Source organism: Pezoporus occidentalis, unplaced genomic scaffold, assembly GCF_034315485.1.
Source record: "Pezoporus occidentalis ecotype Australia unplaced genomic scaffold, CSIRO_AGI_Poc_V1 ctg196, whole genome shotgun sequence".
NCBI lineage: Eukaryota > Metazoa > Chordata > Aves > Psittaciformes > Psittacidae > Pezoporus > Pezoporus occidentalis.
The window spans coordinates 676,116-820,294 of NW_026913811.1; the positions used below are offsets into that span (position 1 = coordinate 676,116).

Below are 144,179 nucleotides of genomic sequence, written 5' to 3' on the forward strand. Positions count from 1 at the left end.
GTCAAGGACTTTCTGCACTTAGGCACTGAAGTGCTTTTCAAGTAAAGTATGCTTTTTCTTTAAGGTATCAGTAGATCACTGGCATAAGCATCACTGACATTGCCTGCCCAACTCCTTGCAAATCTTGCAGAAATGGATCTTGCAAGAGGCTTCTCAAGCATTAAGGAGTTGCTGGGGAAGTCAGCAATATTATCTCCACTTGATAGGCACAGTGCATCAAATCAAGGAAACTTAGCATGCTTTTTACAGCATGCACCTGCAATGAGACAACAGCTTCTCTAGACAAAACTCCCATATTTCAAAGGGACACCACTCATTACTGGTCTCCAGCTGGACATTGAGCCATTGATCACAACTCTTTGCATGTGGCCATCCAGCCAGTTCTTTATCCACCGAGTGGTCCATCTGTCAAATCGATGTCTCTCCAATTTACAGACAAGGATGTCGTGTGGGACAGTGTCGAACGCTTTGCACAAGTCCAGGTAGATGACATCAACTGCTCTACCCCTGTCCATCTGTTCTGTAGCCCCATCATAGAAGGCCACCAAATTGGTCAGGCAGGATTTCCCCTTAGTGAAGCCATGCTGGCTGTCACCAAGCACCTTGTTGTTTTTCATGTGCCTTAGCATGCCATCCAGGAGAATCTGCTCCAAGATTTTGTCAGGCACAGAGGTGAGACTGACTGGTCTGTGATTCCCTGGGTCATCCATTTTCCCCTTCTTGAAAATGGGGCTTACATTTCCCTTTTTCCAGTTGTCGGGAACTTCACCTGACTGCCATAATTTCTCAAATATGATGGCCAGTGGCTTAGCAACTTTATTCGACAACTCCTTCGGGACCCGTGGATGGATTTCATCAGGTCCCATGGACATATGCACATTCAGGTTCTTAAAGTGGTCTTGAACCAGATCCCCTCCTACAGTGGGCCCGAGGTCTTCATTCTTACAGTCCCTGAATCTGCCTTCCAAGACTTGGGTGGTTTGGTCAGAGCCTTTGCCAGTGAAGTCTGAGGCAAAGAAGTCATTCAGAACCTCAGCCTTCTCCAAATCCTGTGTAGCCAGTTCTCCTGAGAGCTTCCTGAGGGGGCCCACCTTGTCCCTAGTCTGTCTTTTATTTGCTACGTACCTATAGAATCCCTTCTTGTTATCTTTCACATCCCTAGCCAAGTTTAATTCTAGCTGGGCCTTAGCTTTCCTAACCTGGTCCCTAGCTTCCCGGACAACATCCCTGTATTCTTCCCAGGCCGCTTGTCCTTGCTTCCACCTTTTATAAGCCTCTTTTTTCCCTCTGAGTTTCCTCAGGAGCTCCTTATCCATCCAAGCAGGTCTCCTGGCCCTCCTTCCTTCCGGTTGGGATGCAACACCTGCGCTTGTAGCAGGTGATCCTTGAATGCCAACCAACAGTCTTGTGCCCCCCTGCCCTCTAGGGCTGTATCCCATGGAACCTTACTAAGCAGGTTCCTGAAGAGGCCAAAATCTGCTCTTTTGAAGTCCAGGGCAGTGAGCTTGCTGCACACTCTTCTCACTGTCCTGAGGATCTCAAACTCGAGCATCTCGTGATCGCTGCATCCAAGGCTGCCCTGGAGCATCACATTTCCAACAAGCCCTTCCCTGTTGGTGAGGACGAGGTCAAGCATGGCACCTCTCCTTGTTGGCTCCTCTATTACTTGCAGAAGGAAGTTGTCTTCTACACAATCGAGGAACCTTCTGGACTGCTTGTGCGGAGCTGTACCATCCCTCCAACAGATGTCAGGGTGGTTGAAGTCACCCATGAGAAGAAGGGCCTGTGAGTGTGAGGCTTTTCCTATCTGTCTATGGAGTGCTTCATCCACAGAGTCCTCCTGATCAGGTGGTCTGTAACAGATCCCCACAGTAATGTCTCCCATAGCTATATTCCCTTTAACCCTGACCCACAAACTCTCTGTGGACTGCTCACCTGTCCCCAGACAGAGTTCCATACTCTCCAGCCTATCCCTAACATAAAGGGCAACTCCCCCTCCCTGCCTGCCAGGCCTGTCCTTCCTAAAGAGCCTGTAACCTTCCATTCCAACACTCCAGTCATAGGAGCCATCCCACTGTGTTTCTGTGATGCCTATTATACCATACCTCCATAGACATGCACACATCTCTAATTCCTCTTGTTTGTTCCCCATGCTATGGGCATTTGTACAGAGGCATCTGAGCCGAGCTCCAAATGAAGCTGGCTCATTGGCTTGGAGCGGCTGGGATATCTCTACATCGCTCCAAGCACTCATTATAGGTGCTGGCAACTGACTGGGGATGGAATGATGCCCCCATCCCCCAACACATCTAGTTTAAAGCTTTCTTGACCAGCCTGGCAAGCCTCCTACCAAAACCACTCTTGGCCTGCCAGACCAGCTCCATCAGCCTTCAGTAGACCTGGCCTCCCAGATCAAGTCCCATGTTCTAAATACCCAAACCCCTGACTATGGCACCACTGTTTTAACCAGTTATTAACCTGACAAATCCTCCTAGCCTTTTTAGGGTCCTCCCCTTTATCCTGGAGGATTGATGAAAAGACCACCTGAGCTCCAGAGCCCCTAACCACCTCTCCAGGGCTCTGTAGTCCTCCTTAATGTTCTCTGGGCTACTGCTATCTGTATTGCTATCATCCACATGGATCACTAGGAATGGGTAAATCAGTGGCACCTGCTAAACCAGGCAGCATCTCTGCAACATCCCTGATTGGACCCCCTGGTAGGCAACACACCTCTCTTGAGAATGGGATATTTGACCGAGTTCCAAATTAAGTCTAGCGACTGGTCCTATCTTTAATGGCTCAGATGTTGCACTTCTTGCTGGCACCCTTACTAAAAGGTAAGCAAGTCTTTGAGAACAGATGGCAGGAGATAAAGTTTGCCTTCAGGGCCCAAGATGGACTCAGATGTATCTAGATTATTCTCAGTGAAGGTTTGTTAAACTTGCTTTCAAAGACATCCCCAGCATCTCTCCTACTGCCTCACTGCTGCAGGAATGTTTCTCTTTAGGTCTAGTCTAAACATCATAGATACAGCTTCAGCCCATCACCCCTCCAGCTGTGGAGTCTCATTTTTTTTCTCCTTCTTCTTCTTAAGTATTTGAAACTTTTTGTTGTGTTCATCTTGAATCATTTCTAATCTCAACAGAGACAATCTTTCCCCCAGGCTGCCACTTTCTTCTCATTATTCTCACTGTGCTGTGAACCAGCAGTGATGTCCAAAACAGGTTACAGTACTCTTGTACAGTGGAGAAGGAGTTGCTTTGGGAGTGTGGCATAGGAAAACCCTGTACTTTCTTTTTCCTGTTTTTTTTCCCACAGCAGCATATCACTGCTGTCTGCTCTCAGCTTCTGCTTCACAAGGACCCTGATCAGCCGTGGCTTCCTGGTTTCTGGGCAAATCAGGTGGTGGAAAGCCAACTCCATGGTTTGTCTGAACTTTAGCGCTCTTCAAAGGACCACTTCTGAAATGCAGCAGGGATGAGTTCAAGTGTGTTGTTGAGCTGCCTTTGCAGCTGCCTACCTAGTTTTGGGCTGAATGAGGCTCTACTGGGTAAGCAACTGCATCTCTGTTTCAGTATGTCATGTAAAGGAGGCAAAAGACCTGATTAAAAATTACATACATAGTCCTACCCAGCCTACCTAGGAGGGAAGCTGGGAGCTGGTGTGTGTAATGGTCTACCACTAACAGCAAATAGAGCTGGCGTAGGGTGAATCCCTTGATGTCCCACCCAATATAAACAGCAGAGATTTATCTAGCAGTTGTGACCCAAGGCCAGCTCACGTTCTCCAAGGAGCCCACAGATGGCTTGGGAAGTACAATGACCCTGGCATGCTTGATATATTTGCATTCTGTGTTTTGAGGGTTTTATGGAGCTTGCTGACTTTTCTCCTGAATTCACATAACTCTTGGATCTAGTGACTTTCAAGTGACTTACAGATATATCAGGAATTGCAATTAAATATACATTTAAAAAAAAAAGGAAAAAAATGAACTTTCTCCTAGCTATTATGTGTGTTGAAATATCTTTTAAACACATTGGAACACACATGCTAAGGTATACTAACACTGTACACCTTTTGCCTCTGTCTAAATAAGCCTTTATCATTCCCACCACCCCACCAGAAAGTCTACATCCTGAGCAGAAAAATGCCTCAGAAAGCTCCTCACCAACTTGCAAAACCCACTGCCCATATCCGTCATGGAAGAGAGTGCTTCCCCTTCACAGCTCACTCAGCAAAACTTTTAATACCTACAGCAGAAACAAATGCTAAAGAGAGAATGTGAGACTTGGAAATGAGGGCTGCTGGTGCTTGCCTGCTCAGTGACTTGATTTTGTTGGGTTTTTCTTAACCACAGACATAAAAGTATTCATCACATAGAAAACAGGACGGAAGGGAGAGAAAGGAGAACAAAGCTGGTTCATTACTCCTCCTTGGGTACACATTTGAATTCTGCAGCCTACTGCAGCACAGCGCTGACTTAATCTACATGCTGTTGCTCCTGTGTTTTTATTGCACTCACAATTTGCCAACCTTATTTGGTTTAAGTGGCACTTACCAATTACATATAGTCACTGGAAAATGTGATAGCTCACAGAATAGACCTCAGCCAATAGAAAAAAAAAATGACAGGATAAACCCATATTTTATCCTTTCTTTGACAAACTTACCCTTTAAGCTCTTGCTGCCAACTTTGATGCTGGACTGAGGCTCCTTTCTCAAACCCACTTCAAAGCTCCCACTTTGACAGCTTGTGCTAATGTGGCCCATCTTTCCCTAACAGAGCTGGATTATCCTGATGCAGTATACAAGTGGCAGATTTGATGCAAGCATCCCCTGCTCGTGTTGGGTCAGAAGATTTAAGCACAAAGATTAAAATAAACAAAATCCAACCACAGTACTCCTGTAACAGTAACAGCTGGAACCACAAGCAAGCTCAGAGCTCCACAGCGCTAGGACTTGTAAGGTAGACAATAAAGTAAAAGTGCTTGATCTCTAGAGGCAAGAGAAAAGATGGCAGACACTAGCACATGGATCCAGTCCTAGGGCTGGGTAAATAGAGACTGTAGCTAAGTAATTTGCCTAATTTTACACTAAAAAAAAAAAAAAAAAAAAAAATTAAAGGAGTCAGAGGCAGGAGCCCATTTGGGGCTCTGCTTTACGTGCAAGGTACCATTTCAGCAGATTAGACTGTTCAACCCACATCATAACACTTAAATGGGACACATCTCAATGATACTGTCCTTTCATCTGTGCTTTCATACAAGATTAACTTGTTAGGTGTTTTTTTTTTCTCTAGAACAAAACAACTTATAACTTCTATGTTGTGAAATTTTGATTCATCAGTCATACTGGTCACTGCTCATTGTGTATCACTTATCTACCAAGTTACTCTGACATCAGAGCTATTTGCCGCTGGGTAAACATGCAAAACTGCTCCCACAGCTCAGCCTGTCTGACAAATATCTATAGTAGGATCCCAAGCCAAATTACTTTCTACCCTTATTTGCACTAACCCAAGAATATTAGCAGCTGCATTAAAAAAGTCAAACTCTTTCTTTGCAGTACTACACCTTTAATGTTTTCTTTCTGAATGCTTTAACAACTTCCCATCTGACAATCTTTGGTACAAGAAAGTACCCACTTTACTCATTGTTCAAGAAGAAAGTCCCTGGATGGAGCAAGATGGTGAAAATACAACCTACATGGGCAAAGTAGTGGATTTGTACTTCGTGGCTGTGTTTGGGTCCTGTCTGAATACTTTCACGTCTAGATTATTACTATTTAAATACAAGCTGGATACAAGGTTTGAACAACCACAAATCAAAACACACCACCTGCTTTGCAGACCTTAGAGTCTAAAAATAGGTAGGATGAGTTAATACAGTTTAAGAGAGAACAAGGCAGGTGAAATGGCTTGCCAAATGCCACCCACCAGAGAAAGAGCCTCTTAAACACAAATAAAGAAAGTACAGTAAATTAAATTTTATTAGACTCCTGCTCATTTGACCATATAGCGTGTTCAAAGCCAAAGCCTCTGTTTGTTATCTTGGTTTGACCAGTGTCAACCAGCAAGACGTGCAATCAAATTAAAAACACTCGAACATGTTTAAAAGTCAATGAAAGGCCCAACAGCTGTAAAAGATAAATCAAAATCCCGGAGGAACTTTGCAAAGACAGGTCTGATTTTGACCTTTGTTATAGAGATGAAAATCTCTATATAGAGTTGTTCTTCTGCAATTAGAAATATGTTGGTCTGACACGCTAAGATAAGAAAACATGGATAAAGATCAGATGATTTCTACATCAAAGTTCCAAATATGGAGGACAAAAGGTTGTAACCTGGCATAACCCTAGCCACAATGCATGGGGGCATCCTTCTGCCATGGCCATCAGTTGGAGCTCATTGTTTTGTTGCATGAGACTTGTTCACTCATGCCCTCCTGTGTGGAGGTGCTTGGCAGTCCACCTATGAACAGCTACAAGGTCTGGTCATGCAGAGACAACGTGCTGGCTTGGACCACTGCAGCTGCTTCCACCTGGCTCGCTGAAGGCTACCATCCATCCATCCTGCTTGCCAGGGTGAGGAGCCCTTTGCTTCCTAAGGGAGCTGGGAAGAGCCACTGGGGCTCCAGAGGCACAGGGTCAGGGGCCAGCATGCAGGGGTGTGTGTGGAACCCTGCCAATACACTTCTCTATCAGCCTGCTCTGGCACTGTGCAAGAATTTGGCGCTTGCCCCCCCTTGACCTCTTCTCGCCTTGTGGTCCATGTGGCATAGTGCCAGAGTTCAGATGCAGTACTGCTGCATTCCTTGGAGTGGACCAAGGTAGTTACTATTAAATAAATCAAAGGGAAAAGGAAAAGAAAGCCCAGCTCTCTCTTCCGAGAATGGGATGGTGCGCAGCAGATGCAATGAAAAGAAATTATATGGTGCTAATTTGTTGATGGCTTACACTGCCATGAACATGTCTAATAACAAATTCATAACCTGATGTCGAGGTTTAAACCCAGTCAGGTAACTTGTTCACTCACTCCCAGTGAGTGGTGCCGAGCTGACAACAATCGAGGTCCGTGTCCCCCCCCCCGCCCCGCACCGGGGCTCTCCCCTTCCCCACTCCCGGAGGAACGGGGAGGAGGATCGAGAGAGTGCAACTCCTACGGGTTGAGACAAGAACAGTTCAGCAACAAATCACCACCGCTACTATCAACTACAACAATGATAAGGGAAAATAACAAGGGAAGAGAATACAATACCACCGGCCAAGAAAACGAGTTCCACCCGGAAGCCCGTGTCCTTCCGGGTAACTCCCAGTTACCCCTCACCCCGGGCATGATGGCTGTGGTATGGAATACCTCCCTGGCTAGCCCGGGTCAGGCGCCCCGTCCCTGCTTCCTCACAGCTTCCCCTCCTCCCTGGCAGAGCATGAGCCTCACAAAGTCCTTGGTCAGGGTAAACATCACTTAGCAACAACTGAAAACATCGGCTTCACCAACACTGTTCTCAGGCTGGAAGTCAAAACACAGCACTGCACCAGCTACCACAAACGAAAAAACATGACTGCTACTGCTGAACCCAGGACATTATCCACCCCTTATTCCATACCATTCACGTCGTGCTCAGATCCCACATTTTCAATACACCATCACTCTCCCACATATATACATCCATATACATACAGACCAAGAGGAAAAAATCATTTTCTTAGTGCATGGACCAATCCCTATAATGCTGCCGAGTCCATTCGGTCCATGATGTTCAAAGTTCATTCTCTGTTGGGATGATGGCTGGAGGGAAGTAAGGGCCAGTCGCTGGTGACCTGGAGACATCTAGTTGATGGGCTATAAAAGCATTACACAGCAGGCAACAGCATACAATTGAGTTCAATGGCTGTTTTCCCCTAAAATCAAATCCCCTTGAGGTATACATCGGACTTCCCCATCTTCCCGCATTACCCACCAAGTATATCCAGGTCCCTGAGCAAAAGCAATCCCATGAGTGGGTTTGCCTTTACCTGAAGCAGGAATTACCCAGACTGTCTTCCCCAGCAAATTCTTCATATGCACCACAGGAACTTTGTCCCCCTCTACAATATGTAAAAGTTCTGACTGGGCTGGGCCAGCCCTGTTGGCAGATCCTCTGGTGTTGACCAACCAGGTGGCCTTTGGTAAGTGTGCATCCCAATGCTTGAAAGTTCCCCTACCTGTTGCTCTCAGTGTAGTTTTTAACAGCCCATTGTACCGTTCGATTTTCCCAGAGGCTGGTGCAAGGTAGGGGATGTGATATACCCACTCAATGCCATGCTCTTTGGCCCAAATATCTATAAGGTTATTCCGGAAATGAGTCCCATTATCTGACTCAATTCTCTCTGGGGTGCCGTGTCGCCACAAAATCTGTTTCTCAAGGCCCAGGATAGTGTTCCAGGCAGTGGCATGGGGCACAGCGTATGTTTCCAGCCACCCGGTGGTTGCTTCCACCATGGTAAGCACATGGCGCTTGCCTTGGCGGGTTGGTGGCAGTGTGATATAGTCAATCTGCCAGGCCTCCCCATATTTATACTTCAACCATCGTCCTCCATACCAAAGAGGCTTTAACTGCATGGCTTGTTTAATTGCAGCACATGTTTCACACTCATGAATAACCTGGGCAATAGTGTCCATTGTTAAGTCCACCCCTCGGTCACGGGCCCATCTATATGTTGCATCTCTGCCCTGATGGCCTGAAGTGTTCATGGGCCCACCGGGCCAAAAATAATTCACCTTTATGTTGCCAATCTAAGTCCATCTGAGCCACTTCAATCTTAGCAGCTTTATCCACTTGTTGGTTGTTCTGGTGTTCCTCAGTGGCCTGACTCTTGGCACCTACATGACGTACCTTCACCACCAGGTTCTGCACCCGGGCAGCAATATCTTTCCACAGTGCAGCAGCCCAGATGGGTTTACCTCTGCGTTGCCAGTTGCTCTGCTTCCATTGCTTCAACCACCCCCACAGGGCATTTGCCACCATCCATGAGTCAGTATAGAGATAAAGTACTGGCCACTTTTCTCATTCAGCAATGTCCAGGGCCAGCTGGATGGCTTTCACCTCGGCAAACTGACTCGATGCACCCTCTCCGTCAGCAGTTTCTGCAACTTGTCGTCCAGGACTCCATACAGCTGCCTTCCATCTCCGATGCTTTCCCACAATACGGCAAGAGCCATCAGTAAACAAGGCGTACTGCTTTTCACTTTCTGACAGTTTATTATATGGTGGGGCCTCTTCAGCACGCACCACCTCCTCCTTTGGTGACATTCCAAAATCTTTGCCCTCTGGCCAGTCCATGATGACTTCTAGAATGCCTGGACGACTGAGATTTCCTATTCGAGTTCGTTGTGTAATTAGTGCAGCCCATTTACTCCCTGTAGCATCAGTTGCATGATGTGTAGAGGAGACCCTGCCTTTGAACATCCAGCCCAGCACGGGCAACCGGGGTGCCAGGAGGAGCTGTGCTTCAGTGCCAATCACTTCCGAAGCAGCTCGAACCCCTTCATAGGCTGCCAGTATCTCTTTCTCAGTTGGGGTATAGCTGGCCTCAGATCCTCTGTATCCCCAGCTCCAGAAGCTGAAGGGTCGACCTTGGGTCTCCCCTGGAGCTTTCTGCCAGAGGCTCCAGGTAGGACCGTTCTCCCCAGCTGCAGTGTACAGCACATTTTTTACATCTGGCCCGGTCCAGACAGGTCCAAGGGTTACTGCATGAACTATCTCACGTTTAATTTGCTCAAAGGCTTGTTGCTGCTCAGGGCCCCATTTAAAATCATTCTTCTTCCGGGTCACATGATAGAGAGGGCTTACAATCAAATTGTAATTTGGGATGTGCATTCTCCAGAACCCCACTGCACCCAAGAAAGCTTGCGTTTCTTTCTTATTAGTTGGTGGAGACATTGCTGTTATCTTGTTGATCACATCTGTGGGGATCTGTCTACGTCCATCTTGCCATTTTATTCCCAAAAATTGTATCTCCTGTGCAGGTCCCTTGACCTTATTCCGTTTTATGGCAAAACCGTCTTTCAGCAGGATTTAGATTATTTTCCTCCCTTTCTCAAAGACTTCTTCCACTGTATCGCCCCACACAATAATGTCATCAATGTATTGCAGGTGTTCTGGAGCTTGCCCCTGTTCCAGTGCAGTCTGGATCAGTCCGTGGCAAATGGTAGGGCTGTGTTTCCACCCCTGGGGCAGTCGGTTCCAAGTGAACTGGACACCCCTCCAAGTAAAAGCAAACTGTGGCCTGCACTCTGCTGCCAAAGGGATTGAGAAAAATGCATTGGCAATATCAATCTTGGCATACCACTTGGCTGCCTTTGACTCCAGTTCATACTGAAGTTCTAGCATGTCCGGTACGGCAGCACTCAATGGTGGTGTGACTTCATTCAGGCCACGATAGTCTACTGTTAGTCTCCATTCTCCATTAGACTTTCGCACTGGCCATATGGGGCTATTAAAGGGTGAGCGGGTCCTGCTGATCACCCCCTGACTCTCCAGTCTGCCGATCAGCTGATGGATGGGAATCAGGGAGTCTCGGTTGGTGCGATATTGCCGCCGGTGCACTGTTGTGGTCGCAATTGGCACTTGTTGTTCTTCAACTTTCAGCAACCCCACAGCAGAGGGATCTTCTGAGAGACCAGGCAAGGTGGACAGCTGCTCAATTTCCTCAGTCTCCAAAGCAGCAATACCAAAAGCCCACCGGTACCCTTTTGGGTCTTTGAAGTACCCTCTCTTGAGGTAGTCTATGCCGAGGATGCATGGAGCCTCTGGACCAGTCACAATAGGGTGCTTTTGCCACTCCCTCCCAGTCAGGCTGATTTCAGCCTCCAGCACAGTCAACTCTTGGGATCCTCCTGTTACTCCAGAAATATAGATGGATTCCACCCCTTGACAGCTTGATGGCAGCAGGGTACACTGTGCACCGGTATCTACTACAGCCTTATACTTCTGTGGGACTGATGTGCCAGGCCATCTGATCCACACAGTCCAGTAAATCCGATTGTCCCCTACCTCCACCTGGCTGGAGGCAGGGCCCCTCTAATGGTCGTCACAGTGTTGGACACTTAAGTCATGGTGAAAGGGATTATTCTTCGTTATCACAGCAGCTGGAGTAAAATCAGCTCTTCCATTCCATCTGGGAAACTGCTCACCAGAGACTGAAGCTGTAGCTCTCATGGGACGATCAGTCTTGGCCCTTGCTCCCCTCTTCAGTTCACTCACCCGTTCCTCCAAAGCTGAAGTAGGTTTTCCATCCCACTTTGTCATGTCTTCTCCGTGATCCAGCAGGTAAAACCATAGGGTACCCCGTGGCGTATACCTCCTGTATCTCCTCTCTTGAACAATAGGACGCCTTTTGTTAATAGCTGAGACGTGTGTTGGTACACGTGAGGAGCTGGATAAATCAGATAGATCGTCCCTCAATTGTTCGAGGTCTTGGGACAGTTTTTTCACAGCTGAGATGATGGAAGGGGTGAGATTGTCTTCGAACTCTCGGAGTTTATGAACCATTTCATCCACTGTTAGTGGTACTATGTCATTCCAGGTTACTGTTGCCAATGAATGGGCATATGATGACGATGCATTTCGTGTAAGTTTTCGCCACATGGGTCGTGTACATTCAACTTCATCTGGATCTATAGGTGTATCCCCGTTATTCGGCTTGATGTGATAAAGCATCTCTACGATGGCCGATTCCCTCAGAGACTGGATGCCTTTGTCTATAGTAGTCCACTTGGCCGAACAACTCGTAACATCGTCCTTGTACGGAAACCTTTCTTTCACAGCTGCCAAGAGCCGCCTCCAAAGGCTGAGGGACTTTTTCTCTCTTGCAATTGCTTTGTCAATTCCCCCTTCTCTAGCAAGTGATCCCAGCTGCTTGGCTTCTGTACCTTCTAGTTCGTGACCATCGGCCCCATTGTCCCAGCATCGGAGTAACTAGGTGATGATGTGCTCCCCTGGTTGACAGGTAAAATCTTTTTGCATATTCCGCAGCTCGGTTGAGGTCCGAGGTCGAGAAGTTACCTCTTCTTCTTCGTCATGTGATGATGACTCCTGATCAGATTCTGTACCGGGTGGTGAATTCATTGGTTCTTCATCTCGCTTCACCCTTTTTGCCTCCTTTTTGCTTGTTCTCTTGCGTACAGGGGCAACCAATATTGGTACGAACTGGTTCCTCTGGTTTGGCTGCAGTGATTATCACTGTGGTTTGAGTAGCAACTGTACTTGTTGCTGGGGGTGGTGTAGCTACTGTGCTTGGAGCTGGGGTAACCGCGCTGTCTGTTGCAGTTGAAGTTTGAGCAGCTGCTGTCCTTGCCGCTGGGGTAGCTGCACTGTTCATTGCAGCCAAAGTTTGAGTAGCGACTGTACTTGTCGCTGAGGTTGGTGCAGCTGCTGCGCTTGGAGCTGGGGTAACTGCGCTGTCTGTTGCAGTTGAAGTTTGAGCAGCTGCTGTCCTTGCCGCTGGGGTAGCTGCTCTGTTCATTGCAGCCAAAGTTTGAGTAGCGACTGTCGCTTTGCCCTCAGATCCGCCGACATTCTTTTCCTTTTGAAGGTGCTGGATAGTGTTGAACAAGGCCCTGTAAGCATAGGCCAAGCCCCAGCACGTTGCCATGATTTGTCCATCTCTGGTATGGCCAGAATGACCACACACCTCATTTAAGTGTTTTACTAATTCTTCTGGATTTTGCAGTTGTTCGGTAGTGAAATTCCAAAGTACTGGAGGGGCCCACTGGCCTAGATACTTGCCCATACTATCCCACACACCCTGCCACTCATGGCTGTCCAGCCTCAGGGAAAATCACTTGGTCCTCCTACATCGTCGTTTGACCCCAGACAAGACCCAAACCTGACTCTGCTTAACTCTTGAAATCAGTAGTGGGCAAAACACACTCTGTATGCGTGTTAGCATGGTGATTCCCATCACCATCAGCAAACAAGTCTCAACAGCATTAAAAGGCCATTCAAAAAATTCAAAATTCTCAAATGTAAATGGTCTGGGGGGACGACTGGGAGGGTAAAAGGATGTCTCCTTCATAGGTTGAGCACCTGAGAAGGAGAAAAAAGATGTGTAATTGCTAAGCACCTCCATCATGTACCTCCCAAAGTATAAAGGTGGTGACCACACTGGGAACATAAGCCAGATCAGTTTCATGATCAATGATTCTACTGTATTACAAGTCATTACCATAAAGTACAATGGGACAAAAACCTTAGCCCAAGCCCCACACTTGAAAAACACTAATACAGCAAGTACCGGATGGACGTAAGATATCATATACTGAAACTGTGAGATCAAGAGGAACAACCTTGAGAGCCAATAAATCAGCATTGTGACGAGTGACTATCAATCCAGTCAGATCTGTTCTTATCTCAACCCCTCCTGCCCCACGTTGGGCGCCAAAAAGAACTGTTGTGGTTTAAACCCAGTCAGGTAACTTGTTCACTCACTCCCAGTGAGTGGTGCCGAGCTGACAACAATCGAGGTCTGTGTCCAGCCCCCCCCGCACCGGGGCTCTCCCCTTCCCCACTCCCGGAGGAATGGGGAGGAGGATTGAGAGAGTGCAACTCCTACGGGTTGAGACAAGAACAGTCCAGCAACCAATGTACAACACAAATCACCACCGCTACTATCAACTACAACAATGATAAGGGAAAATAACAAGGGAAGAGAATACGATACCACCGGCCAAGAAAACGAGTTCCACCCGGAAGCCCGTGTCCTTCCGGGTAACTCCCAGTTACCCCTCACCCCGGGCATGACGGCTGTGGTATGGAATACATCCTTGGCTAGCCTGGGTCAGGCGCCCCGTCCCTGCTTCCTCACAGCTTCCCCTCCTCCCTGGCAGAGCATGAGCCTCACAAAGTCCTTAGTCAGGGTAAACATCACTTAGCAACAACTGAAAACATCGGCTTCACCAACACTGTTCTCAGGCTGGAAGTCAAAGCACAGCACTGCACCAGCTACCACAAAGGAAAAAACATGACTGCTACTGCTGAACCCACGACACCTGACTACACCCCAGCTGAAAAAATCCCAGGACTTAGAAGAGGAAAGCACCATAACAGCACTGCTGTGTTACTTCACTGCTTTTTCAATGGTTATGACCCACCTCCATCCTTTTTGTACAAGACACCTCTTTTTCTTTTCTGCTCCAGTTTAATGGGTGCCTGGTGCAGGAAAAGGAAATGAGGCAAACCCGGAGGAGGACAGAGGCAAAAAGGTGGGTGGAAGCAGGGCAAAGGGAAATGGGGACATCATCTGAACAATGCTCAGACTTGACACTTGCAAGTTTTAACATGTGACAAAGGCTTGTTCACAGGAGCAAGGCTGGACCTGGAGGCCTCTGAAGGAAGACAATGTTGTCACAGGAAGCAGAGAGGAAGAGGCCAGTGTTCTGACTCTTCTATTTGCTCATCAGGCTGTAGGAAGTAAGATTTCCTCATGTTAAAGGCCAGCAAGAATGAGTCCCCTTAACAGCAGAGAAAAAGCAGCAGAGAGGACTTGTTCCTCTAATTTATCTCTGGGTATCAGACTTGCCCCTCTGGAGGTCAGGATGACTCCCACATGCTTCCTCTTTGAGGGCTACAAAATAAACAGGCAAAAAGAGACAGCTTTGAACCTAGCAGTGCTGCATCACTGAGGGGACAGCATCACTTCAACATTTCAACTTTTATTTTAAAATGTTGAATATGAGCTCTTAATACCACAGCAAATTAAAACAAAACGAGGACATGCCTAAATACAACAAATGAAATGATTTATGGGAACTGCCTCAAATATGGAGGGAAGCTTTTTACTGAACTTCCCACTGGGAGAAATGGTATGAACACTACCCTTTCTTATCTGCATCAGCAATTCCAGCATTCAAGTGGGAAGATCAAGAGGAAGTTACAATTTCTGCCAGTAAGGATTTGGCTTGCTTGTGAACGGGACAGGAGGACACCAGAATTAATGACCTTCAGGACCAACCAGTGTTAAATACATGCATATGTAGGAAGGTGTTGCTAATAGCCTATAGTAAGAAGCAACACTGAATTACACTGCCTGGGAGCAGATTGTTAGTCAGAGCTGTGAACTTACTTTGTTTTCCCCCGCCTTCACCCCAGGGAAAAAAATTACCAGCTCTTGCCCCTATTCTGGCTCTTGCTCACTTGCTCCTTGTCTTTCGAGCTGACTCTGCCGAGCTGTCTGCAGCACCGGCAATTATGAAACCACATTTCTCTCCCCTCTTCATCCTATCGCCTACAGGAGTGCCAGGTTCTGTCTGACAGGCTGCTCTGCCTGGGTACTTGTGAAACAGAGAGGCTGTGCCAAGGAGTAAGCAGTCTGTCTGAAAACTCAGCACATGGATCAGTGTTTGGCCCTAAATAAGGACATAAAATACATTATGATGTGTGAGTGTTAGAGCTGATCCAAGTTTTCACATTCCAAAATCCTGAGGGGAGTTACTAATCTAATTTCAAGAAAAAAAAAACAAACCAGCAAACCACATTCAGGGGGACTGGTCTTCAAAAACTTTAACAATTTCTTGCCCCTTTATATACATCCCTATTGGCATGATGTACAGATGTGAAGACCAAAGTACTCTGCAAACCTCAGGCTGGGTACAGATTAGGTGCAGGCAATGATTCTGGTGTTGGACTGAGACCAAAGCAAGACCAGGGGTCATGTTCAGCGTCATCAGCATGGAGTTTTACAAGCTGCTCTCTGAAGCAGCTGCTGGCAGGAAGCTCTTAGGAGCTGTTTGATTTCATCAGATTTTCTCTACCTGGTATGCCAGCAGTTCTACAAGATAACACTTTGCTAACCTCTTGGAAAACTTTCAGGAATTTCCACAGGAGAAAAAGAAAAACAAACAGGAGACATGGCCTTGCAGCTGCTCTGCAGCAATAATGACAGAGGCAAATTTAGAGGATTCACATCTGGAATTCAGGGAAGATTCCTGACAGAAGCAGTGCTGGCCTGCAGAGGTGATACGGCCTTGTCTGCATGGCTTTGGGCAAGCCTCTTCCTCCCTGGGCAAACTATGTTGGTGTAGGCTGTAAAAGCTGCTGTCTCTTACCAGATGCGTTTGTGGTACCCAGTTTCATGTAGTAGTTCCGTAGTTATTTCAATATACAATAATGCTCTGGTGCAGAGACCTGTGCTTCCAAGTTGCAGTTTGTTACCTTGTGTTCAGCTGCAGAAAAGAAGCCAAATCCTTGAGCTTTTAAGCACCCTAGCTGAACTGGAAGGGGTTTACCGACAGCTGCCAAGGTTGCAATCCTTGCATGGTCTGTAAGTGTAGGTCTGCAAGAGTACAAAACCATGAAGATTATTAAGACAGTTGAAGACACCATTAAGATAACCTGATTTAAAAAAGCCTTCTGGAACTCCTCAAGGGTCCTTTGCCCAAAACTGCTATACTCAGCTGCTTCCTTTTTACAGCCCTTGAAATGAAGAAATCCACTGCAAAAATAGCATGGCTAAACATCATGAGGACGCGCCAGGCAAGAGGCTAGAATTAATTCTCTTGGAGCACAGTACATCCTATGAATGAGTCTCCTACCAAAAATAAGTACAGGACATCCAGTACATGAGAACATCACTACACGTGGACCTAGGAGCTTAAGTGTATCCGAGGACATCTGTTCCAGCCACTGGGGCCTATAAAACTGGCAATGGCTTAGTGAAGGTCCCTGCTTTACCCCCTGCTTTACCTCTCTGGTGAAACAGAACAACTCATTGTTAGCAACAAGTTGAAGTACAATATACATGGGAGGTGAGACAAAAAATGTGCAGTGGTTTTTCTGACATTGCTTTCCATGGTGTGGATTTCACAAGGTTTTGAACAATGAAACTGCAATGGCTATAAGAAAAGTTTGAAGTTGGAAGCTCCCATCTCCCACTAAGCAGCAATGTCTAGTACTCTGACTGCTCCTGAGTCAGAGTTAGCTAGGAGTAAAATTCCTTAAAAATCTATACCAGTTGAGTAAGACACATCCAAGCACATTTCCACACTGCGTGGAAGTTCCCTGCTCTGTCAGATGCAGCAGAGAATCAGTTCTTCAACTTGAGAATTTCAGTGGATAGTATTTTGCGGAAGAAAGTGAACAAGTAGGAAAACCAAAGGGGATAGTTAGGTGATCCATGCTGACTCATGAACGTCTTGACTAAGTGGTCAAGACTCCATAAATTTGAAGCCTGCCAGCTTCTGCTTTGACTCCAAGACATCATGAGTGCCAGGGTATAAAGCACAGGTTCTCTGTGTGTATGAGATAGGGAAAGAGAGGAGCTTGTCCTAAGCAAGGAAAAGAGGACTGTGCATGGCACAGCATTTATAGTTCTATTCCTTATAGCTGTCTTCCTAGAGAAATGGTGTACCTTGTCTTCCAGGAAAAAAAAAACAAACCATGCAGGAGTCAGACAGATGATAGCATGGGACCCACCTGGATGCTAAGCAGCTCTCTTGTGCTCCATCTTTATCCAGACCTTGAACAACTGCAGCTGTCTAAAATATGATACATCATTTTTTTTTATGGTGAGCCAAGCTGACATACCAAATCAAACCCAGTGGATGTTTTAAAATCATGAAGATTTTCAGACTGTGGTTATTTACCTTTCATTTTTTTTTAAATTTTGTTTTTTTTTTTTTTTTTAAAGCAGGCTCATGAGATTGTCAGCATCACTCATACAATGGATCTTAGGTGTCTGCTGCTCCGCACCAGCTGCCAATTGTGTGTGCTCTTTCTGTGGCATATCACAGCAAACAAAATTTCTTGCTTTTCTTCTGACATAGAGAACTGTGTATTACCCTGCATTTATTGCAGGTAAGGGCATCCAAACATGCCAACAACACAGCGCATCACAACTTGTGACCCTTTGGGAACTGGTAGCTTTGGGCTATTGCACAATTGAGTAAAAGGAAAGTTACCTTAAGTTCCTGTCTCAGGACCTCTGGCAGGTGAAAAAGACATTGCTGTGTTGATTAATGTCTCTTTTGTGTCACAGAGAATTTTCCCATAACTGCAAGAGTTAAAATTTGATATCTCTACAGGAGGTTACTGCCCAAATTACAGGAGAGGGAGGCCAGAGCATATGTCTGTGCCTCTGCTGTTCTGTTCTCAATCAGGATTTTAGCTTTGCCTGCCAGTAAACACACTGGGCTGTGAGCGGTGACAGCTGACATAAAGACACATATTCCCCTCCTGCTGCCCCTTCCATGGAAGCAGAAAACCTTTGGTAGCAGGAGACTGAACATAAGATGCACTTCAACCCCTGCCCAGCAAGGATGGAGAGGGGGCTCTCGGCAGAGTTACAACAGTTTCTGAATTAGAGACCAGTGTCAGGCAAGAACAGCACAGAGAACTATAGAAGAAATTGTAGGTCTTGGATTTCATTATTCAGGTACTGCATATTAAGCGAAGTGTACTGGTGCACTGGAGAGCCTGCTGACTTCCCCATAGTGGTCTTGTTGGTTTTGTTCTTACTGTAAAAAGCATCTGAATCTTCACTGCTGGCTACTGTTCAAGAAGTGTTTTGCTCTAAATATACAACCTCTGAGGTCTATGAAAAGTTCCTCTAAATGTGTTACTTTGACAAATAGTGTGAAATGTGATTCCATTATCACTCACATGTGGTTAGAAAGCAATACCACATGATCTGTTTTGGGGTGGTTCAGCTTAATCTGCAGCCACATTTTGCTAGACAGATGCAACTTCCAGATTTGCACCTGCAGAAGTGAAAACAGAATTCAGTGCAAGCCAGCCACTGAAACAGTTGTGCTGGGTACTTAGACCTGCACTTGCTGTATGGTGAAACCAACATTTCAGTGCATTTCTGGATGATGCTGAGTATGAAAGCACAATCCAAATGGAGAAGGACAAGATCAGATCTCAGAACATGCTATTTGCCCAATGCTGTTTTAATAAATATATTTTAATTTTTACTATAGAAAAGACTACATACGAGATAGAGAAGTCTGCAGGTTTGAGATCAGAATTACCATCAAAACAGCCTGCTCTTTGGAAAACCAGTACCATTAGGCAGAATCAGATACTCCTTTACTTCCAGTTGGAGTTCTGCCCTCTCCAAACTGTACAGCATACTCAGAGATCTAGACTGTATGACATATAAAATGTCATTAGTTTTTTGCTATCTGCTCACCTGGACATCTGCTGGAATATAAATAGACTTGCTGTCTGTGGCCCTGAACAACCTCACTGTTGATTGTTTACTTATTCCCCAGGACAGAAGAAAAGAACAATTCCTGCTTGATTCAATGCTACCCCATAAGAGGAGTTCCCTGCCCTATGGGACAAGATGGAAGCTGAGTTGTACCTAACACTCATCAGCCTAACAAGGATCACTGCTCTTTCAGCAATGATCTATGGGATTTCTAAGGCTTTGTGTCTTACAACTCCAGGATGCCGGAATAATTTTTCAGCAAGTTTTAATAAAGTAGGTCAGAAGAACAAAAGAACTAATAAAAATGTTGCAGCTTTGCTCTGAAGTTCATTTCTTTGTTGCTTCATTTGGATCCAAATCACTTTCAATCAATAAGTCTGCAAGTGAAATGGCTGAAGAACACATGAAGAACTCTGTTAAACCTGGAGGAAGTCAAACGTTACTGAGGAAGAGGAAACCATAAAGAAAACCTGCACATACAGCACAAATAAAGGATGCTGCCAAGAATTTCAGGTGGTAGGACCCCTTGTTTTCCGCTGGGGCAGTTCTTTGTTGGTTGTGTTGGTAGCACAGTGCCCTCTGAAGGTACCATTCCACACTATCCCTCAACAGCAGTGTCCTCTCACTTGTATACGTACCAGATCAGTCATTCAGGATATGGGTTATCTGCAGGGGTGTACTGTGCCCTGTCTTATTCCTGCCTGCAAGCTTTGTGCAGTTTGCGTACTTATCTGATGATTAGCTCAAGCAAAGTGGGGCGTTGCTGAGGTTAGACTTAATATTACGCTGTACTTTGTGGTGTAAGTGCACCCCAGAACAGTCATTACCTCTTGCAACTTTCTACATACACATCTGCTTCTATGACCATGCAAATGAAACAGCAAAATTATTGCATGATGTCCTCAGCAAGATCTCCACTAGAGAAGTGAAATGTTGCTGTCAACTGAGGCATATAGTGGCATGAATTGAGGTTTCTGCTGATGGTTCATTTTGTCCTATTACCTTTACCCTCATGTTGTCCTTTGAGATAGAAGAGACAAAACACACATCTTAATTAATACACAATAATAGACTCCAAATGAAGAAGTGTTTATTGCCTCAGTGAAACACTGGTTAATAGTGCACAAAATGCTGCAAAGTTACATGCAGTTATGTCTATTTCCCTGTTCCCTGTGGACAGGAGCGGGGTTCTTAGGGGTTGGGAGAAGCAGGGCACTGAGCATGGTGGCTTTGGCAATGTGATCTTGGTTTCATGCACCTCCGGAGGTCCTCCATGGTGAGTCGTGCCACTTTGGACAGAGGTGGATTAGGCTGATAAGGATGAGAGCACCTTCCAGGCTACTGGATCTTTACCAGTTCATGGGCTGCTCTGAGCTTTTATTCGTTGATTCTAATTGCAAAATGCAGAGAAAATAACTTCACGTTGGTTTAGTTCTGTTACTTCTCTCAGTTACACCTTTTTATATTGCACCTGCCCAATTGTCCTTCATCTAATAAAAAATACATCCCTAACAACAACATAGCAACATACTGATAGTCAAAAAGTGGGCTTCTGGCATCTACCAAACTACTGGACCAATGCCAGCTATATTGGCAAGGACACACCAGCATAGAAAAGAATACACAGCCCAGTCAGAGAGGCTGGCATAAATGACCGTGGTTTATCTATCCAGCTGAGCCTTTCTTGTCTGAGTTAACTCTGCTGGACAAGAGCTCAGACCTCATATGTTGCCAGTTTCCATTTAAATGGAACACTGAATTTTGCTCTGCTGATCCTTGTCTAGTTTAACTGGTAAGACACACCTTCCTTTTCAGTGTTTTCCAGTTCTACTCTGTTACATTTCAGAGTGTTCAAAATGCACACTTACTAGCCACTCTATAGGTGCAAATCAGATTTTTTACTGATTCTAGGTCATCACAACATCTGAGGATCTGACCTTCTAAGCTGACCGTTTCAGTATTGCCCTTCTACATCTAAACGTTAGTTTCTGTTGTACAGACACTCCTGGAATGAACATGATTCTTTCGTATTGGTAAAATGGGATTTTTCCCTAACAGCCAAAATAAGATGAGGTATCTCATGAAATGCAAGGTCTGATATTTGCTACATGAGAATGATACCTATTTTAAATGTCAATTCACAACATCTTTACTATAAATCACTTGGACAACTGCAAGGTCTTGTTTTTGTTCCCATAAAGGTCAAAGTGTCCTAGTGAACATAAGTTCTCTACAAATAGTAGGAGCTAATACTCTGCATGACTAAATGCCTGATGGAGACAACACATCATTTAGAGAAGATCTGGACATAGCAGCAGAGTTTATAAAAATCTTTGATTGGATTTTCTGATACTCCTGTCTGCAGACAGCATGCCTGAAGAGCAGCCGAAGTGGCATAAATGGCGTTATGCCATCATCTCATACTGTATCTTCCCCACGGATTTATCTCAGACCTCATCTGATCTGAAAGGCAATAGCACTTACATTAAAAGCATGTGTTTGTATCTCAATATAGTCTTGAACTCCCAGTTACTGCTTAAAAAAAGATGTATTTAGAAAGACTGTTGAATGGTCACAAAAATGACAAAACAAAAAGAAAGGCCCAATTTTGATCTCACATTTATTTTTATCTTCACAAAATTCATTGCTCAGAAAAGATGGGGGGGGGGGGGCAAGAATCAGGGTTATTGTTCTTGGGTTTTTTTTTTTCATTTTATGGCACTATTTAGAACAGTTTTACCAGGAAAGCTGAAAACTAAATTGTACTACAGAAAGCTTCCAAGAGCAACTTTTTGTTATAAGACTGTAAAAGGCAAAAATAAACTGCCTTTTTGTCTGTGATCAAAGACCCAGCATAAAAAGCATCAGGAGGACTCTAAATGCCAGTTCCTGTGCTCCCAATGTGTGTATCTTGGATTTCTTCCAATATGGGAGCAAGATGGATTTTTTATTTTTATTTTCTTTTTAAATGGAAGAAAGCTGCCAAAATACATAAGAAGAAGGATTAGAGCCAATTGCTTTTTGTTGGTTTTTGGGTGGGAACATTGCCAGGCAAAGCCATATGATGAATTCCCAGGGAATTTCACTCACAAAAGCCAGCTTCTGGATTTCCCTCATTTGTGAAGCTCTCCCTGAAAGGGATATTCGTATCTAGGAATCAGCTCAATACAGAATTGTTGTGCTGGCAAATTGGCTGCTGGCTATTCATATGCTGCTCTACATAGCAGCCTTTGCTGATATTTTTTCTGTGTAGGTTGGGATGACTGGTGAGCTGGGCATGTTTCAAAAGCAAGATTGCAGAGCACCCTGGGTAATCCAAAGTGTACTCTTATAAAAGCAGGAAGAGAGTGTTACTCTTCCTATCAATAGCTTCTAACACTGAATGTCCAGGATCACTTGCCAAGGCTGAACAATTGACCACAGACACATTATTTCTGAGTTCTCTGAGCCTGTGATGGTATTGCAGCTGTTACCCTATAAAGAGACAGAGGGCTATCTCTTGCTACTAATCTACCCGGTGCCAATCATTCTCACTGTTCTGTATCTCTCCTTTGTTGTATTAGGTAGCCAAATTTGCGGGGGAGAAAGGAGTATTTTTAAAAGAAGCTGTATCTTCTCAAAATCTTTTTGTTGTTTGCATAAGCAGAAGCAAAAAATGTGAAAAATCAAACAAAAGATGCAATTCTGAGAACTGTTTTGAGATGGTAATGGTTTTGTCAACTCAGGAATTACAGTTCACATTTTTCATATATCAAGCAGGCATTAGAGATCTTCAGAGATTTCTTTGAGACTTTGCAATAAAATTCTGTACCGTAGAAAGGCTAGACCCATAATTAAAGTATTAGACAGGCCCTCTGGATTTCTCTTCCTAGAAGAGTAACTAATTCGTTACATGTCCATGGACCACTTCATGCCTCTCTATATATTTCTGCCTGTAAAATGGGTGTAATAATATCTATGTACCATGGATAAATTCTTGAGCTGTTTTGAGGCTTTCAGAGGCTGCAGTGATGAGAACAAAAAATGCTAAGAAATAACAAAATATACTACAGATATTGCACAGTAAAGCTAAACAACTTGTCAAACATTTCAGCTGGCTCCAGCAGATAGCACAGAAAGAAAGCAAGAGCATACATCATTAGCCAAGCATGAAAGCCACATAATTCACCTTTAACCTACAAACTTCTGTGATTTTGAAGTAAATTGTTTTTCTGTTCATTAATCTGAGGCATTATTAACTTTGTAATAAAGTCCAAATGTTCTTATTATTGCTGAACCCTGATGCTGAAATCTAGCTCTTTTAAAGTCAGCAGTAATCATTTGCAACACAGTAAGCAGATGGAGACCCCATCAGAAATCAATGTCCCATTGTAATAGGTCCTGTGTGTCTAGACAGTAAGAGACAGTCCCAGCCTTTGAAAAGAATACAGGCTGAATAGACAAGAGAAACAAAAAATGTGGAGAAGAAGCCAGCAGACCACAAATGAAGTGTTGTGCTCAGGTTCCCACTGCTGGTCCCTGGTGAAACAGAGATGGGGATATGCCTGGGGGTGCTGTGGCTGAGGGCCTCACACATTACCTCCCACTTAGGGCTCGATGTAAGGACTGCTGAGGGGCTCCTGCTGCCTGTGAGAATAACAATGAAAGAAAGATAACAGGATCAGCCAGGGATTCTGCAGCTGAGGAGAGCTGACATGATATTTATCAGCTGTCTGCAGGAGGGAATCGTATTTCTTTTGCACAGATGGATGCGCATGTAATCAACTTCTGAAAATGCAAAACAAGAGTTTCTGATTCCCACCCAAGTGACCTAGTAATTACATTAAATCCAAGGATGTTTGTACCTGCATCTGAATAATTAGCAAAAATTAATTAGTGCATGTAAATGGAAGTATCTGCAGGTGTAACAGACTTGCTTTAACTAGTTCTTCTTAGGATTAAGCTTCTGTGAATACAGTCTGTATGATTTCCAAACCTGTTCACCAATTTCATCAAAACTTAGCAATGGTGTTCCTGTAAGATCTGTGAAAATATGTGGGTTGATAGGAAAGACAGTAATAGTGTCAGTATCTCTCCAGCTGCATGCCCTTATTTCATTGCATATTTGGGCTTCCATGCAGACAAACAAAATAGGAATTGGTGTTACATTTGTTCATGGTATGTTTTGTCTTTAAATGAACCCCTTGTACCTCATGTCAATAGAACTGAACCCTGGCTAAATCAAATTTGCATTTTAATACAAATGTTTTCACTCTGACAGGTTTTTTATAGATATTTTTTTTTTTCTCAGTATCTTACCCTGAAGCCTTGAGAAAAAACTTGAGGTCCAGAAGCAGTCCTGTCAATCCTGGTAAAGTCACTATGAACCAAGAACCAGTAATGATCTGAAAATGTAATGGCTTGGGCTTACCTCACTGGTCCAGGACCTTCACAGTGTAATCACCTGAGCAGACTCTGAAAAATCTGTCCTTTGAACTGGGAACATTTCAGGGCAAGGAACACACCACTACATGCATGGGCACTATCTACATATTGCAGATGCCAGAAGAATATGAATGAATGATAGCACTGTTTTCTTCATTAATCTGAACGTAGAAGGTCTTCAATGATTCAGTTTTCTCATAAAGAGGACTTTGGTTTGATGAATCATTGCTTGGCTGTTTGTAATATTAAGGAATGTAAGAGGGACTGCTTTGCATGCACGTGATTGATTTAATAGATCAGATCTACACTCCAACTTCAGCAGTCACATCAGTGCTGTGGCTGATTGATTGTCTTCAAACAAGTATTTGCTGAAAGCATTGCTTAATAGATTGTATATAAGCACATTGTGATTTCTTTTCTAAACAAGACACTGAACCATCGACATCCTTTCCTGATGTGCTCAAATATGGTGGTTCAGACTGTAGATTAATCACTCACAATATTTCAGTCTGAGACTTATAAAAAATATTTAGTTTTATAACAGTTTCAACAGCTGAATTAAATACATCTTGAACAAAAATGGTATAGACACATTAAAAACGGACTATGTCTTTTTCAGTGAGGCTTTTTGGGGGCATAACTTAAAAATAGGTAACAAATGTCTAAGTTCTGGTAGAAGGATTTGGGGAAACAAACACTTATTTCTTAGTCATACATGAAGAATCCATTTTCCTGAGCATATATAAAATATAAAGCATAAATACATTATATATTTATATTTAAGAGTATGGTTCAATCCAGCTGGATTAAGAGTGGGTTTAAAGTTAGGAAAGAATACACAGTTCTTATAAACAAATGCATTTTGTGCTCTGATTTGTGTCTTTGCACGTGTGTACAAAACAACCTGTTAACCACTCTGCTTATGAACTCTGGTATTAGGGACTCTGCTATTCCATATCACATTGAAAATTCTGTTCTCACTGTTGTGCATGCTTGTGTCCTCTGTGACCTTTTGCCTCCAGATTCAGCTGAAGTCCCCTGGGAGGTGACAGAATGAAAAAAAATCTTTAACTTGGCTAGATATAACAGTAGAGGGTCATTAAATCCTGGTGATCAGCTATTCAATTACAGTCCATTTAATCATACAGCAGCAAAATAATTGGCAACAGCTCAAGGCAAACTAATTGTTCCAACCTGAAACTCTAGGGTGACAAGTGAGCTGCGGATGAGGTGGTGATGGACTCTGAACATCTGACAGTTCTGATCTGGGAGGCTCCTGACAAGTAGACTTCTGGCAATCAGGGAAGGGTTCTACCTTCAGTCATGTCAAAATATGAGGAAAGATTGGGGGCAGAAAAACAGCTGCTGGAAGAAGAAGAAAAGAGCACTTTCAGAAGGAAAGAGGAGAGGAAGAAGGGTGGACTCTTCAAAAGCATCTAATCTAAACTTTAAGACTGCTTTTCAACAAGGGCACAGAGATAGGCCAATGTGTGTGTACAGTTTGCCCTTTTTTTTGTTGTTTTTTTTTTCCCTCTCTGTATTTCTTGCATCAACCAAAAATAAATTAGGCTAGCTGGAACTTATGTATGCCCTGGGAGAACTGTATGGTAAGCTCAGAGAACTCCTGGTCTTGCAAGTGCAGGAAGGAATTAGCTGGAGCACTCTGTGTATCAGCACCAGTGCTGGAGGCTGGCCTGTGAAACTCTTGTCACAAAGGTTGTGGCATGTCTAAGAGACAGAGGCAGAGCCTGGAACCACACCCAGTCCACTGGGACTCAAAACACAAGGCTAGGTGGGGATCTGCAGGTTCATGACAGCGCAGGCTTTCCCTATACGGAAAGTACAGGGAAAACAGTGCTGTCAGGTGAGACCCTAATCAGCTCTAGCATGCCTTAGAGAAGCAAATGTTATTCACTGCTGGAAAAGCATCAAGGTTAGATGGATATTGTGCTTTTTCAGGCTGGAAATTCAGATGTTCCTCACTAAGACCTCAAAAGTCAGGAGATATGCCAAAACGTTTGAGGAGAGTTTTGAGGGCAGAATTTTCTGGAATGGAGGTACAAATGCTTGCGTTGCTCTTTCCATGTGGTAGCACAAAAGCTTTCCAAAATGCAGAGTTGGAGGTACCAAAACAACAGAGAGATAAAGTACAAACAACTCCAGTGGGAGCTATGAAGAAGTTAGTACACCTTGTTTTATAAGGCATAACCTGGTGAGTAGTTGCAAATATCAGAAATTACAATAAAATTTTATTATTAAAAAAAGGTGTTTTTCAGAGGGCAACAGCCATTGCCAGAAGCCAGAGGCTGAACATTATGAGCAAATAATTCAGAATAAAAATTTCAGGTTTTGGGGGGAACAAACTTCTCTCTTAACAGCATCTACTGTGATGTTTAGTGGAGGGGCACAGGACTGGAAGGGATACAAGAAAAAATTGAGCGTAAGCCTAACGGATGACTTATGTACATGATTTTATTAAAGTGGCCGCTAGAGATGGAGGACAATTTTGTAATCAGATCACTTGTTTCTCATTCACTGTAATCCTGCTGCAGAAACCTGGGAGGATCATGAAAATGACAGAATGTTCCAGGTTCAAAGGGACCTTTCCACAAAAGGGGACTCCAACTTCTGTAGAAAGCAGTGACTTACCCATGCTCTGTTGACTGAGTCTTGAATACTTTCCTCAAGGGGAGTTCCACCACTTTCCTGGTTCCCATGTCTAATTGTTCTCGTGATAATTTTTTTTTTTTCTCCCCTATATCCAGACAGAATTTCCTCTGAAATTAGGGAAGGTATCTGTATGTGTCCAACTTGTAGACATGGTCCATAATTCAGTTACTGGTATTTGCACATTTGTTTGTCATTATTTCTCAGTGTGGAGATCTGGAGGCTGATCTCACCCATGATGACTGAGGCAAAGATGACACTGAGTATTTTTGTCTTTTCTGTAGGCATTTTTTATTAACCTTTCAGCCCCACTCAGCAGCATACCTACAGCTTCCTTGTACTTCCACTTGGTAACACACCAGTAATAGCCTTGTTTGCTTTTCTGCTACATCTTCTGCTAGTTTGAGCTCTGGCTGTGTTTTTGCTTTCCTAACTACATTTCTGCATGCAGGAGCAGTATTTCTATATTTCTTCATGAAATTCTCACGTTTTCTATCTCTCTCATACTGCTCTTCTGCATTTGAGCACACTCAGTGACTCAATTTTTAACCAGGCTGTTTTCTTGTTATTATTTACTTTTTCTGATGAAGGGTGCAGGCTGCTATTACACTATGAGAAGGCTTTCTCTGAAAATCTCTGGTACTCCTGAACTCCTGTGCCCTCCAAGGCAGTCTCCTATGGATTTCTCCTAACATGACCAGGAGAAGCTAACATCTGCCCTTCTTGGATTCAGGGTCTTCATTCTGCAACTTGTCTTCCTTAAGACCCTTAAGACCTTACACATCACAACCTTGTAGTCACTGTAGGCAAAGCTGCCAAAAAGTCTCCATTATTGGTAAAGAGTAGGTCTAGAAGAGCACCACTCCTAGTCAGTGTATGCAGCAACTGCCTTAAGATACTTGGGACATGTCTTCAGCACAGAAATGCAGATTGCTTATGCACCACTGTGTTGCTTTCCCAGGACATATCAGGGCAGCTGAAGGATGGATAGCTGCTGGCATGTGCCACTTGAGTGAACTGCTGATAATCACATGAAGCCTCTTGCAACAAAAGGATTGTTTTCTTGCAAAAGGCATGGGAACAGAGCTTGACCTGGATGTCTGTGTAGAATTTGCTGTGAGTCTGTATGCTATTTCTCTAACAAGCTGAGGCGGAGAGACAAAGAATTAGGCAGGTGGCTTTGAGAGCTGATCATTCATACATAAGATAGACCTAATCCAGATTTATGGCTACAGGTGAACACCTGAGACTTCAAAATGCACAGGAAAAAGAGATCTTTTCCACTGACAGTTATGAGTAGGAATAGGAGGACTCTGAACTAAAGCTATCAGCTGAAGGAACAGACAAAGCCTTTTAATTGTCATTTAACTTTGTACAGCTGACATTGAAGGAGACAATGAAAGCTGATTGATTTTTGCTTCCTATACTTAGTCATAAGCTGCACTGACTCCATGACAAAGAGAGAAGCTGGGAACATCAGTACAATTTGGCTGAAAGCAAGCCCTATCTCTGTTTGATCCTCCCTACCATTTCACTGACTTTGATGATGGTGAAAAAAGAGCCCATAGTTAAAATGTGCTCACAAACTCAACTTGTTCTCCTGCAGCAGAATTGGCAATCTGGATATTACCACCCTCCATTTCACAAAAATGAGAGCTTTAGGAGATTTATATGAACCGGAATTCTGCTGGAACGATAGAAAGACCATTGTTACTTGTATTGCAGCAGCAACTAAGTGCTCAACTGGAGCTCTTTGCCCATTCTTACATGGCAAAATCCATGTCCAAGAATGCCAGCCACCCAGAGCAAGCAAGCAGACTGTGGGAGCGGTGCTGGGGAGGAGCTGCCCTGCTGCAGGCACTCAAACACTTGGAGCTGTAAGAAGGTTTTTGTCAGAGCAGTGGCCACTCACAGTGAATGTAAGCAGTGAGACCTTGTCCAGCAGCCTGAACCAAAACCTGATTCTGATGAATATCTCCCCTGTTGAAGGCGACAAGGACCTGTCATTCCTTCTTTTTCAGAGTTCCAATTTGTTCTGAGAATAAACGCTGGCTTCCAGCAGCAAACTACTGATGCAGTCACATGATCACATAAACAGGTAATTTTCAGTACTTATTAAATGTTTCACAAGCAGCATTCTGCATTATGTTTTCAACAGTTAGTTTTATTTATGTCAATGGTAGAGTATAACTGAAATTACTACATCTGTTAAATGAGTAATTACAAAATTTAGAGTATTCTAGAAGCATCTTTTGAGTATTAATTGTCTTAATAGAAAGTTATGCAAGTATGCAACCATGCAGATGTACATAAAAGGAATATTATTAATGCCTGACATATTATTTACTAAGAACATGATAAATTCTGTCATACTACATACCTGAAAAAACCCTGTTGTTAAAAAGCATGGATAGCCTCAGTGAAACAGAATTAAGCACAGAAAATTAGAATAAGTATAAAGAAGAAAGAATAAGTAAAATTAGAATGAATATTAGATTCAATTCTTAACAATGTGGAAAACAATCACAGTGGAAAAGCTGAATTTAAGGATGTGTTATATAACGTTGCCCAAAACCTAAGCAATACTTCAAGACATGCTTAATGAGATACGTTGATCAGAATGCATGCCACTGAGGCACATAAAAAGTTATTGATCGAGATGTTAACATTTTATCAACATCAGTAAACAAATTTATAATGGATAAACAGAAAATAGACAAAAATTACTCATAAAAAAAACTAGGTACAACTTGAGCAACCTGTAACTGAGAAAGTCAGGTAAATCCTATTGAGAGAAAAGGTAGCTTACCATCTTATTTATGGGGAAATGGACATCACTTCTTAAACTTCTGTTTTCTACTTAATTATTCATTGTTACTACCAGGAAGACACGAAAAGATACCTGAGTACTACAGACAGACTTGCTTAAATATCATGGATGATTCAACGTTAAGGTTGACTCCAATCACAGCTGAAGTGATTACCTTGGAGTCTTCAGATCTGAAATTGAGGGCTGAACTATAACTGCCTATTAATTATTTCATCTTTTTTTTTTGCTAAAGAACTATTTGAATTACATATTCTAGAGTTCAAAAAAAATAATAATCTTAGAATCATAGAATAGTGAGGGTCGGAAAGGACCTTAAGATCATCTAGTTCCAAACCCCCTGCCATGGGCAGGGACACCTTACACTAAACCATGTCACCCAAGGCTCTGTCCAACCTGGCATTGAACACTGCCAGGGATGGAGCATTCACAACTTCCCTAGGCAACCCATTCCAGTGCCTCACCACCCTCGCAGTAAAGAACTTCTTCCTTATATCAAATCTAAACTTCCCCTGGTTAACTTTTAACCCATTACCCCTTGTCCTGTCACTACAGTCCCTAATGAAGAGTCCATCCCCAGCATCCCTATAGACCCCTTCAGATACTGGAAGGCTGCTATGAGGTCTCCACACAGCCTTCTCTTCTCCAGGCTGAACAGCCCCAACTTCCTCAGCCTATCTTCATACGGGAGGTGCTCCAGTCCCCAGATCATCCTCGTGGCCTTCCTCTGGACTTGTTCCAACAATTCCATGTCCTTTTTATCTTGTGGACACCAGAACTGCACACAATACTCCAAGTGAGGTCTCACAAGAGCAGAGGGGCAGGATCACCTCCTTCGACCTGCTGGTCATGCTCCTTTTGATGCAGCCCAGGATACGGTTGGCTTTCTGGGCTGCAAGTGCACACTGAAGCCAGCACATGTTCATTTTCTCATCAACCAACACCCCCAAGTCCTTCTCCACAGGGCTGCTCTGAATCTCTTCTCTGCCCAACCTGTAGCTGTGCCTGGGATTGCTCCGACGCAGGTGTAGGACCTTGCACTTGGCATGGTTAAACTTCATGAGGTTGGCATCAGCCCACCTCACAAGCGTGTCAAGGTCCCTCTGGATGGCATTCCTTCCCTCCAGGGTATCAACCGACCCACACAGCTTGGTGTCATCGGCAAACTTGCTGAGGGCGCACTCAATCCCACTGTCCATGTCAGCGACAAAGATGTTGAACAAGACCGGTCCCAACACCGATCCCTGAGGGACACCACTCGTTACTGGTCTCCAGCCGGACGTTGAGCCACTGACCACAACTCTTTGCATGTGGCCATCCAGCCAGTTCTTTATCCACCAAGTGGTCCATCCATAATATTGATGTCTCTCCAATTTAGAGACAAGGATGTTGTGTGGGATGGTGTCGAACGCTTTAGACAAGTCCAGGTAGATGACATCAACTGCTCTACCCCTGTCCATAGGTTCTGTAGCCCCATCATAGAAGGCCACCAAATTGGTCAGGCAGGATTTCCCCTTAGTGAAGCCATGATGGCTGTCACCAAGCACCTTGTTGATTTTCATGTGCCTTGGCATGCCTTCCAGGAGAATTTGCTCCAAGATTTTGTCAGGCACAGAGGTGAGACTGACTGGTCTGTAATTCCCTGGGTCATCCATTTTCCCCTTCTTGAAAATGGGGGTTATATTTCCCTTTTTCCAGTCGTCGGGAACTTCACCTGAATGCCATAATTTTTCGAATATGATGGCCAGTGGCTTAGCAACTTCACTTGCCAGCTCCTTCGGGACCCGTGGATGGATTTCATTGGGTCTCATGGACTTGTGTATGTTCAGGTTCTTATGATGGTCTCGAACCAGACCTTCTCCTACAGTGGGTCGCTAGGGTCTTCACTCTCACAGTCCCTGCGTCTGTCTTCCAAAATGTTTTACCAAACGCTACTCCCATTGAACTGTAACAATTGATTTGACATCCTTCATACATAATATAATATCCCTTTGGTTGGTAGTGTTAAAATGATTTTCTTAAAAAGAACAACAGGAAAAAGCCATCACTTTACTACTCTTTCTTGCATTGGCAGCCTTTAGAAATGTTTGCTAGGAAAGCAACTGGCAGAAGAGACTTTTTATGAAGAGTAGTGTAGAGGGGATTAGACACAGATAAGCAGCTGTCTTTTGCCATCCTGGAAATGGAAGAGCAAATGGATTATATCATACTTCTTGTAAGAACTGAAGTGATAATTACAAATTTCTTTCTCCTAATAAAGTATAGAAATTAGAGTCAACTGAAGAAAGTATGGCACTGCAAATGAATTTATTAGACCTTCCATAGTCATAATAGGCTTTTGCATTAGCTTTTTTTATTAATGCATATAAGCAGTAGTTTTGAACTGAATATTCATAAGTTATTAGATGCTAGACATAAACTGGGCCACGCCTGTGAAGTCTATCAGGAAGAAATATGATTTAAAAGTAATATTATTTCAACAATTTGATTAACATTTGTTATGTTGTCTATGTGTTCACCATAGCCAGAATACTGCATATATTTGGAGTACAGACATCAGTTTAATAATGAACTTGAGAAATCAGCGTCAAACTGAGAAATAAAATATAACCTCACCTGAAAGCAATAAAAGAGAAATTCTTCTTGAATTTACTGTAAGTACATTGAAGAAGAAAAATAAAATTGCCAGATTGTTAGGCTTCAGGAAAAGATCATCAACTTTTAAAAATACATACATATACAAGTTTTCTGAGTCAACGAAAAAATAAATTTAGGTCTTCTAAAATAATCCTGTTGGCATAATTATCTTTCAAATCGAAAATGACAAAGAAGGATCTCCGCAGGAGCCGATAGTACAAAGAAGCATGCAGCTTTTCTAGAGCTCCGATGCCATCTGCTGGACGGGTAAAAAGAATGCAATGAGCCTGAACGTGGTTCTGCCACACTGAAATCCGAGGATGGGCTGTCCCCAGAATACTGGTACATAAAAAGATAACTTCAGAATTAGGAAACAAATCCTTCATGGGATTGAGCAGCTCTCCAGGGAATGGAAGAAAGGTGAATAAAAGATATAAAACGGTGAACTGACATCTTGGTTCCATGCAAAGAGAGAAAAAACATTTCAGTAAACAGGAAGAGACACCAACTTCAAATGTTTTGAAAAAGTTCCTCTAGCAAGAGTCCTTTCCAGACAGTAATCTCTCAGTTTGGGCCCTAAATTAGCACTTAAATCTAGCTTTATGCAAGAAGACTTATTCTTCAAAGATGAAAGATATAAAAAGAAACTGCAACAAAACTACAAGGACAGATTAAGATTTACATCTTAGTTGTAAACTACAGAAGAATGAGAAATCAAACTCCAGGGATAAAAGTTTTCTGAAGGATTTTATGTCCTTTGAAGGCCCACAAGGGTGATATTTTTAGTTTGTTTAGCTGCACTCCAGATTTCTGTTCTGCAAGTTTGGACTTTCATGCTGATAAGCTTTAAATACTGTAATATATGCAAACCAGTAACTCTTCTACAATACTCCCACTTCAGAGACCAAATGGCAATGTCACTTGGGAGAGAACAATAAGTGTAATAAGTGAGCACCAAGACTGGGAATCTTCTCCCTGAAGCAGCAATTGGATACTTGAGGAATGTACGCTGAGGCATAACCTAACTTATTTTTCCAAACCCAATACAGTCATTATTTGCATATTAAGGTTGACAAAATCATCACTTATCAGATTAAAATTACACTTTTACTGTAGTAAATTGATTTTAATAATTGTTTTCTGCGGGGAATGTAGACATGAATCTTCTAGCTAAGCCAATCCATCTCCACTGCAGCCTTGGTTGTGGAACTTTCTGGCTCTTTTGAACAGTCTTTTACTTTCTTTTCACCAGATGGAAATTAAGAGTATTTTCTGCACTGCTAGAAATCTCTGATGAGACCACAGCATTGCTTGAGTCGTGGCAACCAGCTGCAAGTACTGTGTGTGGCTGCTGGGCGGAGTATCTGGGGCTAAAAACTGCTGGGCTTCCATGCAGGTGGCACATGTGTCCTGTCTTCTCAGCAGGTGTAAGTGACTTGCTGCATATTGAGTGCACTGGAAAGCATGTATACACGTAAAAGCATGTAATTTACATGTTTGTTTCTGGAGCCCCAGCTGGAAACATTAAGGCCCTGTCTCATCTAACAAGCAGCACACTGCTAAGGTTATGGCAAATTTTATTCTTCTGCCTCTCAATGTGAAGTGCTATTGATCATGTACTAACTAGTATTGCTCCACTACCAGTTTTACTCTGTTTATCCAATCACATCTCCACTGCTTCTTATCATAAGTGTGCACAACTATGGAAGAAGAATCTTCTCAGTTTCTCCCCTTACAGAAGCCATTAAACAGCAGCAAGCAAAGAAAGAATAATCTGTAACTCCTGATAATTCCTTTATTTTCTCCCCTCAGTGCAGATTAACCTGGACAGCATGACATCTCCATTGCATCTCACTGAAGCTCGGTTAAAGTCTGCTTGCTTTACCTGATTCGATGTTTGGTCTTTATGCTCAACTTGAAGGAATTTATGCTCATGAGTTTATGGGGATTAGTACCATCTTGATAAAGGTAAAAAGCTGATATAGGAAGAAGTGCTGAGAAATCTGTAATGACAGCAGGGATCATTAGCTTGTAAGTTATTTGAGAAATTATTCAGGGATTGTTGTTTGGACCCATCTTACTGGAAATTTTCCTAAATGACTGTCTTGCAAAACATGAAGAAACATTGTGATTAGTTCAAAGTTTACAGGCTCAGTCCACATGGGAAAAGATGTGACTCTGAGAACTGGAAGAAGGTATATATAAATTAAGCAGTACAGACTACAAAGTCATCTCTTTGGACAATAGCAAGAATTTCTGCTCTCAGTTGGTGATCAGTAGTTGAAAACTGCTGAGACAGCCGGGCAAGTGTGTGTAACTGGGTGTAACTGGTCCTAACGAAGATACAAGTCACTAAGAACACAGCGCTGTGAGAAGGGCAAGTGCTTTCACAGGGCAGGTGTAAAGCAACATCCAGAAACACAAATTGTACTAGAGAGATGGATCCAGTTCAAGTTCAAGAAAGATTAAATAAATCTAAGAGAGGAGCAGAGAAGGACAACTAAAACACCCACAGGAAATAAGGCAAAACTACAGGGGCCTGGCATGTTTAGCCTCACAAAATGAAAGCCAAGGAGAGTACAATTACTGTACACGAATACTGTAGGAATCCTGAATGGCCATGCTGGCCCAAGACAATTAGGTTTAAATTTATCACAAATATATTTATGCATGAGAGAGAAAGACCTTCAGTTTCAGAAGATGAGGTATCTGACTCATCATACCCGATTGCCAGAGGCAGAAGGACCAAAAAGCTCTGAACCAAACACCACCACCACCAACAAAAAAAACCCACGATGTAATTTTTTTTGAGATGTTTCTAGGAAATAAGGAGCCCTATTGTATCTTCTGGCTCTGTCTCATATTCCTAGTTTCTACGTTTGAGCCAGAGCACCCTGTGTGTACACAGAACTACAGTGTTCCTGGTACGGCTGAGTTTCTGGTCACTAGCCATGGTTATCCTTGGGACTTTTAAACTCCCTGGCAATTGCTGCAAGGAAAAGGCCATCATGAGATTTCTGAAGGTTGTCAGGGAAAACACAGATGCTGGATGAACCAACATGGCATGATGCTGTCCTGGATGTGCTACTTAACAAGAAGAAAGAACTGGCCAAGGCTGCAACAGTGAATAGGAGCCATGACTGTAATGATCCTGACACAGAGGAATTCAAGATCCTGGGGAGGGGTGGGAGGAGAGTAACATTGTCAGTACATTGTCACTACATTGTCTATGAACTACATGTCACTACATGAACTAATATTGTTAGAAATACCAAGATGGTTTCTGTAGTTTTCATACATTTATCGTATCATTCGATCCTTAGGGGTAGAGTAATAATGACAGCATCCCGGTACTCCTGAGGGCTGGAGGATACCCATCTGTTGGCCCAAGCCCTGGCTGGGTGAGACACAGTACGTGGATATAAGCAGCAAGGGATGCATGGTCCCAAACCATTGCTCAGGGACGTCACCATGGGCCATACTCACGCACATGTGTCTGGGTTTACCACAGCGCCACTGTATTGTCTAGTGCTCCAAAGAAACCAGCTATTAAATAATGAAACTTTTCACAGCTAAAAAGATTTTTACATCTCCAAATAAGCTCTTTTGAAGCAGTGCCACTGCCCGCTCCATCCCTCCATCTCTTCTCTTGTGCTCTGTGTCATTGTTTTGTGTCAGCCATCGAGGCCTCAGCTGCATCTTCCCAGGGCCCAGTCAGGTTACTCTGGCCATGGCAGACATCCCCAGGCAGATTTGGCAAGAGGGTTCATTCAGTAACACCTCCTGCTTCCCTGGGTGGCTGCAGGACAAAACCCCACAGGCTTTTCCGACACTCCAGCACTGTTCGCCATCTCTCTGGCCTCCCCTACTTCCTCCCACAGGAGTTCCTCCCAAGGGCTGCATCATAGACAGCACTTGGCTCACTCTGAGGGATTGTCACCCCCTATCCAGGGATGGTAGAACCAGGCAAGTGTGATCCTCTCTGCTTAGCGCCCATCAGCCTTCATCCAGGTACTATGTCCTCTTTGGGTTCACACACAGGAAATACACTGACAAACCAGAGGGGCTCAGGGCAGGTTGCTGAGACCTTGAGGCTGAAGTATGTGACCTGAAAGGATGGTCTGGAGTCTGGAACTGGTTCAGCATGCAGCAGAGAAGGGCTTTGGGCACCTCACAGTACACCCTGGTGCCTATAGGGATACAATTAAGAGCATCAACAGGCTTTTCCCAGTGGTGCCTGGCAAGAGGGTAAGTGACAGTGACATCAGCTGAAACAAGAGAGGTTCAGCATCAGGTTAGTAGAAGAAAAAAATGAGAATAATTCAGCTCTGTAGCAAGAGCCAGAGACGCTGTGGGTTTGTGCACTCAGTCAGCATACGAACTGTCGTAAATGAAGCCAGTGTGATACTCCAGTCTGAACACAGGGCAACTATCCAAAATACTTGAGATACAAAATGTAAAAGATCCCAAGCACTGGCTGTCAAGGAGAACCACTATGAAACTACAAGACAAGAGTACTCTGTAAAAAAGAAAGAAAAACAATCCCCAGTTCAGCAACAGGTGGGAAGCAATTTGAAGAAAACCTGGAAAGTCAAACTCTGCTGTAACCTATTTTATGAAGCTGAAAGGGCTGAGCTAGAAGAAACACCAAGAACTTGTTCATTTAATTTAGTAGGACGAGGCCCTATACAGTGAGTTGCCCTAAGGTTCCCCAAACCACTCAGGAGGAAAAAAAAAATTCTTACCTTTTTTTTATCCTCATTCATTTGCTCAATGTTCAAATAAATGGTCAGGAAAAACTTCAACCTTCCCAGTTCACAGCCTTTGGGGCTGATTCTCAGTTATGCTGAGGCTTCCACAAACCCTCACACCAGAGCTGAAGAGCTACCATGTAAATGAACCCTCATGCCACTACAAACTGGGCAGAACTAATTCAGAGCAACCACAAAAATCAGAACGAGTAGTTACATTTAACAACTTCAGAGCAGAAATGAGTAGTGAAACTCACACAACCCCTCAGCACAAGGTACTTTCATTTGCATGTGAAGCTCATTTACACATGCTTGACTGCTGAATGAAAAGTTTTAAAAAAAATCCCTTGTATCTTATATGCAAAGTACAGAATTAGATCCAATATCAGGCAACAGTGAAAGTGAACAAGCAGCATACTGTAAGTTGCTGCCACCCATGCAAAAAAAATAGCAAGAAGTATTTTATCTCTTTTATTCTTTTTAAAGTATCTCTTCACGCAATGCAAGCAAGTTATTCTGTGCTCCCAAGAATCTGGCTTCCTACTAGCAACAGTCAGCAGTTTGTTTTGGGTTGCAAAAACCCAAGAGGCTGTGGCTGTCCAGCAGCTGTGTATGAGACCTTGAGGTGGATGATGGCAGAAGCAACATCAGCTGTGTGTGGAATACATGCACAGGTTCAAATACCAGCTGTGTGTGTAACATACACATAGGTTCATGCACACCCACAGGGAGAGGTGTCTCCCACTTTCCTTTCATATTGCAATGCAGCCTTCTGGCCCCTTCCCCCCTATGCTGGTGGTAAGAACTGTCATGAAGCCAATCTTACCCTAGTAAGTTAGAAGATGGATTTTATTACATTGACGAAGTGGCAGAGTAGAACTTGTCAAGGTATTGCAAAATACAAAGAAACCTGGGGTTTAAGTCTATTACAGTATTGAGTTAGCCTAAGATTAGTGTCCTCTTTTGCAAAAAGACAGCCTTGGTTACAAAGAAAATGCACTGGGAGATTCCACATCTACTATATAAGAGGTTGTAAAGAGCTGAGCAGGGATCAGGGATCAGCTTTAAGGGTTATTTGTAGTAAGGCTCTCTCTTCATTGCCTAAGGAGTACTAAGGGAAGCCGAGGTTAGTAACTCATTAAAGGTAAGGACTAACTATCGAAACCAGCATTGGCAGAACTGAAATGCTACGTTGCCCCATCCCCTGCACCAGTTTATGTGATAAGCAAATGACATCGTGGGCTCTTTGTATCCATGGGATCAGGGTAGAAATGATAATGCAGAAAAGATGACAGAGACTTTAAGAAAAGCAGGCAGCTTATAAATGCTAGTTAGAAAGCTTGGGGTTACTATGGCAGAGAACTAGTCTCAACTGTTGCAGTATGCGCACAATAATGCTTCTCATGACTTTGAAAAGACATTTTGCCTTCAACATGTTTTAGGTGAAACAGCATGCCGTTATCACCACCTTGGAGGAATGCTAACCTGGAGGGTTGCTTTGGTGACAGGTAGTCTTCCTTCTGTTGAAGCAGTTTAGGTCTCTGAACAGCAGTCAATGCTTCCCACAAGGGGCAGCCATGCTGCACTGGCACACTGTCATGCAGCACCACCGTGGGGAGTGACTGAGAAGGAAATGTCCTGCCCACGGGCTGACTGAGCTCATACGAACTCCTATGCGTGTGTATATACCAACAGATTCACGACGATAACCCGCACGAGCTGCACTCACTCGCCCACCAACTCCCGCCCGCACCCCCGTCACCCCTCCCTCACACCTCTCAGCTCCCACCGCCTGCGCAATAGCCCGGCCCGGCCGCTCGGCTCCCCGCGCCTGCGCATAACGAGTGCGCCGGGTGTCGGACAGAGAAGTGGGCGTCGCGCAGGCGGGTAGGCCGCGGTCAGCCCAGCCTCCCGCGGGCTGGCGGCGGAGGAGCGGTAGCTCCGCGCAGGCGTACGCCGTGCCTCGTAGACCGGGAGCGGGCATCCGCCGCTCCGAGCCAGGGCAGCAGGGCCGAGGGCCCCTCAATCCCGCCCGCCAACTGCGCGGGACCGTGACTGGCACCCGGAGCCGTGCGGCGCAGGGCGAGCCGTTGCTCCGCCTCCTCCACTTTCTCCTCCTCTTCCTCCTCCTCGCCTTCCTCCCTCTTTCTCTTCGCTTCCTATATTAGCTTCTCATTTCCTCTCCTTCGCTCCTCTCCCGCTTACTCTTGCGTGCTTGGCCCCGCTGCGCTGTGGGGGACACGGAGGCAGGAGCGTGGCCTGCCGCCGCCATGCAGATCACACTGAAAACGCTGCAGCAGCAGACCTTCCGCATCGACATCGACCCCGAGCAGACGGTGCGGGCCCGCGCAGGAGCGGGAAGCGGGAGTGGGGTGTGTGTGTTCCGTGCTCCGTCCCTTCCCGGCCTCTGGCCTGGCTGCCTGCTCTTTCGGGAGAGCGCCGCGGCTGAGGACTGAGGGGGCTCTGGCCCTGGGCCGGGGAGGACGGGCCCTCCTTTGGGGGAGGGGTGGGCAGTGAGTGCGGGGGGGAAGGGTGGCCGGAGCCTCTGTGAGGGCCTGGGGCCGGGGTTGCGTGTTTGGGGGTGTGGTGGATGCCCGGGAGGAGTTTGGGGGTGCGGGTTGTGAGCTGCTCCGTGGGGACGGGGAGCGGGGCGCCTCACCGGAGGGATGTGGAGCAGGCCCGTCGTGGGGGTCCTGTTTTCCTTGGAGTGCAGAGGGGTCTCCTGCTGGGGAAGGGCGGCTCCTCCTAGCTGGAGGAAAGAGGCTGTTGTGGCCGTACCCCCTGCGGATGGACTGACTGTCCTCGCTGGTTTTCTAAAAGAACGCCTAGAAGGTGGAAAGGAGAGCAGCTGACGCTGTGCTGCAGAGGAGAGGAGCGAGAGGGCTATAGGAAGTTTTTCCTTTTGGGAATATACATGCCAACACCCGTGCGTTAGTGGGCAATGGGGGAAAGTAATAATTTGTGCTAGTTTGTATTGGGAGTGGGTCATGACCTCTTGGGTGAAGCGGGGGGGTAGTGCAGCAGAAGGGAAACTTGGTGGTAGCTCTCTGCTGATACCCGCCTGGGCAGGAAACGTAGGGAGAGTTGTAGGGTGCTTCCCCACGGGAATGTGTACCGGAGAGGAGATCCTGAGCATCCAGAATGCATCCGTGTATGCTTAGATAATCGTACACTGTGTTTGATGGAGGTGGTTGATTGCAGGGAGGCTTTTTTGCTTTACCTACAGTGTGAGCCACGGTGATTAATCTGTACCTCCGAGGTGAGGGAGTGCATGTGAGATTCCACGAACCGCTTAGCATGAACGCAGGTGTCTCCTGCAGAGCAGGCATTTGGGTGAGTGGTGAGGTTTGTAATAGTCTTACTCTCCCTTACCGACAGGTTGCAGTAACTGTGTATCTCTTACAAGACTGGGAGTGGGGAAAGGGCAGGTTCTGATTGCAGGTGAATGTTTTCTGTCGGCCCACAGGAGTCTGCTGAGAAATCCTGAGGGGGAAGTACAGGGTTCTGAGACAAGAAGGGCTTTAAGTGAGTTTGCAGGGCTGGAAGTTGCCTTGTCACTTGCCTGAGCACAGATGGTTGCCTTTGATAGCGAAGCCCAGGCATCCTTGTGGCTGCCTTCTGGAAGATTTGGGGACTTTGGCATCTGAAGGTATGTCTGCAGCAGCTCTTCACATGATGTCTGGGCAGTGAAGCTCTGGAAACCGTGGAACACTGCATCTGCTTTTACGAAGTCTGTTAGTTTACTCTCTTTCATCTTAAGAAAACTAAAGGGTGGCAGTTAAACTTGGACTCAGAGTTGGCTTGGTTGACTGGTATGGAAGAGACAGGTGGCATATGTCTCCTTTAAGCAGATGTTGGAAACCTTCAAGAATTTAAGGTATTAGCCTGCTTGTTCATGAGGGTTAGATCTCTTTCCCTCTTTTTTCCTGTTCTCTGTATTCAGTAAGGTCCTGAGAAATAAAGTCAGAAAGAGGACTTAGGACACATTGCCAGTCAAAACCCCCACCAGCTTATGAGACAGCAAAATGCACTAGCTAGGAGTTGGACTGGCGGAAACTAGACTGCACACTCTGTAAGTGTAGTTTTTACAGTAGCTCAGTAACTGAAATGAATTATTTTCATGAGCATAAGGCTTCACGTTTTGGCTAGGGATGGGTGGTGAAACAGAGGAAAGAGAAGGGGTAGGATTTGAGGAGATCTTTTTTTTAAAGTGAGAAGGGTGAATCCTTCATCTTAGCTGTAAAGGTGTGGAGGTGAGAAATGTATTGAACACTGCCTACTTTTTAGAGAATCACAAAGGAGTTCTTATTGAAAGTGTTGAAAATCATGGAACTTAAAGTTTTGAGCCTCCAGTTAGAAACCAGATCCGTTAAAATGGGAAAAAGCTTCAAAATGTAATTGGTTAATCAGGTGTTTTGCAAGTGTGTGTTTGAAAGTTCTCAAATCTGATGTTGAAAAATACTAATTGTACTAAGTGCACTGATTTCTTAGATTAATTTTCCAGCACCTTGAAATAAATGTGTGAGAGCTGCGGAGGTAAGGAGAATTACTTCTACTCTTTGAAGTTTGTGTGTTTCTCTCCTAGAGGTAGGCTTGTTTACTTGGAGTTGTGCCCTATACTGTGACAAGGCCAAAAATCATCCAGTTGTGATAGGCCCAGGAAGCTTGTTGCTCAGAAACTGGATTCTCGTTCTCTAAAATTGATTTCTGGTTCTAGCAATTTCTCCCCGTAGTCTCACTAAAAAAAAAGAAAATATCCAAAGAGATTTGATATTACAGTGCAAGGTAGTATTCTGACGACTGTTCATGCTTGTAACCGAAGGCTGTCATTAATAGTAAGGGATATTTAAACAAACCTTCCAGTGAGAATTTGAAGCAACACACTTCATAGTAACTAGGCTTGTTAAAGCTTTTGCACAGTTAGCTGATACATAATTTTTTTTTTTCCTTCTTAATCGGACAGTTGAATTTTTAAGTTCAAAATGGCTTTTTGTAATGTGACTTCAGTTTTAGTTTAGTTGTGTTTTAAAGTATTGGCCAACTGAGTATTTTAACTGAATAAAAATTAGACTTGAAGCATGGAGTATTCTTGTTTATGAAAGTGCTAGGTGAAGACTGTCAAATATTTTGACTGCCTAAAAAAGTTGGAAAGATTTAGCCCCAGACCCTATTATTTGAGAAGGCTTATTAAATGCAAGAGTTTTTGCAGGCATGGATGTGGTGTGGTGTTTTTTTGGTTGTTTTTTTTGTTTTGTGTTTTTTTTGTTTGTTTTTTTTTTTGCTTTTTCTAACTTTTGGGGTAAATTTGTGGAGTGCATAGGTATTAATGTACTGATTGTGCTCCTCAGAGAGGTGGACTTACCCATTGTAATCATTCTTATGTTCTGAGCGGGGCAATTCTGTACTTGAAAATTCAGATTTAACCAGGGTAAATTAAAGCATGTATTTATCTACGCAAGCTACTTTTTATGTGGTTTTCACTGTGAGAGAGTAAACACGTGAAATGTTGTGTTAGGAGCAAGAAATAAGCTCAGTCTGAAACTGATTCAGACCTGTGTAGGCACATCTGTTGTCTGAGATGACAGTGATGACACTGTAGGCTTCAAAATCTAGTGCTGCCGTTGTAGTTATCACTGTGTAGACATGAAATAGGCTTTTAAAAAATCTTAACATTCTTAACTTTATTTAAAAATTAAATGCCGATCGAAAGTCTATTCTATTTCATTTTCAGCTTCCTTGTGCTGTTAACCTAAAACCCTGATGTCAAAATGCAGAGCATTGCAAGGAATATTCAGGATGCCTTTTGGCCGCAGTCTCTATGGTGCATAATATGGGCTTTCATGTTTCACTGGTCTGCCACAATGTTTTAACACCCATGAAGTTCTGGCTTGTTTAACACCAAGTCAACAGGACAATTAGTTGTGGAAGTTTGTTCTTCCACAGAACTTATGTATGTTCTGGTGCCTCTTTAACAAGTTTATGCTTTATTGCTAAATGTATTTGGGGATTTTTGGATGCTAATGTTATGGCCCTTTGTTGGATTTTAGGTTGAGAAATTTAGGCTAGATACTAACCAAAGCTGTATTAAATGTGTGAGAAGTGTGATCCAGCAAAAATGAAGCAGGATCCAAAGGGTATGTAATAAGGAGAAAAGTGAGTTTTGGCATATATTTAATTTTTCAAGGTAAAACAGGTATACTTGAGGGGAAAAAGATACTTTAATTTTTAAAAGACAGTGTCATAGCGAAGAATTTGTATTTTCTGATTTTAGGGGGTATAAGAACATTTTGGCTTTTTAATGAGAATGAGGTGGTGCATACAGTAGCAGTACGTTTTGATATGTCCATGGGGGATGTCTAATAAAATGACAAGCTGCTTCAGTTCTTTTCAGAGAGTGCAGTTCTAAATTTCTGAATTACTTTAGACTATTGTCTGAATGCACAGACTGTGATTTGTGAGTCCATATGAAAGCTAATGCTATATGTGAACCCACAAAATTGTGGTAGTTGCATGTGTGCCTTCAGTATATTGAGTGCTATACTAAAGCATCTTATAAAAAAAAAAAAAGGAAATGCATATTGAAAGCCTGTGTAATCTTAAACCATACTTTGCACCAATGCTTGTTCTGTCTGGGGCTAGGAAGGATTCGTGGAAACAAATAATGGGGTGTTGTAAAAGATATTTATCATACTTCTTAGAGCTGTCCTGGTAAACTGTGGGCTTCTGTTGGAAAACCATCTCCTGGTATAGTAGCATTAGTAAAGATTAAGTTAACAATTCAATATAAAATTGAAAGAATTTAAAACAATAGTACGTTTATCTCATAAGAAATTGATTTTTGTTTTTTCCATGTGATATAAGAAGATATAAAAGCAGTAGATTTAGTTTTGGTCATTTTAGTTCTGCTGAATGTATTATATTCAGTATATAGTATATATAGTATAGTGTATGTAGTGTATATATAGTATAGAGTATATCGTATATATAGTATATATAGTATAGAATATATAGTGTATATATATAGAGTATATAGTATTTTTCAGAAGAATTAACTTCAGAAACAGTTCTGCAAGAGCCAGAGAATATTATTGGGTGAAATGGTAAAATCTCACTTGGAGGCTTGTAACCTCTAAGCAAATACGAACTTATGCTTACGATCTCCTTTCTACATGTGTTTCAGTGCAGCAGTTGCTAATTAGAGGATTGGTTTTGTAATTCCGAGAGTTTATAATCTTAATGGTTAGAGGCAAAGTGCTCCTATGATCCTATTCAAGAATCCAGAGATACTCTTCTAGGTTAAAGATGTTCTTCTCAAGTCCTGATATTTTTCTCCCAATTCTCCTTTGATTTTGCAGCAGGTATGTTTCTCATCTTCTAGAGGCAATTCTCTTGCATTTCTTAGGGTTTTATTGTTGAGTGTATGTACTTGCACAGTCAGAGGAAGTGTGAATTTAAAGGGCACGTAGTTGCTGCTTGAGGTTTCATAGATGACTTTGCAAAAATTGTAGCTTTGGAGATTAGCAGAATGAGTTTTGGGGCACTTTTTATTTATTTATTTTTTTTTTTACCACCAATATTTTTATGCATTCTTTGCAGACCATAGCATTTTCAAATTATGCTCTTGATAATCTCTGTTTATTTTATTAACTGTTGGGTTGTTGGGTTTTGTCCCTTTTTTTTCCCTAGTGCTTTTCTTCAGTAACTAGTCTTTTTTCCTGCTTCCTGGCTAGTTAGAATTTTCAAGCAAGGGAAATTGTTGTTTTAATTCTTGGCTGAAGAAGGGTAGGTTTTCACATGTTTAGGAATATTTCCCTGAAATTTTAGTGAGTGTTCTAATGTAATTTCCAAAGAACATCAGGGAGACTGGCACATATTATTAAAAATTTAATAAAGGAAAGGTTAAAGTAGCATAAATTAGGGATAGAACTGATTTTATTCATGTTAGAATAGGTTTTCACATGTTATCCATTTTTTCAAATGCATTGGCTGTGTCCGTGATTTTGCAGTTATTTTCCCTGGAATGTTCTCATCCAGTTTAGCTGCCAGCAAGAAAAAGTAACCTTTGTACTTTTAATAATTTGTCAATATTATGTGTTGTATTTATGAGCAATCCAGTCTTCTGAAGACCACCATTATTACCAAGGTGGCCAGTAAACTGAGAAGTTAAAATGGACCCACTTACGGATAGCTCTGTACTTAATTGTGCCTTACATTTAATCTGTTTTGCAGGAACAATAGGTGAGCAAACATGCCCATCCTTTATGTGGATAACAGCGGGTTGGAAGTTCCTTTTCGAACTTACAGGGAGTAGAGAGTACGTGTTAATCAAAGAACAGCATGAGCAGATAACCTTCCTATTTCAACAGTACCATTGCTGCCTTTGCCCGTACAAGGGCATAGAATTATAGAATAGTTAGGGCTGGAAAGGACCTTAAGATCATCTAGTTCCAACCCCCTTGCCGTGGGCAGGGACACCTCCCACTAATCCCTGTCACCCAAGGCTCTGTTGCTTTTGAAGATTTTCATTGTCTTTCAGAAATACAGGAAAATACTTTCCTGCAGGGAAATTTATAGGGCTAGGTAAAGTCACAGGACTGAAAGATATGGCTCCAACATCTTCTGCCAAAGTTTGTGTCTTTGGTCACTGTTCCAGACAGGATGCTTGGATGGACTGAAACACTGAAACAAACCACTTTTTAATTTTACAGGTTATAATGAAGTGCAGCATGTCTTACCTAGGCCCTATAAGTGACAGACAGGAAGCCTCAGCTGCTTTCCTCTGAATGCTGCCCTACAGGGAGCACCAAATGAATGTGAAAAGGAGAGGGCTTGTGGCTGCTGTAATCATCCCAAGTCAGAGTGTGATTGCAAGGCTGTCTGGCCCTAGTTCCCTCTGTCTCTTTCATGCCTTGTGGGTTTGCATCAGAGGCATTTTAGGCTTACGGAAAGGACCAAAACTGGGGCTGAAGTCCTTATCGCTGTACCCCCCCCCATACCTCAGTGTCTGAGCTTTGGACCTTCTATTTCTAAGTGAAGGTTGTTAATACATATCTAAATAAAACTTGTTTTACCCCTCCAGCTGGTTTGTCAGAATGCAGCATTGGGAAGGGGTTTTTTTTTTGTCTTTTTCTAATTACTTAAAATGTCATATCAGTTTTGTTTGTAGTCAAACCACTGTATTGCTTTTACACTTATAAATCGGTCTGTAGAGAATGATCCTTGTTCTAGAAATTGTCTGCTTAAAGGTACTGGATGGTTGTGTATGCTAATTAGCATGACCATGCATGGCAGAGAAAGTAAGCTTTCTCCTTAAAACAAGCACTAGTGGGTTCAGAGGGAGCACTTGAGCTGTCAGTAGCCATGTACAACTACCTGAAAGGAGGTTATGGTGAGGTGAGGGTCAGTCTATTCTCCCACATAACAAGAGATAGGACAAGAGGCAGTGGCCTCAAGCTGCACCAAGGAGAGTTTAGGTTGGATATCAGGCAAAAATTTCTTCCCTGAGAGCGTGCTCAGGTGTTGGAACAGACTGCCCAGGGAAGTGATGGAGCCACCATCCCTGGAAGTGTTCAAAAAACACGGTTTAGTAGTGGCCTTGGCAGTGCTTGTATAAAGGTTGGACTTGATGATCTTAAAGGTCTTTTCCAACCTAGTTCATTCTATGATTCTGTGTCTTCCTGTGGTTTTGGAAGGTACAGATAGCTGAGCTTTATTTACCTTGTTGCTAAAAGGTTTGCTTTAATCTATGTGTTCATGTGTTAGTACAGAGCTGCATGTATGCAGCTAAATGTAGCTAAACTAAAGGTAACTAAAGTCTGTCTAAATGATGGAGCTTATAGACTATCTTTCAGTCACTATTTAGCATCAGAGAACTGACCCTAGTGTCTCCTCTTTTAAACAGGACTTAGATGAATTTTGAAATGGAGGATAGAACTGTGCAGAGGCTAACTTTGAGATGAGAAATTAATTTGTTGATCTCTAGGCAATGAACAACAGCAAATACTAGACTGATGAGCTTCAGCTAGGTGTAGATGAGCTCAATTTTGGAGAGCAAATTAGAAAGGCAGAGGTAATTGCTCAGGAAGTAAATGTCAGGGCTAAATTTGAATTTGTACCTTGCCAATTCCAGACTATTTATCTTCCAGACAATGCAGCTGCTTTCTTTGTATACAAACTTCAGCACAGTAAATGCAAGTAGCAAATACAGAAGTTTATGAATGCTTTATATTGCCTATGAGGCTGTTTTAAAATACTGGAGTAATTTTAAACACATTGTTTAGTTGAGTAATTTTCTTTTACCCCAGTCATTCACTAACCTTGTAAACCTGACTCGATTCAAAAATAGCTTCCTCTCCTATGGTACTGCTCTCTTACTGTATCTCTTATGCCTTTGGAACCTGAAGTAGGGCAGCAGTCTGTTCATGCAAACATCTAGGTGGTCTCTTGACTGAATATGAGTGTCCTGTTTAGGAAGACAGTATAAGAGATTACTGTAAGTATAAGTTTGTGCCAGTGAAATCTGCTTTTTATTATGTGTAGAAGTAGCTAGAATTAAACGTGTTCTTGTAATTAAAGCTGCTACAAAGCATTTAGGTGCAAGCTAAGTAGTTTCTTATCCTTGGACATTTCAATAGTAGGCACAGTATATGCCATTAATCTGTTGCTGATCATGGTGTTTGAATAAGGGTAGTAAAATGTGTTGCACTAGTCAGTTTGTTGCTTCATTAGCTGGTTTATTGTCTGCTACAGCTACATCATCCTCACCTGACTGAACAATGTCTATATGGCAGTGTAATGTGTGGTAAATATGCTTTCAAGGGCCATGGGAGGAGATACTAAGCTGTTCATGGAGTTAGTCAGTAGAACCCCTGGGAAACTGCCCACATGAACAAAGGAGCAGAACAGAACTGGCAGATCTTTAAGGACACTTTCTATAGAGCACCAGAGCTCCCAATCCCCAGTTCTAAGAAATCAGGAAAGGAAGAGGAAGGCAAGAGACTGGCATGGATGACTGGAGACCTGCTGGTCGAACTAAAAGGGCAAGAAGGAAATGCACAGAGAGTGAAAGCAAGGGCATGCATTCTGGGAAGAGTGTAAGGATGCTGCCTTGTTGTGTAGTTATGCCAGTCAGAAAACAAGGGGTAAAGAAAGCGTAGCCCCCTGGATAAACACAAGTGGCAAATGGGTAACAACAGACGAGAAGGTTGAGGTACTCCGCAACTTTGCCTGTTTTCGCTGGAAGCTTCTCTTTACCACACCTCTCAAGTGGATAGACAACAAGACAGGGAATGGGGGAACAAAGTCGATCACACTGTAAGATCAGGCTTATGACCACCAGAGGAACCTCAACATAGGTAAGTCTATGGGATATGACAAGATGGATCCCAGAGTCCTGGGGGAATTGGCTGATGTAGTTGCCAGCCCACTCTCCATGATGAGAAGTCATGGAAGTCAGGCAAGGTCCCTGGTGACTGGAAGAAGGGGAATATTGCACCCACTTTTCAAAAGGGTAGAATTGAAGACCCTGGGAACTACTGACCTGTCAGCCTCCCCCTTGTGCCTGGGAAGATCATGGAACAGATCCTTCCAGGAGCCACACGATGGCACATGGAGAACAGGGAAGTGATTTGAGACAGCCAACACGGCTTCACTGTGGTCGAGTCCTGCCTGGCCAACCTAGTGGCCTCGTGTGATGGAATGACTGTGTCGGTGGACAAGGGAAGAGCTACAGGTGTCATCTGTCTGGGCTTGCATAAAGCCTCTGACACAGTCCCCCACAACATCCTTCTCTCTAAACTGGAGAGATATGGATTTGATGGGTAGACTGTTTCAGTGGATAAGGAATTGCTGGATGGTCAGTTGCATCCTGAAGGTAGTGATCGATGGCTCAATGTCCAGATGGAGATCAGTGATAAGTGGTGCATCCCTCAGGGGTCTGTGTTGAGACCCATTCTGTTTAATACCTTCATCAGTGACACAGAGTGGGGTCAAGTGCACCCTCCATGAGTTTGCAGATGGCACCGAGCTGAGTGTTTTGGTTTACACATGTGAGGAGACTAGATGCTAACCAGAGGGGACCTGGACAAGTCAGAGAAGCGGACCCATGCAAACCTTGTAAGGTTCAGCAGGGTCAAATACAAGGTCCTCTCCTCTGTCAGGGCAGTTCCTGATACCAACATGGGCTGGTGAGGAAGGGATTGAGAGCTGCCCTATGGAAAAGGACTTAGGGGTGCTGGTGGATCAAAAGCTGGACATGAGCCACCAGTGTGAGTTTGCAGCCCAGAAAACCAACTGTATCCTGGGCTGCATCCAAAGAAGCATGGCCAGTAGGTTGAGGGAGGTGATTCTGCCCCTGTACTCTGCTCTGGTGAGACCTTACCTGCAGTACTGCAGGAGAGACATGGACCTGTTGGAGATGGTCCAGATGAGGGCCACAAAAATTACCAGAGGAATGGAGCACTGCTTGATGGCTTCTCTGTGGCCTAAGGGGACTGTTTAGTTTTGAGTGACTTCTGACCTTGAATGATAATTGAGGAGGAATTCACAAATTAGTTTTCTAGCTTGCAGGGAAATACTGTAAACATAAATCCAGGGGTAGAACAGACTTGCGTAAAGTAAGCACATGAGAGTGGTAATCAGCAAATTATTATTAAAATGAACAGTGGTTTGACTGCCTGATGACTTAGGGATGGCAGTAAGCTGCTATTAGTTTTGCTGTGGAAAAGCAACTGACTGGGTGGAGACCATTTCTAAAGCTTTTAGCAGGTGCTGGGATGGTATGTGTAAGAGCATCCTTCGTCATCTGCTGGGGAAAGAGAATTGGCTTCCTATTGGTGTAGTTCCATAGAGGGAAACTGTGTTCTATATCCTTGTGTGGCTAGTGATTTAATCACCTACATCAGGTGTAAGTTTACAGAAGAGGTTGATTCTGCCAGCCTCGTTTGCTGGGTCCTAAAGCCTGGTAAAACAGACTTACTTTTTTGTGTGTGTACTGCTGAAAAGATGAAGCTCCATTGTGAGTGTAAAAAGTTTGGTTTAACCCTCTTGGACCAAACATCCAAACTGAAAGCATTAGCCTGGTGAAGAGACTGATAAAGAAATATGGGAAAATACCTGAGAGGGAGAAGTGACAGGACCAATAAAGGAAAAGGTAACACAAAGATTTAAGATATCATGAACAGAAAAAATAAAGTGATGACAAGAAGCATGACTTAAATGTGGATAACAGATTTTAATTATGCTGGGAATCACAAAGCTCCACTTCTCAGTAAATATTTACCACTTTGCACCTTAAGGTACTGTTCCAGTGTATTTACTACTCGAGCAACCCTAATAGTGAGCTACAGCTTTAAGAATTAACAAAAATGGTAATACTGAAGTTGTCTGTGGCACAAGTAGTTGTCAGTCCTATTATAGCTAGGTATACACATCTCAACTGCGGTATTTCAAGAAAAAAGCTTATCAATATTCAGGAGAAAAAACTTTAGAAAATGAAGTTATTTTGAAGTAATAAGTTTATAATATTGCGTTTGTTTGTTCTACATATATTTGGAGCATGTGTCAGGAATATTTAATGTTTTTATACAGGCAGCTTTTCTTAAAATATGATTTCAAATCTATCGATACAGAAATGCTTTGAAAGGAACATCCTTTATCTTCTCGGGATAGCATTATGCAGCCTTTCTATAGGATATGGTCATTCTGACACTCAGTGTCATTTGAGTTGTTGTATGTGGTGTTCTAAAGTGTTGACTATGGCAGAGATCTGTATAAGCAAGTAAATAAGACTAAACACTTTCCTGTGAAAGCTTAAAATTGCTATGCAGAGCTCCAGAGGGGAAAGAGTTGAAAACCCCATATACAATATTAACAACTTGACAGTTTGCACAAGTCTCTGCATCTCAAAGCTTCAAGTCATTGCTGTGAATGAAATTGAATGTCATGGTGACCTTACCGTAGAAACACATTCTCTGAAGAGTCATTTGATGAAGAAAGCAGTGAGCTGTATATAGCATCTGTACCACCCTGCATTCAGAGACATAACAGGGAGGGGAAATGGGTCAAAAGCATTTTTGCCCCATTTCTCGTTTTTTCACTGTATTTTAAACTAGTATATAGACTTCTCATGGAGAAATTGCTTACAATTTGATTAAGCACTAGGCACTATGTGGGAAGGGAACACACTGCTGTTAAAGAGATTGAAGTGGTATATTTGAAGACTGATGTACTTGACATGAGATATGACTGAAAACAACCTTTCAGGATTTAAAACTTGGAACAAAATGTGCATAAACAGGTTTGTATTCTGAAACTTTATTTTTTTATTTCCCCTCATTAAGAATGTTTCTGTTATTCAGGTGAAGGAACTGAAAGAGAAGATTGAGTCAGAAAGGGGCAAAGATGCTTTTCCAGTAGCTGGCCAAAAACTGATTTATGCAGGTAATGAATATTCTGAAGGTATTGTATATGAATCTATGTTGTTTTTTTATGTTACTGTTTGATTTTGATGTGAGTGTTAAGTCTTCTAAAGATTGTAAGTACTGAAATGCAAACAGGCTAAAAAACAAACAAAAAGGCCCCACAGAAACAAGCCAACAACAAATCTGTTGTCAAAGGGAACTCTTAATTTTGAATCAGAATTGTTCAGATTTTAGTACGTCTGTTTTTATCTTTGCTCTTGCAGCGTGATACACTAGCAGCTTTAGTGCTGGATGAGGTGTGCTTAGTGAAGTGGAAATAGCTTTTGTTAAAAGAAATCGGTATTTAAGCAGATCACATCTGATGTTCTGGGTTAACTGTTTTTTTGTACAGTTTATGCTGTGTATAGCTGAAGCATTAATAACCTTATTTCTTATGTATTAACAAAAGAAACCCACCACCAAATGTTTTGTATACTAAGGTACTTTCAATACTTTTAAGCTATGTCACTAAAAAGCAGGCTGATGTTAAAGACACAAAGTTACAGTATTTGAGCTAACATAGTTCTAATATTTTTAGGCAGGTTTTTTGTTTGTTTGGTTTTTTACTGTTTTCTACCTTGCTGGTCCATTCTGGCACTCATACATAGTCCCAGGGTTTTTTGTTCTTACTTCATTTCAAAACTTAAAGTTCTGTTCCAATACCCGCTCTAGTGCTTTTTCCTCTCAAATTGTGCTTGAAAGAAGTTTTGGTTTTGTTTTTTTGTTTTTTACTTCTTCAGTGTACTGCTTTGTAAACAGCATTACTTTTCCACTTCTATGAAGCTAAAGCCACTAATCACAATAGAAAGATGCTAATAGAAGAGAAGTTGGAGTCTCTCTGTGTTTGTATGGAGTCTTTAGGACTATGTTTCTTAGCAAGTTTTATGTCCCATGTGCTTCAGTGAATGGAATGTACATCAAGATCAGGAAGGTAAAAGTCGTGTATAAAACCAAATATGAGCGAGGCAGAAGGCCTTGTGCAATATGTATAATTGCATGATGCTCTTAATACTACATTTCTGTGATTAATAAAAACAAGGGCTGCATATGATCATACGATGTGGTAAGTATTTTTAGAAGTCTGAATTTATCTTCAGCATTGCATAATCCTCACAAACATTAGAAAATACGATTCAGAATCGAAGACTATAGAAAAACGATTTTATGTTTTGTTTTTTTTTTTCCTTTTCTTGGACAAGAGATATTACAAAGGTGCATTGATGACATTTTTGATTAAAATGAGCTTTAAACTTTTTATAGTTTGGTAAAGGAGAGTAATATCCCAGCTGGATGTAAAAGTATAAAAGTATACAGTTATTATTAAAAAATGCTTGCATTTTTTTATAATGTTATGTTAATGAGAGGTGGGATAGATCTGTTGTGTTGTCTTTACTAGGGTAAAGTTTAGAAACCCTGTGAGTGGTGTGTCCTGAAAGTGTAGGATGTCTGCATATATACATTGTGCATGTTTTTTCCCTGAAGTGCCTATAAACCTGAAAATTGTAAGGAAACCTGTGTAGGTTCTGAGTCAGATGCTGCACCATCTGCTGCAGATATTACTACTGCTACAGTATATATAATCAGTATTTGACCTGCAAGACTGGTGGAACCAGTAGAGTAAGATAGTGGCACCTCATCTGTTTTCAAAGTGTCATAATGTGCTTATGTTGCTTGATTTCTTTGTAATCATCAGGATAAGATTGTTATCTTGCTATACACAGTTAAGTGGTGTATTCCACTGGCACTGAGAGTGGTTATGAAAATTCTCCTTTTGAAATGGGGAAGTGGTGCGAAATACCCCTAGTGTTCTGATTTGCGGTACTGCCTCTAGATGATAAAAGAAAAAGGAAAGTCTGTGGTTTAATGTGTTTCTCAGTTCTTCTAAGCATGAGACAAATCTACTTCACCACAGTACTATCTCTTGAGTATGAAGTTTCAAAAGTTATTTTTTTTTCTGGTTTATTTTCATCTGTCAAGGTGGCAGGATATGGAAAGTTTCTCACTTTTTCTAAAGCTTTAGCCTTCTTTTAAATTGTTAAAGTTGCAAAGTCACAAATATATGCAGATAAACTTAGTCTGTGGCAGACTCTGGGCACTGTAAATAGTTTACTGCATCTGAACAGCAAACAAAAGCAGAAACGAATTTTCTTCCTGTATCTAGAGTGTGTAAGCAGTCATAAGTTACTTAAGATTATTTTATGCTGAAGCTTTTTGTCTACATTACTTTCATCTGTGTTAAAGGTCCAATAAATCTTTTGCTAGATACTTAGTGCTTCTGTTTTGAATTATTTGAAGCGTCTTCAACATTTGGAGCAACAGCTTTCAAGCTAACTAGTCCTGTCGACAGCATAGGAGGAAAATTATGGCAGCTCTACTGCTAAAGCTTAATACTTGAACCACTTTTTGTAAGGTTATTAATCTGCATAAAATGTGTTTTTTACAGGCTTTTGTTTGAACTTTGTGAAGGAATCTTGAGATCATCAAATGATCTGTTTAATAACTTCTTAATTTATGTTTGTTTAATTTGCCAGGTAAAATCCTGAATGATGATACTGCTCTTAAGGAATACAAAATAGATGAGAAGAACTTTGTGGTTGTTATGGTGACAAAAGTGAGTAATTATCTTTGAAAAAGCAGTTGCACTGTTTTTCTTTTAATTGTGGTGACTGATTGTATGTGCCTGTCCTTAAAACAAGTCAAGTTTGATTATGTGAAAGTTTTTGTCAACAGTAAAAGTAAATTCGTGTGTGAATAGATATGAAATATTACTTCAAAATTCTATCTGGCCTATGCTGATTGTTATTTTTGTTCTGTGCTGAATGTTTACATTGAAGACAAAATTTGTCAGTGGCTGATTTTATTGTTTTTTCTTTATTGTCTTTCTAGTATTTTATTATTAAAAGGAAAAAGGGAACGTTTGTTACTAAATTCCCTATGTAGGTCTCTTCCAGTCTTTCCATGTTGCTTTTCAAAACTCAGCTGTTTCTTTTTTCAAACTCAACAGCTTAAACCACTAAAGAAAGGATACCTATGCCAATCAACAAACCTGTGAGTTTTGAATGACTGCAATGGCAGTCATGTGGCGTGTATTTGAAGTATCTCCTCTTAGCCACTTGTGAGATTGCTTCTGGAATCAAGCCACCGATTTTCTAGGCACTTCAGACCTTTGGGATCTGAATAGAACTGACTTAATCTCTGTCATAAGTTAATTTTGGAGTTAGAAGTCCTCCTGTTAAAGAAAACACTATTCATTTGCCCTTCATTTCTGTTTGGTTTAGCTCATTAGATTCCCTGTTTGACTTTAACTGTTATTGCTGTCTTCCTGAAGAAAGAGTGTTTTAATCTGTGGGTTGTGTGGAGAAGAGGCATTTATCAGTATAAGAAAACAGGTGCAGATGGGATTTCAGAGTACAGCTTGCATTTTGGTTATAGCAGAAGAAACACAGATCTCCGTGAAGACCTGTTAAATGCAGTACCTTATATTAAAAAGGACCTGTGTTTTGGAGTTGGGCATTTCTTCAGTATTAAAGTCTTTGTGCTAGGTCTTTTGACCTCAGTTTTGCTTTGATTCTTTTCTAGATAAGACATGTCCTGTCACATAAGCACAACTGCTGACTTTGTCTGATGCTCAGACATGTTTCAGTGTTTTTCTTTGAATGCTTCTTAAAATGCTCTTTATTTTGCCAGTCATGTTGGAAGCCATTTGCTCTCAGCCTCTCCTTTCCTTTAGACAAAAGGAGGAAATATATCTTTCTTAGTTTAAGCAAACATTGTCTGAAAGTGATTCACCTTGAATAAGTAGTTGTGTTTTGTTAAAGTTCAGCTGTTTCTCGTGGTAAGGCATAGATGGGGTCAGGCTTGTCACTCAAGGATAATCATAGGACACAGCTTTCAAGAACATAATCCTTTACTTTAGCTGAAAGTTACATGCATTCTGAAAAGTGTAATTTCTATATAATAGGATTAATACTGCACCCAAGCAAAATTCATGTTTCCAATAGAAATGTGAAGATTAATTCACAATTACATGCTAGTATTGACCACTCTAAATTTATTGCTATAGATTTGGTAGTCCTTGATTCTGCTGGATTTTTGGTGCTCCCTATGGAACTCAAGTATGTGTAATGTTATTTATCATAGAATCATAGAATGGTTAGGGTTGGAAATGACCTTAAGATCATCTAGTTCCAGCCCCCCCTGCCATGGGCAGGGACACCTCGCACAAAACCGCGTCACCCAAGGCTCTGTCCAACCTGGCCTTGGGCACTGCCAGGGATGGAGCATTCACAACTTCCGTAGGCAGCCCATTCCAGTGCCTCATCACCCTCACAGTGATGTTGGGACTTTCCTCCCCAGCCTCCCATCTACAGCTAATATAACATCTTGGGAGGGACCTCAAGGATTATCTGGTGCAACCTCTCTTGGAAAAGCGTGACCTAGACTAGGTGTCCCTGCGCCCTGTCCAGCCAAATCTGAAAGCTTCCAATACTGGGGAATCCACCACTTCACTGGGGAGGGGATTCCAATGGCTGATTGTTCTCATTATGAACATGCCCTGTCAGAATCTCCTGGGAGTAACTTGTGCCCATTACCCCTCTTTTTTCCATGTGACTCCTTGTAAAAAGGGAATCTCCATCTTCTTTGTAGCCACCCTTTAAATAGTGGAACATGATGATGAGGTGTCCCCTGACGCTTGTTTTCCCTGTGCTGAACAAACACATTTCACTCAGCCTTTCCTCAACAGGAGTCTGCCTAGTCCTTCAATCATGTCTGGGGCATTTCCACATCTTTTTGTATAGCAGGGACCAGAGCAAAACAGTGTTGCAGTTGTGGTCTGACAAGCGCTGGGTGGAGTGGGGTAGTGATGTCTTTAATCCCTGTTGGCTTTCTTTGCCACAGCTGCACACTGTTAACTCACATTGAACTTATGTGTCAGGACCAACCCTCAAATCCCTTTCCAGAGGCCTGTTCCCCAGCTGTGTAGATCAGAGCCTGTGATGCACTCATGGATTATATTGGCCCAGATGCAAGACTTTACACGTGTACTTGATGTGCTTCATAGGGTTCTTTCTGTCCTACTCTTCCAGCCTGTCCAGGTCATTCTGCAGGGTGGCTTTCCCTAAGTGTTCACTTCCCCACTCAGTTTGGTGTTGTCAGTAAACAGGGTCAGGGTACACCTGATCCTATCTTCCAGATAATTTATGAGATACTGAACAGCATTGGGCCCAAAATTGATCGCTGGGGACCCATTTATGTAGTGCTTTGAATATAAGGAGTGCATAAGTAAAACTTGTTGCAGGTTAAGTTTAAATTGTTTAGCATCTCATTTTCTGGCAAATAGGATCATAGAATCATAGAATAGTGAGGGTTGGAAAGCACCTTAATATCATCTAGTTCCAAACCCCCTGACATGGCCAGGGACACCTTACACTAAACCATGTCACCCAAGGCTCGATCCAACCTGGCCTTGAACACCGCCAGGGATGGAGCATTTACAGCTTCCCTGGGCAACCCATTCCAGTGCCTCACCACCCTCACAGTAAAGAACTTCTTCTGTGTATCCAATCTAAACTTCCCCTGTTTAACTTTTAACCCATTACCCTTTGTCCTGTCACTGCAGTCCCTAATGAGTCCCTCTCTGGTATCCTTGTAGGCCCCCTACTGGAAGGCTGCTATGAGGTCTCCACGCAGCCTTCTCTTCTCCAGGCTGAACAGCCCCAACTTTCTCAGCCTGTCTTCATACAGGAGGTGCTCCAGCCCCCTGATCATCATTGTGGCCCTCCTCTGGACTTGTTCCAACAGTTCCATGTCCTTTTTATGTTGAGGACACCAGAACTGCACACAGTACTCCAAGTGAGGTCTCCCAAGAGCAGAGTAGAGGGGCAGGATCACCTCCTTCTACCTGCTGGTCACGCTCCTTTTGATGCAGCCCAGGATACAGTTGGCTTTCTGGGCTGCAAGCGCACACTGAAGCTGGCTCATGTTCAGTTTCTTATGGACCAACACCCTCAAGTCCTTTTCTGCAGGGCTGCTCTGAATCTCTTCTCTGCCCAATCTGTAGCTGTGCCTGGGGTTGCTCTGACCCAGGTGTAGGACCTTGCACTTGGCATGGTTAAACTTCATAAGGTTGGCATCAGCCCACCTCACAAGCGTGTCAAGGTCCCTCTGGATGGCATTCCTTCCCTCCAGCGTATCAACTGACCCACACAGCTTGGTGTCATTGGCAAACTTGCTGAGGGTGCATTCAATCCCACTGTCCATGTCAGCGACAAATATGAACAAGATAGTGTTCATGATGAAAGTGATTTCTGACTTCACTTTTTTCCAAATTTGAGTGGTGAGAAAACCTTATGCTTGTTACACTTGCCAAATGTCTTTTAGACAGCCATTTTAGTTTCTTCTGAAAAATGTGCTTTTGTAAAACACAAGATTGTTTTTACATTTAAAATACTGTGATCTGTAAATATTTAGTCTTAACTTTGCATTTTACTTTATGCTCAAATAGTGTGGCTGCTTAGGTGTATAATTAAGTACTTTACTGACCCTGTTAGTCACCTGTTTAAACGCAGTGATACATTATAGACTTAATGTTTTAATGTTATGCTGGATGTTGAGGCAGCAGTGTCAAATACAAATGGTCTTAATTGGTACGTTGACTATAGAAAGCATGAGTTTAGGAGCTTTGTGCTCTGAGTTCTGTTGTCCCCCTGTAGGCCAAAGCAGCAACCGGAGCGACTCAGCAGTCAAATGCTACTACTGCTACTAGCTCAACGACTACAGCTCCCATACCAGTCACTGCACCACTCCCTGATGCTGCCCCTGTACCAGCTCCTGTTCCTCTACCACCAGCACCAGATGTAGTTGCCTGTGAATCAGAACCTGTGAGTGATCCTAAAGAAGAGAGGCTAGCAGAAGAGCTACCCGAGACACCAGCTGCTGTCAGTCCATCATCAACTGACAGGTACAAAGGAGACTCCGAAAATGCTTTCCCTGTCCATTTCTATTGCTTCTAGTTTTGATTTTGTTGGGTTTTCCATTACAGTATTAGTTCAGTAATTTTCTCAGTTCTATGTCATTTTTCCTTTTTCTTAGCTGTAACTTCAGACTTTGGCTCCAGTATAGCATTATAATATGCTGGTAAGAAGTGCCCCTCACTGCTTACACCTTCTCTGGTGGGAAGTGTGATCTTGGGACTAAACCTATGGAGTGGAGACTTGCATGACCCGGGATTGTACTCCCATTAGGCATTTCAAAGTTACTGTGGCACAAGTTTCTTTTCAGACTGAGGGTATTCACCTGCATGGAGATCTACTTACAAAGCTCTTAAAAGACTTAGAGGGGCATGTCCTCTCCTGTTCATAGACCTCTGATTGTGTTTTAAGTCTTGCTGGTTAGACTTAAACAATAAGTTCTTTATTGTTGTAAGAATCTCTTTAATTTCTGGAAAGAGTGTTTTTTGGTGGGTGCTTTTTTGTTTGGTTTTTTTTTTGGTGGGTTTTTTTTGCTTGTTTGTGGTTTTGTTTTTTTTTTGTTTGTTTTCCCAAAATGCAGTATTGCTCTTAATAATGTAAAGTCTTATTTGTTCTGAATGTTCTTTGACCCATCTGCAGATAGGTGTGGGAGCTGGGGTAGTTTTTAACCTAAATTCTTTACATTTAAGAAAATCAAATGGAAATTAGAAGTTTCATCCCTGTTGTATACTGTGGCTTATTTTGCTCACTTTAATTTGCTTAAGTTTGCACGGGATAAAAATGCCATTAACTGTAATGGCACTTGCAGTGCTACATAGCATTATACATTTCCGTACGCTGGTTTTCGATCTGTATGTTGTTTATGTGGTGCACAAGACATTGATCTTTGAAGTGGTTGTATTTAAACACTATCAAATACTGATGATAAGGAAACAAAACTTGCAATTGCCTAATATTTTGAAATTAACACAAATTTCTTGCAGTTGGTAGCCTAATCGATTATTTAATTTTGGAATTCTGAGAAATAGACATATTTTTAAAATGGAATACAAATGAAACTTTATTTATCAGTTGAATAAATTTAGATTTTTTTTTTTTTTATATAATGTTAATGGCTGTGGTTTGTTTTTTTTTTTTTCTGCTCAGCTTGTCCAGTAGATTCAAAGATCAATCTAATATTTAATACTAAAACAAGTGCTTTCCAGGTTTTCCATGTACAGATTGCAGTATGTAAAACTGCGGTAAGGAAGCCTTACATACCTAACAGGAGGCAAGAGGTAATTTAACAAATACATTGTAGTTACCACCTGCCTTAATTTCAGTGAGTACTGCTTGTTTCTGATTTGCTTTAGCAGTTAAATTACTGAGGCTGGTGAAGGCATATTGAGCCATGGCCGGGCAAGCTCTCGTCTTGTTTCACTTTGATCTTTTTTAGTTATAATTTATACTAGTGAAGCATTCTTGTTGGAACTGATTTTTTTTTCTTAATAAAATGCATCTCTGTAAATATCTTGTTAGATTTTTTAGTGGCATCTTCAGAAAACTCATTCAGATTAATCTGATTATCTTTGATTTGCTGATAGGAGTTGTCAGATCTGGTAGCTGATAGATGCGGAGCTGGTGCAGCTCCATGACCCCTGGCCTATCAAGTATCAAGACTGAATGTTTATTCCCAGTACATACACACAGCATGTATATACCTGTATATATGGCTGGCTGTAAAGGTTAACACAGGCGTGAAACAAAGGGCACTTAACAACCATACAGCACAGCAGTAGCATTTTGTTCACCTCAGGCTACTCAAGGCAAAGCCTACTAGTGCAGAATACATAAGTACAGGCATACATATGAACCATACAAATTTGTCCAGTAGCTGGCCTTAGTCTATTTCAATACCTGGCCCCTAGATCTCCCAGTCTCTTAGGTTTTTGACATCTGGGTGTGTGACAGCCTGAGCCCTGCAGCCCCACTCCAGTTGCTGATACTCAGATTCTCTTTGCATGCATATGCATGCATGCACACACACAGAGAGGATAAATCCAGGAACTGACTGTAGGTATTCACTGAACCTGATAGCTAGTCCCCTCTGGTCTCCCAGTTGCCTCATTCATTGCCATATGAACAGATCTCTCCACTAGCTGATTGAGACCTATAACCTTACCAGTAGCTGACCCTCTGACGTTACAGTCTTTCCAGCAGCTCCTCTTTCAGACACTCCAGTCTCTGCAGCAACTGGCTCTTAATTTACAGCCAGTCAATAACCAGCTCTCAAGCATCAATCCTACTTAATGTAGTCAAGCTTGATGCTTGCGGGTGATTACACACGTGCCAGTGTATGCCCCCACACAGAATACGTACGTCTCGTCCCTTCAGTTGCCAACACCTCAGGCACATAGGGAGCCCTTGGTCGCTTTCCCAGTTGCTGGCACTGAGACTTCCACAGTGCCTGGTCTCTGCAGTTGCTGGCTTCACAGACGTGGAGCTCTGTGGCTCATTGTTCAGTGTCCAGCTGTGGGCAGTTAAGACTTCTATACACACACATGCATGTAGAATACAGACACCCCCAGCATGAAAAATAGTTATGGTAGTTGGAAATGGAATTTAATTAGAAGGCAGGATGGACCAGTAGTCAGGTGCAGGGCATGGCCAGGAGGTGCTGTTTACATGTGAATGTGGCCCATTTTCTTCCCACCCCCCTGTTTTTTGGTTTTGTTTTTTTTTTTCCTCTTTAGCCATGCTTTTCATCTGTAGGGTGCCTTGATGCTTCTGTTTACCTGCCTTTGGTTCTTCCCCATGATATCCCATAAGTCTTGTACAATTGCCAAATGCTTTTTTCTGGCACCCCATGGTGCGTTGCACTACCCTGTAGGCAGTAATGCCCTTTGGTCTGTGTGGAGACCGGAGGGCCTCTCCTGTTGAACCATCGGGGTGTCACCCTGAGACGAAGGGGCTGGTGCTTTCAGTGGCAGCCCTGGGAGGAGCCAGGAAACGGGCACCCTTGGCTCTATGTTAGCTGAAGTTCCTCTGCCTGGGGTTGTGCCTTTGTGTTCCTTGGTGTTCGTGGAGATGAGCCTTTAATCCTTTAACAGCTTTTGATAACTTGAGATGGAGTAATTACAAATGTTAGCAGTTTATATTCCTCATTGAGGTCAAACCAGCGACTATGGGGAAGCAGTTAGTGAAACTGCTGTGTGCTTTGAAAATCTACCTTGTTCTCCCACCCTTTAAACGGTTCAAACAAATGGCCAATCCTTGAGTAGGTGGGCAAGAGCCAGACTACTGGGGGGCAGTTGGAAGGTTTGTAAGTTTGTAAAGTCTGATCTCACTATAAAAGAGAGTTCTTTGGAAAGCTTTGTTGTTTTTTTAGAAACAAAAGGGGCTATTAGAGTTACAGCTGCTGCTGCTTTTTTGAAAAACAGGAAGTTTTCCAAAGTTTTGTAATTACCATTGCACTTGTCTTCATCTTACAGTACAACAGGTGATACATCTCGATCAAATCTTTTTGAGGATGCTATAAGTGCACTTGGTAAGTGGAGTGTTTTTTTAATGTAGACATTATTTTGGTGCAGCAGAAACAAATGACGGATTAGCAGATACTGACATTCTCCTCTGTATCTGTCATTGTTAAGTTATAATCAAAGTATTCTTCTTTAAGACCTGAAGTTGATACCTTAGAATCAGCATCAAGAACTTCTTTACTGAAGAATGTTGTACTTCATATAGTTTTATTGTGTAAAAGGAGAAGATCCTTATAATTCCTGTTTTCTTTTTTTTCCCCAATTTGCCTTAATTTCTCTTCAGTTTGAAGTGGCTTGAATAGAAGACTGGATGTAAATAATATACTTTTCACCTTTGCTTCTCAGTGTGCAGGTTTGATAAAATGGCTGCCTTTATTATTCATGTTCCACCTTTGACAGTACTGTCATTTAACACATTTAGATTAGATAAATTGAGTGCTATCTGGGTTGGGGAATGAATGCTTTTGTGTACTTGCAGTCAGTTCACTTTTCTTTTGAGAGTTTAAATGTCTTTGTCTATCACTGGAATAAACAGGGTAAAAACAATAGGTAGGAAGTTCTGCCCCACATTTATGCTGATTCTGGTAGGTAGGAAATTACTAGTCAAACCCACAACTCTCACTTAAATTTTTCAGAGGGGAGCTTTTTTTTGTGTAGCATTTTAAGACACAGAAATAAGAGGGAGGTGTTTTTTTTTTACTTTGTCTTACTTCTGTAAACATTAAGCTGCAACTCGGTACAAAGAGTTACACACTAATTTCACTTACATTTTTGTGTAAGGGTGTGTTGATATATTGGAGATAGGTGTTGTGATTAAACAGCCCAGAGTGATGTAGGAGCAGCAGTAATGTTTTAGGTGCATTGGTGGTAGCCACAAGGTTTAGTCTGTCTATTTGCAGCTTAGGTCTTATGTTACAACATACTGTTTTAGGCTGAAGAAATAGATGAGCTGAAATAGCTTATAGATGCTATAGGACACAACCAGTCAAGTTCCATTACATTTTTAAAGTGCTGCTATCAGAGAAGCTGCAGGCTTCGTTAAGCATTCATTACACCTTAGTGGCCAAGATCTGGTCATCACAAATACACGTTAACAATAATGGCTAACAAGTTTGTTTAAGGTGATGGTCCTCAGAATAAAAAAGAAAAAAAAGGAATAAAATCTTTCAGTGTGAGCATCACCTCACTATTCATTTTATGTGAAAGTTCTCTGACTGGTATCTGATACAGTAAACCCACATGTCCCTAACAGTTTGAAAATACCCAGACATTAAGTGTAATTTCCTGGGTAAGCATACTGCAAGGGTTAGATGCCAAAAAAATTTCAAAGACAATAGGCATGAACTCCATGGTTCTTTTTCTTTAGACTCTGTCTTAAAAGGAATTTGCTTGCGCAAATTTATTTAGCATTGTCCTAAGTAGGATCCTAGGCTTGCTCTTACTATGGCTTCTCAGTTACATTGTCTGAAGATAATTGACTTCACTTTAAAAGCAGGGATTGATTTCTACAAATTTGCTTTTGTTTTCAGTTAGATATGCTGACTAAAAACTCATGTGGCTTTGTGTGCTGCGTGAGGATCTGCGCATCTTGCAGTTCCTGTGCAACTGTATCTTTCACTGGAGCAGCCTAAGCTTTATTTAGAGCATGGGGCAAGAATTACTGTGGGGAGTGTGATGAACTGGAATTTGAAAGTTAATCCAGCTTTAAAATGTTCTTTCAAAAGACAAAAGCAAAAAGCAGAATCAGTTCAGCATTGTCCTCACATTCACAGTAGCACTATGTAGAGATAGGCATGACTCTATATCATGACACTGATGGTGTTCAATTCCTCAGTTGTTATTCTTCATCTTATTTTGCATGACTTGTGTAAGTAGACTGTATATGAAGTACATGTGCCAAAATTCACAGTAATACCTTTTTCTCCTTTGGCTTTTAATTACGCCTTATGTAGCTGTCTGTCCACAAGAGGCTGGCCTTTTTGCAGATGTTTGTTTTTTTTTTTTTACCAAATACTTCCTACTGTTCTAGTCTCTACCTAGCTTATACTGGAAGAGTGCTGCAGAAAGGTTTAAGTGCTAAGTAATTAGATCAAAATGTGTTCTGTCTGCTGTTTGCCTTGATAAGTTTGTTAGCTAAAACAAACTAAACAAGCTAAACTAGAGCTGTCTAAGAAAGGACATGAGTGGTAAGTTTAGCAAAACCATTGCGTTGGGACAGTTATTGACTTGGCTTTTTTGCTTCTCTGAAAGTATGTACAGAAATATGTATCTTTAGAGTGAAGTTTAGGGTATTTTTTTTTTTTTAATGTCTTTGAAAAAATGAAGGTAGATGTAAAATAATAGTTCTATATGCAGACATGAACTTACGGTTCCTTAAACTCAGGTCAGCACTATGATTTTGAGAACTGAACAGTAATACAGAAATTAGTAAAGGGTTATAGATCCATTATTTATAGATAATGCACAAGTATCCTTGGGCTAGGGCTGTTTTATTATTTTTTATTGAGTATTTTGCCCTCAGTCATACATCCACTGACTACTTAGAAACATCCTTTAAAAATCAAGCAATGTGGTTATGTTAATGTTGACTTGAGTTCAGCACCTTCTCCCAAAGGGAATAAAACTTGAGGTTTTACTTGGTTCTGCTAATTGTGACTTACTTGTCTTAACGGAGTAGCTCTAACAGCATTCGTTTCCTCTACTTTTTTTAATTTGTTGTGCTGGTGGTGACTGATAATTCTTTAACTCTCCTGCCACTAACTTGCTAGTGTTGAAGTCAATATTAGGGTTCCACTGAAATGAGGAATACCTTTATCCAACGAAGGACATGGTATTTTGGCTTGGTTTATTGCTTCTGTAAACACACACTTCTGTTTTTGCATGGGAAAATAACCTTTAAGATATTACTTAATTAAAATTTATAATAGGGTAGTTATTTTTTTTTTAATTTTGTTGCCTTTGCTGTACTTGCTTTTAAGAAAGAGGAAAAATGGGTTGTGAAAAGAGATAGTGGTTTTCCCTTCAGTACCATTAGTGTAGGGATCAGTTGTCCTTCAGTTGCATCATACATAGTGTGTGTACACTTTTCTCTTGTTAGCTGCAGATATGGGCCAATTTTAGTCCATTTATGCTGTAAGAGGTGGGGGATTTGATGTGATGGATGCCTAGTCAAATATACATGTATTAAATGAAATAACTTGTTCTCATTTACCCTAACTTTAAGTCTTCTGCCTGACTTGAGTTGGTCCATATTAAACTGATTAAATTACTTTGGTCATCAACAGCATGCAACAGGGAGCAATACACAGTTGTAACTTGGTTGTCACTATTTATCATCTGTCTAAGCATAGCATAATGTAAAGTCGGCACTTAGAAAAACCTCAGTAGGTAACTGTTTCAAAGGCAGATTTCTGCCTAGAAAGTTTAATTCCAAATTTACACTGCAGGAGACTTTTCTTGATTACATCAAGAATTCAGGATTGAGGATGCCCTTGACCTTAGATAACATCATAGGGAATGTTATTTCAATTATAAATACAGAAGTATCACAAGTGCTGCTTTTCTCAATAGAAGTTTGCATTGTGTTTGTTATCTTCTATGATTCTAATCAAATGCATAATGAAAAAAAAACAGAACATATTTGGGGTTAAAGCAACTGAACCATGGCAAGTTTAATACAAGCTATTCTTTACTCTTCAATGAGTGGCTTGGATTTGGGTAGAAATGAAATTTATCCATTGAAACTTTTTTTTGCCTTTTTGCCTTATTCCCTTAATATGGTGGTCATGTTACTTCTAGTAACAGGTCAGTCCTATGAGAATATGGTGACTGAGATCATGTCAATGGGCTATGAACGAGAGCAAGTAATTGCAGCGCTGCGGGCTAGCTTCAACAATCCTGACAGAGCAGTGGAATACCTTTTAATGGTGAGCACTTTTTTATCTACACCTTGTTCTTTCACTTTATTTTATCCTCACTAGAGAATAATTTTAATGTGATTTACTTGGTTGTTTTGGGTATTAGCCAATCAGTGAGAGTAATACATGTTCATAGGGGAATAACAAGAGAGTATCTGGGAGTCTGAGATTTGGATTTGGAAGCTTATAATGTGTTACAGGAAATACTAAAGTTATCCCTAATTGCTTCTGTTGCTACTTTGCTTTTATTCTTTGTTGGTCTGTATGGATATGTATGTGAAGTGTGTCCAGTTACAGTGATAGTTTTAACTGCCAGTGGCTGGCCCAAGAAATGATTTCATCACATCTTGGTGACAGCAATAGCTCTCACCACAAATTTTATATTAGTATCTATAATGTCACAAAGGCCTTTTTTTGAAGTTCCAGTTCATTGTTTTTACTAGTAATGCACAGTGTTCTTGATAATAGACTTTCCAAACAAAAATTTGAAAGTTTTTTTTGAAGCATTTTTAATTTAACTGGTGTTTTAATTTAAGCAGTGTTTTGGAGAAGAAATAATTTCTCATTTGGTATATAGAGTTTGAAGGGTGAAATAAACTTCATTGGCATGAGAAGAAATAGAAAATTTCACTTTAATTAAAATCTTGTTGGTTTAGGGGATTTTTTTTTTTATTACTTCTCATTGTATACCATAATCTGACAGGCGTATTTTCTGTGTCCCAGAGAATCTGTTCGGGAACTTGTTTCTTAATCAGTATTTCTTTAGTTTTTTCTCTAGCATACCATTTTTTTCACTGATGTGCTCTTTCCTTGCTTCAAATCTGAACTTTATTAAACTCTTGAAGCCAGATATCTTGAACCAGTTATTACAAAATATATGTAGATTGAATTTCTGATAGATTGATAAGAAAACTGTCATCTTTAGCTCCTGTTATAAAACTTCCCTTTTGTAACTGCTGAAGAAAAACTTAACAACTGCAAGTCACTGGCATGCTTGCTACTTACGTTAATGATCCCAAGACTTTTTAATCTGCAGATTTTAGACAACAAATGTTTTGAGTACATGAATGTAAAAAGTTCAGTTCTCATCTGCTGTAAGGCAAATAAAAGGTGATATATATTGTCTTGCCTCAAGGGCAGATGCAGTGGCTCACATCTACCTGCTATTAGTCTGGAATATCAAGTGTCTAGAATATGAGATGTTTGTTTTTCATGCCTTAAAACCATTGATCTTACTGTTCATTTACTCTGTACATATACCATAAATCCAGTGCCTCCTGTAAGTGCTGGACTTCCTTTGTCAGTCAGGTACGATGTGCAGTACTTGTACACTCAGTCTGGCATTTTCCTGCTCTACTTTATTCCCATTCAGGAAGTCCAGAATAGAAATAGAGCATCCCTGCAATGGAGTTCAACACACGGCGTGTCTGCCAAATGGATTTAGTCTGACTGGTCTGAACAGCTCATTTCTATTGCTTCACTAGGTTTTGTGTTTAAGAGGGGTCCATCTGCTACGTAAGGTGGTCCTTTTCTGTTTCATGTTATCCTTTACTGAAAGTGTCTTTCCCTTATTCTTCCTCTTGCTGACGGAAGAGGGAGTAGGGAGCGACAGTCTTGCTCTTAAGAGACCCTATAAGCTGACAGATGTATATTGTCCTAGAAAAACCCTGTTGTTGCAAAGTCTTTCAAACTGCTCTTAATCTGCTGGGTCTAAACATGTTCCTTACCATCCTGCTGCATCAGAGAAGCTTTTCTTCAGTTAATACTCATCCGTTGATGACACTCTTCTTTGACCCTCTGCCTACCTTTGAACTATCATGAGTGTTATCTTTTATACAATATGCATAGTAGGATTAGGGTGTTGAGAGCTCTAAGTGTATACCACTGTCCTGGTTTAAAGAATCAGTGTATCAGAGGTACCTATAAAATGCTGGAAAGAATGTGTCAATAGTACCTATAAAATGCTGGAAAGAATGTGTCAATAATACCTATAAAATGCTGGAAAGAAAGTGTCAATAGAGTATCTTAACATGTAGCTGTTGCTTAAATGAGACCTGAAAGATTCCACTTGTGCATGATTCACATTACAAACTCTTCAGTTTTCATGGCTTCATGGCTGATGATTTAGATGTAATCCTATGTCCTTGAGCTGTGGTCATGGAAGGAGGTCTCAATTTCAAAAGGCACCATTGCTTTTTCTGTGTCGCAGATTGATCTTTGGAGTCATTTGAATTCAGATCTCCTTTTGACCCAAGGATTTCCTAACCCTTAAGAAGGAATTCTGTTTTTCCTTCAACAGCCAGGCTGTTGGTTGTAGCCTTGTAGTCTGGAAATTTTTAGGAAACATTTCTTTTACTGTGAGGGTGCTCAAACACTGAACAGGCTTCCTAGAGAGGGGGTTGATGCCACATGCCTGTCAATCTTTGAGGCATTTGGACAGTGCCCTTAATATCGTGCTTTAACTTTTGGGCAGGTCTGAAGCAGTCAAGCAGTTGGACTAGACGATCACTGTAGGTCCTTTCCAACTGGAACGGTTCTGTTTTAATTGTGTTTGTCGTGGTTTAAACCCAGTCAGGTAACTTGTTACCCCAGCTCAAAACACAGCACTGCACCAGCTACCACAAAGGAAAAACATGACTGCTACTGCTGAACCCAGGACAGTGTTACATTCTTTGACTGGGCCTGATGTGATTATTCCTCTGCAGAGAGCACTGTCAGCTAAAAACTGTTCTGGTGCTCAATTAAACAGTAAACAATTTTTTAATCCACTGTAAGGTACAAAAAATGGCCCTTTTGCTGTCCAAGCAATATTTACATTCAGAATTAATAGTTATTCTGTTGGTGAACAAGATGCATACACTTTGCTAGTCTTTTAAAATAACAGTTGCACATAGTGTTGCTTGTTTGGAGAGTGAAACTGCAAGCTTGTATTTAAGAGTTAAGTGCTGTTCAAGATGACAAATAATTTCAAAGTAAATTTGGTTGGACTAGTTTCCATAGTGCTTTCATTCAAGAGCAAGCTTAAGGTTTAAACAAGCATATGTTGTTTGATCTGGGCACATATCACAGTCTCAACATATGCCTGTGAATAGGTGAAATCAACCAGTAATTTCCTAAGATTAGTCCACGTTCTGACATTATACTTAACATTCCCTGAAATTACTGATTTTATAAGAAAATGTGTTTAAGCAGTGCTTTGTAAGGTACTGATAAGAGTGAGTTACCTCAATTGTGTTATGAATGGAATTTTCTTCCTGCTCTGCAGAGGAAAGGATGTGTAGCAAGCTGACCAAGCCGTATAATGGTAATAAAGTGTCTGACAGGGAATACTTGCATTTATCCCTCTGAGAGGCTTAAATGTAGACTTGATGATTAGTTGATTTTATACTTTGATGTGCGTCTTATCTCACAGGTGAAGCGAAGTTTTGGCTGGGGCACTATCCATTTCTCCCTTTCTAGGTGCAGCCTTTATATTAGCTGTGTATTTGTCTTTTTTGTTCAGCTGTGGTGATGAATGTAGCATGTGAAGAATTTGTTATAGCAGGATTTTTAATCTACATTATGTACCAGTGGTTTCTATGGTAGGCTTGCCAAACCTCTTAATTGTCTGGTTGCACTGAAGTTCTATGATATATTTCCTCCCACCCTGTTCCTTATGTTTTATGATTATTCCCAAACTGAAGGATGCCGCTTTGAAGGTAGGTGAAATACATAGTTACACCAATTCTGCTTCCTTCTCAGACTTAGCTGGATTTAACATGCTGGAAGACTGTATAAAGACCAAATGTTTTGATGCCATAGAAACTGAGTATTGTGAGGTAGAGGATCTTGTATTGTCTTGCCCTTTTGGGGCTGGGTTTAACATAGCTCCTGCCACTGTGATTCTGTGTGTATCAGGAGGTTTACTGCTCTGTAATCTGCCTCTTTTTCATTCTTGCCAGTCAACTTTCTTTGCCTGTATCAGCAGGATTTGTAGTCAGTCTTTCTTGGTGCCTGTTCCATGCCAGCCTGTCCAAATTTCTAGGCTTCAGAGAGGAGGATGGAAAGGAAAATTTTGGTGTAGGACTTCACTGACAAAGGAGCAAGCATGGTTAGGGTATGAAATTTGAAGGATTCCCATGCAGGAGAAAGGCAATAGGGGTAAGGTCTGTCTCTGTTGTATAACCCACATTCTAGTTTACTATAATTGTTCTTTTTCAGATTAGTCAATTTCATTCTCTTGAGCAATTAGTTCCTGTATAAAGTTTGTTTGCAAATGGAAAATAAACAAAATGCAAGTCAGCTTTTTTAAACTGCCACTATTTGGTAACATACAGGCCTTTACACACTTAAGATACAGTAAATGACATTTGTCACACTGTTGTGTTGAGGAAAGAGGTCCAAATAGCGATGTTGTTCTGTCCCTTTTTAATTACTTGCCAGATTGTATGGCATCTGTAACCTCACTGTTAGCATTGTGTACAACAATTCTGTTCTAATGTAACTTTATTTGCATAACACTATAACATAGTATATTTAGTTTAACTTTTTCACTCATCAAATATCTTAACAGGATGCAAAGCACATATTTGTTTATAGAGTAAGATGCATTTTTAACTGATGCCGTGCATACTTTACTACCTCACTACACAAACTACATTTTTCTTGTCAAAAAAGTTACTCTTTTCACAGCGTTATTTCAGTTGTAAACGCATACCTATCACAGCATCTTGCTTTGTCTTTGCAGTGAAAACATTAATGTGTTTTGCTTTATTCTTAAATTAAAAAAAAATCATGCAGTAAAACAAGTATCTTTCAGCATTGTAGATTAATTTTGTGAACTGTGGCTTTAGGGCATACCCAGAGATAATCAGGCTGCGGCTGAACCCCCTCCTCCAGCAGCAAGCAGTGGTGCCTCTCAGTCTTCAGCAGTGGCAGCAGCTGTAGCAACTATACCTACAACTACTAGTTCATTGGGAGGTAAGAAAGGTTATATTTGGTAGATTGTGAAAAACATGCGCTTCAGCATTCTCTTCTTCAGAGAGTTTTAAGTTCCTGGTGCTTGTGAACTGATCAGAGTGAATTGGGTAAGAGCTGTAACATGGAAATTCCAGTTCTGGTACTTGCTTGGAATTAATGGCTTGTTGTATGTGGATATATCTGGAATAAAGCACAAAACTTCTAAAAATGCTGTGAACTTGCACAATTCCTTTGATTCGATATTCTGGATTTAAATGTGAAACCATAAATGTGGGGATGGTGTTTTCTCTCACTTTAAATTCTGGCTTCCTACTTCTATGGCTAACTGCATTGTCAACTGACTATACTAATACATTTACTGCTTAGAAATTGGAATATTGAGGATTAAACTTTCAGTAACTCTGTGAGGTGTGGCTCCCAAGAGACCTATCCAGGACCTGGGACTCCTCACTCAGCAGTGCAGCGTGTGGGCAGAGTGGTTGGTGCCTGAAGAGAATTGTCTTAAGGAAACACATGAAAAAGGAGCATAATCAAGGACTAGGAAAGGTCTGTCTTAGGGTGTGGCAGAGATACGGTGTTCAAGATACAAGGCAGTTTCAAACACACAGGTAGAAGTGACAAGCATACATGATATCATCCATAAGGAGAGAATGGGGGAAATGGAGTATTTTGGGCCACTTTAGACACTGCTGTGTTCAAGGCAGTACCTAAGTATAGGATATATGGGAAGGCAAGACTCACTTGTGAAGGATAGACTGATCTATTGCAGGAGGAAGAGAGCTCTGGTAGGCATAGAGACAAAACAGTAAGCTGGGTAGGTGCCTCTGAATGAGGTTACTCAAAGATGAGACATAAAAAGTGCTGGAGATAAAGGGCAGAAGGCTGGGTGAAGAAAAAAGGAAGAATTGTTTAACCATAGTATAAAGAATTCTTTCTTAAAGCTAGAGTAAGTTAGTGTGAGGAAGCAAGCTTTTATATTGCTTAGTGAGGGGTGTATTGCCCATTTTCATGTGTTGTTTCTATCAACAGTTATGGTTTAGGTATGTATTTTATTAAGAATCTGTAACTTTAAAACACAAGCTGTTTCATTCATTTTTCAGGACATCCACTTGAATTTTTACGAAATCAGCCTCAGTTCCAGCAGATGAGACAGGTTATTCAGCAAAATCCTTCTCTGTTACCGGCATTGCTACAGCAGATTGGAAGGGAGAACCCTCAACTGCTGCAGGTGAATCTTGAAACAACAAAATAATCCTGCTAGTTTTGATTTAGCTTTACAAGAAAAGGTTATGTTTGTTAGTAATAGTGTGTTAATAACAGCTATAACGTTCTACTGTTGGCTTTTCAGCAGTTGTTGCTATATAGAATGTGTTTTCTATGACATTAGAAATGGGTGTCAGTCTCTTTAGAAGAGATGCAGAGGGCATCAGGCAGAGGGAAGGGTCACTGCACCTGAACTGAAGCATAAAGTTGCGTTTCTTATATTTAATCACTTCTTTATGAACTTTTTCCATATTCTTTTGACTACTTAATTCACTGAAAATAAATATTCTTACTTGCCTGTTGGCAGGCTTAAACATGTTTTATTTCAATATATTTATTTATTTTATTCTCCCATGCATTGCAGCAAATAAGCCAACACCAGGAACACTTTATTCATATGTTGAATGAGCCAGTTTTGGAGTCTCGCCAAGGTTTAGCTGGCAGTGATGATGGTGCCAGCACTGGAGGACTAGCAGAAGCTGGAAATGGTCACATGAACTACATTCAAGTAACACCTCAGGAAAAAGAAGCTATAGAAAGGGTGAGCCTTTTTTATTTGAAATGTTGCTTGGCTGTTGCTGTAGGGTATGTGCTTAAGACATGCCTTAACTTAAAGTTTGTTTGTACTCAGTAGATCTGCATAATTTTTTATATTTGATATTTCATAGCTGATGTAGTCTTGTTTCAAATCACCTTTCTTCTTGCTTTATAGCAGTTGAGTCTGAAATCTCTTGAATCTCTATTACTGAGAAGTTGTAGAACCTTTAAGTGATCACAGCCTGTAATAAGTGGTGGTTGAATTAGTTTTCCTTAGGAATGGGAACTCAGGCAGTAATTTCGCTTGGAAAAGCTTTAGATAGTACTATTGTAGAATGTGCTGTGAGAGGTTTCCAGGTACAAAGGTGTGTGTGCATGAGCACTGTTTGCAAAGTACTTGGGTAGTAAGAGCTCTCATAGTTAAGTAGATTAGTTGAAATCACTACTTAACCCAGTTATTTGTCTATCCATGAGAATTAGTTAATTATAGCTTTCTAAAAATGCAGGTAAATGTGTCTGTAAAAACACATTTGGGGGTGGTATATTACATGCATAAATACTGTGTGTAAGTAACACTGACTACGAATTTGCATAGATGGTAATGCTTCTGAGATTTTTCTTGGGACAAATTGCAGTGTCGTGCTTTGGTACTGTTTTTGTATATTAAAGACTGTATTTTTCAAGTGCCAAAGCAAAAGGTTATGTGAGGAAAAGAACTATTTTAGTATAGGTGTCAATTCTCTAGATCTCTAGGAAATTGACAAATAATAAAATTAGTCTAGTAAAATTGTGCATGTATTTCTTCACAGATCATCCTCTCTAGTCTGCTGCATTTCCGTTAGAACTATTTTATGCAGTAGAGTCTTGCCTCTACAACCTCTTCAGAGGTTGTATGCTTCTTCAACTTTCCATGAAAGACACACCTCAAAATTTAGGTGTCCTAGTATTACAGCTGACACATTCGTGCTGTTTGTAATTATGAAGTTAAATCTAAGAAAGGTTAATAATGGGTAATAGGACATTATTTCCTACAGAAATTTGATCTGCCATGTATGTAAAATGTCTTGCAGGTGCTGTGATAATTTTAAGAAAATCTCCAAATGGTTGCATGCATCTGCCTTTAGGTTAAAGATTGGCAATTGATTTGCTGAATGCCTTTAAGTGCAGGCTAAACCCATTTCCCTTGGCACAGTAATAAGCTCTTCTCTAGTATTCCCATTCCAAATTGTTATCATGTCCCAGACATCAAGTAGTTCTTTGACTTATAAAACACAGATTGCTCTCACCTTACTTCTGATGGCTTCATTGCATAGTCAGCCTTATAGAAAGTGAAAGTCCAGTTGGAACAATTGAAAGTATGGCTTAATGTAATGTGTTGGGCTACGTACGGGTAACCACAGGATGGGAACTTTTGTTTCAGGGAATTTGCTTAAAAAATCTTGAGTGTCATATAATTAATAGTTTTAAATGGGCAGTATTTGAAGTTTTTATTCTGCAGCAATGCAGTGTGCTGTTACTTCCTAACATTACTGTGACCCAAGTCTGTTCTAGTAACTTACTGTGTCAGTGAAGTAAGTGGTACATTTTATGTTGCTTCACTAGACTCATTCAAATCACTTTTTCAAGTGAGAATTCTGTTCACAGAGGCAACACTTTCTTATTCTTTACTCATAAAAGCCTGTGAGGCAGCAATTTTTGTTTCAAGAAGGTTGTAACTGCTGAAGTTGCATATCAAGATACTAGACATGTAAAAAAGCTTAACATACAAAACATATTTTCTAAATGTGTTTCTTTTCTTCAGTTAAAGGCATTAGGATTTCCTGAAGGACTTGTGATACAGGCGTATTTTGCTTGTGAGAAGAATGAAAACTTGGCTGCCAACTTTCTCCTACAACAGAACTTTGATGAAGATTGAGAGACACTTTCTTGTTTCATATCTCACACCAGTGCATTACACTAAATTTGCTCACTCGATTGTCTGGGATTTTGGGCTTACATTCATAATGCTTGGTGTATGGTATATGGGGAGGGGCAAAGAAGATAATATAGGCAGCAGAACAAAGAAAGCAATGTGTCTGCTTTAAATTAGCAGATGCAGAAAATGAAAAATAGTATACAACCAAAAATCAGCTCCTGCAGACAATTAGTTCCTTCTCTAAACTGTAGGTTGACTTTTTCTAGGTGTTCATTCTTACTGTGTACTAGTTCCAGCAATGTAGTGTAATGCCCTGCTTCATGTTCCTTTCTACTTAGTATTGGTATGGGAAGTATCCTGTGCTACTAGGTTCTACAATCTGTATTTTGTGGCAACACTGGATAGCAGCTTTGTGAAATCTAAAAGATTGAGCAAATGTAAACATGAATGCCAAAATAATGGGTAGTTGTTTTGCTTTTAAGGTCTGTTAAGGCAGTGCAAGAAACACAGTGTTTTGCTTAATGCTGGATTAAAGTAATGTTGGCTTTTTTCCAAATGAAAACCCATTTCAATTAGAAGTGTCTTGATCATTGAGAAACACCATACCCTTCTTTGCCCCTCTTAAATGATCTGAGAAGCTATATGCATACAGGTAAAATTACTATCCTGTTTACATCTTTTGTTTTGCAGAATTACTATTCACCTCAATGTTATGTTGCAGTAAAAGTTTTCAAAGCAAGTAATTGCATGTTTGGTTTTGTTATATGCACTCTTGTGAATTGAATATTCTTTTTTTTCTGCTAGCAAACAAAATGCAAGCTTCATTTTTGTTCAGCCAGCTTTTAAAATACAGCTGTAAGCATAGGAAGATACTTGCATTCTGTTGCTCTTGAGTAGGTTGTAATGCTCAAGCTATTTCTGTTCAGTAAAGACTTTCTTGGGTTTAGTCACCTTATGAGGAAGACTAGTTCATTCCTGGAGGTATCAAGCAAACAGTCAGTCTGTTCCAACCCCAAAAAAATCTGCATTCATTAATACCTTTCATTGAAAATAAGCTCTAGTTACAGAGTTTTGAATCTTACCTCTTGGTACCTACTTGTCGTGTATTTTGTTTAGTCATCATAAAATGTAAGAATATTCCTTCTAATACATTGAATTTTGGAGACAATTTTGCCCGTCATTGCAATGCTAGCAACAAAAACAAATTCTAATTTAATCTAAAGCTATTATCTGCAATATTTCTTAAACACTGCTTGGGGATATTTTGTGGTTTTACTGTTGTACTCCAGTTACCTGGATTACAAATTTATCTCTACAGTAACCACGAAAGTATTAGTGGTACAGCACAGAGATGTTGTACCACTAATGATATTAACCATTTAGTGGTATAACTAAATAATTATTTTCTGCTTAGGTTATGTATCAGTGGATTAACTACTTAACTGCTACTTATGCTCAAAGTACAAGTCCAAGTGTCTTGAGAAAAGAAAATGAAAAATGCTGAAATGTTTGTATTTGTTTCTTCATTGTTGTCTGTAGTCTGTTAAATAATTATCTGCACAAAATAGTGAAATGTATTAAAGCCTTTTACTTTCTCTTTCTATCCTTAGACATTTGTGATGTTTTTTCTAGATAGTGCTTCAGTAATTCAGATTTTATTATTTTAAAATTTCATAGGTGTATAATGTCTAAGCAGTCAGTAGTACAACCCAAATCTATCAGTAAGAGGTGTCATATCACTAAATAGAAAATTAAGTCTTTCATAATGCTTTAATTTTAGGGAAATTAACATTAATACCTGAATCAACCAGTAGATCTCTGCTAATTAGGATTCTCAGTATATTTATGGACTGGAAGAGATGACTTTCGGTGTAATACTTGGCAGGCAAAAAGGTGTTAAAAGGACCAACTGCCAGGTACTTGAAAAATGCCAAATTGATACAAGGACTTCTTGAATGTACTTTGCTACATAGCTAATGTCTAAGCAAAAGTTTTTTTGTTTGTGGGAGTCATCTGTGCTGATCAAACTGCCATCAGAAATAACCATTTCTTCTCTAGAAGTGTGGAGAATAAAGCACGAATGTCTGTGGGTGTTTCAGTGCGCTCCCTCCAATTTTGATTCTGAAATATATTTGAATTAAAGACTGTTGAGCTTGATCTTTGTAAAAATGCTAGTAGCTTTGGTGATTTGTAACTTTGTGTGCTGAATGACTGAAAGGTTTATAGCTGCTGTGGCTGAAGCCTTGCTAGTAATTCTGTTCCCATTTTTCAGCAGTGAGATGATGTTTATGCAACTTCTGATGAACAACAGGTGTCTAAACTTACATGCTAGCAAAAACTGTTCGATCTGTTCAATAGTGGGGTACTTGCCAGGGAGAATGATTTCTCTGTTTGTAGTTGCTGCCAAAAGGGAAAAAATATATGGCACTTGTATGGTATTGAGAAGGTGCGATCTGAACAAGTTGCCTGTGCCTTGTTTTCTACCAAGTACTACTAGGAATTGTGAGCACAGAGTGGTTATCGGCTTGTTTGCTGCAGATGTCTTAATGACTGGGGGAGCAGTTCCCTCTGGGCTTTGGGAACAGTAGCTACAAAAATAAAGTATTTCTTCCTATGTTTTGGTACTGGAGGCCTTACTTTCTTGTAAAACTTCTAAATATCTCCTTCAGTGAGAAGTTATTCATGATGCACTTTTAATTGCATCATTAATTTAAAAAAGCTGCTCTAAAGTCATATTAATTCTATAGCTGCCTATTCTTATATCCTCTACACAGCTGCATTTTAATGGTACGGTTCCTTAGTCCTTGTCCAGAATCATTTTAGGAATCTAGCTAAAACCCAAGCAATGGGATTGATGATATGCTTTATTCTGACCACAGTAAGAGGACTTTTTAGGAAGGTGAGATAATCACTTACAAAATCAAACTATGGCTCTGATTTTAAAATGCCTTATTGAGCTTTCCTTCAAGAACACGCGCGAATGAGTGAAACTGGGAGACACAAAGCCAAGTCCTCAAAAGCAAACAGATCTGTCACCTGTGTTTACACTGTGTCTTTCAGTTTGTTTTACAGATATTTAGAGGCAGGCATGTTAATGTTTACATTACATTTTCTTACTGTTTTCTTTCAAACCCAGCTTTGTTTGTGTTCAAAACTAACCTAGAGTTTCTGCACTTCAAAATAGTATATTATTCTATGGAAACAATAAGGTGGGATTGAAGAGAGAACAATTTTTTCAGTAGCATTTTCAGTTCTTCTTTGCCTGGTTTGGCATGTGAACAAAGTATTCAACATACTATCTTTTGAAATACGTAATTTTGAAACTACAGCTATGTGGTTATGAAGCCACAAAGTATAAGTTTTTTTTACTTCACTGAACCATCTAGAAAAGTAGACTTATTCCACCTGTGATGAAGTAATGTATAGGAATAATACAATTAGTTAATTGCCACAAAATATATGAGTGATCATTATTGCTGATGGGTTGGAGTTTACGGCCATGGAGTTTGCAGCAGGCTGTAGCTGATACTGCAGACTTATAATTGTCAGGTGCCAGTGCCGTATTTATACTATGACATATGACCTGTGAGTTAAAAAAGGACGTTGACCTTCTTGGTTCTTGGTAGCACTCAGTGCCTTTCCTCCATCCTGATAGAAGTACTTGCTGGCTAGGCAAGAAAAAAAAATACTAATTATGTAATTTCACTTCAGTTTTAATCAAAGCACATTTTATGAAGACAGAAGCATCTGGAGCACTTCCTGTCCAGACTGCAATGAAATTAATAAATACAAATGCATATTCATCAATAATAGTAGCAGTGTGGAAAAACAGTAATAGACTCTGAAGATACTTATCGCCACTTCATCTCTTTGCTTTGGCATTTTTCCCCAGGGAACTTTTACAGACAGTATCTGGAATATGCTTTGCTTTCTGAGAGACTAGTGCTAAAAATAATACTGAAGTAAAGGATTTGTGTTGTATGTAACAATGCAGCTGTGCCTAGAGACCCAGGATACAGTTTTTTGCTTTCAAAATAGGCACCCCTCCATTTTGATATGTCTTGACACATTAATGTGAGTACTGTGTGCTGCAGAGGGCAAGGAGCAACATCCTTGAAATTCTTGTTGCCTGAGGTACGGATTTTAAGATGTAATAGACTAGGAGTAACTGGATACTCTGATATTCCAACAGGCAGCTCTGTTTGCCATCACAGGGGAAGGATTCATTGCTGTCCTTGTAATAGGAAGTATTTGACTCTAAATGAGCAGCAACTAAGGATGAGAAAATGGGGCAGTGTCTCCCAGGTGCCTGTGTGGCTGTATCTGTAGAATTGGTCAAAATCTTGTAAATTCAGGTACGTATTTTTAATTATCTGTAATGAAATGGTTAGTCTTCTGTGTGGGATAAGAAACAAGTGAGTGCTGAGTACCTGGGACAGAGATCTCCTCTACAGGGAGGTGAGGCTGAAGCAGAGAGTCTGCCTGGAAGAGGCAGTAGTGTTTGTGAAAGGGCGTGCCTGAAAAGGTTACACAGTACGGTGCAGGTTGAGAGGAATGAAATGGTGTAGCAGGATCAAATAGAGAGTCAGCTAATGGTGGGACTCTATGTACAAACGAATGAGTTAGCTTGTTAGAGATGTTAAGAGCAGATAAACATTTATATTCACAGAATCACAGAGTACTTGAGGTTGGAAGGGACCACCGGAGACCACCTAGTCCAACCTCCCTGATAAGGTAGGATCACCCAGAGCATATTACTCAGGATTGTGTCCAGACAATTTCTGAATGTCTCGAGAGAAGGAAACTCCACAACCTCTCTGGGCAACCTATTCCAGTGCTCAGTCACCCTCACAGTAGAGAAGTTACTCCTCATGTTCAGGTGGAACTTCCTGTGTTTTAGTTTACATGCATTGGCTTTTGTCCTATCACCTGGCACCACTGGGAAGAGTCTGGCCCTGTTCTCCTGACACCTTCCCCTCAGTTACTTACACACATTGATTGGATCCCTCCAACCGTTTTCTAGGCTGAGCAAGCACAGCTCCCTCAGCCTTTCCTCATATCAGAGCCCTTAATGATTCTGGTAGCTCTTCACTGGACTTACTCCAGGAGCTCCATGTCTCTCTTATACTGGGAGTCCAGAACGGGACACAGTACTACAGGTGAGGCCTCACTGGGACAGAGCAGAGAGGAAGGATCACCTCCCTCAACCTGCTGGCAGTGCTCTTCCTAAAGCAGCCCAGGATACCGCTAGCTGCCTTGGCCACAGGGTCACACAGCTGCTGGCTCATGGACATAGCTTGCTGTTGACCGGGAGTCTTTGGGTCCTCCTCCACAGAGCTACCTTCCAGCAGGTCAGCCCCTAGCCTGTACTGGTGCATGGTGGAGGTTATTCCTCCTCAGGTGCAGGACCCTGCACTTGCCTTCTTGCCCAAGGAGACAAACGGTGAGTTCCTTTTCAGACAGTAGCTCTTTGTCTAGCACTTGCACTTGGCTTCTGCAACCAGTGTAACAGAGGCGATAAAGAGTTTACAAAACAAAAAGGACAATAAAAAGAAACAAACCAGTTTGTACCTTGGCAGAGGTCTCATAAACAGCATGTAGTTTTTGGTAGTGAAACTGCAAGTGTACCTGCTTAAAGGTGGGGGAAAAAAACTTACTTTTATCTCTGGCTGCACATTATGTTGTTGAGACCTGATCTGTTCTTTGAGTCTCTTCAGGAGTCTTCAGGCATTCTCTGAAGTCAGGGAAATGAGTGATCCACCTAAAGTGTGCATTTAATAGTAATACTGCTTTTATCTCCATGTAAAACATCGCATTTCACTTTGGCAAAGGGCAGGATTATGCAGCGTATCAATGGAACAATGCTGCAAAGCTCATTTAGACAACTGTTTCCGATGGGATTGTGCCTCGAGTGTGAGTATAATTTGTGACCCATTAGTACGTGTCTTAAATTATGAACTCTGACCTATGGAAAGCTGCCACAAAAACTGGGAATACTCAATCTCAGAAGAGCAGCAGGGTTAAGATGAGAAGCTATCAGAATATGTGAAATACGACTATAAATCAACACAGCCATGTTTTTTTTCGGCTGCAGTTAGTTGCTAAATGAGTGCATAGCTAAATTGTTTTTCACACTTCTCACTATTTGATGTAGCTGGCTCACTGAAACACAAATACTGAGGTAAAATACACAAAAGACTATTTTGTACACCTGGTTAAAGCGCTCACACAGTACCTAGGCCACAATTTTAAACTGGTGGTAAACTGATACTTCTAAAACACAACCTCAATTTGTCCATGAACAATAGTGATTTTGCTCACATGCAGGATAGCAGAGTGGAGAGCTGTTACTACTGAATACAAATGTTAGGCATGACTATCTGTGGGAGAGGCATGTAAATAGCATTTAATGCTGGCTTTGTGTTATGGGTAGCCTTGTGTTCTGAATTCAGTTTAAAATTTGCTTGCTTCAGAGTTGTTAGGATCTGTTGCTTTGCAAACTTTTTAAAGAGTCAGCTTTGTCACTTGTGAATTGTATATCCTGCCACTGCTTAAAGGGGAGGCTAGTTGAAAGCTAAGAATGCAACTGAGGAGAACCAAGATCATCACCCATGAAGTGATAAGACCGTAGCCTTTTGGAGGGAAGTCATATTACTTCAGCCTCACTTTGCATCAGTATGCTTAAGTCATGCATTTGGTGCACTGTATCTGGTGTTCATGCTGTCAGGTGGCACAGATACAAAGTGCTGTTTTTAATGAGAGAGAAGTACTGTGTTGGAAGCTAGTGTGGCATGAAAAGTAGGTTTGAGTAATGGGGCTTCTTCTTGTGCATAGGCAGAATTCTGCCATCTTCCGTGTGTTTAGATTTTGAAACAGAAAACACTGATGCTGCAGCTTTTTGCTGCACTGCTGGAGTTCGTACTGTCATTAGAATGTTGTATTAACAAGGCCTTAATAAGCCTTAATATGCCATAATAATACCTTTAAATGCCTTATGTCTAAGTGATTAAGTCTGTGCTTACATAAATAGGTATCTTAGTGGTAAGATGTTATTTACATGACTCTGTTTTGTAGGTGGAGAAACTTGTTATCATATTAGTAATTCCACCTGAACTGGCTGTCACACCATCTTCATTAGCCTGCATGGAATCATTAGTGTATTTTACAAGTGCTAGAAGATTGGGAGTTTCGTCCCTCTTCTTACGGAACTTCTTTGGAATTTTGCTGTATGGCGAGAAGAAAATGAGCAATTTGGAAAGCTGAGACAAATTAAATTAAGGGTTTTGTGTAGTTACCTTTTACTAGATTCTGCTGATCCCCACTCTTGTGTGTTTGTAGGCACTCCAGTGCCCTGAGAAGGGATGCAGTTGTTTTTTTTTTTTAATGGAAATAGTAGCAGGGTCATTATTATGCAGTAACCTTAATCAGATGGAAGCATAGGTTGCTTAATTTTAATTCTCCTCTCCCTTCACTTCTGACCTGAGCCACAGTGTTGCTTGTCTTCATGTTAACACTCAGATTTTGTAATTGTGGATTGAACTACACTTCAGAGATGAAGAAGGAACAGTTCAGCTGTCAAATTAGCAGCTACAGACTGTAGATAGAGGTCACAGAAAGCTGACCAGGGCTGCTTTATTGGGTAACTGTGAGGAAAGGGGAGAAAGGGACAAAGTGATTCATTGTGCATTTGGGGCAAGGTAAAATGTTTGCCAGGTTACTATAGCAGTCTGTGAAGCTCTGCTGGGACTGAAGAGTTTAAGTCCTAGGTTAGGGGGTTTTAACATGCAAATGAGGTGGCTAGAGAGGGTAGACACCTGAAGAAACCTCTCTGCTGTTTATGTGAGGGTTTTTATAGGTAGAAAGTGTGTGCAGCTTGCAGTATCAAGATTGGTCTTCAGTCTAATCAAAATTGCTTCACTTTTGCCATGCAAACTGAGTGTAATCTTATGGTGTCAGAATGAGATACTTCTCAGTGGAGTCTTATCCCAAATCTGAGTAAGTAAATCTGAGAACACATAAAATTTCAGAGAGCTTGAGTGTAGAGGTAGCAAACACAGTCATTTGAGTTTGTGTGAGAGAACAGGCTAGAGTCTGGTCCTGGGCTTGATCAGAACACAGGCTATTTGGCAGACCTGAGCAGCTTACGCAGTGTAAATGGCTAACAGTTGTACTCAGAAAAAGTAATGATTATGAAGGACATGGGATGAGGTTTTTGGAAATACTATCATTATGGGACTTTTGGGGAAGCTAACCTCACTAACTGAAACTATTTTTCCTAACTTTCTGATTCTCTGATTAATTTTTTTTTCCAAACTTTTAAACTTTAACCAGTCTGGAATGGAACTTTCCATGCTTGGTGTCTGCCTGTGACTGGGCTTTTTGTTGATTTGGGGTTTTTGTTTGGGGGCTGTTTGTTGTTTTCGTTTGTTTGTTTGTGAGTCTTTGGGGGTGTGTTTTTTTGGATATGTTTCAGTTTAAAAACAATATTGGGGTAAGAGAAATCCATTTTTTTTTCCAAATTTAAAATTTGATTGACTGAGCAGAGGTACAAGATATCCAAATATTCTTTGATGTTGTCTCTGTTCTTTTTCTTTGTATGTGCTCGGGGCCAAGAAGAGATAAAATTAGGAGGGTTGAGGTTTTATTCTTTGACTTCAAGTGCCCAGGCAGAGCTTTTTTTGTTGCAAGAAGTCTGGAGCATCATGCCCAGGTTGTATGTAGCAAGTCAATGTTTCTGACCTATTCTGAATATGCTGAGTTTTACCATTCATGCACAAATGACTTGTTTACCATTCATGAGCAAACCTCATCATTTTAGGCATGAAAATTTGGCTGTTCTTGACTTCTGTGAGAAGTTAGAGCACTTGAAATCTGTTAAGTTTGACCAGGAGTACTGCTCCTATTATGGACCCCTGAGGAGCACACCACTTATCACTGATCTCCATCTGGACATTGAGCCATCGATCACTACCTTCAGGATGCAACTGACCATCCAGCAATTCCTTATCCACTGAAACAGTCTACCCATCAAATCCTTATCTCTCCAGTTTAGAGAGAAGGATGTTGTGGGGGACTGTGTCAGAGGCTTTATGCAAGCCCAGACAGATGACACCTGTAGCTCTTCCCTTGTCCACCGACACAGTCATTCCATCACACGAGGCCACTAGGTTGGCCAGGCAGGACTCGACCACAGTGAAGCCGTGTTGGCTGTCTCAAATCACTTCCCTGTTCTCCATGTGCCATCGTGTGGCTCCTGGAAGGATCTGTTCCATGATCTTCCCAGGCACAAGGGGGAGGCTGACAGGTCAGTAGTTCCCAGGGTCTTCAATTCTACCCTTTTGAAAAGTGGGTGCAATATTCCCCTTCTTCCAGTCACCAGGGACCTTGCCTGACTTCCATGACTTCTCATCATGGAGAGTGGGCTGGCAACTACATCAGCCAATTCCCCCAGGACTCTGGGATCCATCTTGTCATATCCCATAGACTTACCTATGTTGAGGTTCCTCTGGTGGTCATAAGCCTGATCTTACAGTGTGATCGACTTTGTTCCCCCATTCCCTGTCTTGTTGTCTATCCACTTGAGAGGTGTGGTAAAGAGAAGCTTCCAGCGAAAACAGGCAAAGTTGCGGAGTACCTCAACCTTCTCGTCTGTTGTTACCCATTTGCCACTTGTGTTTATCCAGGGGGCTACGCTTTCTTTACCCCTTGTTTTCTGACTGGCATAACTACACAACAAGGCAGCATCCTTACACTCTTCCCAGAATGCATGCCCTTGCTTTCACTCTCCGTGCATTTCCTTCTTGCCCTTTTAGTTCGACCAGCAGGTCTCCAGTCATCCATGCCAGTCTCTTGCCTTCCTCTTCCTTTCCTGATTTCTTAGAACTGGGGATTGGGAGCTCTGGTGCTCTATAGAAAGTGTCCTTAAAGATCTGCCAGTTCTGTTCTGCTCCTTTGTTCATGTGGGCAGTTTCCCAGGGGTTCTGCTGACTAACTCCATGAACAGCTTAGTATCTCCTCCCATGGCCCTTGAAAGCATATTTACCACACATTACACTGCCATATAGACATTGTTCAGTCAGGTGAGGATGATGTAGCTGTAGCAGACAATAAACCAGCTAATGAAGCAACAAACTTCTCATCATGGAGAGAGGGCTGGCAACTACATCAGCCAATTCCTCCCGGACTCTGGGATCCATCTTGTCATGTCCCATGCACTTATGCATGTTCATGGCTCTTCTGGTGGTCAACTGAGCTCTCCATTGATAGCATTTTTATTAGTTTCCTGTTTTCCTCACTTTTTTTCCATCCTTGCTTATGTATTATTTTGAGATGTTCCTTTTCTATTTGGCATCAGTTTTGTGGGCAGCTTGCAGATACTGTGCAGATCGCAGGGGATGAATCATCAAGCTATGGCACATTCAACTGTGGAAATGAGGCCTGAGAATCTGGACCATTGCCTCTCCTCTGCTGTCAGCAAATACCTGTGAAGGCTGCTAATAAAGTTTATGTCATCTTACTCTTGTTGCTATTCTACTTGAAGGATAGTATAATAGTTGTAAGCTGCTACTTTAGATGAAGTGAAAGGGGTGGGCTGAGGATCTCCCAAGGTCCCTGGTTGATCCAGTGTCTCAAGTGTAAGAACTTCCATCATGTAACCATTCTGGTGCGGACAGAACTTATGTGGAGGCTTATCCTCAATTTTGTTGTAGTTATTGTCTTTGGTTTTGTTTTGAGAGTTTTGGTTGGGGATTTCTGTGGGGGTTTTGGTTTTTTGGGGGGAGTTTTGGGGGTTTTGCTTTTGTTTTTTTTTCAGGTGTAGAGGCTGACTAAAGAGCATTTGAATACTCAGTTCTGCCACCTTCACCCTGTGTCTCTATATTTTAGGCAGACAATGAGGAAAGCAAGCTTGGCTGGCACTTTCAGTTTTTAAAAAATTCACCAGCTATGTCAACACAAGTTAAATTAGCCTTAAGTTTATTTATTAGGTTTTGATGTGTGAGGAAAACAAGTTGCAGAATTGGGTAGAGTTATCTGCCAATTCTCATCTCATGATGTGAAATATTACCATACATTGAAAAAAAAGGATTTTTGAATGGCATATAAATACCCTATGTACCTCTATAATTGCTGTAAAATTATATGTTGTTCTTTACCTCGTACGGAAGCAACTTCCCATTTGTTTATTTTCAGAAGCATTGCTTCTGCAGTGGGCTTACGTTCCCATCTCTCCTCCTCCAGCTAAAAGCATCCATTAATGTCTGTGAAAAATCTTTATGAAAAGCAAAAGCCTTCTCAAAAATTGCACAGATTTATTTTTTTTAAACAGATCATCTAGTTGAAAAGCATTAATTTTCTAAAAGTGCAAACTGAAGTAATTTTAGAAAATGATACTACAAAAAGCCCTTACTATTTGCAGATCAGCAAATACACAGCTTAATGACTTTGTTCACTCTGTGCTAGGAAGAAATGAATAGAGTAAATCAGAAATATCAGATTTCAGTGACCTAGACTCCAAGGCTTGCTGTGGAGAAAACCTCTTGAGTCCCTTGGGTGAGTTCTCAGAAGGTGGGAGAAATTGCATAGCAGAGTCCTGTATTGTTTAAAAATTACATGCCAGTATTGTTCTGGCATGAGAAACAGGGTAATATTTCACAGTGTGAATGTGTGAAACTTTTAATTTAGTTTCAAAGTTTGGGTTTTCATACCTTTCTGGTGACTGCAGAGCAGTGCAGGTGCACAAGCCAGTGTTTTCTGCTCAGGGTTTGCGTCTAGCTAGATGTTGCTTCCTTTGATACTTGAAAATGCCTTGATGGATTGCCAAGGTGGGTTCATTTACTTTGTAGGGATATCTTTAATTTCAGCTTGTAACACTGGTGATTAAGGGGGAAGGAGCACAGTGGCATTTCTAACCAGAATTAATTTTCTTTGTCAGCAGGCTGTTTCTTTGGGTGGAAGTTGGGAAGAGGTGGATATCCGTCCTACTTATAACAGCTGGCAGTGAAAATTAAAGTCTTGTGCCCCTTACCATTGTGCAAGTGACTCCTGTCACGTCTTTACCTCAGGTTTTTGTGCTTTGGAACTTCCACATTCCAGCTGTCTACAATGAAAAACGAGGCCTAACCAGTCTGCCAGTCCACAAGGTGTAAAACAGCATAGTGTTTAGCACAACTTTCGGGAGCCAGAAGGTCAAAGCTCCTTTTCATCCACAAAAGTAATGCATTTGCTTCTTGGGAGATGCTTGCTAAAATGTCTCCTGATCCTTTAAGGGTGATCTGCTTTGGTCTCCGTGCCCCCAAAGCATTTTATTCAATAAAAAATAACAATCTGAAAAGGAATGTCCATGTGGAAGGTTCTCGGAAGATCTGTCACCTGATAATCTGTAAACAATTAAGAGCAGATTGGGGGTGGGAGGAGAAATTCCTGTTCTGGAATGACAGGGAAGGAGGGAGAGTCAAATGAGGTGCTGTAACTGTCTGTGCTTTTTCACTTCAAAGAAACCCCTCATTATCAGTCCTGAAGTTACATGCACCTTTCTAGCTGTGAGAAAATGGAGGGATAGAGGAGAGCCTTTGCTCCTCTAGCCTGTCTCTCTTGCTAATACAAACAGTTGGAGCGATCTCAAGCCTATATGCTCTTAACCTCATTCCTGAGTGCCAGAGTGTGTTGAAAGCCAATAAACAGAACTTCCTGCAGTGGAAATAAATATTCGGGCTAAGACAGAGCTCTGCTGTGCTCCTGAATGAAGGTCTGAATTTGAGTGCCTCGCTGCCCATCTCTGTTCAGATTTGAGCTCCAGCAGACCAAGAGGTGATGTCAACAAACAAGCCCTGCAGTGGGCGGGTATTCAGAGCAAACAAGAAGCTACCTGCTGACCAGGCAGTATCACATCGTAAAGGGGTTTCTCACCAAGAAAGCAAATTATTGGTACTGCAGTAGTAAGTGTGAGAACAATGCCCTTGGTGCTGTGAAGGACCCCAGATGTGCTCTGGCAGATTAGGAACAAGTCTTTCACAGCATTAGGTTACTTAGTCTGAAAGCCTGAAAATACTCCTGTCTGCTTTTTAGACTTTTATACACCTTGAAGCAGCGGCTTGTTTGTAAGGTGCCCTTTTTCTCTGTGCGTATCTTTGATTATATTAACAACTTAAAGAACTTGTAATCGCCTTTGAAACAATCACTCTGGCAATAAATGAAGACTCTGTGGTAATTTGAAGGTGTAGTTGATGAAAGTTACAGGGAAGAAGGGAAAAAGGCAGTTTTTCTCAGCTTCCCTGTCCAAAATAACCCTGGCACCCTCCAGACCTCCTCTTTGTTGCATCTTGGTCTTGCCTTACAAAGAAGATGCTGGTGCGTGAATAAAAATGGAAGTGTGACTTGTATCAGTTGGCCCCAAGCCATATTGCACTACAGTGTATAGTAAATGACCCTGTTATGTTAGCTCTCCTCTTGTCCCTGCAAGTCTCTTGTAATCATCATGGAAATCTCGCTCACATGAGGAACAGGCTGATCTGTAGGTGTTCTTGCTTATGGCAGCTGTGAACCAGAGAGGGGATTACATGTGTGATACCAAGGTAGGTGGGACTCTGTGTAAAACACTTGAATTACACCTCAGCTTGAATGTATGTTTGAGTTTTGTGGTTCAAAGTGGAAGGCTTTCAGTGCCCAAATGACAGCTCAGCCTTTGTGGGAGTTTTGGTGAGTACTTGGTTTCTTCAGAAAAACGTCAGTTCTCTGGAAAAGGTTTTAATGTTTTAAAAGTGGACCCTTAATACTAAATTTCTAGCATCTGGGTCATTTGTCATCACCTCAGCACTGGTACTTTCATCACACATGGCAAGAAAATATTTAGGAAAAGTTTAATTAGAAATTAGCCTTACGGGAGTTTTAGTAACTAGAGCAAAGGGCAAGATCACTTGTAAAGAACTGGTCAACAGACATATAGCCCAGTCTGTACCCCTATATCTAGGTTAGCCTGCATCATCTCTGTTTTCATGTGAAGCACTTGGCAGTGCTGAAGTCAGGTACTAGGCTGCTTTAGGTCTGATGTAGGTTGATAATGGCCCTTCTCAGAAGATGCTGCAACTTGTTTTAAGAATCTACTTATTGTGTGAACATGAATGTTTTGCTTTTGAAAGTAGAGTTTTCTATGGTCACCTGGTCATTTGAGTGCATGCAGTGCAATAAAATATTGAACTGGGGAAGTAGGTTTTACTTGTGCAAATAACAAAAACCAAAAGAACCCCTCCAAGTAGTCCTTTGAGTGCCAGGAATAATATAGTCTGGTTACGTGTGGGTTTGTGGCTCTTTACTGAGCTCTCTTAGAATTTTTCCGTATGTTGGGATGTTTATAAGCCTTTTCTCTCTTTTTTGAATCCTTTGGTTTCTATCTGCATATGGGTGGGTTCCTATTGCACTTTGCTTTTCTGCAGCGTGACACATTTCTCTTTGGCTGCTTAACCTCCTAGGGGTGCAAACCTCTGTCCCAGTCAAATTGCTGGATTAGCTTTGGAGGAGGACTGGAGATGGCTAAATGATGACAACATGTCTGAATATATCAGTCTTGCTGATAGAACTTCTTAGCAAACAAAGTTCTCTTCAGAAACTTAGCAAAACCCCCAAGCCCTGAAACTGAACTCTAACTCTTCACTGGCATACAAACTTGTCACTATCAGTTCCCTGTGTGCTGTTTTGGACACTTTCCTCCACACACAAGGCCTGAGGCCATCCAGAATTTCTTGAGGAATAGCCACTATTGAGCTATTCTTTTATTTGCTGATGGATATCTCAGTCACCCCACTTTTCCCAACTCCCCTTCTGAGTAGGGCTTTTTTAAGAGTCCTTTATTATTTTTAGAGTGTCTGATAAAGATGCAGTTACCTTCGAGCTAAAGCATGCAATGATCTGTGTTGCATTTCAGCTATTTTTTTAAACTTTTCCAGGTTTCCCATTAACCCCTCAGCAGGCTTTGTCAGCACCCCATAAAAGCAGTGTGCTACAAATGTTCCAGTTCTCTTCACAATGGCATGCCAGCTGCTGTGTGAGTTTCAGATGACGCTTGATTTTTTTCCAGACCTTTTGCAGACCAGAAGGAACGGAAGCAAAGACTGTGAGTTTCCCTCTAGGAAATTCCACTTGTCTTTCCAAAGAGCACTGTAAGGAAGGCTAAGCATTAATAGGAATCGGACACTGTTCAGTGTGCAGGGCCGACAAACAGAGACATCAATTTTCTTTTTGCAATAGAGCAACAAATGGTACTGCAGGGGCCAGAGCATCCACTGATGTAGGTTATTATAGTTTTACCGATCAGCAGATTCATATCCTTTCATCCCAGAGGAGCATGTGTCACTCAGAGGTAGTTTAGTGGTTTTCACCATCAATATTGAGGGAGACAAAAAGGCAACATTAAAAAAAGAGATGGCTCTGCAGAGACCTTCAAGAACCTAAAGGGGGCCTACAAAGAAGCTGAGGGGAGACTTTTTATAAGAGCAAGTAGTGATGGGACAAGGGGTGATGTCTTTAAACTGAAAGAGGGTGGATTTAGATCAGACATTAGGAAGAAGCTCTTTACTGTGAGAGTGGTGCGGCACTGAAACAGGTTTCCCGGAGAAGCTGTGGCTGCCCCATCCCTGGCAGTGTTCAAGGCCAGGTTGGACAGGGCTTTGATCAACCTGGTCCGGTGGGAGATGTCCCTGCCTCTGGCAGGGGGATGGAACTGGGCGAGCTTTAATGTCTCTTCCAACCCAAACCGTTCTATGATTCTGTGATTGTATGATATGTGGGGCATTAAAAGCCTACTTTAAAGCAAAACAGAAGAAGCCTACACTTTGTAGTTAATTTGGAAATGGGGTTCCCGTGACTGTTCATACAAGTAGTGTGTTTGTATGGGCAGGTGACTTTGTTAAATATGAGGATTTGTTGTTTGTTTGTTTTTTCTTGTAATAACTGACTTTACAAATGAAATAATGTTAAGAAAAGTGCAAATTAGTGCCCTACTTTTGCATGTATTCATATGACTAAGTCCTCAGACTTCAAAGGATTTACTTACATGAACAAAATGAAATGCAGAACTGTTCTGTTTTCATTCTCTTTCTTCTAAGTTGGTGTCTTCTAATGTAACTTCTGGTCCTTCATTCTGAAAACAAGACTAAGGTCCTCTGGAAATTCCTAGTCTAATTCCATTACCTGCTATAAACAGCTTTTCTTATTTTATTTTATTTTATTTTATTTTATTTTATTTTATTTTATTTTATTTTATTTTATTTTATTTTATTTTCTTTTATTTTCTTTTATTTTCTTTTATTTTCTTTTATTTTCTTTTATTTTCTTTTATTTTCTTTTATTTCCTTTTTACTCTTTTCTTCTTTCTCCATCTCCCCACTCCCACCCCCCTCCAAACAGTAGATTAGTTTGCTGTGCATTGCTTCCTGGGTATTAATGAAAGGCTGAAATTAACTTCTAGCTGGTAACGCTCTAGCCAGAACATGAAGCCTGGTCAGTCATCAAAGGCATGACAGATGTATTACTCATCACCCTGGGATAGCCAGCTTCTGCATGTGTAGGGGACATTCCTGGTCCTGGGCAGGTGTCTGAAGAAGGCCAGGCAAACACAGCCAAGTTTGCAAGGGGCAATGCGTGTCTGCTGCTGAATTTGATAGGGATCTGCTTTCTCCCTGCTGTTTTTCTCACAGTGATACTCCAGACCAGTTGCATGGGGCTGGGGAATGGAAGGAGGAGAGGTCAGTAAAATTATCGCATGGGCCAACAGCTAACCAAACCTGTTTAACACTCTGGGTTGTTTGTACAGCGTATTTACTGGTGCATTCTGTATTCAGAAGACTAAAGTGATTTGGTTTACAGATATGGCTCCAAGAGCAGGTACATATGTCCCAACCAAGGGTCATTATACCTTGGCTAATTCAGCCTAATTAGTCCTGAATGCAAAATGCTCTAGATTCCACCAAAGTTGTGAGGTGGGTATTGATTCTGCCACCAGAATCTGCTATCAGTTGCATTACTTCTCATTGAAGTTTTATATATAAATTTGTATGCTCTCCCGAGTTGTAGCATCCTGCTTTTTAACCAGATTAGAAATCCTGTTCTTGCCCACTCCATCTGCAGTGAACCCTTCTTTATGTCTGATTCTGACACTTCCCAGGCTTATCTGCAGGTTTGCATCCATGCCTCTTGCTTCACAAAGGTAAACACAAACAAGTCCTTCATGTAACTTCCATTAAATTTGATGAGATTCTTTCCACTCATTTCAGTGGTGGTCAGAATGAGTCTTTCATCTTGCATTCCTAGAAACTGGTTGATCCGGGTCCCTTTTTGTTCTTCGTGTTCTGGCCTTTGTCTCCATCATGTCTAAGCACTTCAGTCAGCAGTAGATTATTCTGTTTTGTTCTGGTACTCTTGCTCTCTGTTGCATGTTGAGGCTGGGGCATAATAGTGTCTCCGTTAATCTACATTTCCCGTCTTTAACCAAAGGTAAGTGGCAGAGATGAAAGGCCAGATTTTCAACATCTGACTGACAGTCTGGTGTGATTTTTCAGTGATATTTAGAAGCTTCAGAAACCACCACTTTTTTCTTGTTTCTTTAAGCCCATAACTATCCTGAAAAGACCCGGTATTAAATAGCTTGAGAAAAGTCATGGGGAAAGTCTATTGCAGAGGAGCTGAAGAGGCACCAGTTCAATATCTACTTTTGAATGCTCCCTCTTCTGAAATGTGGACATCTCTCAGCCTCGGGCCTCACCAGCCACCAGCTTTACAGGCAAAATATTGACAGCACACCCAAGAGGAGCCCTGTATGAAAAAGCCACTCTTGGGCAGTATGTGATGGTGGATGTGGCCATGTTTAAGCATTAGAAGGCTTCTCTCCCATTTCTTAGTTGGCAGTTTTCATTTCAAGGATCTGGTTGTATGATTTAAGAGAACTCTAAATAAGGCTAATATTTGTGGGGTGCAAACCTCACAAGGACCATTCAGTGAGTAAGAGTAAGCTTTCAGAGGGAAAGACCAGCCTAGTTGATAGGAGAGGATTCATTTTACTGATTGTTAGCTGAAACAAACCACTGAGTTGAACTTTAACTAAACAAAACCATATATATGTCAAGAAGAAACAAGACCAAGGGTAAAGAACATTCTTTGCCTATCCAGCTCATTGAACTGGGAACCATTCCTCACAAAGTCAGGTGAGAAGCCAACCTAAGACCATAACAGGAGAACAAAGAAAAAAGTTCAGCCAAAGGTCAACAAAGGTACTACCACAGAGGTCCCAAAGACCCTTGGGACCCTCACCTAAAATAAACTGTACATTATAATTATAATTAATTATAGATTATATTAATAGAAATTATAATGGGAATTATAATGTATATGTATGAGATAAATGCTTATAAGCAAGAAACTCGCAAGAATTGACGTGCATGTTAGGTGAAGCTATCCCCTGTGCATCTGATACTATAATAAATAATGTCTGCTTCCTAATGCTACACTGATATTAGAGAGTTTTATTCTCATGACTTTCAGTGACATAGTGACTTGTTGCTTTCATACTGGAATGATACAGGAGATACAGGGGTGTGAGAGATGAGAGATCTACAAAACACTCTTAAGTCTTGCTGCCTGTTGACATAAACCAGCTCAAGCCTCCAGCTCTCAGCTCACCTAGAAGATTTTGCCTGGTTTGTGGCTGCTCTGCAGTGTTCAGATTTGCAGGCTATAGTGATTAGTTATGCTAGCAATTAGTTGTACCTCCAAAACTGGAGCTCATCCATTAAAGCCTGTCCCAAGATGTCAAGACCTAGCATTTCACCTGGAATCTTTGAAGTCTCTGAATGTTGAAAGTCTAAGAGTAATAATAATAGTAATAATAGTAATTATATATGAACTCATAATCACTTCCTGAATGTGTCACAGCCACATGAAGGACAGACTAAAGCACATTGGTAAGAATGCAAGAAGCAAAACAAAAGTTTGAAGACACTGACTGCATGTCTTCATAATAAACATCACTGTTCTAATAGCAAATGTGTCCGTTTGACCAAATATTCTTCTCAGTTACACTGGTACATGTTCAGGGTATTTTGTAGCATAACTGAGTCACTAATATTACAGAGAGAAGGACTGGTGTTTTCTGAGGTTAGTATGACTGGTCAGCTAATGACAGCCATCGTGAGTGTTGCTGAATGACAGCTTGAAAGGTTCATGGAAGTATATCTTTGCAACCTTGGCTGACGGGTAGGAGAAGGTCATTAAAATAATCTCTGGAATATGGCAATGGCCAAAGTTTGCTCCAGAAACTGCTATGTTAGGAAAGAGATTGGAGGTTTACAAAACAAACTGCCATCGTTGCTCAAGGAAAGTTCATGGTCCATAAACTCAAGAATATTTTGAGCCAACAGTATAAATGATGGGAACCCTGCAGCTCAAAAGACCTTTTCCAGTTGACAATAGGCGAAGAATTCTTCCTGAACCTTAATAAAGCCATCCACAGAAGGTTTTGCACCTTTTGTCAAATGATATGGTTGTGGCCCTGGACTGAAAGAGAAAAATGAAATTTTGAGCTTTTCCAAGAGAAACCCTTGGAAGCCACGAATCATTCATTCACAAGGACTGCTAACTGGCCGATTAATAATTTTAATAGCCCCCCCAAATGGAGACCTCAGACTAAAATGACAGTAACAACTGTCATTGTTACTATTGTAACAAACCTCAGATTAAAATGACAGTAACAACTTTTGTTATGATTTCCTTTCCTCGTGCTTCTCATTTGTTGGTTTTGGTGGGTGGTGGGGTAGAGAGGAAGGAACAGAGAACAGGGCCTTAATGCTAGATAACCCTTTCAGAATTAAGAAAAAAGTTGTGATCTAAAAAGGTCAAAACTAGGTGAGCTCACAAGCTGAGGGACCAAAGCATGCATGTGAATATAATCTTCATTGTTCTCTCCTGTGGCTTGTGTACAGAGAAGGGCAGGATTCAAGAATACTTCAGCTGCTGAAGTTGGGTGCTGAGTGCAGGAGCAGAGCACCAGCCTGCTCCCTGGAGCTGGGAGTTAAGATTACCCCTTGCACGGACTTTCTTAGCAAGTCAGGTCTGTCTGTCCTTTCCTTCTCAGACCTGTTGCCGTATGTGAAATGAAACATCTCTCTGCACTGCTCTCAAGGACTCACAGCTCTTGTCTGTAGCCTGTGCCAGGTAATAAGCAACACTCCTGTACAGCAGCACTTGAATTTGAAGTTAGTATGAGTGTGCTAGTGAGCACACAGCATTCAAGGAGCTGTTGGGTTTAGAAGGTAGCATACTGGTTCAGTTCTGGGGATATATCAATACTTACCTTCACCACTGATTTCCTGTGCATTTTGGGGTAAGTCCTTTGCCTTTTTAGCACACAGACTGATACTATTGTGTTTGCCAGCCTGGGGTGAAAGTTGTGTTATTTTAACTTTATTGTGTGGGTGAAGTATAATCCTCAAAAGAATGAACAGTCCTATGCTTATTGCCTCATGGCCATTAAGGTCTCAAAATTAGAACGAAACACAGAGTCACAGAATCATTTGGGTTGAAAGAGACCTCTGGAGATTATCCAGTTCAACCCCCTGCCAAAGCAGGGCCACCAAGAGCAGGTTACACTGGAACATGTCCAGGGAGGTTTTGAATGTTTCCAGAGAGGGAGAGTCCATGGCCCCCCTGGGCAGCCTGTTCCAGTGCTCTGACATCCTCAACGTAAAGAAGTTCTTCCTCATGTTGAGGTGAAACTTCTTGTGCTTTAGTTTATGGCCATTGCTGTTCGTCCTGTCACTGGGCACCATTGAAAAGAGTTTGGCACCATCCTCCTGGTACCCATCTTTGAGATGTTTATATGCATTAAGGATGAATAGAAAATGAAATCTGTGAGCTGTTTTTGTTCCAGAGCTCAACCAGTGAAACTCTTCCAGGAGGCCTGAGATTTCTTTCCAATATCCTGCGCAATGAGGTGGTTGGACTGAATGGTGTAATGGATTACTCTGATCACAGAAATCTAAGTATCTGAGACCTGTTTTCTGGATCGAGGCTTCTGGGAGGCTGCACTTCCTATGAAAGACTGAAAGCTTTTTTCCAGAAAAGAAACATCCCAGTTAGATTAGTTTGCAATCTGTAGACAGGGGTTACAGTTTAAAGCATATGAAGGGAAAGGCGACATATTGTGAACTCTGTATGTAAGAAAGTAACGGGCCACATTTCCAGGAAGTAGCAGTGAATTTAGAAAATTACTTGGATGGTTTTTACCAGGAGGTACCAAACATAATTCTGGGAAATCTGAGGCTTTGTGGTTTTAACTTCCTGGAAATCATGCATTGCTTTTGAGAAGAGGGATGCTTTGGGCTTCTGAGTGGCTCTGAATCCCCAGGTCCACTCAACTGTCCTGTCATTCAGGCTCTGTCACAAAGATCTGCAGAGACGGAAGCCAGAGAAGTTAATCAGCGTTGCAATAAAATGCCCTCTGCTCTTCTGCCAAGTGTTTTCTGCTGGACAAAGGTATTGCTCTTTTAGGAAATTAAATTATGACAAGCACAGAAGATAAAGTCCTAAGGACTTTATTCCTGAGACTTAGCCCCATGATCCTTGCTGGCAATCTATGTAATTTAACGCTGAGGTCAAACCACCCACTTGCTGTGTCCATGCCAACCTGACCTGCTGTAGGAAAGCAATTTCTTCTTCATATCTATAAACAGTCTGGGGTGGGTGGTTTTTTTTTTACTTCTCAAAGTGTAATGAGGACATATTTGTTCCCAGCAGCAAGTCCTGATCAATGTTAAAGTCATCTGTGCTTCCCCTACCTGAACTCAAGCACTAAAATTTGTTGAAAAAATGGGAAACGTATGGGGAAAAAAGGAAATTTATGGTGTTTTTTGAATTCCAGTGTAAAACACAACAGTATTGATAGCTTCAACTAGGCCAATGTTGTCTAGTTTCAACTGCTAGCTGCTTCAGCGGCTATCTTTGTTGGCAAACTTGAGATATTCTCTAGCATCTGATGCCTTTTCCATATGCCATTATCTGGGCTGAGCTATGTGTCAGACTCAGTGCCTCCCATTCTCCCTCTGCACCTTTTTTTCCAGAGCCTTCCTGTTACTCACAAGCCCTCTTTGCTTATCTTTGTCATCTGATTTCCTTGTGGTGGGAATGGGCATGGATTAGCTAACAGAGGCACAGGACAGCATCCCACCCTGTCGGTATGCCCAGAGATGGTACTAATTTTTAGCTCTACAAAAATGCATCTTATGATCACTAACCTGTCGTTTCAGGTCACTCTGTAAGGATAACCCGTCCTCCTTATGTTTTACTATCCTATAGCCTCTGAGTCATCCACTGAGTTTGCCTGCAAAGATTGTCATCATTGTCTAGATATAGGGTAGTCAAACAAAACAATATTGCAGCAAGGATTCCATCTGGGGGTGTTGGTAAAACAGACCCACACATTTCTCATGATCTCATTAGCAACCACAACACTTGGAAGACCTATCACTGGAGAGAGTGTTTATTCATATCATGTCTATCCTCTTAAACTTCCATAACAAGATCTTACAGCAGACTGTAAGGTAAAACACTTTGGAAAATTCAAGCATATCAAGTCAACACAGCAATCTGATTGAAATAAAATGTTTATTCCATCAGGAGCGCTGTCTGGTTTTGATTACATGAGTTAGGCTCTGTCAGTATGTCCCAGAAGCATTGTCATTTTGCTCCATGAAGGAGGAGTCAGTCTGAAGCTAGAGTACTAGGAATGACGTGGTACTTTGTACTCCGGCTGTTGGCAAATTCTTCCAGAATTAGAAAACGTTTGTAATTCCTTGCAGGCACAAACATTCCTACACCAGGCGCTCCTTTCTGCTGCAGATCAACTACCATTAAGTGAGGCAGAATGGCATGCCGTTGTTAATCCTGACCCAGCGATCTGCTCAGCTGGAGGTCACTCGTGCCAGCACTGTACTGCCTTCCTTACTCATTGCTCTTACAGCTCAAGTGCCATTGCTTCAGTGAGAAGGCAGTTCGCCTGTGTGTGTGTGTTGCACATACAGAATGTGTAAGATTATCTGTAAGGGCTTTTGTGGTTCTGAAGCTCTCTCATGTGTGCCTGAGGATGGTTCAAAAGGGAGGACCGATAACTGCAGTCTGCATGCTCTCACAGTAGGCTCTATTTGCAGATGTGAATGCAGGCCCTCAAGAGGTGTTAAACCCTGCTTAATGCTGTCACTGTTGCCACATTTAAAATTCACAGAGCAAAGAGACTTCAGGCTCCTCTGCTGCATGTGTTGGATTGCTTTTGTGCTGCTTTGTTTTTGAGTTTCCTCCAACTGTAATTTTGTCTTGCCAGCTCCAGTGTGGGGGGAAAAAGTTGAAGTGCGATTCATAGCTAATGCTTACTGAACCTCTTTTATAGTCCTGTGAGATAGCTAAACATAAACATCAATTAGCTAAACTACAAAGGAAGTCTGAATAATGCAAATTAGCACTTTCTGCAGACTTCCTTTACTCATGATGACCCTGTATCAAGGAATAGGTTATGTAAAAATACATAATTAAGGGCTAAGGCAGGTGGTGTACCCCAGGTCTTCTAGTATCTTCTTTCTGTCTGATTGCAGAGACCAGCATTTTGCAGCACCTTAGGCCAAATTCTCCAGGGAGCGTAGCTCTTTGGAAAACCAAAGTACTTATTTAGTTGAAAAGTTATTTTTAAACTGGTTTCTTAAGGAAATCAGGGCTTACACATTCCCCCTTTCTGTCTCTCTCTGGCCATGTCTGTCTTTTAGGTCTCATCCCTGAATAACTTCTGAACACATTTGCTAATCACTGGGCCCAGCAGAAAAGAGCCTCAGAAAATGTGAGCTCTGTATCACAACTGAGTTTTCACACAAGGAGGTGGAAAGGCTGGTGAAACAGCTTCTTATCCCACTGGTGAGTGAATCAACATGCCTGTTGTGAATCAGCTCCTGTTTGCTTAACCTGAAGGGTTAAGGGGTGTCAAAGAGGGCATGGTTTCATAGCAAAGGGTAGCTAGACACAGGGAAAGAATCCAGTGATGCTTGGGGGGGGGGGGGGGGAGGGGTGTTCAAAAATTAAAAAGATATGAGAGTATTAGGCAAAAAGTTGGAAACCTATTCAGTGTGGGTGTTTCCACGGTGGCATCGTTGTTTGGGTTTTTGCTTCTGGAATGGCTCCATGAAACATGGGCCTGAGCTGAAATGTATCTCAGAAACAGCTAGCTGAGATGGATGTTGCAGTAATCTGTCATGCTCCTGCAGGAGTTTAGGTAATGAAATGTTTAAGAACATGAACTAAAATAAGTGGGGATCTTTCAGCAGGCATCTTCATGATACCTACAAGCAGAGCAAGTCACCATGGTCAGAAGGCTACCACTAAGCCAGTTCTGCCTCCCTCTCCTGTGGTGTTGGCTGGGTGGGTGGCTGTGCTCGCACTGTCTCTGGTGTCACCTGGAGCAAGGAGGTTGTGGAGCACTGGATACTGCAGCGAGGTCAGTGACTGCAGCTAGGTCAGGCTGCCCTAGCACAAGATGGGCTGGGGAAGGATGTCTGGAGGGTTGTCCTTAGGTCCCTGACTTGCTTCTCTACATTAACCAGCTGGGACAGGGGTGAGCTTGGTCCACCATGTGGTTTAGGAAGCTGAAATAATTTATGATTACATCTCCTCTGTCTCAGGTAACTTGCTGGTAGGAACTTTTAAGACCCTCAGCAGCGTGGAGAACATACAGACAGTAGCCTACAGTGGCAAAGGGATTCTTTAGGACCCTTTTATCTTCTTGTGTGACAATGTGTGGAGATAGACATGCTGTGACACTGAGGAATGATTTACAGTGTGAGAAATATGAGGAAAGTGGCATCAGTCAAAGCTGCTAAAAATTATGCTACCTCAACTGAGAATACAAGCACCTTAAGCTTCACTGAGTATATATGTGGTTAAAAAATATAATTTAAGTTGAATAAACTTAAAACCACTGTTCATCATATTTGAAAAACCATCGCAGTCTGGTGAAGTTCCCAATGACTGGAAAAAGGGAAATATGACCTCATGAAGTTTGACTATGCCAAGTGCAAGGTCCTACACCTGGGTCAGAGCAATCCCAGGCACAGCTACAGGTTGGGCAGAGAAGAGATTCAGAGCAGCCCTGCAGAGAAGGACTTGGCGGTGTTGGTTGATGAGAAACTGAACATGAGCCATCTCCAGTGTGTGCTTGCAGCCCAGAAAGCCAACCGTAGCCTGGGCTGCATCAAAAGGAACGTGACCAGCAGGTCGAAGGAGGTGATTCTGCCCCTCTACTCTGCTCTTGTGAGACCTCACCTGGAGTATTGTGTGCAGTTCTGGTGTCCTCAACATAAAAAGGACATGGAACTGTTGGAACAAGTCCAGAGAAGGGCCACGAGGATGAACAGGGGACTGGAGCACCTCCCGTATGAAGACAGGCTGAGGAAGTTGGGGCTGTTCTGCCTGGAGAAGAGAAGGCTGCGTGGAGACCTCATAGCAGCCTTCCAGTATCTGAAAGAGTCCTGTAAGGATGCTGGGGAGGGACTCTTCATTAGGGACTGTAGTGACAGGACAAGGGATAATGGGTTAAAACTTAAACAGGGGAAGTTTACATTGGATATAAGGAAGAAGTTCTTTACTGTGAGGGTGGTGAGGCACTGGAATAGGTTGCCCAGGGAAGTTGTGAATGCTCCATCCCTGGCAGTGTTCAAGGCCAGGTTGGAGAGAGCCTTGGATGATATGGTTTAGTGTGAGGTGTCCCTGCCCATGGCAGACATGTTGGAACTAGATGATCCTAAGGTCCTTTCCAACCCTCAATATTCTATGATTCTGTGATTCTAAACTTTATCCCATCCATATCAGAAAGCAAGAATTTGGTCAAAGCTGTAAAAATGCAAGTGAAACTTTCTGAGTATCCAAAAGATGAAACTGAAGAAAAGGGGATCCAAGTTCTGGTACCACACTTGGTGCTCATATGGTGTTTGATGTCTTCATTGTGATGTCTGATGATCCTGTAACCCAGACTTAGCACAGTGAGGTAGCTTTACCCCATGTCCTTATACACATCTGCCATCTCAATCTCTGCTTATTTCACTACCAGTACATTCCCTCTGCACCTTTCACAAGAACCTGCCCCTGTGTGATCCCAGGAACATGCAGGAACATGATCCCACACAGGAAAGCCATCTAATGTTAGTGCCGGAGGCAGTGTTGAAGGAAAGCTGTCCAGGCAGGTGGATATGTTAGCTTGGAGAGAGTCACAGTAGGCAATGTTTGGTGGTTATGCAGAGGTTGCATAGCCTGACACCCTGCTTATTTCCAACTTACATGTGCCTGTGTGTACATGCTGGGATTGAAAAGGCCAGCATAAATCTCATCAATGCCATATATGAGGGGGTCCCACATCCTATGTGTAAACTAAAGGGCATTTTTAATGTTTCCTGAGGGGCAAGTTTCTTGTGCACCAAGGTTGGGAATGTTACCATGTGGGTAGGCAGTCTGCTCTACCAGCTGAACAAACAGTATTTCTCTATGTATTTTGACACAAAAGAGCATGTCTTGACCTTATGCTTTCTATGTGCTATCTGAGATCCTGTCCCTCTGCCCCAGTGCCAGCTTGGTGTCATTTTCTCTGACGTCATGGCATGTGTGATCAGTGGTAATATAAAGGTTGCCTCACTTGGGGTCCCTGACGAAATCCTTCAACATTGCAAATGGGCTGGGACCTTCAGAGGTCTCTAGTCCAACCTCCCACACTGAGCTCCATGCGCATGAAGAGTCATTTAAAATGTATACATAATCTGTCTTCCTTTTTTTTTGCTGGAGCAGCTCAGGATGCAGCCAATGCTACTGTGCTAATAGAATTTGCTGGGGTAATAGGGAATAAAACTGCTGCTTTTTGGAACCTGTAATTATGCTGAGGCTTTAATACAACAGGAAAATTTAAAAAAAATAGTAAGAAAACAGAAAACAAAGAAGCTTATGGGGAAGGGACAAAGGTTATGCCTCTCAGGTTTGTCACACACTCATACAACTGGCTTAAGTAGTATTTCAAGCTGGATGACCTCACACTAGCAACTGTGTGTACTACTGGCAAAAGGCAGCCCCACTGTGGACAGCTGTGAGTCTGAAATCACAGGGCGACGGGGGGAGCTGGATGATGCGGCTTGCACAAGTCACCTCACATCCTTCAGCTGTTACTTTGCTCCTGCAATGTCCCCAGCAGGTCTGCAGCCAAGTCAGAAGTAGTGTCCCACCATTCTTGCTTGCCCCAGTTTCAGCTGAGGTCATATGGTTAATGACATCTCGCTCAGCAGTGGTACATCTCCCAGCTGATCAAAAACGTGTCTGGAATGAACAGCATCTCATTAAATTAATGCTTGTTTCATTCATCTGCACCACATCCCTTTCCAACAAAGCAACACAAATGACATCTCCTGACAAAACCTGACTGGGAAACATATCTTTTTTGTGGGTTCACCAGGGACTTTCACACTGAGGAGCTAACAGAGCTGAAGAACAAAGCCAAAGGACTAAATTCCTCTGTGGGACAAAAATAAATAAAGATGAAACGCCACAGCAGCTAGCTGTGCCTTTGCATGTTCATAACAGCTGGGAGCACAACCCAAGAGCTCAGTCCTGGTGGCAACTGTGTCATTACTGATGTCTGCGAAGGATCAGGATTAATCCTCTTCACAAACGTGTGAGAGGCAAAGGGATGTCCCTCCTGAGAAAGAATGGTGAAATAATTTTGTTGTTACAATGTCAGAAGACTATCCTACTTCAGTTAAGCTTCATACACCAGGATCACTAAGTGTGCATGCTCCAGTTCAGACTGACAAATGGGGATGGTTGGGGGGACATCTTATTTTGCAGTACTTGGGGGTGAACTACACATTGGAGAGCTTTCCCTGTGCTGTGCACAACCGAAGTGTCTCAGGGGGTCCTGAAACGTCTGTCCTGGATGCAGACGCTCCTCCTGCCTCCTCCAGACCAGTAAGCTCAACCCATCCAGTGACAGTGCTCGTGCCTCTGGGCTGGAGGGGATCCCAGAAAAATCCTCCTTCTTCAGCTATACCATTAAAAGCAGTGGTGAAGCACACAGATAGACAACACACTCTCACTGTCCCCTTCACAGATGAGGTCACAGGATAGCCAAGATGACCTTCTACCTTTCTGCTATATGGCTTTCACTGTGCTAGCCCAAGTTGTCACATGCTGTCTCTGTAGCTCTGGGGACAGGCATGGAATCCTCACCATGGCTGCTGTGGAGACTCTCTACCTTCTGCACTGATGTGCACTGATGTTCTGGCACTTAACACTCTTCATGCTTAGTTCAAGGTCAGAAAGTCTGTAACGAGAATCATACAGTTCTGGTGGGAATGAACCTCAGCACTCCTGAGCTCACCCTGAGCGTCCCTGGAGAGAACAGTGTCATGCATAGATCCAGCCAGTGATATATGACCCACACCACTCTCAGACCCCCTGAAGGCATGCCTGCTTCCTTACACAGCTCTGGGACGCCACTGAAAGGTAGACAGAAAAGGTAAGGAAAGAGGGAGGATGTGCTTTGAATACAGATAACCTTTTCACTGAATTTGAACCAGAGGACCAGCAGGTTTTCTGGCCCTGATCTTTCTGTTAAAACGGTAGCCCTCACCCCTAGTTTGACTATGTCCACTTCCAGCTCCTCTTAGTTCCTCTTAAGCCTTTCACAGTTAGATGTTAAACACTGTAAGATGTGGCATCCCCTTCTTTTAAAATGGGCTATTTCTGCCTTGCATTGTAGTACAGAGATACCCAGAGCTCTAAATGAGCAAAGCCTGGTTTCAGTGAAGTCTCAATATAGCAACATATGCCTGGTTTCTTTTTTGAAGCAGATGGCGCTGGTCACAGTGGAAGAAAGCACATGGGGAATGACATGCAGTTTTGGGCTGATTTATTCTTGTGTGCTGAGTTTTTTTTTTTTCCAATTACTGCCTTGCTATGCAATTAGTTAGTACTTTTCTCTGCCTCAGTGTCCTGTCTGTAGCATTGGATTCAGTGATTTTGCCTCAAAACATGGGAGTGCTGGGACATTTCTGCGACATGCTTAACCCTTTTTACCCTGTATTTTGAGAAATGTAACACAAAATTCTGTAGCTTGCCATCACAGCAGTGAGAACTCTGAAGTGCTCTGTTGCCTTTGCTTTAAATTCTCATTATGCAATGTGAAACAAATGGCTTTCCTCAGATTTATACATGTGTCGTGGTTTAAACCCAGTCAGGTAATTCGTTCGCTCACTTCCCCCCCCTTTCTTGCCCTCCCCCTGCTCTCGGAGGGACGGAGAGGAGAATCAAAAAGAATGCAACTCCCATGGGTTGAGATAAGAACAGTTTAGTAACTAAGGTATAACACAAATCACTACTGCTGCCACCAATGATAATAATGATAAAGGAAATAACAAGGGAAGAGAATACAACACCTCACCACCAGCCGACCGATAACTTGCCCCCCCAGCCCCGACCAAGCTCTGACCGATACCTCCTCCAACCCCGCAGTCTCCCAGCCCTTCTGGCTAACTCCCAGTTGCATCCTGGGCATGACGTGCTGTGGTATGGAATACCTCTTTGGTCAGTTTGGGTCAGGTGTCCTGTCTCTGCTTCCTCCCGGCTTCCCCTCCTCCCTGGCAGAGCATGAGGCTCACAAAGTCCTTGGCCAAACCAAAACATCGCTTGTTATCAGCTCTGTTCCCGAGCTGAAAGTCAAAACATTGCACTGCACCAGCTACCAAGAAGGGGAAAAATGACTGCTACTGCTGAACCCAGGACAACATGGCACCAGTTTCTAAACCCTGTCCTAATTCTGAACTGACTCAGACTCCATCACTACCTTGGAGCTGATAATATACACTGGGAGAATGAGCTTGGTTTCTCTTTGGCCCACTAGTGAAGTTCTGCCTATGACAGTGTCTCTCCAGCTTTCTGTCCAGCACTGCAGGAAGAGCCTGGACTTCTAAGAACACCTAGGCTTGTTTGGCTGTTGCACTTGTGTTGGTTCTTACTGTGTAGCTTCTTGATGGCTTCCTGTCTCATCCACACTGAGTATTTTGGTGGCTGCATCCTCTCAAAGATTTCCCACCCTTTCCAGGAGCTGGATAGGTCCAATTTTTGTAGGAAGCTCATGCAAGTCTGTGTGGAATTGCCTCTTCCAATGAACAGGGATCTACACAGAAATAAACACTCAAATATATTCCAGTGGGCTGAGACTTGGGAAAATCAGCTTTTCTTCTAATATATTGTGGGCCATTTTCTTCTACTATAGTGGGGTGTCATGAACAAGCTCATCCCTGCACCTTGGCCTTAGCAAGGATGTAGGCAGCACCTCTGTGCTAACTGCGGCTATGTCAAGAGCTGACGGCTTTACAGGAGCTTTTCATTAGGCCACAACAGCTCTCCAAATCCACTGAGAGAGAGGAGTTCGAAGGTGAATAAGGTATAAGCGCACTGCTGAAACTCTGCTGAGCCAGAAGAGAAATAGCAAGTGTTATCAATCCTGCTGGCCAAGTGATCTTACCTGGGGCTTGTGGTGACAGTCTTGATATCCAGGGAGGATGGAGGGAGTAAACCTCATGCAGCACTTGCTCTAAGATCCCTTTACAGAGACGTTTCCCTCCTCTTGCAGGCTGGAGGGGTCTTTCACCTACCCTGGAGGCAAATTTTTATTTTAAAAATAGTGTTTAAAATAACTTTTCTAAAAAGTTATTTTAAAAAGCAAATAAGAAACAGGTCCTTCTGCTCTTTCACGCACCTTATGTAAGGTGCATAAGAAGCAAAACATGATGTGCCACTGCTGTGAACACTTAAAACAGTAAGTGTTGTTTCAATACAGTGTGCCTGAATAGGCTTCCTTGAGGACAAATTGATATGTGTAAGGATTTAATCCATGTATGAATAATCACAGAACAAAGAACAGCAAGTCAACAGGGCTTTCTGCTCACCACTTAATGGTTATCAGCCTGTGCTTATTTGTACCCACACACTGTGTGTCTCTGAGTCTCAATGTACATTAGCTTCTCTGTTCATGCTGGTTTAGCGCCCATCTGCTATCTCTTCCAATAGGGCAGCACTAGCAGCCCAAGCTCCAATGGTCATATGTCACATTCTATCGTGAAACACTGAGGTTTTTGTTTACAGATCCTAGACACAAATTTCAGATAAGTATGATGATATGGTGGGTCTGTTTATTTTTGTTGTGCTTTTCCCATATGCTAAATACCACTCTGAAACATTCTCAAACACCTACTAAAAAAAGCCATCTGGGAGATATTTAATTTCATAGCCAAATATGGACCTTGGCTGAAACAAATTCCAAGATACAGACATTCTGGATCAAACCTATGTTGAAAAGTCAAATTCCAAACTTCTGTAACGTGCATGGAAAGCCAACAGCTGAAGCCATTCACCATGATCACTGAGAAGTAATCCTTTTACACTTCTGGTGGGTTTTGGTATAGCACAGCCAAGTCAGTGTGACCTAGAGCAGTGGGTCCCATCTTTCCTGTCCTTGTCATGTACAGTCATATTGTGCTTGGAACAGAGTGCTGTAATGGCACCATGAGTGTCCTGCTAAACAAAGTGCTGGGGCTTGGAGGCTAAGGTGCAGCACTGCTGCACCTTGCCTTACAAACCAGCCAGCAGCAGGGCTGGGATCAGTTCCCATCCCTGTCACTAATTCTGCAGGCATCCTGGGTGAGTCCATCCATGTCTTTTCTCTGTATCATAAGGTCTTCAGGCCAGTGGCAGTCTCCCTGCAGATGTCAATTAGTGTGACAATACTACACAGTGTTTAGGTTTTACAGGGTTTCATCCCCTCTGGATGTACCACACCATGCAGCTAAGTGTGCTCACTGGCTGGACAAAGCTAATTGGCCCCTCAGCTACTTGGTTTTGGGAATGTACCTGATGCCATGAATGCCCTTCAGTTGTACACATGCTGCACCTCTGCTGTTAGACAGCAGACAACTCAGACCAGCTCTGTCGGAGAACTGGGCTTTCACCCTTGATCTTGGCTCAAGGCTGGAGGAGCAGCTTCTCATTTGCACTGCAAGATGGAGAGCATCCTTCATGGTCCTAAACTGGTTTTAGTTTGTACTGAAAATGGGAGATGCCAGACGTGAACACAAATCCTGTGCTCCTGCACAGTGTGCAGCAGAGGCATGTGTTGGATTGACATCAAAGCCATTCTCCTGGGGCTTTGAGCCACATCGTTGCTTCTGAATCAAAGCTCAGCAGCACTTCAGGTGGTTCGCAGCTGGTGACTCTTTGTTCATTTGGTGGTTGGTTGGATTTTTCTGTCTCAAAGGGCCAAATCTGTTGCTGCATCAGACACGTGCTGTAGCAGATGCCTTATGAAGCATAGGCCTACTTGCTTTCACCAGCATGTGCTACAGCCTTAACACTTGTTATTACTTAAGGAAGGGGAAGGTTTGTGTTGTAAACAAAGGTTTGCGATGAGTATTAAAAATGTGTCACATACAGCATGAGGCACAGATCTCGTAAATGTGGCAATGCAAACCCAAATATTCTAAGCAGGGCTTCTACACTGATGCTTTGGTGTCTGTTTGGCTGTGGTCTGGTGTCGTGGTTTAAACCCAGTCAGGTAACTTGTTCACTCACTCCCTCCCCTTCTTTCTCTGCCCCTACTCCCAGAGGGACGGAGAGGAGAATTGAAAAGAATGCAACTCCCACAGGTTGAGATAAGAGCAGTTTAGTAACTAAGGTATAACACAGATCACTACTGCTGCCACCAATAATAACAATGATAAAGGAAATAACAAGGGAAGAGAATACAACACCTCACCACCAGCCGACCGATAACTCCCCCCCTCAGCCTGACCAAGCACTGACCCATACCTCCTCCAACCCTGCAGTCTCCCAGTCCTTCCGGCTAACTCCCAGTTACATCCTGGGCATGACGTGCTGTGGTATGGAATACCTCTTTGGTCAGTTTGGGTCAGGTGTCCTGTCTCTGCTTCCTCCCGGCTTCCCCTCCTCCCTGGCAGAGCATGAGGCTCACAAAGTCCTTGGAAAAAACAAAACATCCTTGTTATCAACTCTGTTCCCAGTCCGAAAGTCAAAACACTGCATTGCACCAGCTACCAAGAAGGAGAAACATGACGGCTACTGCTGAACCCAGGACATCTGGAAAGAAAGGTTTCTCTCTCAACTCTGGTTGTGTCCTGTACATTTCCAAGAGAGGAGTATAAAATGTTTTGGTTATTTTAAGTGGGGACAGGAGCATTTGTGTTTGGAGTTTACTCTGGCTGGCATAAATAGAAAGATAACTGTATAACACAGAGACTCTGCTGGGAACAAGAATCTGTAATGGCATTTTTCACTCTTAAGAGGTGTGAATCTTCTTCTTATCATTCAAAGCACACTCCAGCTTACACTTAAGGGAGAAATTACAAGGGTAAGTCACTGCTGCACAGTTAGTTTTTGCCTTTCTAGAGCAAGCAAGGGTGGGAAGCTGAAAGACAGTGGGTTCTCAGATGTTTCCCTCTTGGGTTGTTACCCCCAGTCTCAGCTAGTCATACCAGCAATGAGAAGTATCAGACTGTCTTGTCCAACAGCTAAGAAAATGACGTTATCTCTCTGCACCTAAGATTATCTCTAGGTTAATGGGCATTTATTCCTTGCACCAGAATACAGAAGCTGTTTATTTGAACGGTGTGGGATGTTTGAATTTTGTTTGCCTGATCTTCTTGAAACATCTTGCAAGGAGAAAGCACTGGATTTGCTGCTTTTTGCGACCCACCACACTCCGACTATGGCTGGCCCAGTGGCTGTTCACGTGCCAGAGAAGGCTTTCCCAGCAGAAGTGAAACTTCCAGGATGTTTAGGCTCAGCAGTTCTTCCTGGCATGCTTTTTGCCAAGTGCATTTGCAAACCTAACCAGGGTCCTGGTGTGCCTTGCCCAGATCAGGCGTGTCCAATTATGCACACACAGCAGCATCCAAAACAGGCCGCCCCTCCTGGCATTCGCAGCGCCAAAAGCAAGCTGGATCCGCTCCACTGCAGCCAGTGGACTAACACCGATTTACTGTGATTAACAGCCCTCCTGTGGTTTTCTGAAGGAAATCTCTGCAGCAGCAGGCTGGAGGCAGTAATTTGGTGCAAGACCTCTGCTCTAGGGCATATTATGCATTAGCCTAACAGCTCTTTTATAGAAGTGTTTTTGGATGATGCTGACAGTACATCCTTTCTTGGCCAGCAGGTCTGTGTTTCTGGAACAGCAAGGCATGCTTTGAAATAGATACATTTCCAGCTGGGTTGCTGCTTCAATGCCAGCTGTGGGTGCCTAAGCCACTCCTACTTTCCAGCACCTGTTGGTGCCCCATCAACAGGTTATCGTGCTCTGGTGATAAGGTGAATTTTGCCTTCAAACAGGGAGGAGATTCCCAAGCAGGGGGTGAGTTAACCCCCCTGTGACTCTGCCTCCACAGCAGATGTGTCAGCCTAGCAGCTCTCTTGTTACTGAGGCTATGTTTTAGCTAAGCCAACAAGAAAACACAGAATTTGGATGCACTCTCCTGTTTATCCTCCCGTGTAATTGTGACAACCTGTGGCTGAGGCTTCTTGACAGTCAGTGCCCTAGAAGCCCCAATATGCAATGTTGCAGTGTAAACTTTAGTGTTACCTCCTGTACCACTGACCCTAAGACCACTGTGCACAGAGATGTTAGTGACGCATACAGCAGTAGATTGGAGGATGCACAGTCCTGCCCTGGGCTGCGTGCGTCTGCAGGCCCAGCGCGACCTTCAAGCTCTGCTGTGCAGTGGGCATCCCCCTGCTACAGGGCAGCCCCCCTGCATGCCGTGATGGGGGGAGCTCCCACACTGTACTGACTTATACCATCTGCATGGCCTTGCCTCTATCTAAAAGTGCAGCAACATCCCATTTGAACACCCTCTATATCTGACGGTAGGAACAATGGCGAGAGAGAGGTCTTGTCAGAATACTCTATAATGTATCAAAGAACCAAAATAGGATAATCCTTCTGGATCATTCGATGCTGCCCAGCTCAGAACTGCCAGTATCTGAAGGGATGTAAATATCTGAAAAGTCTACGGCTGTCTCTCTTTAATTGTTGTGCTAACAGTAATAAAAAGCATGTAAATGATACTCCACAAAGTCAGTGCCTCTCTTACAGGAAAAATGATGGACCAGCACCTCCTGGTGCAAAAGCACTGTCGTGCAGGCAACAGTTTACCACTGCCACCAAGTCACAAATAGCTGGACAGAGCATGAATGTTCACATTGAAAACTGAGTTCTGCAAAAAGGAATCTGACTTTGCTGGGGTGAGGTGTCTGATGGGCTATTTTAACTTAGGCTTCTTTAAGGACTAGCTCTAAGTAAGTGCGCTGTGGAAAGCCCAGACCCGTTAAACTGAATTAGTTAAATTAATGCATTTACAGGCAATGAAGTGATTTAAAAAAAAAAAAAATTAAAAAAAATCCGTCAATTATGTCTGATAGTGCATGTGAACACAAAGATACAATAATCAGGAAAGATCTCCTACAGCTGGCATGGGACTAACTGAAGACACCTCGTCTTAGGAGGAGAGTTCGCAGCAGCCTTGGGATCTAACCTCTTGCAGTCAGGCTTGGAAACGGCTCCTGCATTTCGAGATGCTCTACCACCAACCCCCTGAAGGTGGCAGTGTTCTCCGCTCAAAACTTGCAGCTCCCCAAACGGCGATGAGAGGTGCCTGGCTGCGCTAGGGCCGAGAAGGGAAGCGCGGGTGAGAGGGAAGGAAGGCAGCAGAGGGAAGCCCTTGCGCAAGTTAATCTGGACCGGCTTGGTGAGGTGAAAACTGTCTCTTCACTGTTCATCTCAGTGCTGTGCAGTGCTGAGGGCTCCTTCCACAGGGTGTTAACTCGTTTGTCCCTTTGATAAAGATGCATAGGACACTGCCCCAATTTGTTGCTCCAAGGAGTGATATAGAAAAGAAGATCCTCCTGCTTGCACCTGCCCACATCCCAGGTACGGGGAATTGAAAGACAAAGTTGTGGTGCGAAGGTATTTAGACCATCTGTGCTGTCTATTCTCATTACTTGGACCCATGTAGGAACAGAAACACTGTGTTTTGTGAGGGGGAATGGAAATGCATCACTTCATTCTGCATTTACAAGTGCCAGGTCTTGTTCAGAAAAATCTCTGCCAGTAGTATCCCACCAGCCAAGATGCAGCAACCTGCAACTCTAAGTTCTGCAAACTGCCTTGTCCCTTTAGCAAGTTTGCCAGGGGAAAAAAAAAAAAAAGAAAGGAAGAAAGTTAAAAATGAAGGAGACTTTAATGGCAAACATACAGGTCAGTGAGGAACCAAAGGGCTTAGGGGATCAAAGGTCAGTACTTAAACTTGGCTTTTGAGTGACACTTGAAGGTCATTTACTATGTTATGAAAAATAACTTGTGATGTGTATGGCATGAGACAGCATCCATGCATCAGCTGACATGGGTTAACTTAGTAAAACAATGAGGCACAGGACAGCTTAAGCTCCTAAATATCTGCTCGGTGGTTTGTGTCCGTAACTAGTCATGAAGCCACAAACAAGACCAGAGCTGTGATGTGGGCAGCAGCATGGGCTCCAAAGTTGATGAACACCTGGATACTCATGTTCTATGCTAATAATGGAAGAAAAATTACTTAATAGAGGAATACTTTTTCCAGATCTGAGTTCTGCTTCTTCATATGCACATAATTTTCTTTAAACTTTCCCTGTGTTGCACAGCATGTGAAGTTACTCTTATGCTTTACTAACAGGCCTCCCACATGGTCCGTATTAACAATAGCTGGTTAGAAGCGTAGTGACAGCAGCATCTCTTCAAAGCACATGGTTCTGTGGATACCACGATGGCCAATAAAGCTGTGCTGCTGTCACTTGCATTTTGATTTTGGAAGAAGCAGCAGGGCAGGACAAAAAAAACAAGCATCTTAATGCTGAAGTCCCCCAGGATGCTTCAGTTGGGGCAGCTGTGGCCAAAGACGTTTTGAGAAACCCCTTCCATGCGATGAGATGCATGCCATAAGTTTGTCAGGTGGAGTGATATTTTCACTGCTAATTTCCCACCATTAAAGTATGTCAGTTTGTGAAAGGACAGCAAGCATTGCGGGGACATGATAGACTTCATTAACAATTATCCACTTGTCGTCTTAAATAAAAGACGACAAAACACAAAACTTAGCTGGAAGGTAGGTTGTTAGGGTAAATCTAAGATATAAAACAGGTTTTCATGTCTTTGCTTACGAGCTCAGCCAGTGATCTGGGAAAAAAACAAACCAAACAAAGCCTTGTGATACTGGCCTCTCAGTGTCTCTGCAGGAAGCACCTTAAGATGGAGACAGGAATTTAACTTAATCATATTCAGAAAACAAAGAAGCAGAAATTACAGCATCACTGAAGTCACTGAAGTATTTTGAGCTGTCTTCTCAAGTGTCTTAATAAAAGATGGATAAACAGGTTCCAAAAATATGTGAAACCACCACACCTAAACTTTAGCCCATTCCTAGCGTTAAAATGTTAAATTAAACAAAGTGTTTTCAAGGGCTTTGAAACATCTGGTGGTTATTTAAGTGATGGCAGTCCCTTCAAGCACAGAAAAAATCAAGGACCCACTGACCATGCACTCTTTTTGCCACTTAAGCAGTTGGAGCTGCACTTCCAAAAATGCAAGTGTACAGCACCTTTTAAAACTGGCTGCAGTGACTTGAAAAGTCTTCAGAGGACAATTCTTATACACTGTCAGACTTTTAACTCCTAACCCCATATCTTTTTTCTCTCCTGCTTGCTTTCTAAATGCATTTTCCCCTATGTTAAACGTGCTTCCAGGTTCATGGTGGTGTGGCAGGAGAGGAGCAGCAGCGTGAGGTTTGTGCTTGGTCCCAGCTGCGACTGGTAGCACTGCTGGTGTTCTGACACCTCTTCAGCCCAGAGGACGGCCTTGGGCACTGGGGGTCATTTTGGCAGATACCTGAAGCCTCTCCATTCCTAAGCAGCATCTATGATTTAGGATAAAGATGGGTTATGCCTCCAGAGGCTGCAAGACCTTTGGTCTGCTTCTAAAAAGCCAGTTACCACCACATCCCCAAGTCCTGTGAACCAGGGCTGAATGTTTTGCATGCTCATCCAAGTATGTTGGGCCTGAAAATGAGTTTGTCTCCCTCTGAGTACTATCCAAAAGACAGCTTTCAGCACCTCTGACATCCATTTGTGAATTACCGTGTTGCCAGGCTTTGCCAGCATGATTACATATAGAATATGGGGGAAGGGAGCTGCAGGCATACTACCTGATGAAATGTTGAGCTCTGCACCTCCAGGAGGCAGTGCATGTATCAATTTGCCAGGGCAGGAGGAGGCTGTTTACTGTTTTCCTTTGGTGCCACACTGCAGTGGTCCCTGTCCTGGCTAGCTGCAGCTACGCAGGAGCAGAGGCAGAGGCACATCCCTGGCCTCTTTACCACCCCACAGTCAACAGGCACCATCCTTCTTAAACCTTTGCACATCATCTACAGGTTTGACTTACTCCATGAAGATAACCCTCAGGCCACATGAAACAGCTAGTACACGGGGAAATCTTATGTGAGTTCCCAGAAGTTTCGTAGATGCAATAAGAATAAAATAAATTGACTGATTAGATTCATTTTACCCACTTAGCTTGAATATGGGGGCAAAGGTTATTTTACCATGAGCGTTTATCTTGCTGGTTATACTTCAGCTTGCCAACTGTTGCTGTATGACCAGAACAAATTTATTACAACTAGAGAAGCATTAATAACCATTTTATCAGTCAGATGCCTAAAATCTCGTTTGCTGTTCTAATGCATGTCCCCAGCATGGAGGGCTGCTGAACCGAATGGCCTGTTTGCCTTCTGCTTCCCCCGTGGACTTTTAAACTTCCTCTTCAGAATTGCTAAACAAACTGGTTGACGTATTTAATGCTGAAATCAAAAACCTAGTGCAGAGGGTGAGTAGTTCGCTAAATGTCCTGGAGGGCCTTGTCAGCTTAATGTTGGCTGTAATCGTCAGGTTGGAGCCATGCATATGTACCTGAGGCTTAAATAACCCGAGTCTCACCGGGGCTGGCTTCAGTAACTGTTTTGCATGTTCAGGTTATAAGGGGAGGCAGCTCGCATGTCTCTGCTGTGTGCCTGGCTGAGCTGAACCATCACTAGCACAGCAACTGTTGGGGCAAGAGGAGGACCTGGACCTGATGTGAACCTGGACCAGAAGGATGGACTGGCGGATGCCTGACTTCGATCTAGCACTGCTCACAGCAGCCTGAGGAGGCCTGGCTGCTGCCGGGCCTGCCTGTGTCCTGGTAAATATCAGGACTGGCCACAGGAGCCTGGCACATTAGCAATAGCCAAGATAAATTTCCATTTCAAACAGTCCCATCTCCCCCCCCCCCCCCCCCGTAAATAAATAAATAAATAAAACTTGAAAGAAAACGTCATCAGAAACCATCCCGAAACAGATAGTGAAAAGTTTTCTTCCTGATGCATGCAAACTTAATTAGTGTGTTATTAAATACATGCCGGCAGACATCATCATAATGGGAACAATCAGGTCATTTGAATAGTCAACTATGCTTTTATGCTGTATTTGTTTACCTTGTAGAGCGTATCCGCGATACGCATGTAAATGCCAAAGTCTATTTCTTGTTAAGCGTAGTAATCTCTCCTCCCCTCAGCTATCAGTGTGGTTCCTTGTTTGTACCTGTCAAGGGCTGCTGGAACTTACAGCTGTTGGTTTAAGCAAATGCACAGTCCTTTGCCAACAGGAATATCCTGTTTAGGGGAGCACTCTGAGGTGCCAGTTATATAAACTTAGCTGTGTAATGTCACAACACACCCCTCCATGAAAAGATGAAGAGTTACGATTGAGGGAGCCCCCTACTAGAAACCTACCATTTGTCTAAGCAGGGACACCGAGTTTTCTCTATTAACGTGGGTTGCGAATGATTAATTCCCAGTTATCTGCCAGCCATGAAGAAATCCCGTCAGCTTGAAGAGGCTGGTAAGATACAGCAGCATGTGAGTGCAGATAGGATACAGCAGCATGTGAGTGCAGATGAAGGCAGCCAAATATGAGGCCTCTGACAAGTCAGGTTCTCACTTGAGCTGCTGTTTATCAGGGTAATAGGCTAGCGCATAAGCACGGTCCCAGTGATTACACTTATTCCTATGCCAAACAGGCTTCAGCCTAAGCATGCAAAGTGAGCGGGAATAGGGAAGTGATTTTTATTCCTCTTCTAGGTGTAGGAAGCTGAAATGCAGGGAAGTTCTGGCACTAATTCAGCAAGGTGCTTAAGCCTGTATTTAATTTCTGAGCTCTGAAATGCGTGGGTGAGAGCTGGCTCCATCGAGTCAAAGGCAAAACTCACATGAAGTCGGATTTTGCCTTCTCTGACAATGAAAGTGTTTTGGGAGGGAAATAGCTTGCCTCAGGTCACACTGGGAGTCTGCGGCAGAGCTGGGAATTGACGCCAGGTCTCCGGCGTCACAAACTAGTGCCTTAACCAGTTTTTAACTCACTGCATGCTTCCTCCCAGAACATCGTCAGATATACACCAGATACCCCCAAATAAGACCATAAGCCTGTCACTTGTTTTGGCTAGCATTGGCATGCAATATGAAAAATACAGCTTTTATTTCATCCTCTGAGTGACAGTTAAGCTACACACAAGCAAACCTAAATGCATACTTCTGTAGGATTGTGTTACGTGATGTGCATCATTGCCCTGTCTTGAGTGTTTTTATGTACCAGTGAAGCATACAGCTAAAAGCCAAGAACCATGGCATGGCATGGTCTTATGTAGCTGTACACTGGAAGAATACAGTTCCTGTATTGATTTTCTTTCTAAAGTTGGAAGGCAGGGCTATGCTGGGATTGCTCAGAGAATCCCTCCAGCACCAGCTGCACCACGCAGCCAGTTCTGCGAGCTGATTTATTTATTTAGATTGATTCCAGCCTAAGACGATGCTGCCAGCCTGATCTGACAAAGCTCTCCCCCTCCAATAAACAGGCTGTGGTCAGCTGGGGATGGCTGTTTGACACGGCAAAGGGAAAGGTGCAGATCCTCATAAAATGCTTTGCCCACTCGAGTTCGTGTTTGGCCGTGGCGCTGATCATGCAGGATGGGAGAGTGAAGTTAGCCCAGGACGAGACATCCCAGCGGTGCTGCGGCTGGACGAACTCGGCCAGGCCAGTCCTGTCCCGGAGACACCGCCGGCCGCACGCCGCATTCGGGCTTGGCTGCCGGGGGAGGCCGCGATCTGCCCCTCTGGCGCTCACAGCGACTACCGGACGGCTCGCAGCTGCCCGAGGCAGCCTTAGCCTCAGCGCTGGGCTTGAGGTGCCGCCTGTTGTTATCCTCCGGCGACTCCCGGCTTGCGGCTGCCGCTACCCGCACCCCGCGGTGCCCGCCCAGCCGAGCCGGCGCTCCTCACGGTGGCACTACAAAACAATTAATCACGGCTCCATAGCCCATCTGCTGGCGGGGCTCCGGGGCTGCGACGTCTCTGCAGCCTCTCCAGTACTGCTCCGCTGCATCCCCCGTGTGCTCTCCGGCTCCATCACCTTCCATCAGCAGCAAAATGCTCCGAGGCTGAAGCCTGCACCTACGCTAAAACCCACTTAACGCTTCTGGAGTATCTCTGCATTTCTGAGCTAGACAGGTATGAATGCTGCCTGATCCATTAATGTTTGCTAAAAGGCTTTCATCCAGCCTCCAAGTACCAGAAAGTTGTGCCTCTTATTAATGCCTTCTTTCATGTTCTAACATCAATACTTCATCTTGTTTGCCTTATATAAAACACTAGCATTAAAAAAGAAAGAAAAAAAAACCAACAACACACCACCGAACATCTCAAACATCTGGAAACATGGTTATTCTCAGCATTCAGTTAGCATTGTGGTTATTCATTCCTGAAAATCAGCATAAGGGTTTTCCCACCTAGGAGAAAGGCAATAACTCTCTCTTGTTTGTTGCTGGAGCTTCAGACAAGCCCAGTCCTGCTCACGTGGCCTTTAGAAACCAGGGATAGTTGTGTCTCTGTAGAGCCAGATTCAGCCAGGTAATAAAACACATGAGCAGTACCTGAAGGGTGATGAACCAACCCTGGGTTATACATGTGTCTGCCAAAAACAGAAAGAAAGGAGGAACACAAACACAACCAAAGGTTTTCACAAGTGACTAATGGTGTTGGATGTCCTGGAGAATGAGGATGCTATAAGGTATGTGCAGTTATGAGGGTGGCTGATTACTCTGACTCTGAGGATCTGGGGTTCTGTACTGTAGATGATCTTCAAGCACCAAAGCAGTGCAGCTCCCTTTCTTTCTGGAATGGGAGAAACAAACTGCTCTCAAAAAGGAAAGGGCCAGATTTATTTCCTCCAACAGGAGGATGTGTAATGTGTTCATGTTGGTTGCAGTTGGCTCTGTTGTGGGACTCAGGCCACCACACCACTTCCAAATTCCTTCCTAAGGGGTATGCCAGCAACTGGTCACTAGTCAGCCCTGGTTGGGAGGGGGACTTCTCTGCTGAAGGGCGCAATCTCTAAGAGCAGCTCGTACTTCTAAACACCACCCCCTGTTCATCTGAGTATGAATATGGCCCCTCAAGTATAGCCAAACCAGGCACCAGGGTGCTGGCTGCCTACCTGAGTCAGGGAACATCTGCAGGACCATCACTTTAGCTGGTGCACAGCCTGCTTGGATCTGTTTGTGTATTTATACAAAAGCAGAGTTTCTTTCACCTGGGGCTGTGGAAGGCATCTGTGCTGGCCTTAGCCCTGTCAAATTCAGGATTCCACTGAGACAGAGCTGACTGGTGAGACTGGCAGACCTTTGCAAACCTGTTCTTGACCAGTCATCAGCTTGTCCTTACACTCATTCAGATCAGCTCTGCAGGATGCCCATGACCATTGTACTAGATACCAGACAGACATTTCACTGTGGAATACTCCAGAGGAGAAGGAACAATCACCTTCCTTTAGAGGATGGGATATGAGTCACACGTGGTGGGGAACCAGCTGTGGCTCATGCTTCTGGCTCCTCAGAAAGCTCCAGCCTCTCCACAGCACTTGCCTGCTTCTCCTCCCCCGAATCCTGGGCTGAAGGGATGTGCTGGCCTTTGTAGGAGCCCTGGCTACACAAACATAATAAAATAGCATCCTATCCTCTAGAACAGAATTTCATGGGGAGTCTGTACTTCCCTATTTAGGGTTATGTATGTGTGTGTGCTCGTGCCCTTTCATCCTACTGCTAGTTATGCACACAGTGCCTGGATGAGCGAGGAAGGCAGAAACATGCCTCAGTGTCCCCAGTAAGGTGTCCAACCCAACCACCCCAAAAGTGCCTGCTTCCCCACTGGTATCCCTGTTACCGATGGACAAGGTGCCATGGCCCCACATACCAGGGTAGCAGGTACGTGAGCATACAGCCATAACAAGGCTGTGTATTTCCCCCCTCATATGTACACGGAAAGATACAGCATTGCAAAAGCAGTGGTTAATTGCAGGGCACAAATCCCTTCCAAAAGCAGAGCTTAACATATTTTTTTATCTCCACTAAGAACATATGTATTTTGTATAGATTTAATTACATGACACAAGAAGGGAAAGATTTGCCCAGATACTATGGTGATGAGTGCCACAGAAATGCCTATAAATAAATAAAAACACAGAGCAAACTCAGACATCTGCAACAGAGTATGGGAAAAGAAAACAACTGACAACCAAAACCCAAACCAATCAATCGAGTAACCAAAAAAAAAACCAGCCTGTAGTTTTCTACACAGCCCCTCATTTTAAAGAAAGAAGAGTTCATGACCGCCTTTCTGACACAGGATCCAGTGCTCATCTGGACTCACTCCTTCCGTCACCCTCAGGAAGCACAAGGTGGGCACATCTTTATTTGCATTCTCCAGTTTCTCCTTCCTGCTGCTGCTGTGAATCCTCATCACCTGAGAACATGTTTGTGCATACTAAATAATGAGGCTCCAGAGTGCTGGGAACCTCATGAACTTTTATGTCATTTGAATGCGGAGGAAAAAATTGAACTTTCACACACACACCAAGTTGAAAATCCTGTCCATGTTACATGTTTTCTTCACCGCAACAAAGGAAATAAGATGAAGCCCTACAGGGGCTTGTGATGTGGGGCTTGCTTTTTCATTGCATCCAATAGAGAGCACCTTTCAAGGTCCTGAGTGAGGCCCCGTTGCTACTTGATTTCTCATTCCTCTTGTCTTGTTTTTGAGCCCTTCATCTCAATTCCTCTGTCCAGTAACGTGTTTTGTCATTTTACTTCAGCCCTGAGTCTCTGAAGGCTGCATCTTCATGAACAGCACCCATTAAGTGAGAGCTCTGCCTCCCAAACAAAACTATTAGCTTGGCTCCACAGCACAATTGCAATTTCCCTTGCAATAATCTGGTAAGATTAAATGCCGTCATTGTAAAGCATGGGGTGAAGGAGAAGGAAAGACAGAGAGACACAAGAGAGGAAGAAATAAATGAAGAAAATAAAGGAAGGGGGAGAGAAAAGGGAAGGGAAGGGAAAGGAAGGGAAGGGAAGGGAAGGGAAGGGAAGGGAAGGGAAGGGAAGGGAAGGGAAGGGAAGGGAAGGGAAGGGAAGGGAAGGGAAGGGAAGGGAAGGGAAGGGAAGGGAAGGGAAGGGAAGGGAAGGGAAGGGAAGGGAAGGGAAGGGAAGGGAAGGGAAGGGAAGGGAAGGGAAGGGAAGGGAAGGGAAGGGAAGGGAAGGGAAGGGAAGGGAAGGGAAGGGAAGGGAAGGGAAGGGAAGGGAAGGGAAGGGAAGGGAAGGGAAGGGAAGGGAAAGGAAGGGGACAACAGCAGACCCAGTGTACTTAAAAGAATTATCATCTGCTCCAGCTCAGAACAGCTCTGGTTTTGATTACTTTATATATGAAGGGAGAGGAAATCAGAACAGCTGTCACTGTATTGTTCCCTCTTGCATTGCTGAACCATTTCGTCTGTCTGCATATTTTCCTACTATCAACCTCTATCCTGTTTTCACACCCCCGTCTCAGGAGCCACGCATACAGCAGCGGAGTGCACTCAGAGCCCTGCGTGCCTGCAGCACAAGCATCTTGCTGAGCACTCGCTGTTAGTCCTGCCTGCAAGAAAGACAGCACCAGCACCAACACAGCATCACCTAATTCATCCTGGGAGGTTCATCTTTCTGCTGACACCTTGCTCTCAGCAGCCACCCAGTGAAAAGCAGCAAGCACTCAGCGACTGAAAAATCAGCAGAGTGACTTCCCTGGGCTGGGGGGGAATCCACACACCAAGTTTTATATACAAAGTACATCTGCAGAGGAAGAGATTTCTGTCTTGTGCTGCTGCACTCCCTAGTGGGATGCATTCACTGACAGTCAATATTTATCTAAATTACTAACTTGGCAGAGTTATTAAATGTAAACTCTGGCACCTTATGTTTAGCACAAAATAAAACGCTGGGAGAAGCCAGTCAGAGAAAACCTCTGATTTAGCAGTGGTTTGGGCAATACTTAGATCATTCCTCTGCTCTGTATTCCCCCATACATCCCCCCACCCCCCCACCCTCTGCCTCCCTCCCCCCCTGCTTTGCCTCATTCACACATGGCTTCCAGTTTTGGACCATGAAGATTCAGATCTTAAAGTTTTTCAAAGTGTTACCTATTTTTATAATGCTTTGGATTTGCCTATGCGGTTCATTTGCGTAGCCCCAGATCAGTATAAACTCTAACCTCATCTTACCAAGGGGATTTACCTGTAACCATCTGAATTTGGTTTGCTAATGAAGAAGTCAGATTCCCAGACAGCTAAGACACACCTTTATCACTCCTTAGAAAGCGAATTCTCTCACCTGGAATGAATTTCAGTACCCAGTACAAAGGGACACTGTTTTTTTGACACTTGCTCTTTAAAACCTGGGACACAACAAGAGGGAAAGACATGCAGAAAAAAGGTTTTGAAAGCATAATCAAAAAGAAAAAGCTGGAGCTAATGTCAGAAAACTTAGATTTGGATCAATAAACACTGCTGTGGTCAGTTTCCCTTTCCATGTAATAATAGCAAATATGCAAACCCAGCAATTATCAAGGATGCTTTAGTAATAAATGTACAAATAAATAATGAGCAATTCCAACCCATGTGGATGTTTGGGTACATGAGGCGGAAAACATTATAACATTTAAGTATTACATCTTGCTGAGATTCATGCAATTAACTTTTCAAAAGAAAATTCTAAAAATTGTTGTTTTTTTTTTTTCTGTTTTGAATAACATGTGAAGAAACACCCATCCTTAAACAAAAACCATTGATGGGTGAGGGCTTCTCAGATGTTCCAGCTATTAAAGAAACAGTAAGCCAAAACATCATTTAAATATTGACTGAAATATCACATTATGCTAAATTCTCCTGGCATTCTTTCAGTGTACAGTAGGATAGATGAACTCATCCATATGTAAGAATGCACATATGTAAAAAGCTTGCATGTACTTACTTTCCCTTCCCAGAATCATTAAAAGATACAACTGAAGTTGAATTTTTCCAGCCTTTGGCAGTAAACAACAAAATCGAGGCTGATTTAGAGCAGGAGGTTAGATTCTTCCCTTCTCTGCAGCATGTAGGAAAGAGGAAACGGCAGGAATCTGGAAGGCAGCAGCCTTAGAAACTACAGAAAGGAAATACTTTCTTCTCCTCTCCCCCAACTCTATTTTTAGGCTAGTTCATAATTAACTGTGGAACTCCTCGCCACAAGGTCTCCCTGAAGCCAGAAGCTCAGGAAGGCACCAAAGAGGATCAAATATTTATTGAACAAGTGGAATCTGTAGAGCTACAGCATAAAATAAACACAGGTTGGAAAGGCATCTGTGCTCCTCAAGCTTCTGAGCATGAACAGAGCTGTAATTATCAGGGCTCGGAAGGGACTTTTCCAGGGAGAGAGAGAGGTGGGATCAACCCAGAGATGCTCATCACAGGTCTTCTTGTGCCTTACAGTTACATTTATGGCCAGTGGCTGATGCACAATACCAGTGGCTGGACTGAACTGGCCATGGCTCTGCCCTGTGCTCCTTTGCTCCTCCACAGCGGAGTTACAGGAAACGCAGTTGCCTCAACCATAACAACTTGGCCTCTTTGCATATAAAGCCTTGCCAGAGAGTTTTACATTGTGAACATGGGAACTTTGTCAAAGCAAATGCTGGTTAGAAAGTGTTTACAGAAGGAAGGTAGTCAAACATCTTGTACAGGTGACAGCAGCATTATAATATTCTCTGGGGCTTAGGAAAGAATGAACAGTTACTGGGGAGGCAGGAAGGCTGAAAGCAGGGAAATATTTTGCTTTCCAGTGGAAAGCATTTTGATATTTTGAATCACAGATAATAATCTGTTGCATGGCCAACAAATTCAGCTGTCCCTTGTCAGGTATTGGAGCCTGTTGCTGAAATAGTGTAATGCAGGGACTGAGAAAGGACAGCCAAACCTACCACATCCCAGCGCAAAGAGCAATGCATCCCTTTGGATAGCCAACCGTATTACTGACTCAGTATATTTGGAGCCTAAACACAATAAAACCTCATCCAGAGCTTACAAAGTAAATTCCAATGTGCTTTAGTAATCACCACCAATGTTGCCCCTAGTAGTTTATCAACATATTAAATGTACAATATTAATTTTTATCAGAAAGAAGAACATAATGATGATGGACACCAACTCCCCAAGATACTCCTCATGCTGAAAGACCCCAGCTGAGACACAGACATCAAATGCTACCGATGCTGTGGCACCCTCCCAGAGGCCTGATATGCAAATCAAACTCACACAGGAACCTCAAGAAACAGTATTTTGTACATGAGAGCAAAGCCCTCTGCAGTATTTCTACATGGCAGGAAGCACATGGTGGACCTGAGGAGGCCGGTGGCAAAAGCCTGGGGAGTTAGGCTGGCAACCCGAGGCCAGCAAAATCAGCCAGCCTTCCCCATGCCTTTTAGGGGTGGGAGGACAAAGCAGACGTGACAGTCTGCTCCCGACAACCATTAAGGCATCAACACTAGGTCATACACAAACTGACACTGAATACCAGAGAGGAGGCTCTCAGTAAAAAAACCCTTGTGTGCTGGTGATGCCGTGTCACCCATCAGACGATTTCTAACTGCTGTGGCAGCACGGGAAATAATTCTGAGTAACTGCAGGATATCTCTTTCTAAAATTCAGGGTCTTCAGCCAACCAGTACAGGGAAGCTGTATCATTTTGTTGAATAAAGCCTGAAAGTTTAATAGCGGAGAACTTGAATGGCAAGATTTAAGCAAGCCTTAGCTTGTGCTTGATAAACAAGTGTGCCGTACCCAAAGCAAAACCATGCAAAACTTCTCAGAGTCGCAGCAAGATGGCTGCGGTGATAGCAGGCCACGATTACCCTTCTGCTCACCCAAGCTCCAGAGTGAAAGGAGCTTGGCGTGTTCCCTAAAACTTCCTGTTAATAAACATGTCACAAGGCTGACCCTGAGTTGACCAGGGAAAATCCATGTGAAAATTGTCATCTCAGTTACAAAAGAAGCCACAGCTCCATGAGCCTAGCAAACATCACTGAAAGAAAAAGGTCCCGCTGCCTATACCTCTTGTGAGCAGCTACTAAGGCTGCTTGTCTTTGGCAAAACTCTGGGCACGCATGTTCTAAACACAGAATAAACATCAATAAAGCACAAGACACTTTCCCCCCTTCCTGTCTTTCACACCAGGTTCTAGCCTTGAGGGCTCACAGGTAAGCACCCAAAGGTGAAAAGGAGATAAACAGACATCTAAATAGAGCCAAGGTGGAGAACAAGGCAGCGGAAACACCACCACCACCCACCCACTTGCATGCTGCAGAGACCACTTCTGCACTTGGTGGCAATGCCCTCAGCAGCAATGAAAGTGTCCCCCTGTGAGGCACCGCAGGAGTGAAGGGCAGACGGAACATGAGTCATCCAGGTGTACGGCAGACAGGGGAATGTGGGCGTGTTACCCTGTGGCTCCAAGCCAGTGTGACCTCAATTAAATTTCGGTGAATGATAGGCCTTCCCCTCTTTTATGTACACACTGATCTGCTTGGTTTCCAGAGACACATCCATAAAGCCTACACACAGCCATTTAATCTGGGGAGCTCTCCTGGCAAGTATGAGTTACCATGTGATAGTGATGGTGTTTCTCTTCCTTTTCATCTGAGTTTTGCTCAACATACCTTGGCTGTCCTTGTTCCAGCTGGCACTTCTACCACATCCATACCTTTGCCAGATCCTTATAGTGTAACTGCTGGTCTACCCATTCACATTTGCAACTTGTTCCTATTCTCCTGCTGCCTTAGAGTACACAACCCAATTGCACTCAGGAAGGAGGAAAGCCGACAGAGGAATGCAGTTTGCAAATGGGTTAATTTGGAAATTCTTGCACGCAATTGCTGTTAAAGTGCTTGCCAGGGAGTCCAGTGGAAGCAGGCTAGCTCTAACATCTAGCACACTCCCATAGGAAACCTGTGTAAACTAATTCAGTTGAACCGTTAGCACTCGGGGTGATTAACCGCAGGAGTCTCTGATCTCCCCTTATTAAAGAGAAGGAAAATGAAATTCACTGATTCCTATCAGCTTAATATAAATCTGTGTGAGATTTGCAGTTGACTTCAGCAGTGGCGGGATCTGGTAACCTGCGGGAAGAGCAGCTCCCTTCCAAGTACACCTTCATGTGACAGGGGAAAGCTGCAGGCATTTGCCCTTGATTACCACTGACAACCAAGTCTAAAGCATGCAAACCTCCATCCTGTGGTGCAATAGCAGACAAGTGCACAGAAGTGCTGTGGCTCTGAGATTTTTATTTCTACGGCACTTTTGAATACTTGGCACTTGGTAGGCAGGCATGTGTCATCTTGTTTTAAACAGCTCCATCCTCACGTTCAGTGTGCTCGAGAGAGATTTCGGCTAGGAGTGAGCAGGATTAAGGATGGCTGTAGTCTGACTGCAGAGATAACTCTCTGCCAGAGAACTTTTCCCTTCAGCAGCTAAAATAGTGCTCCGTGGCAGCTCTGGAGGTGCTCACCCCATGTCAGAGAGGCCACCCCTAATAACCTCAAACCCTGCTTTTAGATGCCCCAGCCTTAGCAAAGTAGCACATGAATAAACCTTTAGTAATGCTAAACAAATCTTGTTTTTCAAGACACCTTTACAAGACTGCTGGTGTTTTACATATGTTTTACAAGATAGGCTTTTTGATATATGTGTTGTTCCACTGCATCCGTGTACAATCTTGCACCTAAGTGGAACTCTGGGATGACAGACACAATGAAGGAGGTGCTGAACACAACAACATGTGGTTTCTAGCTCTACCTAGCTTACCAGAGCACAACTGGTGCAACTGCTCATTCAGTATTTTCCTTACTCCCCAAGACCTCCTTAAGAACAAGAACTGCCTCTCATAGGCTGCATGCCATACACCAAAAATTGAGCGTTGGCTCCCAACACAGAACTATAGGAGTAGCATTTTGGAAATGGTTAAAGGAACAGCAGCATTTCCTTTTAAATACCAAGTTACAACCTTGCCCATTTAGGTCTATAAAGCAAGTCATACATGACAACAGCTTGGTTAGGATCAGGAAAAAAGGGGAAAAAGTAGTCAAGTGGGAGGAGAGAACAAAGCCCTGTTTCAAGAATGCCGTTGTTCGTGCAACTATAAACCTAGGGTCTATAAAACCATCAAGCAGAAACTGAAGTTGGCTTAAGCAGATACTGCACTACTAAATGCTAGAGCATTTCATAAAAGCATCTTATAAAATTCTTCAGGCTGCATAATGACAGAACACTTAGAAAGCAAAGAAAACTAGTTTCTTGGATGAAATCTTCAGATTTCAGTACTTACAATGAGTTAGGACGTAGACCTTGCATGGACAGATTCAAAAGGCTCTGAATGGCAGCTGTACAGGCAGAGGTGATCCTGCAGCTACCAACGTGCTCCAGTGTTACTGAGGCAGGACAATATGCTTCAGGCACACAGTTCATGCCAGTTGCAACACTGACCTTGCATCTCTCATCCAGAATCCACAGGCAATAGAGGAGGCAAAAAATGACTGGCTTAACTGCAGAAAGTTCTCACATGAAAAAACCCTTCAGATAAAAGATGACTCATAACTTTAATTTACTTTTAAATACTTGCTATTTGCAAACCAAACAAGACATTCCCTACTCTCCGTGTTACCTATAAATCAAACCAACAAAGATAGCTTTCAGTTGAACAATCATGCCTAGGAGATAAGGGGTGAGAAGTATTTTCTGCATCATTATGTTATTTACACATGGACTTTGGAAAGGAATGCACCACTCACCCACCACACAAAGAGCGCATCAAAACGTGAAATTTAATAGGATTCCTAAGGCACAATTGGGAACAAAAAAGTTGATATTGCCACTCATTTCAACAACTGCAAAACTGTGAATAGCTTTTGCCTGTAATTTGTTTTCCATGCTCAGCTCTGTTGAACGTTACACATATCTAGGAAGCTGACTGACATTTTAAACCACTGGAAAACGAATAATTTCTTTCTGCTCTTTTTAAAAAGCATAGCGAAAAAACAGGTCCTATTCATCAAGTATCCACATTGAAATAGTCTTACTGCTACACATTGGTAAAACAGCTAGCACAGTCAGTCCCTTAAGGACAGCTACACATAACCGGTAAGGACCCAAGGCATGCAGCAGGCTCCCAACACTTAACTGTGACAGAGCAGTATGCTGAGGACCTTTCAGCAACACATCTTGAGTTTGTAGGCTCTGCAAGCCTGCCCACAATAATGCATGCATAACAGGATTCCTACGGGAATTCTGGCTCTTCAGATACTGCCAAATTACCGAATTCCCAGGACACAGCAGGCTTCAAAAGGAACTCCACAGAACCTGTTAAAATGTAGTTTACACATCTACTCTTTATTCCTTCAGTCAAAAGTTTATTCTTTGAGACATTACTTGATTTTCCTTCGTTCATCACGAAGGTGGTTACATCAGATTACCAAGAAAGAGAAGCAAGAACTCTTCACGCTGACAAAACCACTAAAAAAAAAAACAAACCACTAGAATCCGTGATCTTTGACATTGCAAAATCGCATGTCCCCAACAGATAAGTTTCCTCTAACAAATAATTCAAACTGAGTTACCTTAAAAAAAGTTAAATTAAAATTTCATCCTGCAGGTGAGAAGTGGCAATTCGATATTCAGATAAAAAAATTTTCAGCACCGAAAATGTGTTACATCAGCACTACACTTATACAATCCTATTTGAGACCACAAGTCTTTGCTGCCAAATCACCCCTCAGCTTGGGAAACTCAACCAACAAACTTAATGAACTTTCTTTGGACATCTCTGTGCACAGAAGAAAATTAAGAGTAGCTATTCAGATAATATTATAGGTTTATTTAACACTTATTTTCCGCTTGAATATGCAAAATACAAATTCCAACATACAAATTCCAACAAAATGTTCATTTTTACTTTGTAGTTTACAAATATACAAAATAGAAGTTTACTTAAATTTATATTACATATTTATTAAGTAAAGAACTAAATAGAAAACATTTGTTCTGCTTAAGGCTATTTGGGAATAAACCATTGTACAAACTATTGCACATCGAAACCACAGTGCATTACAGACTGTCTGCATAAACTTATTTTCTTAAGGAAAAAAAACACAAAACAAAACAAAAGATAAACCAGGTTTATTTACCTGGTTTACGTCATAATTGGTCATCATAAGACAAAAATATGTCCTTGTCAGACATGCAGCAGTTTGAGAACTTTGGCTTCCTGTTTTTGGTACCTCTAGAACCAACAGTCACTAAGCACCATGAAATAGGCTTTTAAAATATAATTCTGTACCTGAATTTTTCCTTCTAACATTGTAATGGCTTTTAGAAGGAAAAGAGCAAAAGTACAAGATGACATTTACATCTAATATTGCATTGAAAGAAAATTAAGGGAATGTACTTTCCCCATGTAATATCCCCACCCTCCGAACTACGCAGTCAGTTTAACCCTGATATCTGTGACTTCCCGTCACTCCTTGGCATTTTGTAGTCCGGAAATAATTCAAGTTGGATTTACAAATGGAATGATAGAAGATTCAGTCACTGACCCCAGCGTTTTCGGTTTTCTTTTAAACGCACATATACAAAAACAAAGTTGCAACATCTGTATGCAATTATCCCTCTTTCCACTCTTTGGAAGACTTCACCTTGATTATCTGTAGTGCTTAAACTGTGTTCTCCCCACCTCGTGAAAGACAGTCCTTATGCTGTAAATACTGAATCTCTATGGCAGTTGGCAAAAGATCTACTGCTTCCAATTAGAAGTGCCTCTTCATGTGTAAGGCAAGGTGGTCCGACCTGGAAAATGCTCTGTCACACCGCTGGCATTGGAAGGGGCGGTGGCCTGTGTGTTTTCTGTAGTGACGAGTAAGTTCATCGGATCGGGCAAACTTCCATCCGCAGCCTTCCCAGTCACAGTGATAAGGTTTCTCACCTTTAAAAAAAGAAAGAAAATAAACTGTGTCAGCTATGTCTTTTTCATGGCTACCACTTCTAACACCTTTCTTTCAAGGAGCACTAACACATGCCCTGGATAAGAAAATAGGTGATGCCAAAGAAAACGCAAGAACTTCTCGAAGCAGTTGCTAGCAAACTACAAAGACTAACAGTAATACAGTCGTTTGAAAGTGTACAGGTTCTATAAAACGTTTGTGTCACTGAAATCTCCACTAAAATGCTCATTTCCACTGTTTGTCTTGAACACCAGGCTTCAGAGCACACAAGTTCAGATAGAATGCATTTTTCATTGGCTAATGTTATACAACCAAACAGGAACCAGAAATATTTCAGCAGACAACATATTTAGGTAATTGTAGGTCTCAAGAATTAAACAGCTGAGAACTGTTTTCATTAGCTCAGCCTGATTAAGAACTCAGGCTTTCTGTTTTCACTATAACCAAACCATTGTTGATGGCAATAAAGTTTGCCTGACAATTACAAACTCCCTGCTCCACACACACTGGAAATGGCACTGACCAGCTTGGAGCAGGCAGGAATTGCTGTTCACTTGACTGATTTTTTCCACCCACTGCCACTAACTAAAGATGTAGCCTAACTACTGCACTACTACTGGTTTCTCCCTTTCCCTTCTCCTCTTACAGAGAAAGTTTTGAGTCAAGTTCACCAACCAGAGATTTAAATTATGCAAATTTTCAGGTTATTTAATCACTGTTACGGAATGCTTGCACTGATGAAACACACAAGATGTACCTGCTTTCACAAGCTCAGTTACTGCAACACCACATTCAGCTGCAAGGTTAAAGTTTTAACCTGGGCTCAGATATACATTTTGGCAGATTTTATAACCAGCTCTAACAGAGCCCAATCAACCATTAAACCCTACCTCTTTGTTACTACTGCAGGGGAAGATGTGCTCCCTCTCACATGACAGGCACTCTGCCACTGCTGCCGAAGGCCCTGCTCAGAAGAGACCCATCACGGTTTCCTCAGAAAGGGAGCACCAGCTTGCAGAGGTACAGAGTCTCTTGCACTAGAGCAAGCCAAGACAGGAGGGGTGTGCATGCAAAGCGTTTAGCCATGAGCAAAGGAAGCAGTATCTCAGAGAAAAGTCTGCTCCCTTCTCAGAAGTGGGCCAACTCCATTTAGAGCAACAAATCCCATCTAACTTCCAACTACCAGCGAATTAGCTAGCCACATAGCAAGTGAGGAGCAACAAACTTTGCCTTGGCAAGAAACCCACCCACTCCCACATCTGAGTCATTCTGAACCATTAAGCAAAAGGTCAAGCCAACAAGCAAAGATTGCACAGGACTTCATGTACCCAAGAGGTGAGGAAAAAAAGCCTGGAAAGCCAGCAAAGAAGGGTAGGACTCGCTACTTGGAGCTCTCTTTCTGTATCTCCTTATCAAGGTCTGAGGTGCTCACCTCAAACCCTTCAGGCTGAGGCATCCTACTGACGCGGCACTGTAACTAACCTGTGTGGGTTCTCAGATGCGCCTTGAGATGAGAGCTCTTGGTGTAGGTTTTGCCACAGCCTGCATAATCGCAGGTGTGTGTGGCTGTTCTTTTCCTAGGCCATGACCGGCGTCCCCTCTTGGGCTTGGTCTCCTCAGGCAGGCAGCTCCCCGGTGGCATCAGCTCTAGGGGCGGACAGGAAAGAGTGAGCACCAACACAGCCAGCGCCAAGGCAGCTGTGCCTGCTGCTGAAGCACCCAAACTCACCTTGGTACTGGAGTGTGCCAGGTGGCAGCTGCTCAGGCAGAAACGTGGGATAACCAGATGCCGAGGGGTACCCCAGGGGCAGTGGTGCGTGGCTCAGCCCTGGGGCGGTGGGGAGAGAGTCTCTGCTGCTCAGCATCTCCTCGGGCCCCAGTGAAGGTGTAGTCCGGGCAGGTAGCGGGCGGCCGAGGGAGAAGTCGTGCTGAGGGGCTCCTCGGGGGCCGCTGCCATGTGGTGGCGGCGGTGGGGCCAAGGTGCACGGCGGGGCAGCCTCTTGCTTGATTTTGGGGCACATCCGTGGCAAGGGGTTGTAAGGTGCCCCGGGGCCTTCAGTGCTGGGTGCTGGGCCAGCAGCAGGGGGACCACCCTTGGGGCTGAGCCCTGGGTGGGAGTACTCGCCCACGGCCTTCACCACAAACTTGCCCTGCAGACTGCCCAGAGGCGGCAACGCCGCGGGCGCCGGCAGGTACACCGGGTCCAGGTCAGGCCGCATGAGCTCAGCCACGAAGCCTCCCGAAGGCGACACGTCGGTGATGTCAGCCAGGTTGAAGGGGGCGGTAGGAACGGCAGCAGGGGCCCCGTCACGGGTGCTGCCGCCGCCGCAATAGAGAAGGCCGGCAGGTTCGGGCCGGGGCAGTGGGTAGGCGAAGGGCCCGGCAGGGCAGGGGTTGGCAGTGGGGGCCGTGGCGGCGGCGGGGGCCACCACCACAGCGGCGGCGGCGGGCTCCTGGTGCATGAGAGAGTTGGAGAGGATGAAGTCGAAGTCCAGCAGCTCGTTGAACTCCTCAGCGTCGCGGCGGGGCCCCAGGGCTGCGGCGGCCTCCAGCTCCGACGGCGGCGCCTCCACGGGCCGCGCTGCCAGCGCCGGCGGCGTCCGCTTCAGCTGCGACAGCTCCTCCCGCCACCGCTGCGAGGAGACGGGCACGGCTCAGTACCCGGCCCGCCACCGCGCAACGCCCGCTTCTGCCGGCCCCCACCCGCGCCGCCCTGACCCCGTCCCGGCCGGCCCGCGCCGCCGGGACTCCGATACTCACGTTGCCGGGGCCCGCGGGCCGCGCCGCCTTCTCGCGACCCGCGGCGCCCGCCGCGAAGGTGGCGATGGAAGGGAGGAGCGTGCCACTGAGCGCCATCTCGCACTCGCCGGGGGGCTGCCTGCGGGTGGGGAGAGCACAGCGGTGTCAGGCGGCTGCGGCGGCTGCGGAGAGCCGGGCCGGGGGCCGTACCCGGCACCCACCGCATCGGCGCCGGGGCGTCACGCCGAGCCGCTGCCGCCGCCGTCGTCCCGAGCGCCGCCAAAAAGGAGAGAGAGGAGAAGTGGCACACGGATGTGCCGTCCAGTCGCGGAGAGCCGGCCGAGAGCCGCCGGGGTGGTGTTGCGGGAGCCCTCTTCCTCGGCGCTGTATCGGAAACGAAGGTGAGCGGGACGCGGAGCGCTAGCGGCGCCGTGGAGAGGCAGCCGCCGCCCGGCAACGCGGCTCAGGCAGGGCGGCGGCGCGAGGTGCTTCCCAGGGAGCTGCGGCCATGGGGGAGCCGGGCGGGACGGACGGGGCGCAGCGGTGCCAGTGGCGAGGGAGAGAGCCGGGCCAGCCCGTGCTCTGCCGCCGCTACAGCTGCCGCCTCCACCCGCCGTCGGCCCGCTCGGCACTGCCCGGGGTCCGCCGCCGCCGCCCCCCATATAACCTCACCTCGCGCGCGCCCCGCCCCCTGTCGCCGGGCGACGGCGAAAACAAACTGACACGTGGGGACAGGAGGCGGTGAGCGCGCGGCCCGGCCGAGGGGGGCGTGCGCTGCGGGAGCGGCGGGGAGCGGGCGGGGCGGGGCGGGGCGGGGCGGGGCGGAGCGTTCTCCATCCCCGCGCCCCGCCCCGCCCGGCGCCCGCTCTCCTCCCGCCGTAGCGCGCGCTGCGTGACGCAGGCAGGGTGCAGACGCCAGCGGGGGGGTTTGGAGGGCGGTGCGGGACGGGCCCGGTGAGCGGGGCCTTTGTTGGGTGCGAACCGGGAGCGCTGCGCGGGACAGGGCTAGGGAGGCGTCCGCCGCGCGCACCTCCCCGCCGGTTGCGCGTGCAGCCGCAGCGTTCCCGGCACGGGCCGTGCCGCGGGGCGGCCCCAGGCGGCTCCCGCTCCTTTCCCGTCCCGTCCCGCCTGTGCTTGCTTTGCGGCCCTTCGGGGGTATTCTCCAGTTCCCCGATGTTCGCCCCGACGGCCTGGCCCCGCGCGCGCCGCGGCCGGCGCCGGCGCAAGGGGCTGTTGGTGGCCAACGTGCCTTTGCCCCGCTGGGCGCGGGCGGGCAGCGGCGGCTCGGCTCCTCCAGAGGGCAATGGCGAGCCGGACGAGGGGTTCCCCTGGGCTGCGCGCCTGACCCTTCGTCCCGTTTGGGACCACGCTGCGGACCCCGTCCCGGCTTCCCCCACCTCCCGGCCCCCAGCCCGGCCCGTGGCGCTGCCGGCCGCGCTCCAGGACTGGTCGGTCCAGAGGGGTGAAGTAACTGCCCTGCGCAATTTGCAAACATAAGCCTGAGTAACTCACGATGACTAAATTAAACCCTAAAATAATAAAATACCCGGCTTTATTTTAGCAAACTGGTTTTGCCAGTTTTGTGTTACAAACGTCAATTTTAATGACTTTGGCACTAGAAAAAGTGCGGTTTATATTTTCTGCACAAAGTCCTTGTCTTGCCAGAAGACGCCAGTGCAAGAAGAAGTACTGTGGAGAGATGAAGGCTAGCGACACGCTCGGAGGATGCCCAAAGGCTTGGTGCGCAGGGGACAGAGCCCTGTCCCTCCTCAGAGGTGCCAGGCTGGTGGTACATGTGTGATGTTCTCCATTCCTGGCCAGGCTTGCAGCATGGCCGCCAGCTCCCAGCAAGACTTATGTCCAGGGCATGTGTCCTTGGACGGTTTGACAGCCACTTTAGGAATCAGTACCCACGCCCAACAGCAGCAGTTTTAGGTCTAAACCTCTGGCCTCCCTTAGTCTGGGGAGAAAAGCCCCTGATGACGAAACTTGCAGGTCCCCAGACAGTTTTTGCCCAGCTGTTGTTTTTCTTTCATTTTCTGTTGGTGTAAATGTTAATTTATGCATCTCTTAAGCTATACAGTATTTTCCAGGTCCATATTTCAAGCTCAGAAGGCCAAGACCAAAATTAAAATTACATCCTGTATTAGAAATAGGAGAACAAGAAAGCTTCAAAAGCAGATAAGTGACGTGATCCCTTTGAAACAAATGCCAGAACCTCGCCGCTTCCAGGAAGAGAAGGCTTGAATAAGACGGGCTGAAATAATACAGGTTGCTTTCACAATCTTTTATTAAAATACCTTAAAATACATTAAATTTCATTAAAATAATTTCATTAACCTGGTCCCCATATTTCTGGGTAATTCAGATGGACACGTGCAAGGTATGTGCTAAGAAGCTGTGTTCTGCTTTCATGTGAGTGAGTAGATGTCAGTGGGGTGCTTAAGTGTGTGTTTGAAGGCACTGGTAAGTTCAGTGCCACCTGCTTTCGAACATCCCGGACACAGGTCAACGTGTTCTTTTTCACTAGTTATACACAAGTCAGAACATTTTCTTTTCGTCTCTCAAATGAAAAGGTATGGATTTAAAGGCCCCGAGTGTGGAAATTAAATGTATTAAACTTGCAACTGCTCCCAGCCTACATAACAACCTAAATGTTGTTTTCTTAAGGCAGATTTGTTTCGATGTGACTTTTATTGCCAGCTGACCATTTCTCCAAGTCTCAGCTTTCTCAAAGTTTCCCAATTTTCTCTAAAATTTCCTTCCACTAACTCAGAACACAGCATGTTTCTGTGCTGTTCGAAGCTGACTTTAGGGATTGCTTAATTAAGATAGAAAATTGCACAGGACTTGTGTCCCTCTTGCCTTGGATGTGCAGTGACATTTTTGCAGATTACGCTGTGCTTGGGCAGAAAGAAGGTTGCTGCAGCACTCGCCATGCCAGACTGCCATGGCTCAGTGTGTTCCTCTCCCTCCCTGGATAGAAGAAGGAAGTTTCTTCCACATCTACCACATCTTGCCCTGCAAGAGCAGGGCTGGCCAAGCCTTTCCATGGGTGCTGTTCAAAAGAAAGAACTATTGTTACCTGGCGCTGACACCCCATGTCAGTAGCCAGTCAAGCGGTAATTCACTGCAAGTGCAAGGCAGAGTGAAATGACTGCTTAACAGGGCTGATCATGAGGAAGCCTTTGCTGCTAGCCTGAGCTGGTGACAAACTGATCACCTGGGAGTATAAACCCCCAAAGACAGAAAATAGGCAAGGTGATGAAAGAGCACAGGTTTTTTGAGCAGAGACAGTCATCAGGGAATGGCATCCCACATTAAAAAAAACATTAAGGACATCAACAACAAGGAAAAAACCCAAGCAGTTGAGCTGATTGTGCCTGAAACAAAGACCAACCTGTTTATCTTGATAGAAAGCCTAAGTTTGGAACGATTTTCAGTGAACTGCCTCCTAGGAACCAAAATGTGCAGCTTATCCCCTTTGATTTGGTTGTCTGTGGCAGCAGTTGATGGAATCAGGGACTGCAGACTTTGGGAAAAATTGTGTCACGGTGTTGTTGAGATCAGACAACAAGATGCTTTCCTGGCATCTTTGGGATTATGCTTTATTATCTTTGCAGCACATCACAACAGATAATAGCCTACAGGGCCAGGAGCTACCATTACCCCCCCCCCCCCCCCCCGGCTTCATTGCTGGCATAAATAGCAGAAGGAGAACTGGGAAGAAATCTGTATATATCTATTAGCATCCTTGTTGTTACTTTAAATCAAAAGCAGTGATTCCAGAATCATTGCCGCTGTGCTGGGTTCTACCTTACCAAAGTTGCTGGTGAGCAGGTGGAGGTGGGTAGGTTCACAAAAGGAGACTTGGCACCTATGGGGTTTCTTATGCCCATGCCATCCAAATTAACAGACCTCATCTGCAGTGCATCTGAGCTGGGGGAAAGTGTATCTAACATACGTTTTCTGTGCAAGACGCACTCAGGAGAGGTGTAGTGCAGTGCTGAGGATTCACCCTCTTTCTGCTGGATCTCTGCATGGTGAGGAGGGTGGGACAGTCCAGTGACACAGCCACCAAATTTCTCCCTGAGCCTGCTTCTTCGGGATCTGTTTTCTACCATGTATTGTGTACCCTTCATAAATTGAAAAACTGAGCTCAAGTTTTATTGACGTGTTCTTGCACGGGGTTCTTAATTTTTGTTAAACAAATAAAACCCTGCTCAGCTGGCGGTTTATACCTGTGGATTATTAGTACATTGCAAAGGGCACATTTCTGAAGATTCTGGGCAATTCTAAGTGGGTCCAAGCAGTAGCAAGTGCGTACACACACAGATGGCACACACAGCCTTAAGATCATAAACATTCATACTGAGAATGTCAGGAGTGCCTGTTTTCACCTGCTTTTTGAAAGCCCGACTATATCTTGTGAATAGTTATTTTACTTTCCTACATGAGCAAAGTCAGAAAGACCCTGTGATACGTACTGTCACCATCCAAGAGCCTTGGGCTGATTTAGATCAAACACACTGTAGTGTGTAGTGTGTAAAAGTGCTGTTGGTCCAGCTGCTGGTCTTTCAGTCCCTTGTAAGAAGCAGTGTTGCTGAGATTGTTGTCCATGTTGATGTCAGGAGGTCTCTAGACCATGAACTGCTTTTTCTGCAGCTTTCACAGCCCAGAGGAAAAGGGTCTGTATACAGACCTAATGATGTCTTCCACTATGCTTGGAGAACATCAGCCCAGTGTTTCTTCCACACAATTTAGCACCACTGAGGGTCTCTTGCACGCAGCAGCTCTTCTGCTTTCAAGCAATCCAAGGGTTGTTGTGTTTCTCCAAGAGGCAAAACACCTTGAATTGTTTATGGAAAAGAAAGAGCTTGGTACTTTTTTATCAAGCTTAGGCATCATTGCCTAAATGGGTTTGACCCATCTTTGAATTCAGATGTTCCCCAGACTTTAGCAATGACTTACGTAAGTGGCTCCCATGGTGGCACTGGTGCAAACAAGAACTCCACAATGAGCATCTATTGTAAAGTCCTGTGTGTAATATGGGGACACTCACACACAGCAAAGAGGAAGAATTCTTGTTTGTGATTTTTTTGCACACATGGGTCTGATTCATTGTGTTTTTTCCAGACCCAATGGAGGAGCCGCAGAAAAATAGAGACAACTTGAAAAATTACCAGCTGTTAGTTAACCAGAGGCTGGTCCCTGTTGACGGATGATAGATTTGGATATCATGGAAGATGCAGGGAGATGTATGGGTGAGAAGACTAGGTTGCTCTGGGTAGCTGGTGCTGAAGAAGAAGCCAGATACTCGGATTGCTATTCATTTATCCTCCTGTACTCTTTCTGGGGACCAGATTCTGTCTTTATTATCTGTGTGGAATATTTAAGGCATTGCTGTCCAGTAGCCTCTGGGAAGGAAAAGATACTTCCAACTTCTCTGTCTCCCTGGAAGAATCTCTTTTTCTGCTGCAGAAAGGGGTTTTACTCTTTGGCCATCTCCAGGCCCCCCTTTATTGCTGGAGAAAAACTGTGGAAGAGGTCTCCCTCATCCTCCCTCTCAGGCTCTGCTTTTTCAGTCTTCCTCACCTCTTTATTAGTAACTTTTAATTAATAATCTGTGTTAATAAAAATGAAGCATTACTAAAGATTTGGCTTCCCAGAACATTCCCAAGCAGTGTCAATATAAAATCAATTTATTCCTCTCTTGTTTCGTAATTCTGAAATGGAGCTATGTTAGTAACTGCTTTCACTCACTGCAGTTTCCTCATGGTTGTTGAAGGTGATGGCTGCAGCAAGACTTTGGCAAACCCACCTGCAGACTTGGGAAGATGACACACTTGTGCCATTGTTTGGTGTTTCTTTTACTTGCAGAAGAACGGCAACATTTTGCTCCTGAGGAACCTCTACTGCAGAAATTTGTAAGTGAGCCTCAACACCCACCAAGGAGAAATCTGCTTTCACTGCTGGAGGATTTTTCAAGCCCTTTCTCCTGGTTAAACTCTGAATTTCTTTTAAGTAAAAGTGGTGTTTCTAAGGAGTTTAATCTGAAGTGATAACGTGCTTCCTAACAAAACATACATTAAGGTGCAAGATATGAGACAACTAGAAAATGTGAGATAAATGGTTCTAGCACATAATGCATTTGAATTTGCAGGAGAGAGTAAGAGGGAATTTAGCAGTGAAGTGCTCCTGGGTTTAACCAGAAGTATTCAGAGTTAAATTTGTGCTAATGAGCTAGGTAATCACGGGACAGTAAACAACACTTCTGCATCTTTCCATGGTTCTCCCACACAGTGTTGTACATAAACTGACCTGGATAGCTGATTCACCCAAGATGTCTTTCTAAACTGTTTGCTATGCTGAAGTCAAGAACATCTGTTGTTTCCCTGCACCAGTATCCAGCAGAGGAAATGATTAGATAAATATTCCCCTCATTTGAACAGGAATAAAGACATTGTAGGAGAACACTGGGAGAAAGGATCAGTGTTGTCTGCTCTGAGAATAAATACCAGGCTTCCACATTGTTTCCATAAATGCCTCCAGCTCTGCTTCAACATTAATGTACCAGCAGGAGCCCATTACTCTATGATAACAGTCCCTTGCTCTCTTAATGAGAGCAATATGGCAACTACCCTCAGATTTTTGACGTAGAGGCTGCATAATGATATTGCAACGTCTTCCAATGGTATTACTGGAGGCCAGCTTTGGTGGCTCCGTATCTTCCAGAGACGATTTGCCACAGACAGCAGGGCATATGGGACCCTGCCCCGTGAGGGGCACATGGCTGGCTGGTGGCTCAAAATGTTAACTGCTCTGGGAAACACCTCATTATAGGTGCCCCACGCCAGCAGAACAGTTCAGCTACAGTGATTGCTGAACGGCAAATCCACTGCTCACTTCACAGGCTGCCATGAAGCACATTGTGCTAGCAGGGCACTGAGATGTGGGGACAAGGAGTGCCATAGGAAATCAGTAATGAGGAAACATGAGGAAATTAATAATGCTGCATTCTGAGCAGGGTTTGAATAGCATGCAGTAATTGAGGCCCGGGGCCACACTCTGCACAATGAGGAAGAAACAAAATAAGGAATAGCTGCTCATTAGGCTCCAGATTCAGCCAGTCTAAATTCCACCTAAGTCTTTGTGCCAAGCATTTCCTACTGGCAGGCTCTGGGCCTTCAGGGATGCCGAGCCAATGGGAAACCGTAGGTGGAATTTAGGTTAGGGCTAAATCTGTCTGCCACTGAGCAAAATCTACCTTGAGCAACTGGTGAGGCAGACCTACTCTGGAAAGTAGTTTGTGATCTTGTAATGCAAGAAACGGGCCAAAAGACGGCGGCATGGGCAACCTTAATTCTTCTGGCACATCCAGTTTGTTAGCACACAATGTTGTGTGTGTGATTTTGCAACATTACTGTTTTCACAATTTTTTGTTTTTTCTTTTCTTAAACGGGAGGCATAATACCATCCATTTGTGGAGAAACGGTACAGCTAAACTTAAAAAAGAAGTATTTGCTTCTGAACCCCTTTAAAGTTTCCTTAGAGTAAGTTACCTAAACTTGTAGCATGGTTATGGTACTTTTCAAGAACCAGTGCAGTCAAGGCTATGAATAAATCTGTAAGTAATTAAGACATAGTAGAGTATTTACACCAGTTAATACTTTTGGATGCTGGCATCCTACCAGCAAAGACACACTCATTGTCAGCTGAATCCCTGATTTTATCCTCAGAAGTCTGATTGCCAAAGTGTTTCTATAGATAAAATCTTCTACATTGCTTTTACAATCCATTGTCTTACACAATAGGCGGTAATGACTCAGGGGAGGGTACCTAACCTACCAGCTGAATTAGGAGAGTAGATTTGTCTCCAGAGGGAAGGAGAGAGAGTGAGTCTAGAAACCTACTTGAAGTACTAAATCACCCCTGTGTTCAGAGACCATAGTGTGGAGGCAGGTGGGCTGAAGCTGGGACTGGAAGTGTTTGAATGGTGATTCCCCAGAAGGGAACTGGACTGTGCCACCCGACATATCACGATGGTGGCAGTTCTGGTCTTCAGTGCCAGAAGTAATTTTAAAAGGTAAGTCACTGTTTAATGTGACTTAAAGCTTCTCAAACAGTGACACCTACACTGTGTCTCTGAGCCTCCTATGCACTGCCTCTCCTTTGCAGATGCTACTTACATTGTTTTCACACTCCCAGCTTGTCCCAGGTCTACAGTTTCTTTACACCCTCTCCTCCCACCCTTTTCTCCACTTTTCTCTTCTTTTAATAGCTAGACATACCTGTTTGAAGAAAGCACTTTCCCCCCTGTATCTCAAGCTGTCATACTTTGGGTGAGAGGAGCTTCCTCGACTGCCTTGTGAAACCATAGGTTGGGTGGAGCCTCTGACACCTTAACAAGGGCCCACAAGAGTGACATAGACAATGAAGAACATACTGCCTATGATGTGAATAAGTACTTTTTGCTGAAATTCTGGAGCAAAGGAGAACTTTCCAGCACATCATACAGCATTCAAGTCACAGTGTTGAAACTGTGAGTCAGTTATCTCCATGTCAATAGAGTAAGCACAGACCCATGACTTCATTCCAAGAGTAAGCCATTTGTAGGGGGCAGCAAGCTTTTTCAGATGCCAGCTTCCAACAGTGGCTGGGAAAGGATAAAAAATAGGCTGTGAAGAAGGTCCAGCTTCTTTCTTCAGCCACACATATCCTGTCTTGGCAGGTCTTATCAATGTCCTATTTCACAGCCTTACTGTCTGTTTTATCTTGGAGCTGTATAGGGAATCCACAGGAACTGGAAAAAGGAAAAGACATGAGATGCAGATGGGACAGTGCTTTGCCTACTGGATCTTTCACTAAGATAATCTGCCATCAGTGGAGTTAACAAGAGAAGATGGTCAGTCTGGTTGACGCTGACTTCAATGGTAGTGCTATTTTTTTTTGCAGAACTGGAGATGAACAATTGCTGTTCCTCTCCTACATCCCACAGGAATCCTGCAGGTTCTGCCAATTTATCCCTGTTTGGTGACAGACCTCCCTTCTGTCTTGGTGGGTTGGCAGTGTATGAAAGCTGGTGCCAGAGTGAAGCTTGTAATATGTTGTTTCCACACCTTACTTTTTCAGTGGGGTAACAGGTGCGAGAGTGAGTGTGAGGTGGTTATGTACATGGGACTACACAAAACCAAATATATTGCTTTGCTGGATTTATTAATGTTAATTTGGGACTGAGTGATGCATGTAAAATAAATTACATTGTAAGAGTTAAGTTTCAAAGAGATCTGAGTGGACCTTACAGTACAATTTCTAGTGGGTAGTGTTAGATCCAGTTCACGGGTGTGAGTTTCTTGATAGCTGAATCTTCCAACAGCAGTAGTCTGTAGAGCTGAAGTTGAACACTAATGAGGTCTGGAGGAGCAGTAGTCTGAGTTGGGATTTGTCCTTCCTTCACAGGGTGTCTTCCTACAAAGTGCTTGTTCCTAACAATTTATCCTTCTTTTCAGAAGGATATTCAGGGGATATTCATAGTTGGGTACCACCAGGCCCTACTAGGGGATGTTGCTTCATGATGCAGTCTGTGGGTATCAGTTGTCTACCCCCAGTAAGACACTTTCTGTCAGCTCTGGGTTGAAAATAGGCTGGAGCTGCAAGTCCTAAGCAGAATCAAAAGCTACATACAGGATGTGTCAGTCATGGGTTGTCTTGCCTTGCCTTGCGTTCCCTCCCCTTCCCTTGAAGGCTAACTTTGAAAGCTGGAATTCGGTTTTCTGTTTCCTCAAAGTGGAAGCATGTTTTACACAGTGGCCTTTTTTGTTAGTTTGCTACTGTATCTAATTATAAGCCTTGAAAATAAGGCATCCTGCTAAATCAAATGCCTTGGCAGTGCCCTTCTGAAACTGCTATAGCCAAGTTGGAATTTCTAGCCCATTACAGTGCAGTTGGCCAAACAGATGGTCTCTGCTTTCCTTCCCTAGCTTTCTGCTTTACATTTTCTTCTTTTCCTGGTTCTTTTAACAGAAGGTGCCAGAAACTTCTTGATGCATATGTGCTGTCTTAGAGAAAGTGATCAGCCCCCTTCCCTATATCTGTATGTGCCGCAGAACTTCTTGACAGTGCACGTAGTCTTTGTTTACATCTGGAGGTTTTTTTACTTCTTCCCTACTGAGGTGTTATTTTAACTCAGATTAGAAATTCTACAATTTGTGGAAACTGGCACAGGGTAAGACCACACTTTTTTTGTTGTTGTGCGCTTGGGGTTTTTTACACTAAATTTACTTTCTCAGGTCATTTGTAGGATAGGTTTTCACAAGATGAAGGCCCTTTACCTGATGAAATGGACACGCCGTACAAGTCTGATAATTTTTTGAGAACAGATAGTTCAGCCTTGGCAAAGCAAATGTAGCCTTTATTGAAACCAATCATCACGCTAAGTTTCAGTTGTTATATATGAGTTTGGATTGTTCAGGGATAAAAGAAAGTAATACTTCTTCTTGGCATGCGAGGATATCGGAAACATCCATGCTAAATGTAATCAGGCATGAAACAAAGAGAGGGGAAAAATGAGCCTGCAGAAAAAAATAGACTTCCCTCAACTCAAAGAAGAAACACAGCACGTTCCAGCATCAAAGAATTAGTAGTTCTAAGTTTGGTATTAATTAAACATAGTAGAAATGCTAATTCCAGGTGAAAACTCTGTGCTATTTTTAGCTTTGCCATAAACAGACTGGTGAAGGATATGGTTAGTTAGACCAGAGCCCTAGTAAAATCAATGTATTTACTGGGTAGCTGGAGTGATGTAACTCACTGTGTCAAAGAGCCTCTTCCCTATTTGCAAGCTGGTGATTCCGTATCAGGGTGTTAGCAAAAGAAGTAAGGGATACAAGCTTTTTTTCCCTTCAATAGCCAGAGAGCTGCCTGAGCCTAGGGAGCTCTGAAAGCAGCGTGTGGACACCTGCCCTCTGCTTTGTGTCTCAGTTTGCGTCCCAGGCCTTGGAGTCCCCTAGCAGAAGGAACCCTCAAGCATCCATCATCCTGTGCGAGAAGATGGGCAGCCCAGCAGGACCATGATCATCCCAGACCCACCACAGGAGTAAGAAAGGCAACTCGCATAATTTGTTTCTCTGGCATTTAAGCTGAACTTCTCACTTCCTCATGTTTACTTGCTGTGCCTTTGTTTTCCAGTCTGGAAATGCTGTTTTCAAGTCTTTTGGTTCCTATTTGTGCAGTGTTGGGATCAAATAAAAAATGAAGCCCCAAGTGCAGTTTTGCACCCTGAAAGTCTGTGGTAAGCCACAGCAGATACAAAGCAAGACTGTCAAAAGTTTCCTTTGATCCAGTTTATCCAGCATTTTTTGTGATTTCTTTACCTTGCACAAAATGGGACAGCTACAAAGCCTTATACCTTGCATTAAAGGGAAGGTTTGATTACTCTTTGTGTTTAACTTAGTTGTGGCTGGGACTTTGTATCAGGCCGGGCTCCTTGGACACATGGATCAGTCAGGAACCCCTGGTTTTGGCAGTGCAGGTTTCACCCAGAGGTTACCTCAGTTGCCAGGCAAACGCCTGGGACTGTTTTTTCCTCCTTGTGGACGAATGTGTTTGGCGTTGCTGCCTGGTGCTGTTAAGGACTGACCTCGCCACCATGGGTGGATGTGTCCCCCTTGACCCCAGCACAGACCTGCAGTGTGGACAGAGGGCTTCTGATTATCTTGTTCTTTGGTTTCTGCACATCGCTTTCCTTCTTGTGGTACACACAGGCACCACAAGTGAGGAGTGAGCCGGTCTTGCCCTGCTACACAGTCAGGAGGCAGCCAGGGTTGCTCCTGAGACCCAGGAAACTGTTTAAACACAGACATCATGTCATAGACATAGACATAGATTTTGCTGAATTGCATAGTCAATCTGTATGACTTTGCCACCATGGCCATTCGTGTCCTGGAGATCTGGAGAAGCTGGTTGAGGTTTCCCTTGGAAGTTAAAAACATGACCTGGTGTCTTCAAACAAGTATGAGTGAGATGCTGAGGTGAGAAAGGAGTTGTTTTCCTCACCCTTACAAATGCCAGCCAGACTTCATTTTCTAATATCACCAGATTCTTCCTGCTAGACGTGAGTATCTTGCTGCTTGGCATAGCAATGTTCCTGTCTGGTATCTAGTGAACCATCATTAAAAAAACAAAGAGTAATAGTTTGGTGAAAGTGCAGAGTCGATAGTGCTGAGTAATGTATTTGCATACTGGCATATGTGCTATGAAAGCAAATAAGATTATGTCAAACTCATCTGGAAGAGAGTTAATTTAACATCCTGGCTAAAGTTACGCAACCAGAGGGAGGCGGGGATGCGGGGGGGGGGGGGATGTAAAACACTGGCTGATGAAGCCTGGGGGACAAAATGTCCTAGTGAAAATTGTATGTAGCACAAAAGAATGTAACATAAGAACCCAGCAGAACAGCACTGATTCAAGGCGGCTTATATACACACACAACTGTTTTTCTGCTAGTTTTAGGAACGCACAGGACAACGAAAGAAAAAAGAAATGAGTATCTGCAAGACAGATTAGCTGTCTCATCTGTATTGAGGTCTCAATGCTTTTTGGTCCTGATTCAGAAAAGCCCCTTCAGGACATACTAGGGTGTGAGTATGCTTCAGTGCATTTGATGGATAAAAGCCAGTCTGTATTTTAAACTGTAGGACTGAACAAATGGCCAGGTCCTGTTTTTAAAAGATGATCTCCCCTCCCCGACACATCACAGGTTGTAAAGTTCCAGGACTACAGGGG

The 144,179-nt window shown here is 43.2% G+C and overlaps 2 protein-coding genes across 3 annotated transcripts; one reads left to right on the forward strand and one right to left on the reverse strand.

The window, feature by feature from the left end:
• Positions 1-39,599: 39,599 nt before the first annotated feature.
• On the forward strand, positions 39,600-76,642 carry RAD23B (RAD23 homolog B, nucleotide excision repair protein). 2 transcript variants are annotated; one of them, XM_062617432.1, is made up of 11 exons: positions 39,678-39,830; positions 40,721-40,827; positions 51,852-51,933; positions 54,485-54,564; positions 58,667-58,914; positions 62,395-62,450; positions 66,241-66,368; positions 71,192-71,318; positions 72,419-72,546; positions 72,946-73,122; positions 74,920-76,642. In XM_062617432.1, exons 2-11 carry the CDS (start codon positions 40,792-40,794, stop codon positions 75,031-75,033), a joined length of 1,176 nt encoding a protein of 391 aa, XP_062473416.1. In that variant the 5' UTR covers positions 39,678-39,830; positions 40,721-40,791; the 3' UTR covers positions 75,034-76,642. The 2 variants fall into 2 exon arrangements, with proteins under 2 accessions (XP_062473415.1, XP_062473416.1); XM_062617431.1 differs by lacking the exon at positions 40,721-40,827 and having other exon boundaries at positions 39,600-39,830.
• A 50,878-nt stretch (positions 76,643-127,520) lies between these two features.
• KLF4 (KLF transcription factor 4) lies at positions 127,521-131,752 on the reverse strand. The gene is made up of 5 exons (XM_062617433.1): positions 131,618-131,752; positions 131,418-131,535; positions 130,387-131,290; positions 130,140-130,304; positions 127,521-128,638 (listed from the first exon to the last, which is right to left on the reverse strand). Exons 1-5 carry the CDS (start codon positions 131,620-131,622, stop codon positions 128,463-128,465), a joined length of 1,368 nt encoding a protein of 455 aa, XP_062473417.1. The 5' UTR covers positions 131,623-131,752; the 3' UTR covers positions 127,521-128,462.
• Between the last annotated feature and the right edge of the window lie 12,427 nt (positions 131,753-144,179).

What these genes read in the sequence shown, in the direction of transcription:
- KLF4 (XM_062617433.1), bottom strand. An exon ending in TGGCACACTCCAGTACCAAG is followed by an intron (nt 130,305 to 130,386) that starts GTGAGTTTGGGT and finishes GTCCGCCCCTAG; the next exon opens with AGCTGATGCCACCGGGGAGC. An exon ending in GCATCTGAGAACCCACACAG is followed by an intron (nt 128,639 to 130,139) that starts GTTAGTTACAGT and finishes CTTTTTTTAAAG; the next exon opens with GTGAGAAACCTTATCACTGT.
- RAD23B (XM_062617431.1), top strand. Translation starts at nt 39,765, where the DNA reads ATGCAGATCACACTGAAAACGCTGCAGCAGCAGACCTTCCGCATCGAC. An exon ending in AGTCCATCATCAACTGACAG is followed by an intron (nt 58,915 to 62,394) that starts GTACAAAGGAGA and finishes TTCATCTTACAG; the next exon opens with TACAACAGGTGATACATCTC. An exon ending in AAAAAGAAGCTATAGAAAGG is followed by an intron (nt 73,123 to 74,919) that starts GTGAGCCTTTTT and finishes TCTTTTCTTCAG; the next exon opens with TTAAAGGCATTAGGATTTCC.